We start from the raw sequence: 144179 nt of genomic DNA, 5'->3' as shown, positions 1-144179 counted from the left end.
GCTTAACAGAGGCCCAGTTGTACCCTTGGTGAGGCCTTCCTGTGCCCTCTACCCTTTGCTTTTACCCCACTGCTGACCCTAACATTTCCAGGTCCCAGAAACATGTGGTCTGTGTAACAAAAATGCACAATCACATTGCCAGCTGCTGGATCATCCATATTGGGTATTGATTAGTGTGAGCAACAAGGATGATGTGAGGTGAATTCCTTTGCTTTTCTTTCCTGGGTTGGGTGGAGAAATGTGTATAGTGCCTCTTTTATGACATTGCCCATCAATTGTGCCCATAAGAGAGTGCTCCTCAGAAAAGCAGTGCCACTGATCATGTTCATATCATATTTATAACAGGGCTGGTTCCCTGGTATTTAGTGACAATAGATTTAGATTAATGTCTTCGATTTGCTTAAATTTATTTGCTGTAAATTTTAAGAATGGCAATTTCTCCTTGCTGTCAAACTAATACAGATTTTGTCTGGGTGTGTGTGAAGGATGAATGGCTGGAGAAAACTTGAATAGAAAGAAAAAGTTGCTGGTAGAAGAATATGTTTCCTTTGTAAATGCATTATGTTTTCAGATTAGCATCTCTCTTTTCATCTGTGATGAATCCCTCAAATCTGTAAAACTTTAGAGGTGTTTATTATAGATATTTTCAGTCAAGCCTTTTCTAATTGTTATTATTACTCATGCAAAAATTATTAACTGGGTCACTTCACCACCCATAAAACACCAGTAATCTAAATTACATTCTGCAGCAACCTGCAAATTTTTGAAGTTAAACTTATATTAACTATACTAGAAGGTCAGACCTGTGTTAAGCACATTTGGAAGTGGTTCTTTACTATTGTAATAAGAAGTGAAAATACAAAAATGTAACATTCTAATCTTAAATAGCTCTTTTTGAAGCAAAACATATTTTTCACATCCAGATAAGTCTAAACTTAAAGCAGAGCTATATGAAGAGGGACCTTTTTCTCGTTGTTTACACAGAAAGCCTGGGGAGAAAAGATAATATTATGCTAATCAAATGTGTTCTAATAATGTATATATATAAATGTGTGTATATATATATGCATGTACAGAATATATAAACCTATACTGGTATTCATGTAAAAGCTGATCAGGAGCTTTAGGAGCAGGAATGATCTTTCCATCATATCTCTTTCTAATACCTAGGAATTTAATGAAGACTCAATACTCCAGATCAACAAAACCAAGGCTATATTAGAGGTTTTAATTAGCAGGATGATAACATCTATGAGAACTTGCTATGGGATTAGGGACAGGATTTTTTCCTGTGATATTCTCTTGTCTTCGCTTATAAAACAGAAGAAATTGCTGGTAAAGAGGCTTTTGTCATCTTAGTGATTAACTTATGCCACCTGAAGCCATTGAAATTTCTCCATCCAGTAAGTTACTAAGTCAGGTAGCAGCAAGTACCTAGAGTACAATGTGATTTCCTCCCTCCATACATGCAGCATTAGGAAAAGGTTTCTGGCTTATTGTATTTAACACTTTGTCATTGTTTAGTTTATGATTAAAATAAATTTACTGACAGAATTTACTTTTGGTGTTTAGGTCAAGCAAGCCAAATTTTTAGCCAGATTCCTAGAGAGTGATTCCTATTTTCAGGTGATTTGATAAAGGAAATGTGGCAAGAAAAAATACTCAAGTTCTCAGTGACCTGGGTAACAATCTGTTAAATAATTATATTGATGCATTTTGGAAGTGTTGGAGCATCTTTCTCTTTTCCTTTCCTTTCTCTCTGGTACACAATAGCAGTTTGTCAGTCTGCTGCACTCTACATAAACTGTTCCAGACCTCTTGCTACGAGAGGGATTAAATACCTACATATAAACAAAAGAAGGCACATCAGGAGAGGATTTCTTGGCTTCAGAATGACTCAGAAGTAAATGATGTCCCAGTTTCACATCTGACAGGGCAGCCCATGGCTCAAAGCCCCATCTTAATGCTCAGCTCTGAGATGGCTTTGAACTGTTCTGCCAGCCAAAGCCTGTAAGACCCCAGCTCTCATCACACCTGCACCAAGGCCCTCACTGGAGGTCAAACAGAGAGAAAAGAGAACTTGGCCTCACTTCTTGCTGACAATTGGCTCTTGCAAGACCTCTGACTGACACACAGGGATTGCCAGTGCAGAACAGATACCTGAGTGGCTTCAAGTTCTTCTGTTGCTGCAGCTGAAGTTTGGCAAAGCTGGCACCAGGGAAGGCAACATTTGTTTGGTTTGTAGATTTGCTTGCTGGCTCTTTAAGTTTCTGTGTGCGTGAGAATGTCACCGTTGAGTCAGGAACAGATAAAGTGACACAGACCCTAGATCAGGAAGCTGAAAGCCCCACATTTATTGAACCCCCTTCTCTTATACCCTGGTCTGCTACAGGTGGACCTGATTGGTCATTTCATCAACACATTTCACATGATTGGCTAATTAAGAAGACGCCCTTCGGTAAACATCTTTATAAGAAAAACAACTTGTTGCAAACACCACCTGCAGATCGTTACCATTTGTTTATCATTTTTTCTCTCCAGCTCCCTAAAGCTTCCCAGACCAATTCATGGGAAAGCTTAACTAGTTTTCTCTCTCTCTGACCAGACTGTCATACCCACATGGAAACTAGTCAGAAAGGAAGAGTCAGCAATTGTCTTTTGTAGAAGAGCATTTCAGCGTTCTGCTGCCATATCCTGGTGCAGAAATTGGGACGGCACTAACTTGTCAGAGAGCCAAGCATGCAGCCAAGGTGCGGCACGGGGAAGTGGGTGGCACCAAGTCATACCTGGCTAAAGCTAAGCCTTCAACTCTGCATCTAAAGCCAATGGGCAGAAATCTGCAAACAGATGACACCTGGCCTTCAGTGTGATTTGCAAAAGATTTCCCAACATTTTTATGTCAGAAGGGTACTCAGTAAGATTAGGATCTCAGAAACCCCTGGGCTAAATGTACCTGTAATGAGATGTTATCGCCTCCTCAAGCAGTTAGCTGCTAAATAGAGGAGTCCTTGAGAAAAGGCTGTAAAGGCAGTCTTTTATCCTTGTTTAATAGATTAGGAAATGAGATGATCAAATAATTTTCACCATAGTCTTTAAGAGCTTTCAGGGAAAGGAAAGAGCTAAATGCAACTCATCTCGAACATCTAAATTCAGTTCCTTGACTCTAAGGTCATCCTTCCTTTCCTCTTCCCTCCTAGATTTTTATTACAAAGACTGCAATCACAAAATGTATCAGCCTTTACCTGTTTGTATATATACTCCTACAACTGAAAGCAGAGCAATTGCATTTTTGCAAGGAAGCTCCAAACTTGGTCTCCCCTGCAGGCAGTTTTGTCGTGGTGTGTGAAGCTGCAGCATTCACAAGATGATACTGGCAGGAAGGAGGGCCTCCCTGGTGCAGCTGGAGCTGAAATCATTTACTCATGGTACTGTTCTCAGAGCTGATAAAACTCATAGTCATGCACACGTTGGAAAAGAGAGGGTTTCAAAATCAGGAAATACTCAGAAAGCATGATTGTTAAAAGCTGTATAACCCCAGGGTTTTGGGGCAGATTCTCAACTTTGGGGATTGGTAATACACAGAGACACTATGTCTTCCTCTCATCTGAATCACAAAATTCTATTGCTTTTTTCATTTTTTTCCTTGTTTTAATATTACAGTTGGCTATATATTAACTTTGTAACAGCTTGCACAGTGTCCCTTTTCTAGAGAAGTATTTTAAAGCCCCTTAATTACTGAACTGCTCATATTTACATTTGCAAATCCAATGACTACAGAACTGAATTAGACGGTCCAGAGTTTACTGCAAATACATGTACAATTAATTTTGCCTAATGAGATACAGCCAACAAATTTTAACCAAATCCAAATAAGATACTTTTTTATCTGATGCAGTGATAGTGCTCTTTATAAAGCTGTTATAGTACTTATTTTTAAGAAATCTATTTTGTTCTACACACAGTACAAATCAGTTTCATTCTATTACAGTGCAGAAAAATAAGTTTTACAGATTCCAGCAATAGCAAAAGTGTGTCAAGGTTTGAGTGGGCATTACCTCTTCATATTGAAATGGCTTCCTTTGCCCATATGTAACAAATAATATCCATTCAGTGTATGTGCTATAAATGCATCAAATGTACAGCAGTAGTTTTATGTGTGTGAGTGAGCCAGGGAATGTGTGATCAGCGAGCCATTGTGAAGTGCTGGGAGAATACACTTCATGAAATGGATACCTCAACATAGTTGCCAAAAGCCCCAGATGATCATTTTAAAAGTGTTTTCAAATATTTATGGGTCTTTGGGGGACCTATAAAGACCATTTACTTTCCAGAAAAAAGACCAATGTAATCTGAAAAAAAAATTATTTTTCTGGCCACCCAGCTGCACCAACAAGGTAAGATATATTGATATTAGTTGTGTGTAGATATGTCAAATAATTATTTTCTCAGTATGTAAGGTTTGCAAATTTGTAGTGGAATATATCAAAATTCAGTACTGGAAAGTTACATTTCTTTAGAAGTCCTGTAGTCACTGAGGAGACACAAACTCTTTCACGGCCTTCCTTGAAGCAGGAATAAACAACTTCAGTCTTTAAGGCTCTTGAGCCCCCTTTTCTTTCTCCAAATGAAAAGGTCAAATACCTATATATCTCAAGTATGAGCAAAATCTACTATGAATCAAGAGTGTCTGTTTCACAGAGAACATTTGTGTTTGAATACAGTAAATTGCAAGCTACACAAAATGATCTCCAGGATTGTTAGCGTGGGAATACACTTTGGCACTAGTTATGAAAATAACTAGAACAATCCATTTTCTTTGATTTCAACAGCTGCAAGTAAACACTATGTTTCTGAGGCAACCTGGAAGGAGAATAACAGGTATTTTAGTGTGTGAAACTAAAATTAAAGATGTCTTAATGTGCTCAGAGCTGCAAATCTGGTAAACAGCTGTTTTGTCCATCATGTAATAAAAAATATATTCACTTGTAGATACAGATGGAGAACCCTGAACATCAAAGCACTTTACTGGCCATCTACCATTCTTTTGCCTGCTACTGCAATAATGAATGATGTCACTACAGTTTACTGTCCCAATCTGATTTTCTCCATAGACTACAAAAGGTATCAAATTTCCACTTCCAGGATTTTTTTCTCCTTCATTCCAATAAGCTGTTGCAATAATTGATATACAGATTTAACTCTTCAGTGGCATAGTATCAATTGAATTGGGGTTTAGTTTTGCAAACAAAGCATAAAAGAGTGTCTTCCTGCCTCCTAGGAACTGTTCTGCTACCTGATCACTGATAAGTGGCCTTATCTTTCCCTTCCTTTTCTGTTGGGCTTAAACATCTCCTTTCCTTTAGCACTTTTGATTTCTGCACTGAGATAAATACATTCTATCTGAAACACAGAAAATGTGTGTCATCAGATTTGCTCTCTGATCTCATTTCTGTTGCCCTCTATGCATCAAAGGTGTACCTATGTTCATTTCTCTGAAAGTTCTTTTGGCTGTTTTAGCAAATTTATTGCTTTTTTCTTTTAGAAAAATTGGAGCACCACTAATGAAAAGTATTCCTATTCTGAACTAAAAGAAGAAGCATACTGGATATATTTCTTCTTTTTTACTCAATCAGCTGTTTGTCTACTTTCAGCAAGATAAAATGGCTATGCAAAAAAACCAGAAATCTAGAAATATAGTTGCTTTCTGGAAAAGACAACCTTTCTATTCACTATGGCAATAGAAATTATCAAATTATTAATTTCTCCATACTATATAGGAGTATAGTATAGGACTATTTTTTTTTTTTGAGGATAGGGAAAAGAGCATGTGCACAAAACTTATAACAATCATCAGAAAATATGAGATAAATGGTTAAAATAAACATAATAAAGGTGTAGTCTGAACATTTTCAAACAAATCACTATTAAGTTTTGCTATATCTTTACTCAGGCACTGCTAAAGTACCCCTTTTCATTGAAAGGGAAAAAATCACAGGAAAAAAAAAAAAACAAGGGAAAAATAGTATTTGCATCTCAGTTTGAGAAAAAGGGGAATCCATTCTTGTCTACATGCTGCCAATTTATGTGGTTTATTTCTGTCATTTTCTTGTTGATGTTATTTTAGCCAATCATATTTAGGTTAGACTTAGGATAATTTGACCTGGAATTTATGCTGTAAAGAAAGGAATTTTTTTAATTAATATATTAAAATAATGCAATAATTATATCCTTTGGGGTTTTTTTTTGGCCTAAAAGTTTTACATAAGGTTGCAAATCTGCATGGAATGGTCTGAGTTGGAAGGGACCTTAAAGATTATCTAATTCCTGCCCCTGTGCCATGGGCAGGGACACCTTCCACCAGACCAGGTTGCTCAGAGCCCCATCCAACCTGGCCTTGAACACTTCCAGGGATGGGAAAGCCACAGATTCTCTGGGCAACCTGTGCCAGTGCCTCACCACTCTCACAGGGAAGAATTTCTTCTTAATACCTCATCTAAACCTACTCTCAGTTTGAAGTCATTTCCCCTTCTCCCCCACATGGGAAGGAGGAGCTAAAGTCCATCAGCTCCTAGGAATTGCTTCCTGTCAGCCTTTCAAAAGGAAGCAACCACATGGAGACAATTTCTTTCATCATTCCACCAGAGTCAAATCTGAATCAAGTTTGCAGGTCTTTGCAGGGACACAAAGAGGAGCATCATGAAACCTCCTCTGCACTTTTCTGGATTAATCTACACAGAGATGTTCCTCTTGTTGCCCTACAAAAATCCCTTGCACAGACATTGTGCTTTCCTCCAGGAGAGCAGTAAGACAGTCTCTGCATGAGCCATGCCCAGAAGCAAAGTGCATTTCACACATGTGGTGCAGCTCACAGGAGGGGACACCTTACAGCTCTCAGCCCCCTCAGCCTAACAGCAGCTTCCCTTTGGATTTGTGATCCAGACACTGAGCACCTGCAGAAGGTGCTAACCCCAAATAAGCTCCCGAACAAAATCCCAGCCTCTGATAATGTGCAAAAAGCCAGTGTGTGCACTGAAAGGATCACCATTCAGTGTATGTGCTATAAATGCATCAAATGGGTGATGTTTGGTTACATTCACTGAGCTCTTCACAGAGGTCACAGCAAGGTGAGGACCAGAGATTTGTGTTGGGGAAGGTAGGTGCCAAGGGAATTGTGTGATACGGTTGCCAGTTAGAGTGGGGAGCAGAATTCAATGAGCAAGGAGGTCTCTTTCATCCTTCTACTCCCACATGAGTGTCAAATAGATATAAGAAAGTGTTAGAAATTACTGTATTCGATCCTACCCTGCCTGTTATGTCAGGACTACCAAGAGATAAGTTGGTCCTACTCTTTATATTGCATGGTGCTTCACAGGTCACATATCACAACATATTACTTGTCCTACAGATGTATAGAGACACTCCAAAAACCAGAACTTAGAATTTACCCTACTTCCCATTCGAATCTCACCATAGGCTTGCTTACAGTGAACTAGTGAACATCTAGAAACTGTGCAGCAAAAAAAAAAAAAACTCACTAGCAGGAAACAGAAACTCAAATCTAACTGTACTTATAATTCCAGGAACACATTGTAACTCAAGACTGATTAAAAAGGGAAGCAACTCTGAAATTCTGCCAGATATTTTCCAGCATGAATGACTCCCTTTCTCTCTTGCACACAGAACACACCAAGAAGCTGTGTTGCATACTGCAGCAACTTCCTATTTCAGCACAAAGAAACTGTCAGAGATAAGGCAAGAGATATGCAATATTATAACCATTATTTATTCTAGATTAATGAAAGGGGAAAATAGCCCTTTTAGTTGCAGCTTGCATGCAGAAAAACATTAATCTTACAGAGCTCAGACTGTCTATTGTATTCACAATATATTAGCAGTTAGCTGATCTATCAGCTGATATGAATTATTACATTGGCTTACAGTGATATCAGTTTTCATTATAGGGCAGTCATCCAAGTCCTCTCCTATTCTGTTTGCACATCCTTATTTCTTTGTTTTTCCTTTACCCTTTGTGTCCTCTCTGGTCAAGAGGTTTGTAGGCTGAATATGTTGGGGATTTTTTAATGTCTGAAATGCATGAAGAATTAGAAGATCAACCAATCAAATAAATGGTTTTCCACAGAATTTGTCAAGCTTTCTTTTTATTGACCAAACCTCCTTCTTCTCGGATCAAAATATGTTACACCTGGGGTAGACAGGGGCAGAAAGGAAGGTGGAGGTGTTGGTTTGATTGGCTGCTCTTCATTTGTTACTGTTGTTGTTCAGAGTTAGCTTTGTTATTTTGCTTTAATTGGTTGGGGTTTTTTTTTGGTTTTTTTTTTGTTTTGTTTTGTTTTTTTTGTTTGTTTTGTTTTTTTTTTTACTCCACGTTACACAATATTGACTCTATCAGCTAAATAAAGGAAGATATTCCAGAGAGAAATTTGCAGCCCTGGACTTATACAGTGCACAATTTCAGGACAAAAAGACAGAAAAGGTGGAGGAAGGATGGAATAGCAGGCTACTGTCTAATAGAGATGGCTCAGAAAATGCCCTCAAGAACAGATTTTCTAGCCTTTGACATTGCAAATCTGCAAGCATGGCTATGGACACAGTCTGAGCAAACCCATGGATCCTACAGGACCCTCATGACAAAGTCCACTCCAGCATCTTAGCAGCTGTCCTCCAGGATGTCCCTGGGGCTTCTCTTTCTGCCTCCAAGGCTTCAGGTTTTGGGACAGGAAGGCATAGGATGTGTGTGGGAGGGTTTCATATATTTACTTGACAATATTTTCATGTTGAATTGGCAATAGCACTTGACTAACAGCAATAACAGTCCCTCCCTGATGCAGCTTAGTTTCAACTCATGGGCAGAATCTGTGCCCATGTTAGATAATGCTTTAGATAGAGCCTTTTCAGTAAGGCTCTTGCAGGTGTAGAGCCCTGAGACTGCAGTGGTCACTGCATGGCACCCTCCTGCAGGTTTCCTCAGCTGCCCAGGGGCTGCTGAGTGGTTGCCAAGTACAACTGGGGGGACCACTGAAGGATGAGGGTGCTTTTCCACATGACAGAGATGCTGAATCTTTAAAATATAAGTCTGTGTATATTTACAGACATACATGTACCTGCACATGTATTTTGCAAATGGAACTCTGGCAGTTTTTTTCCTTACTTAAAGCATTTCTTTCCCTCCTCCACCCTCCCCTTGCTCCCCTTAGAAATCACTGTCTCTCTCTGATGGCTTGCCTGCTTCAAGCTGTATTATATGATTTTTGGGGCAGAGTTTCTTGTACCTTGCCTGTGTTTGAAGAGGAAGCAGCAAGCACCACTTCAAGTCTAAATAATGACAGTAATCATTTCCAGCAGACAGACAATCTCTTCCTGGCTGGCTATAGTCTTCAGCCAGACTCTTCAGCCAATGTAACTGGCAGTCCTGATATTTCCTCTGAGCCTGGCACAGAGTTAGGATACTTAGCAGTGTTCTAGATGCCAATTTATCAATTTATTCCCTAAAGCATTTTGATTTTGTTGCATGTGAAAATATATACTTATCTATTAAAGAAAATACAAGTGGAATAAACCAGGAAATATTAAAACACAGCAGGATGCAGTGAGATATGCTGTTTCTTAAACAGTAGCAGTAATCCTAATAAAATGCAGATGCAATCATGTTGAGGGAGCAGTGTGGTAATAAAAAGTGAAGAAAGGAGAAAGGTGCATTAAAAAAAGAGGCAGCCCTTGGGTGGAAGAATGACTGAATTTAGCAAAGACATAATGTGGTGCCTGTTACAATGGAACAGATTTGCTTTCAAAATGTAAAATCAGTGGGTGGACTGCTTTAATGCCTGGTGTAACTCCACTAAATTCAATGGAATCATACCCATTCTGAATGTAGCTCTGCACAAGCAATATAATATACTGTAGATGTGAATAAAGTCAGATGGACAGAATTGAAAAAAAAGCATTCATGTGCATTTCCTTAAATGTATTTAAAATTCATGGCCCTTTTTGTTCATTTTCCAAGAATATTCACAGCAATCATATTTTGGTCATGTAAAGCAAATTTCTAAGAAATGCTTATTCTTTCAAGTTTTGTAGCTCTCCAGGAAATTTATTTGGTTTCTGTCTTATGTCAGTTTTCCTAGTGAGGATTTGAAACAACATTATATGACAAGAAACCAGTTCCCAAACACCACCAGCCTTTTATTCTCTCTTTGTACAGTACCTAACACAATCAGAAATCTGCTACATAACATAGGGTTGTGCCTGTTACAGATTATTATTATTATTATTATTATTATTATTATTGTAATAGCCAAATGGGAAGATATATTCTTTAAAAGTAAAGCATTTAAAGAATAATGCAATCATCAGGCACAGTCAATATGGGTTCTCAAAGGGAAAGCCCTGTTTTAACTAATTTGATAGCCATCTGTGATAAGGTCACCTGCCTAGTGGATAAAGGGAAGGCAGTCAATGGAGCTTTTCTGGATTTTAGTTAGGGTTTTGATACTCTCCCTCACAGCACCCTTTTGGACAAGTTTTCCAGCTGTGGGATGAGGGGGCTTGGTGAGGAACTGTCTGAACAGCAGTGCTGTGAACAGAGTGGCAGTGAATCGGGATACACCTGATTCCCACAGGGTTCAATTTTAGGACCAGTTCTGCTCAATGTTTTTATCAATGGCCTTGGTGCAGGAGTTGAATGCACCATTAGCAGGTTTGCTGTTGAAACTGAGATGGGACGTGCTGTTGGCTCTCCTGAGGGACAAGATGTCTTGCAAAGGGATCTTGACAGATTGAATCATTGGGCTGTGATTAATGGGATGAAATGTAACAAGTCAAAATACTGGATTATGCACCTAGGATCAAATAATGATGGGCACAGTGTAAATTGGGAGAGGAATGTCTGGAGGGCAGCCCTGCAGAAGGAGACCTGGGTGTGCTGCTCAGCAGCCTGTGTCTGAGTCAGCAGAGCAAGCCCCATTCTGGGGGGCATCAAACCAGCTGGTCAAATAAGGGATAATCGCACTGTATTTGGGTTGGTGCAGCCTCACCTCATGTGCTGTGTTCAGTTCTGGGCTCCACAATTCAAGAAGAATGTTAAAATCCTTTCCTGCCATATGAAGGAAGGCTGAGAGAACTGGTTGTATTCAGCCTTGAGAAAAGAAGGCTTAAGGGAGACCTTATCATCATGTTTCTGTATTCAAAGGGTGGCTACAAAGAAGAGGGAGATTCTCTTTTTACGAGGAGTTGCATGGAAATGATGCGGGGTAATGGTGCAAGTTACTCTTGAAGAGATTCTGATTAGACAAAAGAGGAAATTTTTTACATTGAGCAATCAGCCATTGAAATAGTCTTCCCAGAATGGATTCCCCAACATAAAAGAATTTTAACATTTGACTGGACAGTGGACTGCATCATCTTGGCTTTTGCCAAGAAAGGTTAGACCAGATGATCTTTAAGGTGCTTCCCAATCTGGGGTGCCACGATTCTGAAAATGCATCCAGAGGACAACAAAGCTGGTGAAGGGCTGTACAAAATGTCCCATGAAGAGCAACTAAGGACTTTGGACTTCTGTAGTTTGGATAAAAGGGGATAACTTCATGGTTTTCTGGGCAGAGGAAGTGGAGAGAGAAGTGCTCAGGTCTTCTCCAGAGGAACCAGGGATAGGAATAGTTCAAAGATGCACCTGAGGAGTCTGAGACTGGGCATCAGGAAACTTCTGTTTACTGAGAGGGTGGTCAAACCCTGTAATGGGTTTCTAGAGAGGTCAATGCCCCAAGTCTGTTGGTGTTTAAGAGGCATTTGTACAATGCCCCTGATAAGATGCTTGAACTTTTAGTAAACCCTGAATCTGTCAGGAAGCTGGACTAGATGATCATTGTAGGTCTCCTCCAACTGAAATTGCCTAGACACGAGTCTGAACATTTCCTACTTGTGTTCAGAAATTGTGTTTATCAAAAACTGAAACAAGTGTGCAAAGCAGAATAACCTGAAAAAATTATAAGAATCTTTTGATAGTGGTGAAAAATTGCAAGAAAATATTCTGCTTAGCATTTTACATGTGAAAACATGTCAGCATTGCAAGAAAAAAGGAAGAGAGGCATTTATTTATGTATTGCACATGGGAATCTCATAATCAGTGCATTATCCACACATATATGTGATTTTCCCTTCCTGGTCTAATGGAGTTTTAGCAACTCACTGTCTAAGCTTAACACATGTTGTTAGTCTACAGGGTTGTCTGAAGTTAGACCTCAATTGCTCTGCTCAGATCCTTGGCAACTTACTTTGGTTTCCAAACATTTCAAAAGGTCAGTATTGCTGGAAAACTCTTACTTGGCTGTGCATCTTCTTCACCTGCCAGTGGAGACAATGATCCAGGGTTTGTGAGGAAGCTTTGCTATTACAGGAGCACCTGACATACAAATAGAGGATGACAGAACCACACTTCTCCAGGGTGGCAGAGAAGAAGGCTTAGCAGTGGTTAATAGCAGTCACTGGTGTATTTAAAGACCATTACGAAAATGAAAAAGTCAAACTCTTTTTGATAGTGGCAGAATATGAAACAAGAATCAGAAAAATAAAAATTCCAGCTTGGAAGGATCAAAATGGGCATTAGGAAAATCCTCCTTGCTGAAAGGGTGGTGCTGCCATGGAACAGGTTACACGGGAACCCTGTGAAATCTCCATTCTCAGAGCCAGACAAAGCCATGGTTGACCTGATATAGTGCTGGCAATAATCATGCTTGGAGCAGGGATTGGGCCTAAATGACCTCTACAGGTCCCTTCCAACCAACACTATAATTCTAATTCTAATGTCTTCTGGGTTTGGTTTGGGGTTTTCTGTATGTTTTTAATTTCTCTGGCGCCTTTGGCTGACTTTGGGCCCTAAGGAGTCTTCTTCCACACTCTGTTCTTAAAGTGCCATGGCTTCACATTTCTGCACATTTTAACTCTCTGGAAAACTGACCGTGAAATGAAACAAGAAGTTTCCCTGCTCATTGACTCATCCTGTGTTTGTAAGAAATTCTCACAAATATCAACTGGACACAAATACAAACCAGAAGGTCTAAATGGCAAGTCTGAGGAGGCACTGTCTTCAGTTGTGCAGTGGTTTGCATGTTATGTATAAACAACCAAAAATCTCAAGTAATATTTTGGTTTTTCATCCTGGAAGTGGGACAGAAAAAGAGAGAAAGAGTAATAATGCAAACCATGATCTCAAATGTCTTCCGAAGCTATTATTTTTAACACTGGCATATAATAAAGAAATAGCCAGATGATTTACATATATGAGGATGCTCATTTATAAGAGCTCTGAATCAGGTTCTGGATAAGACATGTGGATTTGACTTTCTAGGGGTACAAGAAATAGGTATTTTTGTGTAATCCTGTAGTTGTCCCTTTTTTACATAAACAAGTCATGATATATTACCATTTTAAAAGAAACTATAGCACTTGTACTCATCTTTATTTTGCTTGTGTCAAAGATTTAAAGTCAAGGCTTCCTCAAACACATCCATATGTGCAACTGATGTTTTACAGGATGTGTATCACTGTTATTCTCTTGAAATATTCCTAGGAGGAAATTTAGCACTCTGAACAACACTGCTGTTCCCATTTAGCAAGAAAAAAGAAGTTTTTCTTGAAAAGAAACTTCCTTTTAAAAAGAGATTCCTAGTTGTCTGAGATGGTTCAAATAGAACTCATTTTTAATTACCCTTCATCCCCCTCATTTTTGAAGACAGCACTACTATTACCTAGCTCAAATCCATAAAAAGGTAAATGACCCAAGAGATTCTCTTCAGGAAACCAAAAGCCTCTGTGGTCCTGCTTGATGTTCCTCCTTAGCCAACTGTATCTTGTTTTACTGAGGCTCTGTTGAATCTTCTTTGGCCTCTTTTGATATTAAATGTCTTTCCTTTGGTTTTGCACACTTTTAAAATGAATAATGTGTTCAGGTGTCTTTATCATGCACTCATGACATCATTCTTTTTTCTCTGGGAATGGTTCAGCTTTTGCATCTTTCTCTGTCCAGTGAGCAACCTTTTGGATCTTCTTCTTCCAATGTAGGTCAGCCAGGCTTCAGCTTCTCTCACCTTGTTCAAACTGGATGTTACTGACATATTTCTATGGACTAGAAGATTTAAAAATAGGCTCCCCATGCCTTCAGGCTTCAATTCCATAAAGGTGATGCCTTTTCCTGCACTTCTATGAAAAACTAGGTGTTATAATGGAATTCAGCATTGTGCAGGATCAGACATCTATATAAATAGTTAAATCCTCTAAAAATGCCATTAACACTCAGATTTAAGATGAGGTTTTCTATAATTAGAGGAAAGGATGCATATATTCAATACATTCATTTCCATTTCCTATCCCAAAATCTCTTTACCATTCAGCACAGGGTGCAATACAAAACAGACTTGAATCAAAGTCATATTTTAATGCTCTGATTTTCTCTATAGCCTCAGATGAGCAGTTGTATTCACCTAAGCCATTCTTCTGATTTATAACTTCTCACCACTCATACCCTTGCTCATGTAAAAGCTAGGAAAATCTACAGGGACTTTAGCATTAGGGATAGACACAACTCCTTTCTTGTTTTTTTCTTATGCACTCACACCCAGAAATGGATAGAGGAACACCATTTTCTTAACGTCAAACATAAAAAAGGTCATCTGATAATAGTCAACAGTGACTGAGATGCAATAAAATGAATTCAGTATATGGCAAGTGTTATTTGTGCTATCTGTCACTCACAAAAATAAAGAAACCACACACACCAAAATCTAACATTGACCTTATGGTTACACATGGATCTATATCAAAATCATCAGTCTGAATGCTTTATCTTTGGGAAAGTTCAGTGTGGATTTAAAGTTTGTGGTTTCCTGCTGTCTCCATAAAGAGATTAAGCCAAAATTTTGGTTCCAGGCACCCTTGAACACTGTCTTTAAAAAGTATTTTAGGCATTTATTATATGGCATAAAGAAACAAACAATAAAAAAGCCATATTTTAGATTTAATTTAATTTTTAACTCTACTGGCTGTTCTGAAAGACTCCAAGCACATATAAGTAGACTTACTGGAGCCTCTTTTGCAAATGCAGCAGTGGTATTTTGGTGCTCATGTTTATTTGATAATCAAGAATCCTTTTAGTGCCCATCTCTGCAAAGAGAACAGAAAATTGGGTCAAATATTTGGTTATTTGAGGTATGAGTGAATGGTGTGTGGCTAGAATTCCAATTCCCCTCTCATAATATCATCAGATTTTACCCCCTTTTAAAAATATTTCTATTTCCACCCTGCCTTCATCCATATCACGGTTGCCGAAAAATTCAGTAAGATTCTCTGACTGCTTTTGCAAAGGATGAGCATGACTTCCTCAGAGCACAGAAAATGCTGATAGAGGTTTTGCATATGGGGAGCTCTGGGTAGGCTGGGGTAGGGTTGCTTTACTGAAGGAAAAGAAATGAAGGAAAAGTGAGTGATGAAGCCACGTGCTGAGGAGAGCCCTGGAGTCCCAGACTTTCTGCCCATTTAACACTTTTTGAGAAGAGAGGGTTTGTGAAGTCACAAATGCTCATAGAAGGGGGTGTTGTCATCCCACATTATGGCTGCTGCTACTTCAGCTTAGCAGCAGGTCTGTGGCAATAAAGGCTGGTCATTCTGCCACTCCTGGAGCCTGTTTCCCTAGAAATGCCTCTAGTTCACTGTGCCTGAAGCCTGACCTTGCTGGTAGGCCAAGAGCCTATTAGTTCTGGATTTGCTCACACACCCACTGCAGCTCCCAACGCAGGCATGTCTTCACTTTTCTGCATGGAAATGGGCAACTCTGGCAGCTTGATGTTTTCCATCCTCAGTAGCTTTGCCTTTCTGTAGCAAAAGCCCTTTGAGCAAGCCATTTTGCTCCTACATGGAAAGGGAGTGGCCCAACCTCCTGCCTTTTTGGAGCAGTAGCTGGCAGAGGATGTCCTGCAGGATGTCCTGCAAGACCACTGTTGTGCTGAAGCACTGAATATATTGCTGTATAAAAATCTGTGCAAATTATTAACCCAGCAGTGACTATATTCCCTCTAAAATTGCTTCAATAACCCATAATTTCTCCTCTTTAGGCTTTTCTCATATTTCCTGTAACATTATACTTTCATCTAATAACTGTGTAACCCTTTGGCAAAACCTCACTTTTCTGCTTGTCCTCAGGTTTAAGATGCCCCTGTTTGACTCACTGTCCATCCATCAAATGCATCCTTCACAGTTTTTATTGAAGACAGGGATGTTTTAAAGACAGATCCAAGATCCAAGTCCTTTTGTGTCTCTTAGGCCGCAATAGGAGATCTGTTATTTCCAAAAGCTCTCGGAGAGCACTTAGAGTGTGCCAGTTTTCAGCTTTGAGGCTAGAAAGCTGGAGGTTCTTACTGAACAGATCTCACTTAAAGCACCAGCAGACCTCAGCTCAAAAAAAAAAAAAAAATATTGACAAGCTCTGTTGTAGAGTCATCAAAATGCAATGCAAATGCACAAGTGTCTGAATCTGCTTGTTTTGGCATCTCAACCTACAAATCAAAATTGTCATATGAAAGTGATCTTTTTGGATCTCCTGCCTTCCAGATGGCATTTTTCCCACATGCTCCTGACATGCACTAGCTCTGTCATACCTGAGCAGTCCTTTGAATGTAGTTCCCTAAACTGGCAAAGTTAATTGGAGGCTTATTTCCTGCTAGAGTAATGTCCTGACTGTATCTAAGGCTATATCCTGGGGGGCTGTTGATTTGTCATTTAGTGAGAAAGGGTTTTTTCAGTTGTCCCCAGACAACTGTACAACTTAGAGATTTTAGGACTGCCAGGGTTGATATGATCTGAGAAGCTTCTTAACACAAGCTCCAGAATGCAGCACCCCACCACCATGGGCAATGACTGATTAATTGAAAGGGTACTTGGACCATTCTGCCTTTTTCCTAAACTGAGCTCCTGTGCTGCAATACAGTAGAGGAAGGGAAAAGAATAAATTTGCAGAACTCTTTCTAGGCTTCTTGAAAGTACCTTAGACTAACTAAGCCTGTTTTGCAGCTTCTGCTTGACTTAATGGAAGGGAATGATCCAGTTGCTATCCTTTGCATTTGAGTTTTCTATGTTTAGGGAAACATAGTCTGAAAGGCACTTGCTTCATAAAATGCAAGATGCATACATGTGAGCAGGACCTCTAGGCTTCCTTTGATAGTCAAGAGAGAGCACAAGACTTCCTCTCATTCTAGACAAGCACCTATGGAGGGTCAGTGGAAGTGTGCTGGTTTCTTTCCATTCAGTACACAGGCGACTTCAGATACCTGCACTGATATGTGACACCAGGTGAGGTGAATCCTCCCTGCATGTCTGTGTAATGCTCTGAGATGGTACAGGGTAATTCTTTGAGACAAACTTCATCTTAATACTTACATTACTACAAGGTTCAATTAATTCCAGCTACACTGATAAACCCTTTCTCTCCCTTTTTTTATATTTCATATCAAAGCCACTTTTAAAGATCTGACAGTCTCTCAGGGAAACACAAATCTTGTTGACGATGGACTGAAAAATGTATATTACATATTAGCAACACTAGGAGCTCATAAGCTTTATGCTGAGAAGGAAAGCTACCACAGCATTCACCTCATGGCCATTTAAAGTGATTACCTGTAGGCTGAAAATTATTGTGTCATTATTCTCTTCAACTAGAATGAACTGTTCTTGAAATCTGGTTTTGAGCATCTGCAAATAACAAGAAGCTGACAAAGCCAATCCCCTCCCCTCTTCTCCAGACTCACCTTTGTTAAACATTTGGATCTGTGCTACTTTCCTGATTATGTGACTTATTTAAAAATGCCCTACTGTGTTATCTGGTTTTTTTTTCAGACATCAATAGGTGTGCTTGCTGTTTAAATAGGTCTTAATAATGGAGAAATCAGTCTGATGTAAAAGCAGAAGGAGCTTACATTTATGATGGTAGCAATAATGATGGTACAACATCACACAATGGCTCCTGGAAGCAGACAAATGTCAAAACAGCATGAAAAACCCCTCTTGCACACTGTTAAGCCCAGAATTCTCCCAGAATAACAGACACGATCATTTTGATGATTTCAAAGCTAATATCCATGTCAGTCCCTCACAAAAACAGCCAGTTTCAGACAGAAACTAATTCTACTGGCTTGTTTAAAAAATAAAGAAATCATCCCTTGCTTAGTGGATTTTGTCTCTGGCATTTTGCTGTTCTTGCCTGAAAACATGCTGAGTATAAAATGGTGGCATGAAAGGGTTAGCAAGCTGAGACACAGTAGTGGACATTGTTGGTTTACAGCACTTTTAGGTGCACAGGAGAAGGGTGTGGGAGAAGGGATGATCTTTGGAGAGCTAGCACACCTTAGTGGAAACTACATGTACTGCAATGAACAGTGTTTTTTAACAAAATAAATCTGTGTTGTCTTAACACAGTCTTGCATATTGCCTGGCTGCTAAGGTTTTGGTCTATTTGTTCTACTTTGGCTTTATTGTTGTTGTTTTTAAGCTCTCATGGTTTACATAATGCTCCATTCTCATGATAAGTGGTATTTGTCAACAGATTTCTTTTTGACTCGCTGGGAAGAGTCTCTTTAGGAGCATAATATCTCAGGCAATAATACTGGGCATTCTGCACAGCCTGCACTTTACTCAGTAACCTTTCAAAAGCAATCGCTGACCCTGGAATGCTGACAGTAGTTATGGATTTAATTTTTCAGAGCTCTCCAGTCCCTAACACTCCAGATTAATCCAATGGGAGCTGTGGATGGATGCCCCTTCTGTGACTCAGGCCTTGAGTTTACTGGAAATAGAAGTGAGCCCTCACACTATGCTTATGCTACTACTACAGATCCTCTGCCTGCCAAGGCTGCAACCTCCATATTCTTCACTGCTGGTTCAAGCAAAGATTTTTTAAGGAAATTAAATGGAGATAACAAATAACCACATGAATTAGCAGAAAATCTCATTCCTGACCAAAACCATGATTGCTAGAAGAGCTTATGGAGTAGAGCATTGTGTTTGTGATTTGTCACCTTACACTGCACATCTGCACTGTAGTGAGGATAGATGCTATAAAAATAATAATGATTACCATATTATGAAGATGACAATAATAATGATCTTCAGTGTAAATAGAGAGTAATTTCTTCCTTCTAGTTTTCACAATAAGTAGGATAAGGAACCAATATGTGAACTAATATTTTTTTCTTATGGGTTCATGAATATAAGGAAATATTAATCCTTTATTTTTTCATCTGACCATCTTACTCTGCTGTGTGTCTGGTTTCCAGTTCAACTTCAGCCATGATTAAGGATTCTATGCAATTACCTTCTCACAGTAGTATGTTCAATGAAATCTTGAATGACTGTGGGTTTAGTTCACTTGCCATTGAAATCGCACAGAAGCCTCCAGAAGCCTTTTCTTTCCCAATAATCTTGATGATATGACTTATCCAAATTATTTTGACTAGTAGATGACTTCTTTAATTGTCTCACCTTTGAAGTTCTAATTGGCCAGCTAAGGTACAGAAATCGATGGTGAGGGCATTTGTGGGACTCTCGTACTGCTGCACCTGGACGTGTTCTGCAGGGAAACACGAGGCTGTGTGGCAGTGATGTCACATCTCAAGGAGGTTCAGAAAAGCATTGATTCCTAAGGTACCTAAATACTTTTGAAAGTTCAAACTGTAATTATTCAACAATCACTGGTGTGGGTGTTTTTATTGCTGATTTTTTAATTTGTTGTAAAGAAATGGATTCATTACATAAGCTCTTTTCCTGACACACACACACACACACACACAAACACACCTTACAATGAAATCCAGAACGGCAGAGAATCCAGAAAGACAATGAGTCCTAAAAGTGCAGAAAGGTGTGGAAATACTGATCATCTGTAGCACGATATGCAGAAACATCAGGTTGAAACTCTGAAGTTCCAAAATCTACTATCGAAAAACAGAACCAGCATATTTCTCCTTTCTTTTCAACAGTACAAATATATTCTACTCTTCCTTACAATTTAATCACCTTCAGGCCAATTCCAGCTTTGAAATCATTAATACATTGAAGCATATGTCATATACTTGGTCCCAAAAATGGCCACAATAAGGCCAAGGTCTGTAGTTTCTTGTGCTTCTTAAATGAGGCTCCAAAATGCAGATACTCTTGTCAGATACCTCTTCCTTCTTGTTTTTTGAGACATCCATAAATATCCTTTTAGAAAATACTGAAGAATATGAAAGGTATGAATTTGCTGCACATGGTATATAGATTTCATTACTAATTCCCAAAACTTGGAATAAAACATGGTCAATTTCTCCCTTACACCCAATTGTTCACTCTGGCACAATGACTACTTGACTGTTTCTTGTAGTAATAATTATTGACAAAGGGACAAAACATGAAGCAGTCAGACTTTGCCCCACTGTTAGTTCCCATAATTTGGAACTCTGATGTCTTTGAAATAGTAAAAGATGTCCATAATAGATGTGATTTCTAAGATCTTCTGTAGGAGTTCTTTTCAAAAGCTGCATTGTTTCCATGGATGCTGCCGTATAATCTAATTATTCCTGATGGGTTGCCTATTGTACCACAGGATTCTTCAAAGGAATGGAAAACAGCAAGGTAGATCATTTGAGCAAAAAATCTTTTATTTGTTTAGGACAATGTTTCACAAAAGATCTATCTGGGAAGGAAAAGAAATCTCTTCTGAGCCTCCTTTCTTTCAGAATTCAAGTTGCTATAATCATATAAAGCAGCTCTGTGTACTGTATGTTTTATCTTTTCCTTTCATTGGATGACAGAAGACATTTCAGCCCCATGTTGGGATGGGGTTTTTTTCCCACTGAAAAATTAAATCATTTATATTGTAGGATCTACTGTAGACAACTAGGGCAAAGCAACCCCAAGCAGTCAGAGAATACAAGCCAGGCCCAACATCTGCAGCTTGTCAAAGGAATTATTCCACTCAACTCAGTTGGAATCTTTTCGTGGTAAGACACACAGTGGTGCAAAGGAGTTGATATTTACATCCACCTCATTAAAGTGAATCAGTTTCCTATTATCACTGAGTCACAAGTTCCTGGACCACATGATGAATCTCACTTGGTCTGTGGTGTGTGCAGCTGAACTGATTTTGACCTTGGGCATTGTGCAAACGAGTCCCATTGCTGCTGTTTCTCAGGACACCTTTGCACCTGCATAACTAAGCTCCAGCCAGCTTTTCCCAGGGAAAGGCCCGAAAATGTACTTTATCATGTCAAATAACAATATCCTGAGCACATGAGCATAATCTGGTCTTGCTGTGCATGAGTAAATAAGTGAATGCTTCCCTTACAAGCACCATCATCCAAGCTACCATACTGTAACAATATGGCTGTGTGGGAAATTAATGAGTGCTAGAGTGGGAAAGGATAGAAGCTCAGAACAGTTTCTCCCCATCATCCATTCCTGTCTTAGAGCTATTACCATTGTACTACTATTTTGCAAAGCTAATTCTGTGTTTTGGAGTTTTGCCATCCTTGTATATATATGTGAAATGATTTACCACTATTTAAAGGTTGTCTTCATTTGTATCGTCTACAAATAAGAAAAATCTCTATGGATTTTCCTTTGTGTGGCCTTTCAAGAGCATTTATATTTCCAAAAATTACCTGTACTGCTCCTATATTATCATTATTCTTATAAGACGCAAAGGTTCTGCCAAAGCCCTACTCAGGACTTATTTTTTCCTTATGTGACATCTGTCCTTAGCATTTGGTGATAGTCTGCATTGATTAATGGTATTCAGCTAGTAAACTTCTGCTTTTACGTAGAGGCATCTCAGCTTTGTTTCCCCCAGTGTTTATCAACAGAGAATTCAGAGCTCCAGTTTAAAAATCTGTTCAGGATCCAGAAGGAAGAACAAAAATTTCCAGCTTTTGGTGCTCCTTAGGGAAGGACTCTCTGAGCCACATGAACCTGAACTTTTGGAGGAGGGAGGGGGAAAAGTGAGGGATGGAACCAAAGCTGTGTATATCTTGGGAAAATGAATGGAAAATTTTGAAGTCTGTAGTCAGTGGAGCTGAAGGGAAGGCCAACATTCTTGTTCTACACAGCCCCAAAAGAAGCTGATATTCTGTACCTTTTACCCTCCTTCCTGTTTTTCTACTATTTATTCATCTGCAGTACAAGATAACAGTACTATACTATTTAAATATGTCTATTTCAAGTCTAGTTCCTCACAAACAAACAATATTCTTCAGTCTTCAGTATTCTTACCTTCAATTACAGGTAAATTCATTTCTTTAAATTAAGTGTTTGGATTTCCATTTGGCTTCAGTAAATGCAGAGATGGAAAAGTATTAATTCAGTGAAAAATGTGATGTGCATTCAGCCCCTGAGAGAGGTACAATCTGCAGGGCTGTGTCCCTGAGCCCATCTCCTTTGAAGGTTCTCTCTCCCTTGTAGAAAGAAACCACATTCTTTCCTCTAGTCCAGCCAGTTTCCTCTCATGTGAGGCCACAGGAAAAGGAAGAAAAGGAAGTGACGATGCCTCTCCAGATAATAGCTGTTATCAGGGAGGGATTCCATTCAGACCATGGAGAACCAGGACAATAGAACACCATACTCAAGGTGAATTTGTTTCCAAGCAGGGGGCTGCCTTCTACACCTAAATCTTCTTCCAACACGTGGATCTCTTATGTACATATTTAACCAATTGAGGCTGAAAGTAGCAAACATCTGAAACAACATCACTGTAGATCTGAATCTACTACAATGAAAAACTCCAGCTCTAAATCTATTGTATCTAAACCTTATTTATTTATGTTGGATCACCAGTTGGGGGTAATAAAGCTGAGGAGACTGCAAAGTAGTAGTAGTATGAAAAATATTGCAATATTAAATACTGTTTTCCAAGTACTAGGAACTTACTAGGAGGAACAAAATCATGGCTTGATATCAAAATTCAGAGAAGCTGAAATCTGAAAAACTTCATTTTAAGAAGTAGACATCCTCTCAAGGCATGGTTTGCTTCTAATAATCCAAAGTAGTAGGAGCTAAAAGTAGTAGGAAAAAAATATGTTCTCAGATGGTGCCACTGGATGACTTGATGTAGTCAGAAAGTACGGAATACTTTCATGGCATGTATACATATTTTGGGATGATACTAGATTTCAGGTTTTCCAAAGGGATAGTCTTCCTACAGCAGTATTTTCTTTAGCTTTTAAATTATTTTCCCCAGACAAGCACACTCATACATGGCTGTATTGAAGAAGCACAGTATGATTCAGGAAAGATGTTTGGAAATGCTTTGGGAAGGTTGCTTAAAATTTTGGAATAGATTTCCCACAGCATGAGCTGTAAACAGAGAAGAATCCTATTAGTGTGTGGTATAAGCATTATAAAAAGGCAAAAATGAAGAATCTTGTAGAAGATATGTGTGGCTAGTTGGACTCAGAGACATTATAAAACTTTTTATTTTATTAGGAACCTAAATATATTACAATTTGGTGATTTTTAGTTATTAATTTCTTTGTAAACAGAAATATTTTCATTTGATACATATTCTCTTTTTCACAATACTCTTGACTTCCCGTTACTATTAAATCTGAAAAAAGATATGGTCACAAACTCCCTACAGATCTCCCTACAATCTCTCCTGACAGTTGTCATAGAAAATGGGATACCTTGGAAAAAGGTGATTTTTATCACATACTGTTAATGTGGACTCTGATAATAAATTATATTTAAATTACCTGGAATCATGGAGTTATTTAGGTTGGAAGGAACCTCTGTAGGACTTGAGGTCACTGGGGGTGTTCAAAGCAGGGTCAAAATCAAGCCAGGCTGCTCTGAGGTTTCTTTGTCCAGCTGAGTTTTTTATACCTCCATAGCTGGTATTGTCATTGGGAATAATTTTTTTTTCATTATTCCTAACCTCAGTTTCCCATTTTCCAGCTAGTCTGTGCTGTCCTTTCCCAGGGCACCTTTGACAATATTCTAGTCCAATCTTTACCTATTAGGTATCTGCAGAGAACAGTTAGATCTTCTGCTTGGCCTTCTCTAAGTAGAAGAAATACAGTTCTATCAGCCTTCCGTCATACTTCATGTACAACTAAATATTTTTATGGAAATAGAGGAAGAAAACAGTGACAATTTGAAAATCACAGGAAGAGGAAAGAGGGAGAGGAAGGGGGAGAAAGATTTAGAGGGAAAAAACTGACATGAAGACTGACTTGATGTTGGCAGAAGATGAGAAAAGGCACTGAGGGAATCCTGAAGCAGCAAAAAAAAAAAAAAAAAAAAAAAAAAAAGAGAGAAAAAGGAGGACATGAAGCTAAAAATGTAATATGCAGAAGAGGCCTGAGAAGTTGAAGAGTTGTAGAGGTGAGAAATGGGTAGGAAATGGAATAGCCACTCCTCTACCATTGTAGGAGAGGGTAAAGGACGTGCTTCTGAAAAAGATGCTTCTCTAAGTGATCTTATAGCTTCATTTTGACCACAAAGCTCATTTCTGCCTTAGAAAGAGGAGGATGAAGAAAGGATTTCTGGGTAGAGATGTTTTATGAAGATGACATGACTGATGCAAAAAATGAATGAGCACTAGAGCCTGCAAAGCAGATAGCTCCTTCATAGTTCCTGTCCCACTTGCAAACCCTACAGAGCACTTTGTCTTTTTTTCTTTTCACTTGCAAAGTCTACAGAAGGCTTTCTTTGCCTCCAAAATCTACAGAAGGCTTTCTTTACCTCTTTCATGCCTTTGTCCTACTCTAGGAACAATCATGACTATAGGACAGCAGCCTTGAGTGACAAACTTGGCACCTTTGTTTCAGGGTAATAGCAAGTTCTAAAGAACATCATCTTCCCATCACCCTAGGCTGAGGTTTATTAAATTTGTAGGTTAAAAAAGGGCTGCAAATGTACAGGAACAAGGTTAGAATTCAAAGTGCTCTTGACATAATGGTAGAGTCAGAAAATAGCAGGCTCCTAACTTCTCTAACCTTAAGACTATTCTTCTATTTTCTACCCCTTCACAAATTTTATGATCGTTTAACCTTATTCACTAATGAAATTGCTCTGGATGGATACTAAAGTGAAAATAGCTCTACAGGTTCTGAATTTTACAGCTTCTGTTTTCATTCTTTATCCAGGTGAATATTCATGTTTCTTACAAAAAAATAATAGAATGTAAAGTTGAAGAATATAGAAGTTAAACTACAAAGATATTCTTGCAATCGGGTAATATAATATAGATTCTTTTGTATCTTTTTAGAGGAACCATTATTCACATACATTTGAAAGGAATGGAAATACAGCTATTATCAGCATTTGACCTTGAAGAGTAGATTCAAGCCCATTAATAGTTAAGTTATGTTGCTCCATGCTGCTACTTTTATTCCTCAGTTATATATGTAGGAATATCACATACACTCTGCCATTAGACAGCGTGCCATTGGAAAAGTTGGCCTATTTTTCAGCAGCAAATCTTTCTTCTGGAAGAACATTCCCACCTTTCCCCTTGGCTGCTCTAATAACTATTTGGAACAATTTGCTAAGTATATTATCTTGTTATTTTATTTTGAACTTTCATGATTAACTCTGTTTTAAGGAGTTGAAAGTGCTTATGGCCATGTGAAGAAACCAGTGTAGTTTTTCCAAATATTTTCCTGTGATATGTAAATGCTTGTCCTCCTTGGTGTGGAGGAACAGTGCCAGCCATGTGTATTTGGCCATGAAGTGGCCAAAATAATTCTTTGCTAGTGGCCAAAATAATTCTTCGCTAAATCCTTGATTGTTTCCATTGGTTTAGTATGTTCAGCACTGTCATAAGCAGGAGAGCAAAAAAATGGTTGAAGTGAACCATTGAAAAGAAAATGTCAGTCCCCATGTTGCAATTTAACCAAAATATTGTTATAGTCATCTCTGAAATTATTGCCAGATGAATATTGAGAATGGAATTTCTGTGTAGGATACTGTGCAACCCTTTGCCAGGGTTGACATTGCTTGTAAATTTTGGTTATTTTACAGTTACTTTGATAGTGTGCATCAAAGTGCAACACAATGCTCTGGATTAGACCAAGTATATAAAAATCATTAACAAACAATATGGTGTGCTGTGCCAAACCACTGATCACATGTTTGATGATGCAAGAATATTTTCTTTGCTCATTCCTGATCTTCCATTAGAAGAACAACCATTTGAAGGAAGGGAGCCTGGTAGCAATCCTTGGACAACCACAATTTTGGAAGCTAGAATCCTATTTTCAGCCACAAACACCTGGCTGTGAAAGATGGTTCATTTCCACAGGAAGGAAAGCCTGGGAACACAGTGTCTTGGGGGCAGTTGAGAGGCAGCCTCGGGAGGCCAAAGCCAGCCAGGGCCATCAGTCCTGGCAGCTTTCATCTGGGAGAAATCCTCTGATGCTCACAGTTTTAGAAGGCATAAACCAAATTTAGGCAAGGGGAAGCTGGTGGAAAAGGAAGGCTATTTCCCCTAGGAAAGAAAGCCTTGCAACTCAGCGTGTCATAGGCAACTGAAAGGCTGCCAGGAGTCCAAGGCCAGCCAGAGCTGTCATTCCTGGCCACTTTCACTTGGGAGCAATCCAAGAATGTTTTAGGGGTCAGAATCCAACTTTCAGCTGGGCAATAATGATGGCTCTTTTCCACAGGAAGGAAAGCCCAGCACCACAGTGTCTTGTAGGCACGTGAGAAACGCCCCTCAAGAAACCGAGGCCAACTCAAGCCATCGGTACAGGCAGCTTTCATCTGGGAGGAATCCTTGGACATTCCCAATTTTAGGAGGTGGAATCCCACTTTTGGCCATAGGCACCTGGCTGTGAACAATGTCTCTTTTCTACAGGAAGGAAAGCCCAGCAACACAGTGTCTCATGGGCAGTTAAGAGGTGGCCTCCTGGAGTCCAAGGCCAGCCAGAGCCACCAGTCCCTTGTACAGATGTCAGTCCACTGATGGGCAGCACTCAGTCCCCTGGATTGATGAGAAATGCATATTTCCTTTCTGTGTTGGATTTGTTTGGGTTTTCTTCCATTTGGATTTCTTTGTATTCTGGATTTTGTAACAATATAGAGTATTTAACACGGTGTTGTGAGCTGGTGCCAGCCAGCAGGCAAACTTCTACCCAGCTGCTTTCTCCCTCCCAAGTGGGACATGGGAGAAGAGAGGAAGAACAAGAGCAAGAAAACTGATGGGTCAGGATGAGGACAGGATGATCACTCACCCTTTTTTGCCATGGGACAGACAGACTGCTCTTGGGTAAATTCCCAATTACATTCCAATTAGCTGACAATTAAAAGGGTTGCCCAGAGAAGTTGTGGATGCCCTGGATGATGATTGCAGGAAAGATGAGAAGCAGCGTGAACAGTTACAGTGCACACCCCTCATGTGCTTCAGCATCAAGGCACCCTCTTACTCCTGCTCTCCTCTTTTCTGGGTGATTGTAAGGAAGGCAAAGAACCAGCTTAGGCCAAGTCCTCAATATCAAAATTCATATCCCATAATCAGGTGCCAGGTGCAGGCAGCCACTAGAGGCATCTCCTGGATCACCAAAAAATAATGCTGCTCAAACGATTCAGCATTGCTCTGCTTCAGAATCAAGAGCTGACCCACAGCCAGCCAGAGCCCCACTCCTAAACCAGCCAACCGGATCACCTTGCCCAGCTGGCCAGACAAAGCATCTTGTCTCAGCCAGACTGTTTCTGCAGGCACTCAGGCCCAGCCAGAGATTCAACCCAACCAGCAAGGCAGAGCCACATTCCCCAGATGCTCTGTGAGATCCTCTTGCCATCCTGAGTCACTCAGCCCTGTCTGGCTCACCACAGTCTCTCTTCCCTGGACAGCTACAGTCTTTTTCCCCAGCCAGCCAGAGCCTGTTTCTTCAGCTGGTCACTGAGCCAGAGCCACTCAGCCCCAGCCCCACCAGCAGAAGATCCACCCTGCCCAGCCAGGCAGCCACCCTTGCCCCAGGCAGCCAGATTATCCTGCCTGGCCAGCCAGGCACAGAGCTCACCCTGGCCAGCCAGCTGGAACACCCAGCCTGCCCTGCCAGCCAGAGCTCCTTTCTCCAGCCAGGCAGCCAGCCAGAGCAGTGCTCTTCAGAGCACAGGATTAGTATGGGAAGCCAGTCACAAGCCCTGCTAAAGCCTATACAGACAGCACTGTCTTGCCTTCTGCAGTGATTCATCTATTTTAGCACTGAGGCAAATCAGATTGGTCAAGCATCATTTAACCTTAATGAATCCATATTGACTATTCTTGCTCATCTTGTTTTCACTCATTTTGCCCAGAGAGAGCTTCAAAGAAGACGTTTCATCATTTTGCCATCAACTGAAGTGAAGCTGACATGTTTGTAGGTCCCCGAATTGGCCTTCTTCCATTTCTTTCTGTAGACATAACTTGTATCATTCTCCTGGAATGTATTCTTCGTCCACCTCTGGTATGGGGAAATTTTCTCTCCTTAGCCCCCAGGTCTGTACTCCACTGCTGCCTCCTCCATGACCCTGAGGATCTCAATCTCCCTCTATGTAGTGGTCTGTGCAGCTATGGTTTACATTAAGACCCCTCACCAGAGAACCTTGAGAAATGTTATCACTCCCTATCTCCCCTTCACAAACCCCTGGTATTTGTGCTGCAAAGGTCCCTAAGCTCAGCAAGTGGCATTGTTACAACTCAGCTGCACTTTGCATTGTTACAGCTTGCTCTGAGGCTGCTGAGCCGGTATTTCCCAAAGCCTCTGCAATATTTCCCCTTCAGTTTTCATGCACCATTATTTTCATCCTGTTTTTCTCAGGGCTTTGTGCCTGTAAACCTCAACTGCGCTGTTATGGGAAGTTTTCATGGGAATGAACAATTGGTTTTGGAGTGTGGGGACAGCAAGGACAAAGCCTCCTCTTCATTATCTTGTTTCATACATCTCAGTTTATGCTGGTAAAATCCAATCACACTGCACAACAGAATAGATAAGCTATTTAATTATTGTTTAATATTTTTTTAATTTTGCATATTTGTTTGGCACAATTTACATTCTTATTTTATCACTATTTAATTCCTTGTTTGATTCATTATCGATAATTACTTTTTAAAGTTTAATTTTTATTATGATTATTATAATTTTATCCTTGGATTATTGTTTTCCAATAACATGCACAGTTGGAGATCAACTGATGTAAGGTATTTGCACCTGATCACCACGTTCCAGTCAGCAGTAAAAGCATAATGAACAGCCAAAAGGGAGATTAAATGAATACTTATGAATACAGCATAGCTGTGTCATCCTGCCAGACCCCCCATGAAGGGAGTCTGCAGCTCACTGAGGACTAAGTGTCCCAGTGGCTCAGGAGTTCTACACAGTCATGGAATCATAAAATCATTAAAGCTGGGAAATAACCTCCAAGATCATCAAGTCCAACTTTCAACTGAACACCATATCAGATAAAGTATAGCACTAAGTGCCACATTGAGTCATTTCTTGAACAATTCCAGGGATGGTGACTCCACCTGGGCACCCCAATTCCCAATTCTAATGCTTAACAAAGGCAGACCAGAGCTTTGAGGCCACTACACATGCCCTGCTTCCTCAGTGGCCTTCCCAGGCATTCCATGGCTCCTAATACATCCTGCTCCTCTACCATGGCCATGCTGATCCTGGGTCACTGCAGGAGGCCTCTAAACAGGCAGGAAAGCATATTTATAAAAAATAAAACACACACACAGAAGATTCTGCCCAGAAGAACAAAATGGCCCTGGCAGGGTGGAGCTCCAGCCACAGGGCTGGTGTTTGAGTGTGAAAGGAAGGGCAGGAGGAACATAGCTATCCCTCTACTTGCAGAGTTTTCTTCCTTTTCATTTTCCAGTACGGTGAAATAACTTCTGGTGATTAAAAACTGCATGCAAAAGCTGTTTCCCCCAGCAAATGAAGACACTATTAAATACCTACTTGATGGACAATGCTGTAGCTGGTGAAAATATTCCATGGCTGGGCTCAGCCCACAGAAGCATAGTTGTGTGGTGCTCCTAAAGCCAACCATGTCCTCCTCACAGCAAAACTAGCCAGCAAGAGTGCCTTGTCACATTCACAGTCACATCCTTGCTGGAGCTGATTTGGCTTGGTCAGCTTCAGGGGGCATTGTCTGCCTCTACCCAACCATCCCTTCTGACAGATGCTCCCACCTCCAAACCAACCCAACCCATGGGATTTTCTTGCCTTATGGCTGAGTGGACCTTTCCTTACTCCCTGCTTGATTTCCTCTTGTGACTGCTGACTGAGGACTTCACCCTCTTACAGAAATGGAGATATGCTTGGAACAGGTACACATATGGCCTTCTTGACCTCTGCTTAGATAAGCTCCTGTCACCTAGTGCTTTATCTTCCTTTATGTTCTTGGTTAGGGATAAGTCTCTTGGATAGTATAATGTTGGATTATTCTCAGTTTTTTTTTTACAGAGACGGGGCAACTGAGAGGCATTTTAAAAGATTTTTTTCCATTATCAGTCTCCTTGAAGGGTGAGACATAAGAGATGTAAAACTCAACATCATTCTATCAGAAGCCAACCTATTTCCTACTTACAATACCTTATAAATATTTTTCAGCCTATTAGCTGCTGCCAAACAATGCTGCTGATACTTCTAACACCAATCATCTATTATTTACCCCATGTGGTCTTGCTACAATGCATCTTTCACAGTTCTAATTCTCCAAAATATCTGGTCTTTTTGCAAGGCCATATTTTGAAACTTATTGAAACTTGTTTCTAGTTCAATCTCTCTCTCAACAATGTCATCTCTATTCCGTGGCCTTCCTAAGTCAGCACACCTTATCTCAGTGTTTGCATACACATGGACAAGACTGTGTGAGCTTTCTGTCAGATTCTGAGAATTCTTTGCAAATCCATTTCTCACAGTATAGATTTGTGCTACTAAAGGAAATAGCTCAGGTGGTGACAGTTCGCACCAGCTGGCAATTCAAATGAGTTTTCTTACTGCCCTTCAGTAGTGAGACCCTGTTAACTGCAACTGCCTGTAATCCCTTGTTCACTGTTAAATTCACACCTTAATCTTCTATGTTTCACATCTGTCATGGATAATTACTTCTTCAGTTTATTTACTCATTTTTAATTCCCATGCAGATGAAACTCTGAATTAATTTGTGGTCCCCCGGATTTCTGTACCACTCCTCTGCTCTCTGAACTATCATGTCATATACATTAATGTGTATGGATTAATAAACAGAATCTTTGTTGCCAAATACAAATAAATCATTCTAGTAACTTACATCTTTTGGGGTTTTTTTTCAAGGTAAGTAACTATTCATGATATCTTGCCTGTCCAGTATTCTCTAGACATTCTTATTTATATCTCCCCTTGGCAAATCCAAGTACTTACTTTCTCTTACTGTCCACAAGAAATAGAAATGTCATTTTTGCAGCATACTCACCCTGTTATAGGTTTGCAGCTGGACAGCTGATGACCATCAGACCCTGAAAAGTGCAACCAGCAAAGGTAAACTTCTGAGTTGTTGATGTGTTTCTCAGCTGGCTGAAGCAGCTCAATAAGCTGCTTTGCCCTGCCTAAAGTGGTCTTCTCTATCTTGTGCTTCTGTTATCAGCCTCCAGTTTCCAACCTTTATTCTAGTCCTATCTCCTCATCTCTCAGCCCCAGCCATGTGTTTCTTACTCTGGTTCTACCACTATTCCTCCCAGCTCCTGCCTCCTGCAGTCCCTGCACATCTCCTGCACCCAGCCAGCCAGCCTCAGAGGGGCTAAAGCATTATCTTGCCCTTCAGTTGCCTCATGTTTTCAGGCTCCTTTATCCAGGTCTTTAGCTCTGTACAACTGACCTTCTCTGATGTACAATCATGAATCGCCATTTCAGCATCTGACTCCTCCCTTCCCAGACAGTGGTAACAGCTGGACTCAGCAGTTAGTGGGTCTGCCAGACATAGCCCACCTTGTAGGCCTGCTCCCAAATCCCTTCTCAATTTTTAACATCTAAATCTGTAGCTCTTCCTTATTTAGAATTGCTGTGCACTAAACTTAGCAATTCAGAGATGTCATTATTTTATCAACCCTATCTATAACCTAGCTCACAAAGGCAAGCTCTGGTATGCTGGGTTATTATATTTGTCTGAATCAATATATCGAATTTTTTTTAACAGCAGGCTGTGGCAAGATCAAACAGGAAAACAACACAAGCTTTCTATTTAGGATTTATGCTTAAATGACAAGGCCCATATCTCTCATTATCCAAGAGCTTTCCCTCTTAACAATTATTCTAAATTTTGTTGTTTCTTTCACAAAGGGCATTTGAGATGCTTAATATCTCTGTACCTAGAGAAGCAAAACTGCAAGACCTTAACAAAGGATAAGGGTGTGATATATAACCAGGAAAAATAATTCAGGGTGCAGTCCCTTTATCAGATGGTAGAATGGGGCTGTAGCCTCTACATTAAATCACAGACAGGACATGCCACAATTCTTTAGTTGTATTGCTAAAGATATGGCCACAGAGCATAACTGCAGCCATGTGAAATGCATAAGCCAGGTCTTGTCCACGTGTAACACACTCAGCGCTTATACAGGGGTTCAATAATGCAGCTACCATTGAGACAGGATGAAGGAAAATACACTAGATGAGGGTGTTACAGTACTCAGAGCAATTGGAGGTTGCAGAGAAACAGTTATCTGCTTTACCTGGAGAAATCAGATTTATTTGATCAACACTACCATCTTGAAAGGAGAGATGTGATAAGGAGAATGGAAATATGTCTTGGAAAATATACCTGTTTTCCTCCTATGTGAGAGAAATATTCCTTGTTTTGGGTTTCTGAAATTGTTTGTTTGTTTGTTTGTTTTTAATATTAATCTAGCCCCAGTGATACTGAAGGGTCAAAAATTTCTTCTTATATGTTGTTTAAGCATTGAATTATAGCTACCTTGAAAACACTTTGTCCAGGCTTCAGAATGTGATCAGGGAAACCATTTGGAGATGGAACCTAACATGCAGAACACAGAGCAGAGCTAGTTTATTCAAAGACAGATGGAAGTAATTCCTAAAAAAACCCAAGAGTTCAGGAAGTGTTCCATTTGAAGACTGTATTTGCCCTGAAAAGCAGAGAGCATGCTGGATTAGACAGCAATAAAATGATTACTCTTTGACATCTTTTTAGCAGACAGAAGGTGGCAATTTCTTAGATATTTTTTGTGTCAGTTTTCTGAGATTTTCCAAAAGCTTTCCCAATATGCTTTTGGTAAAATTTTCACTTCAGAACATAAGGAGTTACCATATTGGATCAGATTTGTGATCCATCTGGTCTGGTAGTCTGTCTACAATAGCAAATAGTACCAGACATGTCAGAAGAAGGTGCAAAAACCACATAGTTGACAGAGGTTGTTTCATGCCTTCCCTAATAGTCAGGGCATAGTAAAAGGATTTTTAAACCCTTAAAATAATTTATCTGCATTCAATAACTCTGGATATCTTTATTGTTGCTGAAAATGATCAGTCCTTTCACATCCTTCTAAATGGCTTCCAGAATTGGCTTCCATTGTCAGTATGTTTAACAGCCAAATAATACTGGAAAAACTTTCTTTCTTAATTTTATATTTGTGCCTTCTATTTTCATTAGCTGATAGTTATGTCAGTCAGTGTCTCACTGCATCATTGAATGCCTTAAAACAGATGGACTCTCTCTCACCCTTTCTACTCCAGGCATTGCTTTGTGTTCATTTCTCTCCCTCATTCTCTTTTTACCTTTACAGAGCAGAAAAGCCCAGTCCTTTCTGCCCCTTTTGGCACGAGATTTTTCCCTGTGTTTGATAATTGTCTCCACGCTTTGAGGGAGAAGAGTGCAGCAGGAGGTCCTCTTGACACAAAGTGCAGCTCAGGGAAAAGAAGAAAAGGAGCAGAAGGGCCACATAAGAGCACAAGGCTTTATTTTGCAGGAGGTTGAGTAAGAGAAAGAGGACATGAACTCAATTCTGTCCTGCAGAAAGTAGAAAAAAGAAACCAAGATGAGGTGGTGAACAGTCTCCCAGAGGGGCTACATGAGGTATGCTAACCTCTACTGCCTTGAAATCTGCCTTGGCTGGAAAGACTGTGAAACCATCACAAATTTCAGGAATGCTGAACTTTTCCAGCAGTACTGACCACGGACTGAATGGAAAATATGTATATATTCTCAATAATGAGAGAGCCTAAAAACTAAAAGCTTGCATTAGAGGCTGATCAGAATGAGCTAGTTCTGAATCTTTGAATCTTATTCTTGACTGTGATTACTGCTGTGTGCTTCTTGAGCTACTTTCTGACCAGAGGAATAAATTCTTGGATTCAGAACTCTTGAACAAATCCTTTCATTGAGAGTAAAAAACCAAATCTACAGATTTTACCAACTTCACTGTATTTCCTCCAGCTCATATAAATTCTTCCAAGTTGCCTCCAAAACCACTGCTCAGCACCTATGTATTGAAAGTAAATAATGTCACAAGGCTATGCACAGAAGAAATGCCATTGCAAAATAATTTCTGGAGGCAAATTTGAACCTCTCTCTCCATTTCTTCTTAAACTGAAGAATAAGACTAAATTTTTGAAAGAAGATTCAAACATTCCCTATGGGACTAATTGTTTCTTTGGCAGGCAGAGGTAGGAAATGTTGCCATTTTTGTTTTTATAGAGTTTTCACAAGTGTAACCAAAGGACTTTGGTAACATGAACTGAGCAAATAAGTTACAAAACACAGAAGAGAAAGAATTCCATTCCTATGTGTATTTACTTGTTCAAAAGTAAAATGACAGAAGCTAATGAAGATACACAAAATATTAATTGATCCATTCAGAGGAAGAACTGTAGAATGAGTTATGGATACTGGATAGCAGAAACACTGAGAATATCTGTGAAATATCTTTTGACAGTACAATTCTGAAATGTCATTTTTAATTATTTTATTTAATGCATATGAGTTAATTCAAATACAACATAGGGAAAGATACAAAAGTCCTTCTTCAATTAGTGCATATTAATGGTACAGTTTATATGTCTACATTCAGGCTTTTGCATTAAACTATGTTAAAAAATCCAGCTTAAATGCCTTAGTTGGTGGGATGCTGCTGAGATGTAGAGTTTAGCAGGATCCTGGTGTTGCATCCCAGGTTTGGGTTCAGATTAGGGGTTCTGATATATGTTAGTTAGCCGGTTCTGTATGCCCCGTGTACCCCCATGTTCCCCCTGCGGTGGTCTGCTCTGGGTCACCTACCATTGGGGCATCACCATGTCAGTCTTGTGGCCATCCCCCTGTCCACTCCTGAGAGTTCTGTGTCTGTTACCCCATCCCTGTATTCCTGTTCATCCCGGAGCCCTGTACACACCCCTGTCGTGTCCCCATTGGTTGCTGCAGTCTACGTCACTCCCCTGTTGTCTGTCCCCATTGGGCGGGAGGGCTTCCGCCCGCATCTGCCCGCCCCCTACAAAACCCCCATGCGTTCCTTTGTTCGCCGCCATTTCTGTCCATGCGGCGCTAGGGAGAAGTCACTGCACTCCATCGCAGCACCACGCGACAGTAAAAGCTCTCCAGCCACGCAGGACAGAGTGGGCATTCCTTCGCCTCCTTGCCTCGTCCCAGCGCCGGTTACAGAGCGTGGCCAGCCCTACGCCGGTGTGTTGAACGCCACAGCGCCTGGGCCATGCGGCACCCCGGTCTGGCCGAGGAGCAGCGCCCTAGCCAGGCTCCCGAGCTGCCCGGGACCAGGGAAAACAACACAACGCCGCATCCTGGAAGATTTTTAACACTGATGTAGATAAAATCCATTACCAGGTCTTATAGTATGGCTGGACAGTTGGGTTCTAAAAAGTGTCAAATTTAAGGATTTCAAACGTTTTTGAAAAAGACAGCTTTGCTTCTAAAACAAAATTACAAGTTAAATAAAAATTTAGTTTGTTCTGTTGCACAAATTTTTTAATTTAATGACGCCAAAAAACACTTTTATTGATCTCTTATTTTCCTTCTATTTCCTTCTCTAGTACTGATTTTAGATGTGAGCTAAAACTTTTTTTAAATGTAATAAGTAGCGTGTTTGTAGTTGATCATTTACTGATATAGAATTATAAATCACACTCGGTTTTATTATTGTTTTAATAACTGATAAGACTTGTTTTGCCATTGCTCACTGATAGGTTTAATCAGTTACCTGCAATTTAGTCAGCACTTTGGTGCAAATCTCTTTAAAACAAAGATTTTCAGAAAAAAACACTGGAATAATGTAAAATGTAATTTGGTGGAGGACTACCACCAACAGAAGACATTTATGTCTATAGGTATTAGAGACTAAGAAAAGAAGAGTGGTAACTTCTGTGTGTTTGAAGGAAAAATAGACTAAAACACTTCACACACGAAAAGTGTATTTACACATGACATGGGAGACTTAATTTGAAAAATTATCTGCAAGATTTTGATACCAGGAAAGCTATGTGATGTTCATTTGTGCAATCACTGGGGACTGTTTGTTTTAGTTCTTGGCCTTTGTTCAGTTCACAGGCTACCTGGAACTGGCCAAATTCACTACTATTTGAGGTTTTGTGTTTTCTTACTAAGTTTACAAGATGAGATCTTCATTATGCACTCTTTTCAAACCCTCTCCGAAAACACAAAGCAATGTTAATTTTTATTATTTGATTTAATTTATTAATCAACCTAGGGTCTTGTTTCAATGCACTAGCTCTTCCATCTATTAGTGTTCATAATAATTTTAATTCCATTTTTACAATACCTCTCTGAGCTGACAGGCAGAGGGGGCTAATGTCCACTTTACAGATGGTCAGCTGAGTCACTGAGAGTTGAAAGTTTCCACCCAATTTTGATGCCTGTAAGGCTTTATTTTGTGGAGTATTTAACATTATGTTAAGCATTATACCTAGATTTAGAGTTAACACTAAATTCAGCTTTCTCCAACTTTATTTTAATGCTGTGTGCTCTTTGTTTCTGCAGGTTAGATTTCAAGATATCAGACAAGAAACAAGAAAAACTCAACTAGTGTGAAAAACTGAAAAAAAAAAAAAATTCTTGTTTAAAATAATTTTCCACTTTTACTCTGAACTTCCCCAAATGAAAACCTTTCTTGACCCAAAGGCTTGGGTGCAAACTGATATAACAGATATGCTGGACAACTTGAAAAATACAGAGTTCCCTGCCCTTGCCATAACACACATTCATTAACATCAGCATTCATGACAGGTTTCTGCAGTCAGAGGATGTTGCTGCAGTGTCAGGGATTTTGTTAGGTGGAAAGTACTGAATACAAAAGGTTAATTCTAGTAATTAGTTGATGATAGATTAGGACCACGGAAAGCTGCAGAGAACATCAATATGAACATTGAAGAATGTCCCCAGGGCCATTTAATCCAATTCAGGAGTCAGAGTAATAGCTGAAGTGAAGGAAAGCCTGGCACCTAAAGTCAACAAAGTAGAGACAGCAGAGCCAAGGTCTGATGGGCTGTTTTGGTCCAGAGATTTAGAGTGCCTGAACCAAAGACAGCAACAGGTAATGGACAAGTGGATTGTAAAATATGAAACCAAAATATACTACAGGGAAAATCTATGAGGAAATGCCACTAGATTTTGATGAAAAGCTCTTGCATAATTAGGTTATATAGCACGCTGTATAGATTGCCACTGGAGCACCATCCTGCCTGCCTTCCATCTGTGTTCTGTTCAGTACTGATGGAGTCGAGTTGGATTTTGATTTCATCAATCTAATCTGTACTGTGCCTTAGTTTTGGCTTTCCTGCCATTGATCTAATTGCCTTTGCATCACACAGAACATCTTTTTTCAGGTTGAAGCCCAATGTTATAACACTGAATGTGCCTCTGCAGATACTTGTATGACTGGTAGAACCTCAAATATGTCACTTCAGGACAAAAATAGCTTCAATTCAGCTATTATTGGGGGAGATTTCTCTACTTGAATGAATTCACATTAATTTAAATATTTTAAAGTACCAATTCAAATAATCTAGTGAAAGAAGAGGGAAATTAAACATTTTTGTTTACCAAATTATTCCACTGTTTTTTGTGTAACTGACATTTTTGTTCAGAAATGGTTCTTTTTCTGCCTATTTCAAGAAAATGATTTTTTTTTAAATATTGGCTATGTTTTATAGGTTTTGGATGTAAGGTTATGATTTTTAATAAGCATTTTTTCTGTCCTTTTATGCTTTTGTTTTACTTTAATGACCTTTCCTCAGCCCTATTAATTCCCCTCTTTTTGTATTTTCTCTGCACTTGGGGCTATTTGGTCACAGAAATTATGCATGAACATAGATAAATCTGGGGGCAATACTTTGTGTTTTAGGTGTGCTGAGTTAGAATTTCCTCCCTTAGAGACTGATAAAAAAAATGTCTAACATTGCTGGGGGCAATGTGAACTGGGGGCAACAACCAAGAGTTGTCTATGAGCCAGTCAGTAATTCCTCATCTTCCTTTTCGGTTGTAGCCAGGTGGGGACTAGCCTAAGCTCCCAAGCAAGTAGTGACAGGACAAGAGGACGTGGCCTCAGGCTGCACCAGGGAAGGCTGAGGTTGGATATCATGAGGAATTTCTTCACGGAAAATTGTTAAACATGGGAACGGACTGCCCAGGGAGGCGGTGCAGTCACCACCCCTGGAGGCGTTCAAGAAACGACTGAGCGTGACACTCGGTGCCATGGTCTGTTTGACAAGGGGTCGTCGGTCAAAGCTTGGATTCGGTGATCCCAGAGGTGTTTTCCAACCTAAATGATTCTGTGAAATATCCTTTTAAGGATGCCGAACAGGAGTGCCGAGGAATACGATGTCGCTGTGTTTTTTCCCCAAGGGATACGCGGCCAGTTAACACACGGAGGCGAGAGGACGCACTGGCAGTGAGTGCCAACCCTCTCGCCCCGGCCGCGTCGGACCCGAACCGCCTGTCCGGGCCCAGCTGCATTCCCGGGTTCTTCGGGCGCTGCATCCAGCGCCGAGGAGCGCACAGAGCCCGCCAGCACTGCAGATCATTCCTGGCGCTCCGCGGCGGCTCCTCCGCTTGTCCCCTGCGGGTCGCGCACCGGCGCCGCCTCCGTGCACACCGCCCCCCGGCACATTATCCCCCGCACCCTGTGCCCGCCGCGCCTCCGCACAGCGGCACCACGCCGCCCCACAGCGCGACGCCTCCCGGCACACCGACCGCCGGCACACGCCATCCTCCGGCACTCCATCCCCACCCGCGCCATCCTCCGGCACTCACTCCATCCCCACCCGCGCCATCCTCCGGCACTCACTCCATCCCCACCCGCGCCATCCTCCGGCACTCACTCCATCCCCACCCGCTCCGCACCGAGACTCCCATTGCGTCCCTCCGCCGCCGGGGAGCGCTGCGAGCTCGCCCGGGAGGCTGCGGGAGCGCCGGGGCGCGGTCGGCGGCAGCGCCGCGGCTCCGCTCCTCCCCGCTAGTCGCTGCTGCTGCTGCGGCCGCTGATGGCAGGAGCCGCTCGGCTGCCGGCCCAGGCTGCGCGGACACGCTCGCACACGTTCCGCGGGCGCTGCCCTTCCTGCTGGCTGCACCGCTGCGCTCTAATTACGCTCGATCTAACTTGAATTTAGCTCTGAGGCTTCGGTGCTTTTGGTTCAAAGCTGGAAAGGCATTTGCCTACAAAAATTTTGGCTTTTCTTGAGGCCGCTAACTGCTCTGAACACACCTCTGCCTACAGACTTGCTTCTGCTTTTCCCAGAGAGATAGACCTTAGCCCAGCTGGTTGCAGGGATAAAGAGCATGTACTGTAAGGACAGATGTTGGTGATGAGATTGTAGCTGTCCTGCCTTCAAGAGAGAGCAGATTGCCTGCCCACCTTGGGAACAGCAGCCGTTGCATCCTTGGGTAGTGTCTCAGAGTTCATATCTCCATAAAGCTCCCTCAATTTAAATTAAAAGCAATTCTATCTTCAGTGGATAATTTCAGCTTGGGATCTGCAGCATTCGAACTAGATTGTTGAGCCAGGCAAGTGCAAACTCCTCATGTAGGCGAGATCACAAAAAGTTATGTGTATGCAGACTTTGATAATCACAGCCAACTGGTTTGTGCCTTTGGTGTAACTCAGCCCTTGCAGCTTTTGGCTTGATTGTCTAAGCAAATTAGGATTAAGTGATAGGCTGTGTGCTTATGTGTCTGTATATATATAAACACGTGTCTGTCCAATTCTGACCAATTCAGCTAATTGGTCGGAGGAGTCAATGTTAATAATTTTAGGCATGTTTTGTGGAGATAGTCTAATATAGAAAGAGGCTGCAGTATTCTACAGCTCAGGAAAAGCCTGCAGCTGGCATCCCTGTTACTGCCTTATTATACAGCAGAGACCCCACACCTTGCAACATTAATCCATAGAAAACCAGGCTGCATCGGTCCTGCTGCTCTCATCATTATTATTTGGTTGTTTTTCCTACTTCCCATCTATGAGAGAGCTTAGAAACTCAGAATTCAAATACTTGAGAGAAGAAACACATCAGAAGCACTGTGACTCTTCTGGTTGCCGGCAGATCAGGAGGTGTTATCTGACTCCAGACACAACCTGAACTCATCAAGGAAGGAGAGAGGGTAGCTCAGAAACACAGCAGGATCTAACAAGAGGAAAATATATCATATCTTGACAGTTGTCAAAGACAGCTGTGTCTGAGTTTGGAAAAATTATAGAGCTCAGAGAGCTGGTCATTGAAAAAGTCTCTCACTGAGATGGGTCCTATGGTAAAAAAAGCTTAGTTCTCTCTGTGGCTGTAAAGTAAAGCTAGATTGACTCTGGTTACACATTTCTATGTGGAGGCATTATGCACAGCTGCAGTAATCTTCCTTCTTGAGTCTTAAGTGATAACAATTTGGAAGATTTAGAAAATTAAACATGCAAGATAAAATATATTAAAGATTAAATAATTTACTATTAAATAAAATTTATTGTAAAGAATATATTAAAATACAGGAGAAAAAAAATAGAAGCTCTCAACACAAACAAATTGTTTTTCAAGACTAGCTGCATTTAGGCAAGACAGAGCTAGGCATAAAGATAACTTTCTCAAGAGTTCTTAAATGAGCTGGAATTTCTTTTTTAAACACAACTTTGGTCTTTCTGAGCCCATGGTTAAGTGTATGTCAGCAATGCTCATCCTTTGAGAATTCAAGCTCTCACATCACGTGGATTCTCAGGAGAAAGGAATCAGCTCTACCCTGCTGCAGGGCAGAGGGAAAATCCCTTTCTTCAGGTCTCAAGGAGAAGGCAGATCCCATTCTCCAGGCTGGGGAATGATCTGTCATGTGTGGGTTATCCATATTGGGAAGGGGCACATCTTCCTGAGGCTCTTCAGGCATGGTGGACTAATTCCTAGCAACTTTTTTTTTTTTTAATTAATATTCCCACTCTGATATTAGTAGTATTTGCAAGGTAGAACTTCCCAGTAGCCTCATAATTTCAGGCTTTGCTGTGGTAGAATACCCATACCTAGGGAGCAGCAGCTGCCAGCAGCAAGGACAGCTACAGAGCCTGCCTTACACCAGCTGTGATTTGATGCACCCATTATCACTGCTGTCTGCTGCTGCAGAACAGCCTTTGGTTTCCAGTCAGATCCCACACAGAGACAAGGCTTGTGCAGCCTCACTGTCATCACCACCCTTACAAACCCTTTAAGCCCTAACAGAGACATGTCAGAGATAGACATGTCTTAAAAATCTTATGTCCCACAGGTTTCCTGGAAACTGGTGAGCAGATATTGCTTTATTGCTCAGCGACACAAAGCTGTTCCTCTTTCTGGTAGATGTGCCAGGCTGCTGAGTGAGTAGCATGCCTAGAGTTTGAATCAGACATGGTATATAAGGTATCTTGCCTAGCTTTCATGTAAAACACTCGGAATAGGAACATTACAAGAGAGATACAGGAGGTATGAAAGCTGAGATTAGTGTAGCAGGAGGCCTCGGGCAATACAAGAGGGAGCTACGTGTCTTAGTTGACTTAGAAGAGTACAGGAGAAAATGGAGTATAGAGATGGTTAGCAGGAGGGAAAAAAGAGAGCCTGGGAACACTACAGCATTGGCTTTGTGGGATAAGAAGAGGAAACCAATACAGAAAATATAGAAGATCCATAAAACATGGGGGGGATAAATGGAGAGGGGAGGCTTTCTATGTCTTGCTACTCACAGAACTATCTTGTGCAGATCCCCCATAACAGAGGATAAGTGGGGCACTTACAAAAAATGTGGGAATATCTAATCAAGCACCAAAGAACAGACAGTTAACTCCTGTAAAGAAAATCTAGTACATCTCAGGAGAATGGGAGTGTACGTGGATGATAGGAATAGACAATGCTTACTTGTATAAATAGATGTTGGGTTGCTATGGATTTTATGCAGGTGATCTACTTCCTTTTCCTTTTTTGCTCAAATTGACAGCTGTACTGTGATGGTCACTGCAGGAGGAACGTCAGAATGCAAGGACAGAGTACAATGATTCCAGTGTCCCACAGAAGCCTTCTGGTAGGAATTCTTTTTTGGCTTCCATAATATCAGATGGCTCAGTTCCTCTTTGCTCTGACCACCAAATGCTGGCAAAGGGCAGCACAGGAGGAGGAGCAGTATCGCTTGGCTTGTTCTGTTGGTGATGTGCCAGTAAGTCCCACATAGTTCAGGAGTTCATGTCAGGGTAATAGGGCAAGCTGGTACCTGAGGGCTTCCTATTTCACAATAGTCACAGTCTTGGCAGCCTGTGGCTTCTCCCATATAAGTGGTAGCAGTGAAAGCACAAGCACCTTTATTTGCCCATCTTGTACACAGGTGCTGATACAGGGGGTTCACCTGAGCAAGATTGTGGGGAAGGTAGAACTAGAGGGCTTTGCATAATGGTTTTATATGTTCATACAGTGCTCTGAAATCCTCAGGGATAAAGCATCGCACTCCTCAACCTGAATCACTATAGTGCAGAAAGACGCATTTCTTATATGCAACTTTAAGAAACGCAAGTTTCTTATGAAATAAAAATATGTTTTCTGCCTAATGACTAAGGCATAAGATCATATAATTATAGAATATGCTGAGCTGGAAGGAGCCTACAAGGATCATCAGTGCAGCTCCTCGCCCTGCACAGGACAGCCCCAAGAATCACACCACATACGTGAGAGCATTGTCCAAGCACTTGTTTGATGTGGCCATGATTTTTTTGGGTTTTTTTTACTATTAATATCGTGGCGTTCTTATTACTATTAATGTAATGATTAAAGGCAAAGGAGCTGTTTATTAAAGACAAAGGTGTTTTTGGGTTTGGGCTTGTAATAGTTTGTGATTAGTATTTTTTTCCCAAGGCTGCTTAGGTGAAAGCAAGCCAAAGGCACTGTGGCAAACCTAAGACTGTCTAAGGATATGTCAATCACTGCTCTGTTGAATCCCGGGTTCTCCCGGCATTTCAAGTCAAACTTAGGGAGATAATTAGGAATCCCAGCCGTGATGAAATGGTTGATGCAACTCTAGGCAGGAGTGTGGCAATGTAGGATGTAATTGGGAAAGGCACCGGTGGAGGTCAGCGTCTCCCAGGGACAGGCTCTCCCGGTCCCCGCGGCACAGAGCGCCCGTCGCTGCCCTTCCCTGCCCCGCTTACAGGAGCGGAGTCTGCGGCTCCACCCGCCCGGTTCTAGCCCCCCCTAAACTTCATTTCGTTTCTCCCCATCGTTTCAGGGACGGGAGCACGAGATTTGATATTCAGCCTTGTCACAAGAAGTGCTGCTGGAGCTGACCAAAACTTTCCAGAACCTTTGGGATGGAATGCAGGTTTCAGGTGTCTCCAGAGTCAGGCAGCTCATGAATGTGGCTGTTTCAGGTTAACTATATGCTTCTCATCCTGTGTGAATGCAATGAAGATCAGCCTCTTTTCATGGTATTCTTTAGGTAAAGACTATGTGTTTTAAGATTCCATCAAAATCCAGACAAATTTTACAAAGGACATAAGCAAGGCCATGTGGTAACACTGAAACCAAGCCAGAAACCCAGACCTTTAAATAGGAAGGGAAATCACATGGTTAAAACCTAGTTGCTGTTTTATCCACTTTGCCAAATGCCTGTCAGTGTTTGCATGTGCTTGTGCCTGTGGTATCAGAAGTGCCAGGAGAGCTGGACTTTCAGTTTCACATGGACTTTGAAAGGGAGAAAAGTTCTGTGTATACACTACAAGTGCAAGCTGTTCCTTCAAAGGTACACAGAAGGGTACTAAAATATGTAAAGGTAATTGCCAGCAGAGTCTGGCTGCCTGGCTGGGGACAGCTGCATTGGAGACACACAAACTCTCACAAGCACATGGAGAGCCCAGAGGAGAAGGAAATGGATGACAACAGCTGGATGAAGCGTGGCCAAGAAGAGAAAGGCTGGAAGATTCAGGCAGTTTAGCCCACAGAGAAGGTGTGTGAGGAGAAACACTGCTGCTAAGGACGAAATTAGTCTTTTCTTCTGTATGGACTCAGTAACAGGCTTGAACTGCAAGTAAAAAGTTGAGAACTAGAAAAAGTTTTCCATGGAAAGCAAGGAGATGTGTTGGGATGTGCTCAACCTGGAAAAAACAGGTTAGACAAATGGTTGTGACATGGTGATCTGGTTTGGCTAGCAGGAGACCCTCTCACAATCCTTCCTGGGCTGTTTTTATCATCCATTGATCAGCCATAAATCCTGAGTTTCATACCTCAGGATCTACTGACAGCAAAAATAGTTTTAAACAATTGTCCTGGGTGACTTTATGATGCTTATATCCCCAGTGGTCTGTTCTGTTTCTGCTGGATATTAAGTTCTGGACCTTTATTTGTTCCGAAAGCAAAGAGGGGGAAGAAGAAACACACTGTCTTCAGAAACTGCACTTGCTCCCCCACGTCCTGCTCCTGGACTGTGTTATCTGCAGAACAGACAGACAGGGGGACAGAGCTCTCATTTGCTTTTAATTTTAGCTAGCTGAGACAGAGAAGTTCCCTGGACTGTGTTTTTTCTTTTTCTTGGCCCTGTTCAAACCTGCTGTGGACTGAAAGCCCAGAAGAGCACCGGCAGCTCGCACCTCTGGCCCACTGGGCTGGGCCTGGCCACGGCATTTCCAGTGCCAGAGGGAGATGAGACTGAGTGAGCTGAGCTGCAGCCTGGGGAGGGGACTGTCTGAGTTTGTCATCTCTTCTGAGGGGCAAGAAGTCTTATTGTTTAATAATGATCTTTTTCTGTGTACTGGTGAATGCTTTGCCTGTTAAATAAACAAGGTTTTTCCACTTTTCTCCAAGAAAATCTTTTCCCAACATGGCTGGGAGAAGAGCCACTTAAATTTGCTTTCTAGAGAAACCCCTTTTGAAGTTTTCTCCCAAATTTGCCCTAAATTGAGACAGCAATGAAGGTTTGTGTTTTGTTTTCTTTTCTTTCTTGCTTAGATAAGTGTCTGTTAAGGTTTAAACTTTCCTAAGTATTCAGGCAATTTATCTCCTGGACAAGTTAGTGGAATACGTAATCCATCTGGGTGTTAGTGGGAATTCCTCACTATGTGCAGCTGAGGTGTGTGTTTACACATTCATTTTGAAAGATCTGAATGTGGGAGGTAAGAACAAATCCCAAATCTTCCTTTCTGTCCCCACAACTTACACAATACATATATTCCAAAGAGCACAAAGAGACTGGGACATAATATTACAAAATAAAGCCTGTGTCATTCCTTTTTCTTCTCTAAGGGATGCCCACTGTTGTAAATAATTTTCCTTGGCTACCTCTTGGGCAGGGTTGGATGATGAGAAAGCTGTAGAGCACAGATCTATTGCATGCAACTGAGTTGAAATCCAGCACAACTACAGCATGACAGGTTTGGGGTCACAGTTGCTCATTTTTTGACCATTTTTCTTGTCTTCTTCTGTATGGAAGTTGGTTAGGCAGGGATTAGGAAGAATAATCCTTATCTGTATGCTTCAAATTTTTGTCTGTCACTGACACAAGATCCTGACACATCTGTAATGAAAAGAGAGGCTCTTCTCCTTCCAATTCCTGCACTTACTTCCAGGTAAGAAATAAGGCAGTTTCCTGAGGTGACCAAGATTTAATTTTGTAATTTTCCATTTTAAAATTCTTACACTTATTTTACTGCTCTAGAAATTCACACTACTATGAGATTCACAAAGAGTGTTCTTCATATCCTCTTTGCAGACAAGTCAGAACCCTTAAATGGAAAAAAAAAAAAAGAAAAAAACACATTAATTTTGGAAAAAAACAGTGAGACAGAGTGCTTAGTTGAAATCTACCAGACCAACTGACACTCATCCCAGCACAGATACAGTAAACTTGCACAGGTATGGGAAACAGATTAGGAGAGCCCTAGATGGGAATGAGAGGCAAAATAATTTCCCTTGTGGGTAAAAGTCAGAGTTGTCTTTGACTCTCTTGAAACTGGTGATATGAGAATTCCTTCATCCCTCCTTTTCTAATCAAGGAATGTGTAATAAGTAAATTTTTATTGAATTAGATTAATTGTTCTGGCCTCCTTGCAAAGTGCTGTGAGTGCTATTACTGCAAAATCCTAGATAAAAAAAAATAGCTATATTTTATTACGAAGCAAAGTCTGTTCACTTAGTATCATGTAAGGGAAAAAGACAAACAGGCAGAGGGGTTTCTGATTTGTGTCTGGGCTCTTGATTAGAGGTTACTAAGCAACACTAGGCCTGATCTTAGCCCTGCATTTCTCCTTGGAATGCAGTGTCTGTTAACACTCAGGTCAGAACTGGACCTATGTATACATTCTTCTGATATCAAAGGCATGCATTGATGCAAATAAAACGATGATTCCCTGATTTTCAAGGAGAGGTTAACCCAGCACAAACTTTGCTGAGCATGGTTTGGTGGGTCAGCTATCACCCTGCCCAATACTGGCATGCATTTCATTTCAGCAGCTGTATTTCCCTCCTTTTGTTGTTCTTCCTTGCCTGCTTCCCTCCATCCCATGCCCCACAGCCTCTGTGCTCCTGTTGGGGATGTTCATTCCTTTTCATTCCTAAATGACAAAGCCTACCAGGATATGTCCTCGTAGAAACACAAATGCAAGAATTACTTGGATGAATTACACTGAAATGACATGAGGCTTTCTCAGGTGTTTTCCCTGAACACTTTTCCCAGGCAGTATTCCATCACCTGAATGATGCTGCTCTCAGCCACAGCTCACTAACCTGCCCCAAGGCCTAGGCAAAAAAAAAAACCCAATCAGCAGAACAAGGTAGCTCTTTGGGATTTGGAAGAGCACAAAACAACTCCAGTGCAGACAGTGTTCTAGAGTTGTTCAGAAGGAAACCTCTTCCCACAGTTCATTGGGATCCCAATGTAATTCACCTTAATGGAGTGAAATAGCCATGGGATATATCCCCAGAAATCCCAGCAAGTGCTGACACGGTAACTCCTGTGGCGCTTTTGGAGTGGCTGCCCTCACCAATTACATAAATTAACCCAGCAAAGGCTGCTCATACATAGAGAAAATCCTTCCTGACAGGATTCTTATGTCCATTAAGATCATTCCTCAGGACCTACCTTTCCTAATATACCTCTGTAAAATGAACTGCTGAGAAAAGAAGGTACACTTTATCTGTTTGTGATAACTTACCAAAAAAATGTCAGTGTGTTCAATATGACAGCGGTGGATGTTGGTGACTTCTGTTTCATATGCCAAGTGTGTGCTGGTAGTGACCTGTAAAAAAAACTCTGAATTCAAAACCATGTAGAACCATTCCACAAAGTTCTATTGCTGTTGTTACAACAGCTCTTTGCAATTTAACAAAGAGAAAGCCCATGGGCTAAAAAAGTGCCCCCTCACTGCTAATAAACTTGAATTAAATGCATATGATTTAATTAACTCAATTTCATAAAGCTGCATTCTGGTTTTGCTTGTGCAGCTTGCATGCCAGAGAAACACACTGGCAGGCTTCCAAATAATAAGCAAATACAGAATATTCCAAGGTTGGGCTTGTGCCACCATTGGAGCAGGGACAGCCAAATCTGCAATAGAAATGTCTGCAAACTGCTGGAGAAGAAAAGCAGTGCCAAGGCAAAGCCCTTTAAATAAAATCCCAGGCCCATAGGTCCCACTGCAGAGCTGTGGGTTGAGAGCGGGGAGAGATTAAGAGAGTATTCAGCTATCTGGGCAAAGAAAAAACCAGGACTTTTCAACAAATCTGTTATGTTCTTACATAAAGAAAATAAAGTTTATTTTCTTCTAATATTGTTCGCAGGACAGCTATATTTGTCAATATGTTTGTCAATGTATTTATCAGTTTGTTTGAAAGGAAATGTTTCAGAGTACTCTAACAATGGTGCTGCAGCTGTGAGAATACAAGGATAGGTTTTACATTAACACAAACCCAAACAAAATAGCACCATCATCTAAACTAGGCCTGCAAGAGAATTAAACAATGAGTTCTAAATACTTCGCAAATAAATGAGGACTGTAAAGAGAATCAGTGCTGATTAGGATACAGCTGATGACCAGCCTGGAACGCAGCACTGTTCCTTAGTGCTCACGTGAATGTTCCACTTTAACCCTGACAAAGATGAGTTGTGGTTGAGGAAAGTGCCCTCACTCAGAAATGTGCTTCAGCATGTACTTGAATTTCACTAAAAGCACTAGGATTCATTCACTAAAAGCACTAAAACTAAACATAGTCCTACCTGTTTTCCATCACGGGGGACACTGATTTAAAGGCTGCAAACCATGCAAGTTAACCTCTTTTGAAAGACAGCAAGGCAGTGCTGAAGAATGAAATAAAATTAAAACTTCAAAACCAAGGAAGTCCTTGGGTCATTATGTTTCAAGTTTAAAATTGTGGACCTCAAAGTGGAGAATCACAGCGAGATAACACAGGAATTACAGAAACTCGCTAATGTCAACAAAGATGAATCACCTCTGGACCAGGAAGTGGGGGAGAAAGTTGTATAATTGCCCGAAGGTAACCTAGTACTGGCAGAAATCACATGCCTGGGAAGAGACCTTATGATGTCAGACTGCTTTTGTATGATGGACTAGTCACTAATCAGAGCACATACAGAAATGCATTGGTTATATAACTGAAGGTTCAGTAATGGACAACTTATTGTGCAGCTACAAGCTCTCCAAAGAGGGATGCTAGCTTTGGGAACTATGGCCTAGCCCCCTCTCTGTGCAGAGCAGCATTAAAGACTGGAAGGTAGATCTCAGCTCCAATGTGCTTGTTGGCCCCTGCATTCTGAGAACAGACTGTACCCCTCTCTGAGAGTCAACAAAGTGATATCACAGAGATCTGCTGCATCCCAATGAAATTATATGAGTTGTGTGAATTAATCCCAAGGTATTTTTTTATGATACAATTTGTTTGCTTGTTGTGTTTTTTAACCCAAGAACTGGGTATGTCTGATAAATTGTTTAATTTGGGATTGGAAGTGCTGATGGAAGTGGGGTCTTCTCAGTGCTGAGAAGCTTACTTTCCCCATTGAATCTCACATGTAAACTATCCTGGCTACTCTAGATGTGTAAATAAATACACATGGGAAGAGCATATCAGCTCCAGGAGTCTGCTCAGTCTTCCTGTTAAAGCTGTACCATACTGGGATGTGTTCACATGTAGGGTGAACACTTACAGTCAATTACACTCGATTTATTAGATTAGGTATGCAGAGGAATGGAATAATAGCAGAGTCATATGGCAGAGGAGGTTTACCATCTGCTATCTGCCCTTAGCAATGGACCAGTTCTTACTGTGTACAACAAAAAATAGGAGTAGTGAAAAAAATAAATGGAGTATATGCTTTTAAATTCCCAGATGGGAATTTAAAATTCTCAATTTACAATCACGCCTTTTGTAAGCAAACTGAATTATTTTCCAGTATTTTGCAGCTGAATAGATTTGTTAGCAGGCTCTTATTAATTGCATTTAATAGTCCTCTGTTAGAAGCCTGTGCAGAGTGTGCCAAAGGGTACAGGCTAAGGGAAAAGATCCAGATAATGCAATTGACAGCAGCAGAATTGTGCCGAGGTCACTTTGGCAACCATTCATGTGTATACGCTGAGATTTTTGTGTTTTTTAAAATGTATCTGTGCATAAATACTAACTGCTAAAACAGAGCTGAGGAGAGACATATGTGACAAACAGTCTCAGGCAGCATCATCAGGCATCTAAACCTTAAATCTGAGGACTAAAACTTCTATTCAGGTATTTTATTCAGCTATTAGTCAACAGTGCCACCCTGGGTGAGGTGAGAATCCTCAGGAACCAAAATGCCTTTTCTATGCCACCACAGCACCTCATTCTTCGAAAAAGACACAATTTAGCCTGATGTCAAACGTACCACAAAGCCTCATCTGCTTTTAGAAACTAGAAGCATCACCACATGCTTCCCTAATGGCCATCTGCAGTTATGCTTTATATCCACATTGTGGGGTTGGTTTTTTTTAACTTGTATAAATGAAATTTGCCTTCTCAAATCTCAGGCCTTTCTGCCTCTGTACTGCAACTAGCAAAGTTTGGTTTATTTATGCAAACAATCAGTTCTGAGTAATTTTGTGAGATCTGTGACATAATAAAATAAATACAGCATTGGTACTGCTGCAGCTGGTTTGGGAGACTGACTTTCTAGTATCAGCTGATATCCCTTATTCCTGCTTCTCCTCCCTCACTTCGCTGGGGATTGGTATGGGGTGAGGAGAAGTTGTTTGCAAAACAGACCTTGACCTTGTCAGCAGCAAACATTTACTGCTTAACAAGCAATCAAAGGCCATTTTCTGGGAATTTTTTCAAGAAATTTGGATTGGGACTGCGTTTGCCATCTCATTTAGTACTGTGACTATTCCAAGAGCTTATAAACTAGATTCTCAAACTCAATCTACCTACTGATAGTTCAAGTTTGCCAATTCCTGTTTCTGACCTCCATTAAAACCCTCACATATTTAAATATACAAATTTTAATATTAACAGCTGAACTAACACCATCCTTATCCTTTAAAATTCTATTTCTGTTAAAAAAACTGAAAAATGAGACACACTATCTTAATCAAGAGATGGCATCATCTATAAGAATGTTTTTGAAGTGAAATATTTTGTAGATCTATTTGTTAAACTGAATAACTAAAAGATTTTGTGTTTCCCTTGCTTTTAACTTGATAATCTCAATCCCATCTGCAAGCAAGGATAAATTAACTCCTCCAAACTAATCACAACAAAATGAAACTCCTAGTAATACATCCATCTGCAGGTGTGTGCATAAAATGTGTAGTTATATTATTTCACATGCATTTATGTGGGTTTTTTTTCAAAGTTGTGTGTCTGGTTTTGACCATGTTATTCTAGTGTCATTTCAGAATGAAAATTTATTTGCTGTTGCATCAATGTAATGGGAAATTCTCAAATTGCCAGAAACATCCTTCCCTCCATTTCACTTCACCAATATGTACACTGGGACAGCTTGGTGATTTTGGCATCATTTTACCATAAAAAGAGACTTGAATTCAGGGACTTACTAACTTGCCCATTTTTTTGCTGGTTTTCTACAGAAACAAGCCTTTTATTATTATACTTAAAATTTCTATATACCTCTACCTGTGAGTCCTCCCTGTTCTTCAGCAGCTCAAGACATGCTAATCAGTTTAATTTCACAGATACATGTAGAGGTCTCCAAGACAGAGCATGTAGTTTAAGTGTCATTACAACATATAGAGACTCTAATAATTAACTTCTGAGACTGCTGTGTGAGCTCAGACCTTACAATACACTTGAGTTTACCTGGGAAAGAAGAGAGACAAAGGGCAGGACTCTTCAGCAGCAGGAAAAGCACCCACATCAGTCATGCACATGACAAATATGCAGGAATACAAGTTTCCCTAGTCCTGGGGCTCCTTGTAGGTGTACATGATGCTCTTTCTGGCCCCAGTACACTGCCTAGAAACCAGTGCCTATCAAGCAGGATTAAAGACTGGTCTGACTTTGCTTATCTGTTGTTTGGTGGCTATGGGCAGTGGTCAGGTACCCAGGCCATAGCGCTGCCATGGCACTTTGTACATGACTCTGCCCTGGACTTCTCCAAGTGACTCTTTGGTCTTGCACAAAGTTGAGTAGAACAAAGTTTACTAGTGGCTACAGTAAAAATTCACTGGTGTAACCTAGCTGATAATACCTGAAATTTATGTCCTTGAACTTCCTCTGATCGTGGGCTGAGAACAACAGAGTGTATAATATTGTGTGTGTTTATAGGCTGTTAAATCAATATGCTGCTGGAGGGGAATCTTCCACATCATTTATAAATAATGGCGAGAGATGTGCTGTCAGCAGCACAGCTGTACATGCAAAGTGCCTCCATTGACTTCTGCACTGTTATACATTTTGCTGAGCTGAATGATTAATTTAACCTGTTCCCTCTCATGAACTGCTCACACCAACATTTACTGCTCTAACTAGAGACATAGCTGTTGCAAAGTATTGCCTTCCCAAATCAACCTTTCTAATAACTGGGAAACAAAGGAACTATGAAAATCAGAAGGTATTAATGTCAGAACTTCTGGTCCTCAGACACCTACACCAGACCTACACCTACTCTAGGAATGGATGCTCTCTGCTGATAGAAAAAATTCATTTGCACTCCTGCTCTTTCACATTATGTCAGTTTTCAGATCCATCACAGGTCTCCTCCCCTAGCTTTGTACTTTGGTGTTGAGCACTCAAAACATTGAGTCCTGTACTCCACACTCATCTAACTCTCTGACCCTGAAATATATTATGATTATTATTATTACAGCAAATTGTGGCCTACAGCTGAACTCTGTTGGGAAGTCATCATGGAGCTGATGCAAGAAATGAAACGAGTCAAAAGCATGGGTGTGGGCACATATACTGCAATATCACTTCAGTTCATCATGAGAGGAGGAAGTATGGGCGACCACAGATAACCACAAAATCTTAGTCAGAATAATGAGCAAAATAATGACAAAATAATATCAGACTGGTCAAATCCAAACAGAAGTCTGAAACAATGACAATATAATCATTAATTACTCAGATGTTTTGATGACTGAAGTAAAACTATGTTTCAATAGATGAATCATAAAAGCATTTAACTGAAGTTGTCAAAGTTTCATGGAACAGTTTTTCCAAGTAAGACATCTTCTATTCAGAGCCCATCACCCTCACACAGTAAAGAATTTCTTTCTACTCTCTAATCTAAACCTACTCTCTGTCAGTTTGAAGCCATAGCCCCTTGCCCTGTCACTCCAGGCCCTTGTAAATAGTCTCTCTCCATCTTTCCTGTGAGCTCCCTTCAGGGACTGGAAAGCCACAATTAGGTCACCCCAAGGCCTTCTCTTTTCCAGGCTAAACAGTCCCAATTCTCTCAGCCTTTCCTCACAGGAGAGGTGCTCCATCCCTTTCCTACCCACTGATGAATATATTGAAAAAACAAAACAAGTTGTACTGTCAACTTAGTGAGACACATTCCTTTTCTTTGCACCTGAAGTACCTTAATCCCACTTTTCTGACACCATACAGAAGATATACTGTCATGTCAGTCGCTAATTTTGTACATTTTCCTAATATAAGCTGCATTCTTATCCTTCTGCTGAGTGGGAATTAGCCAGCTCCTGAAACTAATAAAAAACAGGCGGCTTTGAGCGAAGATGAGTTTAGTTGGTCGTTTCAACAATCTCTGCCCAAACATTAGCGCTCATTTCCTCATAGCAAGTCCTTTTGTAATTGAAGTCACTTTGACAATAGACAGAAAGGTTCCTTGTTGATCTAGTGACCCGATAAACCACAACAAACAAGGAGCTGCGAAACACCACCAGCAGCTATCTCTCCTCCAGCATTTTTTTACCAACATGAAAAGACTGTTTCGTGAGAAGCAAACAAGTTTGTAAAATTCTACGCTTAATAAGATGTATTTATGCAAAACTGCTGGAGCATTCTTTTAATAGATAACCCCACCACCCAATAAAAGTCCACATTCCTCTTGATCTGCTTTGTGTTTTCTTTGTTCCGATCAGAACCTTTGGCTGGCAGGGCGAGCACCAGTAGCTCAGCAGAACTGCACTTGGCTGTGTTTCATACCCGGTTCTGACTCACAAAGGTTGTCTGGGAAAGTTTGTAAACATGAGAAATAGCCATTAGACATAAAGATCACATTACCAGTCTGACAAATCAAGGAAGCTCTTGCCTGGTTAGGATGAATAACTAAAGGCATAGGTATATTTAGAAAGTAAATGTGTATGTATGATGAGTTACACACATTTCACAAGCAGCAAAAGTTTGTGAAAAAACCAGTTCTCACAGGACTCCACCCAGACTAAGACAGCAAATAAGCGGCACCGTATGATGAAGCAGGCAAATGAAATCAAGGCATACACCCACTTACGTGATCATACATAACCTAAATGGATTAAATCGGTTTATTGCACTGAGAAATATGAATCTAAGTAATAGGACTACTTCATAATTATTTTTTGAGACAGGACTATGTTTCAGTGCAGCAGTTTTCCACTGGGAGACAGAGGTGCGTGTAGGCAATATACTAAATCTTTCTAGACAAACACTCCATCCAGTAGGAATGAAGTGCAAATTTTTTTACAATTTTAATTCTTTATGGCACCTAGTCCTCTGTCACTCTCTTCTTTTGTTTTCTTCCTGTACATTTTGATCGCCGACCTCTCTTTACTTTTTCACGTTTTGATTCGCTCTTCTCCTGATGTTCTGGGCAGTACCGCCAGAAAGAATGGGGAGAGAGAGAGAAAAAAAAAAAAAAAAAAAAAAAAGGAGGGGCAGGAAAAGACAAAAAAACAACCCAACCCTGGCTCTGCTCCTGTTATCTAGTGCTAATGATGCTGTAAAGAGCAAATGCCTGGAGTTCCTGTTGTTGCGAACAGCCCAGCTGCGTGGAAGAGGCTGATAGGAGCAGCCCCTCTTCTGGTGATGCTTATTTTAGCTGGATCGCGGGAACGGGTACCTGAGTGGGAAAGCCAATGTAGCTGCCGCCAATGACGGCGAGGGGCTCAAGGGTGTGATCCTAGAGACAAACCTCGAGTGGCAGTCTGAAGGCACGGTGATCCCCGTTAATAGATGGAAATTAATGCGCGGCAGGCGCTCGCGTGTTTCCCTTGGTCGCAGACCAAGGCTGCATCTTTGACCCCCCAGTCACGCCGCTGACCTCCTTTTCCTCGGTGTCGGGAGGAGGGACAAGAGCTGACGGATGGTAATGAGGTGCTGGGTTACCCCCAGTGTCCTTATTCTGGTCCGATTTACCGTGACACGCGGTGCGGGAACCACTCCCTGCGTTTTTAGCAGATTATTTTTAGCCCCTGTAGACTTCTAAAAACACAGCAGAGACGGTCGCTTTGTTTTAGATCAGCTAGCTCCTTAATTAATCGCTGAGGTGGGAATACCATTGTTTACCCCGATCGGAAAGCAGAATTCCCAGAAAGGCTCACATCTCATTATCAGCACCAGAGGCAAATCGCGGCATTGTTATTCCATGGATTGCACCTTTTCAATGGCTGAATTGCCAGCCCGAGGCTGTGTCTGGGTGTGCAGGGGCGGGGGAAACGGGGAGGGGGGGAAAGGATTTGCCTCCAGTCCTTTGGTTTCAGGCTGTTCCATTTGTTTTCCTAGAGGATGAGAGTGCTTTGGTAGGCTGTGGAAGATTTTTGTCTGGCCGGCTCTCTCTCTGTATATTGAGCCCCGTGCAGCACACTGAGCTCGCAATGAGGTTTTGCGTATGTGGGAAAAAAAACCCAAAAAAAACCCAAACAAACAAAAAAAAAAAAAAAAAAAATCACCATAGTGGAAAAATGTGGAAACTTGCTTAATTAATTCCCATGGTCAACATGGATATTTTATCTTCATTCTGTTCTTCTTCTCCACCAAGCTGTTAGCTACTAGCCCTTGTGGTGGGTTTTCTTTCTTTTTTTTTTTTTTTTTTTTTTCCTGAACGCTGCACAATGAAATGTGATTCAGAGTTCATTTTGCTAATCAGCCCTCCTTTGACCAAAAAGTGCTTTACGGAGCCTTCATCCAGCTTGGTGGTATCAGATTTCAGTGTGAAAGTGTTACATTCCTGACTGCCCTGTACTCTCTTTGTGTTTGATTTTGCCTGGTAAAATAAATGGAATACTTAGAAAGGCTAATCCCATTCAGAAAAGAAGAGAAACAAAAGGGAAAAAAAAATGAAATCACTTCAGCTTTTTTTGGTTTTCTGTTTTTTTTTTTTTTTTTAATGCTTGATTCCACCTTTCCACCCATTATATTAATTTTCTTTAACTATTGGTGTCATACATTTTTTTTTTTTTTTTTTTTTACTTTTGATTTACTTCAGGTTTGATTCTACTTTCTGACTTCTGGTTTTAGCTGAATAAAGTCCTTCTCTACGTCTCTGAAAAATCACAACCCCCCCCCCCTTTTTTTTTTTTTTTTTTTCCAGTATATATAAAAAAACGTTACTCTGGAAGAGAGCTGTAACTTTCACCTTTCACTTTTTGATGTAGTTCATGACAGAAGTAACTCATGCTGGAAACGCTGTTTGAATAATTTGAGAATCATAAAAACACTCTAGATTTTTATATGTATTTATTTTTTTTATGAATCTTTCATAGCATATAGCTAAAGCCTGCATTTTTACATATATCTTTTATTTTATATATATATAGATATATATATAAATGCTTATATAAATGCTGCTTTTTCCCTGCCTTTAGTCTTGCCTATAATTGTCTTTTTTGAATGCACTCGAGGGGGAGGAGGAGCATTTGCATCACTGTAGCTTTTTGTCAGAATGCAGTTACATGGGCACAAGATAGTGTAATTAGGGCGTCACTATAAAGTGACAAAAGTGTTGACTAATTCTTAGAAGAAAAAGGACTTTAAAACAGTATTTGCTGTGAACTCCTGACATACATTTGAAAATCTGAAGGAGCATTTTTTGTAGACAGCCAATTCTTAATGTAAAAAACCCAGAAACATTTTTAATTAAAAAAAAAAAATCCCTCTGCCCATGTCAGTAGTGATAATAACAACAAAAAAACCCAAAACATTAGGGTATCCTTCTGTTTTGAAAGTTACATTTATAAAATAACTAGAACCACATTTTGATTCATATATCAGAGAATCTCTTTGTTTTGCATGCGATATAACATTTGTGTTAGCTGTTTGTTGGTTTGTTTTGGGTTTTTTCTTGGAAGGATGGGCTTCTTTTATATTTTTAAAGGTTGCATTTTTATTGTCTTCTTTTTCTCTGCTTCTGCCTCTTGATTTTCCTTAAACAGCCTCACTTGTTTTAGAGACAATTAAGAACCTTAAGACCTTCAGAAAAGGAACTTTTAAAATGAATTATTCTGAATATTATAATGTATATTAAAAAAAAAAAAAGTTTGCATTTCTAAGCATCCCTCCTGGTCTTTTAAAACTGAAGCTGGCATCTGTGTTGGCTTGAATTTAAATGGTCCCTGTAGGCTCTTTAACTCAAAGGGTTATTTTATTCATTCGGCTGTTTCTTATTTCTTCCCGGAGGGTAACTACAAACCTAGCTCTTGTATTTGTTTACTTGCCTCACTTTGTTAAAAGATTATGTCTTCACCAGTGCTTACGAATTTATTAGTGCTTAAAACGCACTCAAATTGTCGAACAGTTTGCCTTTATCACTGTATTTTACCTGGAGCATTTTGTGCTGTGATTGTTCCCCGTGTATCCCTAACAATAAGCTCTCTCAACGAGGAAATGCACCGAGTGGGCTGAGCAGAGGATGCAGGGAAGTGTCAAACCTTATTTGTCTGGCTTTATTTGCTCCTATTAATATAGCCCTCATTTGTGCTGCCTGCCGTCAGCATTTCCAAATCCAAGGGATTCTAACTGGCTACCTGACCTCCACATCTACTACAACATGTCACTGACACTGTTTAAGGGGACAAACCCATCTCCCAGGCTGTGTTGCCTCCCCTGCTCTCCCTAGTTCCCCCCAACGCCCAACCCAGTGTATTCCTCCCCAGTGCAATGGAAGGACACGGGACATTCCCCAGCCGAGCCCGAGGAACCTCCTCGTCCCACCTGCCCCCTTCCCTCCAGCTGATTGTTGCTCACAGAGTCCAGCACTGTCCCCATGGTGGTGCCAGCAGGTTCTTGAGAGGTTGTGTGGGAACAGAATTCCCCGAGAAGACCTGAGCTAAAGAAGAGGGAGATTTGGTAGGTACAGAGTGCTGAGTGTTTGCTCAGCATTGCTGAACTGCACCTTCCCCTGTCACACCCAAAGAGAACCACCTCCAGACAGCAGTCTGCCTCTTCTAAAATACCCTCCTGAATTCTACGCCTGCAGTTACAGAGGCCAGAGAGGGAGAATGGGTGAGAAAGCCATCCCTGGGGATGTTGGAAATCCCAGGATGAGCTTTGCTCTGGTTCTTCAGGCTGTCCTCTCCCAGGGCTGCTCTCAGCTGGTGGCACAGCAGCCACACGGGCACCTTTCTCCATCCAGGAAGTTTCACAGGGTCATAGTGCACTTCTAAAGCACATAAAACAAGTGTCATAATCTCTTAGTCTGTTTCCAGCCAGAGCAGTCTTTGATGTTTATAAGCTGTGTTCTGCTCAGCGTTGAAGTATTTGATAGTTTTATGCTCCAGCATTAATTATTCGATAGTTTTATGACCATTAACAAATACAAGAGATAGCAAATATAAGAGACAAGCAGTGGAAACACAAGAGTCAGCATCTGGGCCAACCTTTTCCCTGTCTGGCAAGAAAGAATAGCATGTGAGAATTTTTCTTTGGTTTTGCTTTTTTTTTTTTTTTTTTTTTTTTTTTTTAATATATGTGTATTTCATCTGTGATCTTGAAGAAACAATTTGAGAAAAAAAAAAAAAAAAAAACAAAAGAGGGTTATGTTTCTGCCAGTGCAGGCAGGTTTGAAGTATTTCTGGGATGAGTCTTGAACTAGATCCTGAGAAAAAAATCTTTCTTTTTCCTAAAGGTAACACCACTCTCTGTGGCAGTGACAGACTGCAGTGTCAGAGGAGGAACTGAAGGTTGGTGAGAGAAACTGCTGTGCTTGGGATGTACATAAATACTGTAATATTCAAAACAGGCCCCCCAGTTCCCATCTGTATGAGAGCAAAGAGACAGTAAAACATGACAGGGGCAGAAATATCAGAATATGAATTGGTGAGGGGAAGATTTTGTAGTCTTCACTTTAAATCCACAATGCAAAACATAAGTCCATCAAAACACCAGGGTTGTTTTGACTGACTGAAGATACATTAACCATTTCTAAACTGCTCTGAGAGATTTACACCCAGAGAGAAAGGCAACTGATTTTATTAGATTCATTTTATTATTTTATTTATTTATTTTATTTTCAACAATTGTTGTGGAGCTTCACGGTAAGGTTTTAAATTGTGAAGTGTTTGCTTCCTATGTTACAGGAAAATCTTGTGGATGAGCTGCTGCCATCTTTTTTTCCCTAGGTTCAGCAGATACAGTCTTGTTCTCTAATTCCATCTATTAACACATCTTACTTCCGGCTTCATCAATATGAACACAGCACATTTCCTCTTGTGTCTTTCCATTACTTCTTTTTCCCAACATGTCATAAATACTACTTGTTTTGGTTCTGCATAGGTCAAGACTATATTTTCTTACATCCTTTCAATTTATTCACCTTCTTGGTCTCTGCCTTTTCAGATGGCATTTGATTTCATCTTTTATTGCACATAACACCTTTTTGCTTTCTCCTTTGATTGTCAAAGAACATTATTTGGTTATCAAAGTAGCATGAAAGGATACCTACAACTACCCCCTCCCGAAAAAAAAAGGTAAGGCCACTAAGTTAATTTATTCTACATCCTTGCTAAGGCTGTCTCTCCCAAAAAACATGTCAGTTTGCTAGTAAGTACGCAGTTATGTGTTATTATTTGTATTATAATAATCTCCTTCTATCTGCTTCATACCCACCTTAGAGGCACTTAGTACTTTCCCTTACTTACTTTGTTTAATTCTTTGTATGCATTATCTAAATGACAAATCTGTGCCATACCTTTGGTTGGTTTTGTTGGCTGTTTTTTTCCCAAAAAATGGTATTCTCTATTTGCAGGGAGAAGTGGGGTCTCTATATATCTGGTCAAGACTTAAAATGCTTTGGTTTAGTACTGATTTGTCTGTGCTGCTAAAGGATAATATAAATAAAATACTTCAGGCCAGCTAAAGCAAATTATAAAAATTTGCTCACAAAAAAAAAGGGATAGTTTATAGAGCATCCCTGCCCTGCTCACCCCACTAAGATACCCCTACCCCAACCCTCAGCCACCAAAAGTTACAACACACAGAAAAAGCAGGAATAAAAAGAAGGGCTGATCTCCTTCCTTCCCTTTTTTGGTCATTTCTGTTCACCCTGAAGCTGATAAGATAAGCGCACTTTGATATTGCAGATTTCAAGGTGTAAACTAGAGAAGCTGAGCTGTGGGTACACTTCCTGTTTTCCTTTTTTTCCTGCTATTGGGGTAGTAACCTCCAACAGAGAGAAAAGAAAGGCATTCAGAATAGTACCATCTTAAATGACAGACAAAAAACACACCAGGTGGCTACACCCTTAAGAAGGGCCTGTTACGTAATAAAGTCATACTAAAAATGAATTGTGTTTGACCTGCTATGAGGTTGCACTGCCAGGTCAATTATCACAGGAGTAATGTTAGTTAGTGGTAAAATGAAAATGCTGTATCTCCACTAAGACACTTTATCTCTAATAGTTTGCTTTTTTCTAGTTGGGTTCATGATGACCGATTAATTGCACACCTTTTAGAGCGCTAAAAGGAAACACGTGCTTTGGAGAATAGGGTAGATGTTACTTAGGGCATAGATCAATATTTTGTTATGCATATGTACTGGATGAAACAGAGCCATGACTCATAACTGGAACCTTTTAGACTGCAGTGTAGCACAAACAGACAATAGTATTCATCATTCTGACAGTCTTTTAATAAACGGTTCAGCTAAAATAATAGAGCTGTTAAGGCTGGAAAAGACCTCTAAGATCCAGCCTAGTACCACCAACACTAAACAGTCAAGTGTCCTCAAGGGTCATAACCACATCAGAATACTTTCTTTTTCTTTTCTTTTTATTCACATCTTTTGAATACTTTCAGGGGTGGTGACTTCACCACTTCCCTGGGCAGCCCATTCTGGTGCTCTGTGAAGAAATTTTTCCTAATGTCCAATCTAAACCTTCCCTGGTGCAACTTGAGACTTGTCCTGTCTCTTGTTTTACCTGGGAGAAGAAGCTGATCCCCACCTGGTGCACCCTCCTGTGAGAGAGTTGTAGAGAGTGACAGGGTCTCTCCTGGGCCTCCTTTTCTCCAGGCTACACCCCCAGCTGTCTCAGCTGCTCCTCATCACAGTTGTACCCCAGCTGCCTTCCCTGGACATGTTCCAGCACCTCAATGTCCTTCCTGTGACGAGAGACCCAAAACTGAACACAGGATTTGAGGTGTGGCCTCACCAGTGCCCAGCACAGGGGAATGATGACGTTCACTTTACCTGATATAATAATCACAACCACGCTGCCTGCCTGACCTTTTTTTGGGGTTGCGTCACAGTTTCCTGAGCCACTACAGGTTGCTGCCTGGGGGATGACAGGAAACCAAACCTTGCAAAGGTACCCTCTGATCTCTCTGAGCCCTGTGGGATCTTGGCCCTTCATTCCAGAGGTGCCAGGACTTCTCCTGCAGCCTGTGCTTGGGTGAAGTATTGCTAAAGTGAAATACCAAGAGACATCATCAAAACTGATCATATATAAATAAGTGTGCTCGTGTGCCTGAGAGGGGAAGGTCCCAACCCTCATCCATCCTGATGGTTCTTTTTCTCTTGCTAAATTGTGGGATTTACCCAATCCCATCTCCCCAGTGGCTGCAAGGCAGCGAACACTGCCCAAGAACAAAAGAGTAGCAGGGATCAGTGAAAGCACAGGGCCAGGACTGCAGCTTTTCATGTCCCTGCAGACACAGCATCAGCCTATGCTAGCCTGTACTGTAAACAGGTCTTTGAACTTCCAGGGAGAGGTCATAAAATGCATTAAATTGTCCTACGAAATGGACCTTACAAGCTCCTATAACTTTTCTTGTACTTCAATGTTTCCTGTATGATGAGGGTTAAATAAAGTGTTTTGACAGTTATAAGCTATTGATTTTAGTTTTTCATACTGTCCTTTTCAGACAGGCAAATATTTAATCATACAATTATTCAGATGAAACAAATTGAGAACAGAGAGATGAAGCAAATTGTCCAGAGATTTCAACTAACAGCAAAACTAAGACTCTGGCTATCCTGGCTCTCCAGTCTCCTCTCCATGTCAGGCCATTTAGCTTTGAACTCCTGAATACATTTTGCTCATCCTTCTGGAGCATTTCACTAATTGATGAAACATTAAAATATAATTCAGGATGACATTCATCACTGAAATCTGACTTAACAAGAGGCAATAAGCTGAAAGCATGGAAAAAAAGAGGAAAAACACTTTCAGAAAAAAACCTGAAGTATATAATTTGAAAAGCATTTTTCTTTTTTGGTAGAGGACTACTCACAGAATGTCCCCAGATACACCAGAATTCTGCAATACTTGCCACACACAAGAAGCAGTGATATTGTTCTAGTTTGCCATTAGGTTAGCAGTGCTAGACTTCCAGCTAGGTGCTACTTCCCCTGGGCAAACACTTTCCACAGGCTCCCTGGAGAGCCATTCTAAACAGTTTTTATGGTAAACAGTTACGCAAGACTTCACAAAGGTCGTTAGCCATAAAAATATGTATTCCGTACACTGTCAGCATTTTTTTCCTGGGCTAATGTAATTACAAAGCACTATTGAAACCAACCCAACCTGTTCCTATACTGTAGGAAAGGAAATTACATAACCCTACCTAAAAAACTGAAACAAACCACAAAAACCAACAAGCCAACAACAAAAAAAAAAAAAAAACCAAAAAAAAAAAAAAACCCACCAAAAAAACAACCAAAAACCAAGTGAGATTTTCACAATTATGTGATGCTAAAAGATCCAGCAACTAAAAATGCATCCAAGTGGACCTGAAACACAAACTAGAACTCACCCTTACAAAAGGACACTTCAAACAGCAGCTTAAATGCACTGGACAGGGAAAGAAAATCTTCACAGAGGACAACTGCATGTATGAGAGAGGAGGGCTTCTCTTTGCGTCAGCGAGCAACACCCACTGCTGTCTCAAGCGGCCACATCATACACTCCCTTCCAGAAGTTGGTGAAGTTCTCCACTGAAAGTTGTTCCACCTTTACTTTTACCTCCATGGGGGAAGGTTCCTTCAGAACATCCAACCTGGATAACCAGAAACATCACCCTGAAAGAAATGTGTGGGTTCCCCGTGCCAAGGTCTCTGCCGTACCCAGCGGGTGTGGTTGCCATGAAGGAGGCAATGAAGGGCAAAGGGTGGTTTCTGTCACACTTGTCAGTGCAGCAGTAAAGGGGACCTGTTCCGAGGGTACACGACCAGTACCCAGGGTACAGGAAATGGGAGAGGAAGTGGCATCCACCTCAGAATGGGCTAGGAAAATTATGTAGTACAGCCAACCAAAAACTTATGAGTAAAATCCTTCTTCACATACCCCCAAATACTTAGGCTGAATTAAAACAAACAAAAAAATCTTATAGAAACAAATGAAATTAAGAGTATTTTTATTTGGGTAATTTTTGTGATTTCTGCAAGTCTTGCTCCCAGTCTATCAGCTGCAAACAGGTTCTGATATTTTTTTCATTTTTAAGAAAATATCTGTTACTCGTGACAGTAGAAGCTGATACTTTAGAAGACTGAGGAGCACAGAGCTTCAATCAAATTGGAGAAAATTATCATTCTGCAGCAACCTCATGTGTAGCGACAACAGGTATTCAGTAGAAGTACTGTCAGAATTTCTGTAATTGTGGGTCCCAACACACAGATCCTCCGTGTTATTTAACTATTTTGTTGGAAAAAACAGCAGTAAACTCTGAGCTACTTTTGGCTGTAAGAACTGCTGTAGTTACCCTAAAACACCTAAGCTCCTGGGACGAGCAGATTTTACAGCCCTGAGCTATCCATCTAGGCTTTCCCAGGAATGGGAGTGCCAGACACCCACGCAAGAAACATGTCAAAAAGCAGCCAGCTGAGCACAGAGTGTCTCACATTGGTCAAGAGTGAGAGGTGAAGTGTGAGACAAGGAGTGAAGGCATCTCAGCTACTGACTCCATAGAAGAGCTGACAGACCTGAAATGGCACGCTCCTGCCTGTTCTTGAGCTCTCTTCACACACATGCTTCAGGCCTCATGCTTCCTAAGAAGGGGTAGTTTCCACAGATTACAGAGAACCTTGCCTCGGGGGTTCTGCCCAGGAAAGGGCTTTGAGTAGCTTGTTAGTGACCAGGCAATGTCAGCAGTGCCAACCAGGAGAAACTTGGCTGCCTATCAGGACAGTGGCAGCTGAGTAGCAGTTCAGGAAATGTCACAGAAGTCTTAAGTGGTAGGTACAGACACCAAAGAGACTGGTGAGTGCTAAAGTACCCTTTAGGAATGCCTTGCACAAATAAAATAACCTGGAAGTTCATAATGCAGTCCAAGCCACCATCAGCTACTAGTTCTGCGCTATTAAAACTGAGTAGGATTAAGTATGAAAGCCCATTGCCTCTGGCATACCTGTGATTAACTTCCCCTTCAGTTGTACTCTCCAAAGAGTTCCTTCCAGTATCTGAAGGGGACTACAAGGAAGATGGAGAGGGACTTTTCATCAGGAAATATAATGATAGGATAAAGAGTAATGGGTTCAAGCTGAAAATCTTCAGCTCAGCTGCTAATGGTGCTTTTCCTCATCACTTCTGCAAATCCATTTTTTTGTCCTTTTAAGGAAAGTGTTCTTCAGTCATCACTGTGATGAATATAAGCTCAGCAAAAATAATTTGCAAGAGTACAGGTCTGTATTGTCTATTGCATTAATGATCCAGCCAACAGACATTGCACTTTTACTGCCATCTGCATGGACAATGAAAATTTGAACAAAAATAAATTTGAATACAAATATATAACTAAGAAATGATAACACTCATATTTCTATAAAGATGAATCACATTATGTACTCATCTTCTGGACTTCAAATAAAGCAAATATATTTTATATTACATGGATTTTGCTTCCTTTTCACAACAAAAATATAAAACTTTAAGCCTGGGTTTAACCACCATTGGTAGCTCTTCCTTCTTTCTCCTTTCTCTGTTTCAAAATGATGCAAACATCCAAGTAACCACTGAGAGAAAATTGTTCAAGGCAAATTATTTTTTAAGCTTTAATATTACATAGAGACAAAGGTGTAAATTGCTGCCCTCTTAAAACATCTTTGCTAAAAATTGTCTCTCCAAAAAGAGGAGTACAGCAAGGTGTGAATTTTACCCTGAGTACAACTGTCACTTGACTGAGGTGCTAAATGGGAAAGCTGTTATTTGAACTAGAAACAAGACTGGCTCTCAAAAACATTAAGTTGAATTAAAGACAATTAAGCCCCAGCTATTGTTGAGTAATTTTTCCTTTACTCCTTATTTCCCCCAGTAATTGATTGTGTTTAGTTATCATTATAAAAAGGCTGTAAGTGCATGAAAGCTTAGTTGGAAACAGCCCAAGGTTGTTAAAGAAAAGGCAAACCCCGGTCACAGGGTGCAGCACTCCCTGAGGAAGCTGAGGACGGGGGCAGTGATCCCTCACTGGACCTACCTGTCCCAGTAGGGAGGTTGGAAAGCTGCTCTCAGGAGACTGCTCTGGGCTCTGCTGGCTGGGACTGAACATGAGAGCTGCACTCTGAGCTTTATGATCAAATACTCAGAGCTCTGTAACTTTGCCTTCCCAAATCCTTTGCTGTAACCATCCCGGGTTGATGAGAACTTAATGTAGTCTATCTCTTGACTCTGGCAGCTATTTTCAGCATATCAGCCTGCCTTGTCCCAGGCTGGTTTAACTAATGCTGATAAGGACAGTTAGTGCCAAAAAGCTTAGTAGGACAAGTGCCCGTTCTTCACATCGGGCACAGATGCCAGTATAAGCAATGACAAAATTTATTTTGGAAAAAATGTATGCACAAGTTAGACCTTTCCGTTCACACAGCTCTAGATACGGTGCCAATTGAAACTGAACCCAGTTGACTTCAGTCCTTCCCTTTCCTCACCTGCCACGCAGCCACTCCTTTTTTTTTATGCTAGCTGATAGGCAGGCAAATAACCAGGAAAACACTTCAGGGAGTTCAGCTGGCTGAAAACAAAAGGCCTTCATCTTTGGGCAGCCTGGCTTCCCAAACTATCTTATCCACTGGTGTCCTGAGCTCCAGTGCCAGCACAAGTGCACATACACATGGGAGTTTGGGGGTTTGGGGGACAGTGGGACTGTGGCACCTCCAATTTATATGACCAACCTCCAGGTGGGCTCACACTGAACACCAACAGCCTGCAACAGAAATGGTCCTGTCCTTCTACCTCAATTCCCCAATCCTGGCCAAACACTCCCTCATGTTTTCCCTCATACTCTGGCCTGGATTACAGAGTAAAGTGATGGAGTTTGCTGATCCATCCCTTTTCCAGAAGAATATGTGTCCCATATGTGACTCCCTCCTACAACTAGAAATCCAGACCCAAAGTCCCAAGGGTACTATTTTCTCCTCCTCTTTATTTTCCTTTCCTAATTTTTTTTCCTTTTGCCCTTCTTGAGAGATGCTGATATCCACTTTAGTAACTATGTGGTCCTTTGGGGAATTTTGTCTCAGGTATTGCAATGGCTGATGTCAGCAGCTCCTCCTGTGCAGGACAGAAACCAAAACAGAAAACAAGCCTGTTTTCCTTGTATGGCACAGACATGTCCTGTGTGACCTGTGTAACACAAGCATGGATGATTTCCATTTCACTGCTTCAGTATGTCAAGCCTGTGAGTAATTTCATTTGGTGCTTTTTTACCCATCCCCTCAAGAAAAGAAACCCATAGTAATCTCACTTCTTGGAAGGTCAGGCAGATAAGTAATTATATAAAATTTAGAGAAGATGATACTGATTTTACATTTTATTTCAAGTTATCTGGAAGTTCAGGCTGAGACTGATGTAGGGGTAGTACTGAAGGTTTTTTTACCATTAAACACATGAGATGGATGTTTTATATTTAACATAAAACATGAGCATGGGACAGCATTCTCCATAAGAGAGATGAGAAATAATTTTCCATTTGCAAAATGTGTGTGGGTCTGGACTGCAGACCTCTGCTCTAGCAGATACATTTTCCTTTTTGACTGGATTCTGTCTTCATCCTGAAGCCTTTTTTGGGCTTGATCCAAAATGCTGGCATTAGTAGAAATCTGTTTTAAAAAGTTTTGAACCTGACCTTTTCTTTTGTGAGTGGTCATTTTCACAATTATCTATTTCGCCCATTGTGTTCACTGTTCCAGGAAGTATAGGTCACTAAAAATCTACAGAATGTCACATCCTCTAATAAACCTGCTAGTTTTATGTCTTTTCAGCTGGACCAATGTTTGTGGTGGGGAAGCTTTTTTTTTTTTCCTTTAAAAAAATAATTATTAAACCCTGTACTCTTCATTTGCTGGAGTGTGAAAAATTTTCAGGAGTGTGAACTTGACTGCATCAGTGTTGCTTTTGATTTAAAGAGGACCAGGAATAGGTCTGTCTAGGCAAGTCACAATGTGGAACTCATGTTTTCTAGATGCAGTACAGTATTAATTTTAATTACTAGCTAGGATTTATTTCACAGGAGAGTGAGCATCTCCATTCTAATGACAAATCATTTTCTCTTTCTGTAATGACTGTGATTGCCTCATTATACTTTCCATGGTATATAATTTCTGTGTTGACACAAGTACAGCAAAAAACCTCACTCATCCAGTCAGCCTGGGATACTCGGCTCAGCTTACCCTTTAAAGTCTGCAGCACATATAAAAATCCAGAAGAGTGCAAAATCTTAATACCCCTACTTTGAGGCTCTGGTTCCTTTAGCTTCAGATAACATGAATATTTTCTTTCCCTCACAGCATGAAAAGACAGTTCTGTTCTATCATTAAATGCTTGAAACCTCCAAAATTGAAATGCTATTCTTTACGTATAGTATCCAGCATCTTATGGGGTAGATTTGTTTTTAAAAGGAGATCTAACAGACACTGTGAGTTGTCATGTCCTTACAAGATGTAAGCACTACTTATCTGAACCTTCATGGAAAATGACAATGCATTTGCCCTACTTATCAAAAAAGTAATTCTGAGCTGGCAGGTAAAAGCTGCTGTTTTTCTCAGAGCAACCAACCATTTTGAAAGACTTAAGTGCATTTTCACATAATCAAAATTCCAGCAGAAATGGCGACACTACTGATTTCAGTGCTAGGAACCCTTTACTGAATGAAAGGTGTAGCACCTCCTTATGGCTAAGTGCATCTGAAACAAACCCTATATGATACCCACTCAATCCAATGCTTTTGACAAGGGCAGAAAAATTTGGGTTTTAAACTCTCACCTCATACGTACAGAATGTAATAATATAAAATGTATTCCAAATTTATTTATTATGGGCATCACAGAAAAATAACAAATGGTTACACTTTCAAAATTTTTTGGAATGAAAATCTGAATTGCACAACCTTTACGTAAATATTTGGTTATGGCGGCATTTTCCCAATAGAGACAGAGCTGTGGACATTACAAAGAGTCCCAAAACTACTTAACCCTTTACAAGTGTCAGAAGCACATTTATATCAAACAGCTTTGCGATTGCATTATGTTGTAGCACACACATGGGAATAAATTAACGGAAAATAAAGCTCGTCAAGTGCACTTTCTTTACTGATAAACGTATCTGACGGTTTTGCTGTACGTGAAGCACAATCCGGGTCTCTCTGGAACCGGCGAGGGCTGCTACTTTGAGCGCCATACTACAGAACCAAAGTCTGCTTTGTGCCCTTTCGCACACGCTCTCGTCCCCCTTTTGTCTCCTGAGCTAGTTTTCCACAATTCCAGATCTTTCACTGGCAAGACGTGCGCGCTGCACAAGGAGCGCACAAGGCACTCCATAGCCGCGTTGCTATGGGGACCAAGACACGTCTGCTCGGCGCTCGCAGTAATCGCAGGGGAGAAGCGCTCCCGACGGGAGCGGAGCGCTGCCCGCCGCACCGCGGGCATCCCTCCGGCTACCGCGGGCATCCCTCCGGCTACCGCGGGCATCCCTCCGGCTACCGCGGGCAGCCTCCCGCCGCTCGCACCGCGTGTTTCGGGCGCGGCGGCCCCCGCGCCGCCCCGTCCACGCTGCCTGCCGGACGGGCAGCCGGGGCAGCGCCGGGCGGTGCGCGGGGAGCCCCGGCGGGCCCCGGCGGCGCAGCGGGCACGCGTCGCGGGCGGCCCCGGGCCGGCGGCGGCGGGCGCAGGTGCCGCGGGCGGGGCGGGCGCTGCGGAGCCGCGGCCGGGGGCGCGGCGGGGCGGGGAGCGGCCGGAAGTGACGGGGCCGGGCCGGGCTGATTCACCTGCTGGGCGGTGCGCGGGGCGCAGCCCGGGCACGGAGCCGCCGCCGCCGGGTGCCCGCCGCGCCATGGAGCCGCCGCTGCCGCTGCTCGGGGTGTCCCTCGTGCTGCTCTGCTCCGCAGGTGGGCGCAGGTGGAAGGGACGGGACCGACGGGGAGGGAAAGGGAAGGAAAAGAGGGAGAGAGGAGAGGAGAGGGGAGGGAAGGGCAGGGCGGGAGGCGGCGGCTCTGTGGGGCTGTGAGGAAGCGCGGCGGGGCTGAGGGGGCTGCTGCCCACCCGGTGTCCGCCCCGGGGGCTGGGGTGCGCCGCACCTCCGCCCCTGCGTGTGTGGGGTCCCCGCCGCGTGTGTGGGCGTGGGGGGATCTCCGCCCTGTGTGTGTGTGTGTGTGTGTGTGTGTGTGAGACTGTGTGCGCGTCTCGGCCGTGTGCGGGTCCCTATGGCTCGTGTATTTCCCCGTCCCCGCCAGCCCCTCAGCCCGGGGCGCGGTGCCCGGGCGGGCGCTGGCGGTGGGGCCGCGCCGCGGAGCCGACCTGGGCTTTGTTCGCCCTCAGCGCGGCTGCCGAGCTTTATCTGTCGCCTCCCCCTCCCCTTCCCCCGCCGCCCTCCCGGGCAGCCTCCGGTGCGGCCGGGTCCTCTGTGCCGCGGTGCTCGCCCGGTGTCTCCCGGCCGGAGCGGCTCCCGCGGCGAGCGGACGGTGGAGTCAGGGAAAACCGACGTGGAAGGAGCAAAAAGAAAAATTCCAACCCCAGCCCTGCGTGCGTGGCACCTCCAGCATCCAGGCTGGCTCTGCTTTTGAGGGGGTGGAAGGGGCCGGGTGGCTCCCGGAGAGCCCTCGGAACCCGGTTGTCCAGACCCGATGGACACAATTGAGTCCTGCGGAGGAAACGTGGGAGCATTTGAGGGTGGGAGGAAAGGATTGGATTGGATTGAATAGGGAGGATTGAATTGGATGGACCTAAACGCATTTGTTTTTCATGGTGAAAGAAAACAAAGGAGTAGATATTCTCAAACAAAAAAAGCAATCAACCATACTCAGAACCCACACATACCAAATCAAACGTGCTTCGGCTGCTAAAAAGTAGGCAGATGTTTTTCATCTCAATTCCTAGCTGTTATTAGGTTCCTGTAATGAACTTGGATGCCATATCAGTGTCTCCTAAACATATCTCTAAAATAAAAGTAAGTTTTCAATAAAGTTGACCCAAACTTATGTGAAACTATAAAAGGTGACAAAACACCTTTGGAGGTTCAGGTTCACAGTAAAATGTGTATCAGTTGAGTCAGGAGGTCAGGTTTTATTTCCTATTGAAATGTTAATGCCTGTGTTGATGTCACTGCTGTTTTGGGAAATTACTCATGGGATCAAAACTGTGTGTCTGTAATGGAATGGTGAACTCTGATCTCCTGAATGAAAGGGAATATGTAGTTCTGCATTAAATGTGTTTCCTGAAGCAGAGTTAGAAACAAGGTAGATGCTGTGTAAGAGCTGTGAGTTACTAGTATTTAGTTGACAAGGTTAGTCATCAAGATTTATATTGAAATGCTTCATGTAACGAAAACTGTGAAAAAAGTAGAATTATATGTACTGCACTTGCACTGATAGGTTATCAAAGGCTATGATTATAAAAACTAGGAATAATTAATATATGAGGAAATGTCAATCCAGAACAGAATTTTACACTTTAGTTCTGCTGAAGGATACAGGTGTCTTCAGACCTCAGTGTGAAATTGGATGACTTTGTAAATAAAGAAATACTCCTAATAAAAACACACATACCTCTTCCGTATAGTTATTTGAGTGACTGTACTCTAAAGCACGTATATTTCACAGTCCTCTGAAGGAAATAATTGAATAATCTGTGTATCGTAGGAGTCCTCTGAGCTAGCTTGTGTTTTTTCCCATCAGACTGAGTTACTGTTTCTGGGTCTGTGCTGCAGATAGACATTGCTTCCTTCACAGAAGGAACAGATGTCAGTAAGTTGCTGTTCTCCATATGGACTAAACTTAGAGGAAGCTATTTTTTGTGCAGTTGAGCGAGAGCTGTTGTCAGTGAAGCGTTTCCTAGGTGCTGAAGTTACTTGATTTGTGGTGGTTGTGGTTTAACCCTAGTAAGAAACTAAGGACCACCTACATGGTCACTTGTTCCCCTTGTGTTGAGAGAATTGGAAGGGTAAAAATGGGAAAACTTGTGGGTGGAGATGAAGAGAGTTTATTGGGGAAAGCAACATCCATGCATGCAAGCAAAGCAAAAGAAGGCATTAATTCACCACTTCCCATGGGCAGGGAGATGCTCATCTGTCCCCAGGAAAGCTGGGCTCCGTCACACCTAAGGGTGACTTGGCAAGAGAAACACTGTCACTCTGAAGATCCCCCACTTCCTTCTTCACCCAGCTGTGTTCAGTGGTCATGACATCATGTGGTGTGGCACTATCTCCCTGGGTATACAGTGTTGGGGAAATAATCTCATTCCACTTGGTGCAAATTCAAATTTGTGTAGGGTTTTCAATGACTAAGAATAAATATAGGTGCTGAACTTGTGATCCCTATTTAACAAATACAATAATTTACAGCTTTTAAGCTTCTGAAAATGTGTAATGTCAGAACACAAATTTTCAATAATGGAAAATGTTAACATAGCAAGATGATACTTATACAAAGATAGATGCTAAAAAAGATACTACATGCGTAGTGGCCCATTTAACCTTTGGAGGAAGATTTTACAAAGCAGTAATGCTGTGCATACAAATGCCCCAACTAAGGATGAGTTTGAGTAGAGTGTTAGGGTAAATAATTGGGCAGGAATTTCTTTAGTCTGTAGTGATATCTTTTCTTGCTGCTCTTGTAGTGGGTTTTATGTGCCTTTTGTGTTTTTTTTTTTGTTTACAGTGGTAATAGTTGGTAATTTTGTACTCTGTTGAAATTCTACAATGTGTGATGCTTTATTAATATAATTGTAAGCTTTTAAATAAAATAAAAGTTCTGGTAGACCTTAGGAAAATCTGTAGTTACTGCCCTGTTGTTAAACTTGCAAAAGTAATTCCAATATCGTGCATGCAGGAGTAGAACCTAATGCAGGCATGGTAAATCAGCATTTGGTGGTTAATACACATTGCCAAATAAGTATAATAAGGAACTTAAGCCTGTTCATGTTTTTATGCATGCAATAGGATCTTTCAGAACCTTAAATTAGAAGTGTGACTACCACAGGTGTTTAATGATGACTCCCAGTCTTTTAACTGCTAAACTTGGGGCACTTCATCTGTTGGGCAGTAATTGTAACAAGGTGCAGGGCTCAGGTTCTTCTAAAGTGTCCACTGATGTGAAAAGTTACTTGAAATTTGGGACCTGTTTCCTGCATCTTAGAGTTTTAAGAAGTATGAAAGTCTTTAAGCAGAGATAACTTAATCAACTGTTAGTCAGCCATGACATCTGAATTAGTGATTTTGCCTTGGCTAATCTGTGTTTCCCAGAAGGTATTTTATGTGTTGAGAATGCTGCTGCAGAGATTATTGTAACTCATCACTTTGGTCTCCTCTGACTGGCCCCCTGTGTTGCATCAAACTTCAGCTGCCTCTGTGTCTTCAGTTCTTGCCTCTTCCACAGCCAAGCCCACTTAACAGACAGACGGAACTACCCCTCCTGAATGTCTGGTTAACTTCTATTGCTGCTTTATGAAAAATATATATCCTCATGTTTTTATATGAGCACATGTATGCTTTGCTGTAATTCCATTCACACTTCAAGAAAGTAATCTTGAATATCTTTAAATCTGCCTCAGTATTGGTGCATATTAAAACTCCTTTGCCACAGTGCCTGCAGAAATTTGTACAGACTAGGAAGCTTGGTTTTGGGGCCAGTATTGTTTCTACATACTTCACAATAATCAATTGTTTGCATGTTTTCATAAGCTTGTAATGACAGGGATCCTTTTTGGTCTTGTTGCAACTTCTGATTGATTTCTTGAAACTTTTAGATGCTGTGTGAAACGTTATAAATATGGAGAAATTTTAACAACTGTATGGCTCCCCATCATGGAAGGATGTATGTGTCCCTGCCCCCTCTACTACAGCAATTTAGTTACACTTTCTTTTTTTTTCTGTTTCTTTCTTTCCTCTCCTTCTTAGGGAATTCCTCTTTTAGTGTGCACCTTTCAGGAGATGGCTCAGAGAAAAGCCTCTTCAGCCAGTAGCCACGGAGTAAGTGGCAGGAAGTCACAGTTCTGTGTAACCCTGTTTCAGTAGCAGCTGCAATATAAGCAGCCCCTGCATCCTAGCTGGTGCTTTCCTTTACTGCAGTTGTAAATGATTCTCAGTTGCTGAAAACTTTCATTTTTAACTGATCAGATCATATGACTTGAAACAAAAAAGTGTTTTGCCACCAATTTGTCCTGGTACAGGGCAGGAATGAGTGACAGGAAGGATGGCAGAAGAGCATTAGGAGGAAAACTTGTTCCGTTTGATCAGTATTTTCCCAAAGTAGGGAAATATCTGTAAAACAGTGGCCTGGAGAGAGCTTAGTTGAGGAGTAAGACTACATGGCTAAATCAGGCAATCAGTCAAATGTCTAGATGTCACCTCAAAGATTATTTTTGCACCCCATTTGAAGTTGTACCTGGCATTTATCTGCTCCATAGTGAGCTAGTTTGGGGAGTTTAAGTTATAAAAATAATAAATTTTTGTGAGGTCAGTTTTCTGCCTTTTCCTGATCCGACTCAATGAGATCAAGTCTGAATTATAGCAAGGGGGTGTCAGCTGGAACCTCAAATGCACATGGCTGGAATATATTATTGCTATTGTTTATTTATTAATTTCTTTAAATGTCACCTATTTACTGGGTCATGTTTTCAAAATGTGATAAAGAGGCAAGATTTGGAGCTTTATTGGTTTTACACTGGAGCAATTCACTGGTGCTCTGATGTCCTTTAGCTGCTGTCAAGAAGCATCTGGGGTACTTGATGGTTGCAAGTTTTGCAGTTGCACTTGCTGCTACATTTTTTTAACAGATTTGTTTTTCATGCCCTACAGCTAAAGCCTATATGCTTAGTATGCTGAAAAATGATTAGTCAACAAGAACTGTTTGGTGTGTTGGAGGGAAATATGAGGATTTGATAAGTTCTCAACTGTTTGAACTTGTAGGGAATTAGTTTGCATAAGGAAGTTTGCTGTATTCACTTATCCTGCATCTTCAGTTCTTCATTTTAGATGTATTAACAGTATAAGCTACAAGGAATATTGAATCTCAGTTGTTTTAAGACATGTAAAAATTAACCTGTATGTGTGTGTATATGTAAAAAATATATTTTAGTCTCCCTAAATTTTTAAATTGTTAGTTAACTTCGTGGCTAATTCTTTGAGCTTATTCCTTTCAGTCTCTTACATGGTGAGAGTGGGGCAGGGAGGGAAATGAGTGGGTAGACAAGACGTTTTTCTCTGACATTATGATGCTTCACCTTAACATTTAAAAAAAAATGAAACAGTAACAAGAAAAGAGCCCAAAATCAATTCTGTGCTAGTGAATCAAATAGTTGTCAATCTTAATGCAGAACTTGCATATACTGGGAAAAAAGCATTGCGTGTTCAGTAGCTCGGAAGAACCAAAGCCTCTTTACTCAAGTGAAAATAATATGGCTGCTCAGTTAAGTGTTGGATTGCAGTGAACTCCCTGATGCATCGACTGACAGATGTGCCCAATGCATTCACACTGCCAGTGAGCTGCTTCTTTCAGCTCCCTTTTAAATGCCATCAAATTGGCAGGAAAAAGATCGAATCATGTGGCTTGATTGCTTAGTGACTGTGTAAGCCTCCAATATCCCTCTGTAATGGGAAAGTGGCTTGCAGAGCTAAAGGCAAAACAACCTGTGCAGCTGGCGTAGACTTGGTAGAGGAGAGGGGCAGGATATTGTGTGAGTAAGTCATGTCAGGACTTTGGCTCTGATCTTTTTATTTTTTGTGTTCACTGAAAAAAGTCTTTATGAGGTTGGCCTTCATTTAATTTTACACTTCTCAGTACTGTTTCTAGGTGGTTCCTTAAAGACTGAAGGTACAGTGTCACATTACACCTGCCCCCATTACAGATGTGATGCAGTTACATCTGGTGGTGTAGCTTCATGTCTGCTGTGTTCATTGCCCCTTCCAGCCGTGGCATTGGATTCCTCCTCTCCTTGCTTGTGTCAGAGCAGCCTCGTGCAGCTGCTGCCAAAGTCCATCCAGCTGATACCACAGAAAACTTGGAACTCATTGTGATCTTCTGTAGATTCTGGGCTAACCACTACTCCTCTGCTTAAAACTAATCTTAATCCCAGTTTGTGTTATACTATCTCCTCCCCCTTTCGGTTGCCTCCCGAAAGCTTATCCTTCCCTTCAGTAAGGAGATCTGAATGCCCCCTCTCTCCACTTGATAAGCACGTCCCTCTCAGGAAGGTCATCAGCCAGCAGTTGCTAGGATACAGGCTGGTGGCTTTGGGTTTAGCAACCCAAAAGCTCCAAGAATGTGCTGAACAAGTAAGGAGCACAAGGACAGTTGTAAAAGGAAAGGGATGTTGGAGAGAATCTGAAGGCAAAGGGTGTGCTGAGGAAGAAACAAAGTTGTGGGTAAAAAAAAAAGATAATTCAAGTTTTAGCCTGTGATTTTTAGGTTTTAATTGTGTAACTGTTTCAGCTGATCTCAGTAAACTGGTGGGGAGTGAAATCAAGTTCACGGTATGTATTTGCAGAGTTGGGGTTATTGGTAGTTTTGTTTATATAAGCCTTTCAGTTAAGAATTTTTTATTAGATTGGGAAGATGTGTAGCTTGTAGGTTAATTGTGCAGTACCTTTTAAACTGGGACAGGGGTATGCTACACTACAGGAATTGGAGCTATTTATTAATTTAATGCTGTCTGAAGACATCCAGACTGATAGAGATTTTTTTTATGTCTTTGAAGAAGTGTGCATAATCAGTTTCTTGTCTAGTTTTTTTTTATTTTTCTTAACTCGTGTGATTTGACAGAGGATTTGTGGATCCAAGTAGATGTGCCTTAGAAAAGTGGTGCTTCTCCCCCACCTGCTCAGAGGAAGTAAAATTTGGAAATACAAGCCCAGTGTTTTGAGACCCAGCAGCAGAGTTGACTATCCAGGTGATAGAAATTTCCCAGGCTTATTCTTATATGTAGGAGGATTTTTTGGGGTGTGTTTAATTTTGTGGTGTTGTTGTTTCTTGTTTGGTTTTTTTTTGTTGTTGTTGTGTTTTATTTTTTTTTGTTGTTGTTTTGTTGCTTGCTTGGGTTTTTTTAATAAGTGCCCTGCTGTTTCATCAGCCTTCTTGTAGCTTATGGCAAAAACTTACTTCATGCAAATAAGTCTTTTATTTGCACCATCAGAGGAAAAAGTGTTCTGAAAACTGGGAGTTTGGTCACTCAGCCTCTTTGAGCTATTGATGAGGTAGCTGAGATGAAATACGCAAGAGAGTGTTTTAAAATCTTGCCCCTACTAACATTAAGTATGTAAAACTCTAGTTCTTTTCTACAGAAATTGCTGTGTGGATGTAGTTTCCTGAACTGTTTTTATATTTAGTTTGGGACTAAAGTAGGAAGGAGGAGACTGTGTGCAGCCAAGTCTCTCCTAGGTGAGTGCTTTTATTCCTGGGCTGTCTTTACTTTCTCTGGCTCCATAAACTGTATCTTTTCTGCACAGTGGGAGAGTTTCACTAGGATCTGTGACTCCAGTTTAGGGAGCACTGACCTGGGAAGTCTGAAATGCAGGTGTGAACATCTTTTGTCCTAATTTTACTGTCTTTGAGTATTAACCAGTGTTCTGCCTAGTGGACTTAGGCTAGAGTAGAAAGGCAAGGTTTTATCTTCTCTCTAACCTTTTTGTATTGGGCCTTTTTGAGGTTTAAGTAGAAGAATTCTTGGTACAGTAATGTCACTAGCCATGGAAATGTTAGGTTTAAGTAGGCTTATTCCTTTTGCTAAAATGCGTTTTGGGTGTTTTTACCACTACAGTGAACTGTGCTTATCTCTGAAATTTGTATCACTGCATTGTATGATAACAACGCTTAGAGTGTGAAGCATGGAAAAAATGTGGTCTGTGGAGCATGTTAAACAGTAACTGTTTAACACTTGATATTAGCAGGACAGTACTTTCTTTGTCAGGAAAAGCTTTGTGATTTGCCTTTATCAGCATGGGATTATCCTAAAAACTGAGTTCTTTGTGTAGTTCTAAAATTAGAATGTACTAAAACCAAACCTCTTTACATTCACAGATTCATATATAGTAATGCTGTGTGACTTCTTCTTCTCTTGTTTTATTTACTGCTGCATTATTACCTAACTTTTGTTAGTTCCTGACCAATTTCTTGCTTGTTCCTGTCCTTCACCTCTTGCTTGTTTTACCTGCATTGAAGTTAGGGTGAAGCCTGTGTATTCTTTGATACCTAGATACCTGGCTAAATTAATAGGATGTGTATTGAACTAATATGTGTTTTGGAATCTGTCATGAAACATTTTTGAGTTTCATTCTCATATCAAAAATCCCCACGTCTATTGAATTTGCTTTCTAAAGGGAAGACTTATTTTTTTTCATCCTTCTGTTAGACTTCCTTTTTATTGACATTGTTCCTTTAATGTTTACTAAGCTAAAGGATACTGTTTAGGGACTGTTCTTTGTGTTGCAGAGTTTATGACATGTGAAGAATTAGATTCAGCAAAGCTTCATAGTGTTTCAGGCCCAAGCTTCTGACAGCTGTAACTGTGTTGGGTCATTTTGCTCTTGGAGATAAGATGTAGAAACTGAGAATCCAAATCTGAAGCTGGGCCTTTCTTTTTCAGCTTTTTTTTTTTTTTTTAACCTTTTGGGGAGGTAAGTTTAACCTTTTGGGTGATAAATTTGGGATGTGATTTTGTTTTTCACTTGTGGCAAAACAGCATAACTGCATTTTGTTTCCATCTCAGCTGTGCTGATGTGACTTAGCTCCTAGGTGCTGCAAAAACTACTAATATAAGCAATGCCAAATATTTGTTTCCTTCATTCCTTTGTGAAGGCAGCTTTTAATCCAGTTACTTGATCAGCAGGACACTGCCTTGCAGGCATTCCCTTTGGCTGCTGAGGATGCTGATGTTTGGTATTGTGAGGAAGCAGGAGATGATTGTGGGACAGTGGCTGCTTGTGGGGATTTCAGCCTTGGAGACTTGTGTTTGTGTTAGGTAGCACCATTAAACACCAGGGAGTCTCCTCGGCCAGGCACTCCTCCCTGTGTACCTTCCTCCCTGCACACTCCCTGCTTGCTAAGGGTGTAAACTTGACTCCCTCACTCCTACAGGGCCTGAGTTCAGAAGTGCAGGCTTGAAGTAAGATGTTGTAGAACTGACCTAGTGAAGGTGGGAAAGAGGAGAGTTGGGCAACTTTGTTCTGTAAAGTCATTGCACTTAGCTGAGAAAAGTAGGAGATGAACTGTTGAGAAGAGGCATCTTCAGAAGTAAAGTGGGGTTTTTGTGAGGTAGTTCTTGAGACTGAAATCTGCCCAGTGAAAAGATCTCATCACAGGTACATCTCTAATATTCATTTGACATAAAAGCCTAAGCTGAAGTCTCTTAAGCAAATTTTATAGCATATGGTTCTCAAAGCACTAATGTGCATTTCTGGTTGTGATCATTACTTGCTACTTAAGGCCACTTTCTGTGGGAAAAAAGCTTTTATATATTTAGAGTCTCTGCTTGTTTGCAGTCAGGTATTGGCAAACCAGAGTGGTTTTGGAAAGCCTGGTAGTAAAGTACTCTGAAGATGCAGTTGCAGGTGGATCACACTAAGCAGAGCAGCACCTCTGAACACAACTCTTAGTCTGTGTAGAAAGTGTCCTGTTGCCCATGTAGGGGACTGTGTCTGCTGGGTTACATAACCCTTCTGTGGCACAGCCCTATCTGATGCCAGAAACATTCATGCCAAATTTAGGTGCACACTTACATTTGTGTAAGCCAGCAATGCAGAATTTCAATGTGCCCCAATTAAATTAGAAAATACTAAATTCATAAGTAGTTCATGGAGTAATTTGCTTTCCGTAATTTATTAGTATATATCGCAGCTCTGCTTGTGTCTGTTGGAATGAAGAAAGCTTTGCTCCATTTTAATTTTTGTCTGCTTTCTGTTTTGAAGATTCTTTTATACTAGAAAGAAACTTCTATCAGTTTCCATAAAATATTTAATTTTCCCTAGATTATTCCTAATAACAATGTAGTTTGCTAAATTGTGTTCTACTTGAATGATACTTAAAAGTAAGTTCAGATACTCAGAAGGAAAGAGTTTTTCTAAGGATTTGTTATGGGTTTGCACCCCTTCAGAAGTCATATGAAAAACTCATTCAGTTGTACAGATACAGTTTGCAGTGCTCTTTAGGGTCAGTTCCACAGCAAAAGAGTATTTTATTCTACCTTAAGAAACTTAAATCTGAATGTTCAGAATCCAAATAGTGTATTGACCTCTTACTTCTAATACAAACTTCTGTAAGGGATAATACTTATTCTTCATCAAGGGAAGGATGCTTTTCTCTTCTCAACCAGTCACAAATATTCATTCATTTGCCACAGCTGAATATGGCACGTTCTCCTTGCAAAATACTTTGAAAACAATATACAGTCATTTGGATCAGGTGCACTTCAAAGTTGACTTTCAGGGTTTTACTTGAGAGCTTGTTGTGTGCTTCTGAGTCTATACTTTGCAGTGATTTATTTACTGCAGTTAGAAATTAGATATTTTAATGCTAAGCATAATTGAATAAGTGGGATGGATTATTTGAGTCACTTATCTATGTCTAAACCAAAAAAAAGTGTCTGAAAAGGATCTGAAATTTTATCCATTAAACCATGCTAACCAAAACAAATACAAACCTTCCTTCAGCTTGTGATAGAACGTCTGCCTGTCATGTCCTAGCAATTGGATACCACAGTGGATCCTCTTCTGTTTTGAGGAGCATACTAGGGGAATTAAATAAATAGAATCTCTCTGATTTGAGTGGAAACTGAAGGGGTAAATCTTGAGGAAAAATGGAGAAAATGTCACCTTGTCACTGTGCTTGCTTCATGTAGATCTTTAATGCAGTTGCAGAATTGTTTGTGTTGGACATGACCTCGGTCACGTCCAACCTTCTGCTCCAAACAGCAGCAACACTGAGTACTTCGGTCTTTTCTGTATCAGCTATCACCTGTTCAATTTTTCTCTCTGATACTTTACTGTTCATGTAACAGTAGAAGGTTTTCATGTGGCACTGGAGTCCCATGCTGCTTTCAGCTTTAGTTGTGTTTTGACTTCCCTGGCAGGGGTGCTGCATGCCCGGGCAACATTTGTGTATTCTTCCCTTGATAGGCTGTTCTTGCTTCTTTCTCCTTAGGATAAGCTGCTGATTAATCTGTTTATTTTGCTGGGTTTGGGATGCACTCCTTGTGTGTGGTGAGTAATTGTCCTTAAATACTCCCCAGTTTTCTTGAGCTCTCTTGCTCAAGAACTAGATTCCACAGAACTCCAGCTACTGGGTAAGTCAGTCTGCTCATATGAAGTGCAGGGTCTGTGCTGGATTTGCCTTCCTCCTCTTAGGATTTTAAGCATCAGTATTTCATGGCCAAGTGGTCATGGTCAAGGCTGCTGTTGATCTCATCCCTGGCAAGTTCTTAGGGTTTTTTCCTTGAAAGTAATCTCCAGAAAGTATGAAATGGTGATTGACTCATTTAGTGCTGTTTTCCCCTGAAATCTTTCAGAAACCTCTTAGATTTTGTCTCCTGCTCTGTTGCCCTTCTAGTAGATGTCACAGAGATGAAATAGTAAGCAACCTCTGTCATTTTTAGAAACTTTCTGGATGTGCTGAAATAGTTTTCATCAGCTTCTTATCCTGACCAGGTGATTTGTAGCAAACTTTGACTCTGATGTTTCCTTTAATCCTGATTCACAAGCTCTTAGGCAGCCTGTTGTCTGTCCTGTAGAACAGCTTTTTGTGTTCCAGCTGCTCCTACAGGTAGAGGGCAGGTCACCTGCTGTTCTTCCCTTTCTGGCTTTGTTTAAAAGCTTGTGGTCCACTCATGACAAAGAGCCAGTCATGCAAGCTGTCCCACATGCCTCACTCTGGGGTCAGTTCTGTACAGGTGCTGTAGGTGGCTTCCCTTTGAACAGGATTTATCTTCACCAGGGTCTCTTTTCCTTCCACCAACCTGGCCCAGGTGCTTCCCATGGCTCAGTCTCTATTCCCTCCCTGACTGCCAAGTTCAATTACCATTCCCTGGCAGATCTCTCACTTACAGGGCTCATCACCAGCTCTGGTGAGGTTGTTCATATCCCGCTTCCTTGAGTGGATCCCATCTCTAACTTAGCAGCCCTTGTTTCTCAGGGGTACTTATGGCCATAAAAGTTAGTGCTTCTTGCAGTGCCATTCCTGTGGTGAGTTCTTAAATTGAAGGATGTGTCTCTACAAACCTTTCCCCCCCCGGAAAAGAGCAAGGAGAGTAAGCATCACCTGGGATCCCATGTCTTCCTTTGCTCCTGGAGTTTTCTAGCCACACTTGATTTGCTCCATCCAGGTCTCTGTTAATAGCAGGTAATAATTGAGAAAGGAACAAAAAAAGAAAAAAGGCATTAGTGGTGGTGATAATAAAGGTTGGAGGACCCTTGACAATCTCTGACATGTCGAATTGGCCAAGCCTCCTTTTCTAGCATATCTGGCAGCAGATGTGTGTCTTCCCTGCAGAAGGGACTCTCCAGCTAGTATTACCTGCCCCTCCCTTGTGTTGCTAAGTTCAGTCCAAGCCCAGCTAGCTCTGACATGTACCTTAATTGAGGTGCTTGCTGCTTCTGCATGCTGATGTTGACCCAAAAAAAAAAAAAAAAGTGGAAAAAAGCTTTGTGTTTGCAGCCTTACTGTAAGAAAAAGACTGTGGAACACTGGTATAAGGAAAAAGAGGTGTTGAGAGATGTGCAGTAAGAAAGGAATTGAGATTTATGGAAAACTCTGATAATTAAAAGACTCAGACTTAATGTTTGAGTACCTCTCGTAGCAGCTAGTGTGTGCTGGAAGCTTCACGTGCAGCAATGATTGTTGGGTGTTATCCTGAGGATTGTGTGCTTTAGCTTTCATTGACGTCTTTGCATGCAGTCAATATGCATGAAAATTCTACTTGGTCTTCAAAAGTATCAAAAATCATAACTTTAAAACTATTTTTATGACAATCTTCTATTTTGGGCGAGGCTCTTCAGGCTGCTGGGTTCTGCTTTTATTTGGCACGTGGTTACTATGTTGATTTGTATGTTTGGATCAGAGAAATGAGTGCTGTAGTAGAAACTGAAACATTTGCTATTTCTGGCTTTTAAAGCACTTGGACCAAGCTGCCAGGCAGTGATAGGTGGAACTACTGGAGTTTAGATTCCTAGGAGCGTGTCTCTGAAATGTAGTACTTCCAGCTTTTAACATAATTTTTCTTCCCAGTTGTCACTTTCTCAGTGTTTTGCCATGAAACTGCATAATGCCCACGTTGAAATTATACTCACATGAGTTGTCTGGCAACAAAGAGGCAAGAGACAGTTGAAGAATCTAATACTTATTAGTTATGTCAGTACAAATAAGTACTTGGAGGACTTCTGGTTGTATTGGACTGTTACTTCTGCTTTTATATTTGTTTGAAATTGTCAAAGAGATGAACAAGTAACAGCTGAAGAGGGAGAGAAATAAAACATTAATCGTACAAGTCCCATTTGTTTAGAAAAGTAGTCAAATAAACCAGCATATGGATACTCATCTGTCCAATTTTTTGGCCATGTTGTGTTTCAGCAGGTATCAACTGAAAATCAGAGGTGTTGGTACTTTTTAGTAGTAGGGATGTGTCATACTGTCTTCAGAGTATGAGTTCTATTACCCACTATCTGCTGTGAAAAGGCAGAGTGTTGCTCTTACATGAATTATTGTCCCATTTGTGAAATTCTCAGCTGCCTCTCTTGTGGGAAGGGGGAAGCAAATGTGTGTGCTGTGGTCCTTTGTTGTGGAACTTCAGATGGCAAAGTGGCTGTGACTGGAGATGCTGCCACAGAACAGCAGCTCTGCTTCAGTGATTTACTTCAGAATGAAAGCTTCTAATTTCCCAGGTTACAGATTTGAGGCTTTTAAGGAAGTAAGTAACATCATAATGTATTTCATTATCAGTTACTTAAACTGTGCTTGAGTTCACATCCCTTTTCTTTAATATAGTAATGTTGAAGATGCAGAAATGCAATTTGGAAACGAACTTGAGAATATTGTAGTACAGTTCCCTAATCAGGCCATGGGAGACAGGGAAACAGAACAGTATGGAAGTTGCTGAAAAAACAGTTCAGGAATTTACATTAGTAATGTAAATGCTACTGTGTGTGTTATGGAAACATGAATGTACTTTAAATCTACCCATAAACAGAGGTAGTACTAGTGTTGTCTTTGCTTATTCAGAGGTTTAGAATGGCTAGTTTGAAAATCTGAAAAGATTCTTGAGGAGGGGATAGGATTGTGACAAGTCAAATGCTATTCATGGAGATCACTATTATTTAGGGGACAGTATTAATTCAACCTAGTAGCAGAGAATAATTGTTCAGATCTGTTTACTGTGGTCAAAAAAGAGGTGGTACAAATCTATTGGAATTGTCTTTGCAAAGGTGTATATCGTTGGTAAGAGACATTGCACATAAATCTCTTTCATACCTCAAGTTGATGTGGATTTTTTTGGTTGGTGTTTTTTTTTTTTTTTTCCTTCCCCCAGACTGAGGATAATGCCATGAAAAGTAATACCACAAATGGTAGGAAACATAATAATCTTACCTAGTTTGTTAGTAATCAACTACTGTGAAACGCTTTACTTGCAGGCTGTAGTCTGGAATTTGGAATTTAGTATGCTGAGTGATTTCTCTTTCTGGAGGATTTTTTAAAATAGCTGTTAAAGATCCCGTTGTTTTGTCATCAGGAGGAGAATGCAAAGACTTGCTAGAGAGCACAATTTTAAAAAAGCAGAAGGATATCTGTTGGGTCCCTTCCAACTCACCATATTAAATGATCTACTGAAGGAAGCTCCTCTGCTTCACTGGAGCTCCTCTACTATATGGAGAAGTGCAAGTTAGAACATAAAAGCACTGTGTGAAATGATTTTAAACTTTTTCCTCTGAGGCTGTTACTTTACCTCTAAAAGGCACCAAAGCCATCTATCTTCCTCACACCATCCACTCTCCTGGTGGCCTTTCAGCTCTTGTGGCTGTGGTCACATCTGTGTGTGTGGCTAGCAAACTGCACACATAAACTGACCAAAAATCTGAGCTTGGTTTCCAGCAAGGTGGACAAAACAGTGGATGTAACAGTGCCGAACCCGTTTCCATCATGAGCAAAGGGTATGCTTTCCATGTCCTGGCAGTGATGTGCAAGCCTGTACACTTGATATAAGGGAAGCCTGTGTTTGTGGTGAAACGGGGAATCTTGCTTTAGGCCTTTTGAGTAGCTTGTTTTGTGTCACTATATGAATTCTTTTTCAGGGTTGAATTGAGGAAAATTTGTTGTTTGGAAGCATGTTTGCCTAGAGGCATGCAGATAAGGATTGCACAGCCTTTTTAGAGGAGTAAGACAAGCAGAACAGACAAACAAATGCAAAAAACTCATTGAGATTTTTGGAAAAGATTAATTTGCCTTCTATCCCCTATAGATGGAGGAGCCCTTATAACTGAAGGCAAAGTAACTTACTTCCAACCCCAGACTTCTCAAGAATTCTGTCTATCCTGGCAGACTTCATTGCTGTTCCATACTTTCATTTTACAGTGAGGGGGTAATGGTAAGGTGATTATATAGTGACTTGAACACCTGCTGCTGAAAATGTTTAGCTTAGGATTGTGTGGGACATGAATTGTGAAAAAAACAAACAAACAAACAAAAAAAAACAAACCCAAAAACTATGGCTTGAAAGATGTAGCTGCTTGTTGGATGTAATTCCAAATGAGCAGCACAGGACTTTGCACTGGGTCTGCACAGGCTCTCTTCAGAGGTGACAAGTCTGACTGACGGCATGATTTCTCTACAGGAAAAGTACGTCACAGAGCACTTACAGTGAACAACTGCATGTGACTTGTTTTCAAAACCTAAAAATATATTTTTATAGGTCTGACAAGAAGCCTAACTATAACTTCAGTTGACCAGTCAATGTTCGAAAAAGCACAAGGAGAGAAAGTTACGTTGCCATGTACTTTTGAACTCTCCGAAGAGGATGAAGGCCCACTAGATATTGAGTGGGTATTGATACCAGCAGATAATCAAAAGAAGGAACAAATAGTAAGTAAAGACTTCTCTTTGGACAGTGTTAATTCAGTTGTTTTAGTAGGTCAATGTATGAGGTTTTTACTGACTTTTTAATGTTCCACCTTTTCAGGTTGGGGTGCTTGTGATCTTAAATTGCTTTGAAGTACCAGTCACATGAAATCTAGTGGAAGTTTTGAAATAACAGATTAAGGATGAAATGTTAAGACGTTCTTCACTATAAACTTGCCTTCTAATGAAGAACTTCCAGATTAAATACACTTAAGTTCCAAAAAGCAAACTTCGCTTTTGTACCTGCATTATCTTCCTTATTGAAAATAGATTCACGAGGACTTAATTTTAAATATATAAACTTTTAGTTATTAATGCTTTCCTGTCTTTGAAAGCCTTATAAGTAAGATGATTCATATTAGTAGGCAGGTTTTGCAGAGTTAAATTGGAGCAACTCTAAACAGTTTTCTTTTAGTCAGAACTCAATGCTGACATATTGGTATTTGGTCAGGTGTTTAGTTGGAGTATTCGCTATAATGCTGTGTGTGGTGATATTTTGAAGGTGGAGATATTAGACTCACTCTGTTTTATTTCTGGGTAAAACTATAGAAAGAAACTTGAATTCAAAGTGATGAAATTATTTTAAATGTTTGCACAGTAAGTGGATTTCTGAATAATTTCTTTTTTTTTTTTTTAATAGATAATTATGTATGCTGTAGACAGGGTTTATAATCATTATTATGCTGGTTTGACTGGGCGAATGCAGTTTACAAATCTTGATCCCAGATCTGGTGATGGTTCATTGGATATCCTGAATTTAAAGGCATCAGACACTGGCACGTATCAGTGCAAAGTGAAGAAGGCTCCTGGAGTTCAAAGCAAAAAAATACAGTTGACTGTACTTGGTAAGATAATTTATTTTCTTAAATTTTCAGTGATGTTTTTTATGTGCTTATTCCATCCTATTTTCAATGTCTGAAATGAAAGCTTCAGTTGGCTAGTGTTGTGCTGAATCTGTGGTGATTATGGTCATTACTGAGGCCTGGGGAGGGATGGGCATAATTCTGTTCTGGGAAATGAAGGGAATGATGTTTAGAATTACAAGCATTTCTAGAAGTTCTGCACCTGACTCTTACTTAGTAGAAAAATCTTTCTGTGCATAGAAATGGTTTGTGGCACAAACTTTATCTTTCACAGAATGGACTGTCTCCTAGAACACAACTAGGAAACATTTTGATTATGACTGTTATTAATTCAGTGATATTTTGTTTATTAGTAAAGCCAGCACGGACTAAATGTTCCATTGAAGGATCACAGGAGATTGGAAAAGATGTTACCTTGAAATGTGTGTCACAAGAAGGATCCCCACTTTTGTCTTATGACTGGAGGAGAGTATCTGGCACACAGAATCTTCCTGCCACGTCCATGCTGAGTACTGTTAAACTTCATTCATTACTCTGAAATACTTAAAAAGATTGCAATATTATTTTTGTCTTATCCTGACTTGTAAGCATCTCTGAGTTAGTATTACTATAGAGTAATCAAGATTAAATGTCACTTCTGCCCTCTAACAAAACTGACTTGGAAACAAGCTGGAGTTGATTCTGGTTTTTAATTCATGCTTGGAAATATTTCAAGCTTCAAGTCGAGATTCTTACCGTTAGGCTGCAGTATCATGCTCACCTGTACCCAGATGTTGTTTAGTTCTCCTGCTTGCTGATGGTTTTGCTTTTGTGCTTAAGTGGACAGCAGGGAATTCAGATGTGGCTTCAATATGATTTAAACCAAGCTAAAAATCTCAATTTTTTTGTAAGCTTCTGCATTCTGTTAGAGTATATAATATCTTAAAACACAGATCCATAAAAATGATCTACAAAGGAAGAACCTAGTATTGTTCTTAATTTTGGACTTGACTCCTGGTCTCTTATTTGAGGTCTCTTATTTATTGTTTTGACAGTGAATCTGTTGATCATTAACGTCCTCTGTATCACTCAAGACTTTAGGCCACTGTTGTTATGCCCCTTCTTTCTCCACATCCCAAATTTGTCTCATGATAACAAAAAGAAAAATTGACAATATCAGTGCTGGACAAGAATGAGTGGGACATTGTGCAAGAGTGACTTGTAATTCACAAAAACCATGTTAGTTTTGGGCTTGTGAATGTAGTTTTGGGGACACTGAGTGTTCTGTAGAATCTAGACCATATCTAACTTGTTCAGCAGATAGAGCAAGTCAAATGCTGTGGGATACATTTCTAATTGGGTTCACATAATAGCATTTTAAAATGCTAGATAAAAAAACCAAATTAAAAGAGTTCTATCATGCTGTAAAGTTAAGATTTCATGTATATTCTGGTTTAATAATTCTGTGATATTAAATATGGAATTATATTTTAGAAAATGGTAAACCTGTACCTTCTGTTGTTTGTAGATAAAAATACAGGGGAGCTTCTTCTGAAAAATGCCTCTCGAGAGTATTCTGGTACATACAACTGTGTGGCCACGAACAGAGTCGGCACGGATGAATGTTCTGTTGAGCTGAATGTCACCCCTCGTAAGTGTTTGCTGTGTAATAGTCACACAGTGTTCTTGTATTAAAGCTGAGCAGTCTTTTTCTCTAAACTCCTAAATAGTTAAAAACCCCAATGCTCTTATGTAACTTGTGGGTGCCACTTCAAGTCTTACTGTTTTAAATGCATATGATTGAGCACTCCCCCTCTGATTCAGTGATGTATTATTGACCTGCCTCATGCGAAGCATACTGAGCTTAATGTTTAATAAAGAAAGGTCTTATAACTTTGACATTTGACAAACAGTATTATTATTTGTCTATTCTAGCCGTAAATACAGCTGGTATAATTACTGGAGCTATTATAGGAACTCTGCTGGCTCTCTCTGTACTGTGTTCTATCATCTTCTGTTTTTGTAAGAAGCACAGAGAGAAGAAATATGAGAAAGAAGTACATCATGATATCAGGTAACAACAATGTGTCTCTCTAGTTTCTGAGCAGTATTATTGGAAGATTAACTTTTAAATGTGTATTTCTGCAAATAAGTTACTTAACAGTTGAGATTTCTGTCTTAATCTGGAAAGCTTATTATAACACTAATGGCTTGTCAGAGAACTTTTTGTGGTTTGTCTAATTTCAGTAAACATTTTAGAGGCAATGAATATTGAGGGTTTGGGGAGGCTTTCGTTACTTTAAAGAAAGATCTAAGGATATTTTTGACTACATTGGAATAGAAAAAAACAAACTGAATATTTGTTTTAAAGTAATGGTGACCAAACTCTTGTTATGCAGCTGATTTTTTTTTTTTTTTTTTTTGGTGTTTGTTCACTTCAGAGAAGATGTTCCACCTCCAAAGAGTCGCAGTTCTACAGCTCGCAGCTACATTGGCAGCAATCGTTCTTCCCTGGGCTCAATGTCTCCCTCCAACATGGAAGGATATACCAAAACTCCATATAGCCAAGTCCCAAGTGAAGACTTTGAACGTGCTCCTGCTCAAAGCCCAGCATTTGCACCTTCAAAGGTAGCTGCACCTAATTTAAGTAGAATGGGAGCTGTTCCTGTGATGATTCCAGCACAAAGCAAAGATGGGTCGATAGTATAAAATATTATTAATTTAAAAGTTGTTTTTTAAAGTGTTCATTGTAAGTATTAGAGAAAAATACTGTGTTCCATCCCTCATTTAAACACTGGCATGAAATTTTCCTTGAAGAAAATGTACAAGTTAGTTTGAAAAGCCACCAATTCTCATGTTTAATTTTAAACTTATTCACATATGAAAGTTGAACTATTTGCTAAAAGCATTGAAGTTCATAAATAAGTATCGGATACTGAAGGTATTTGGGCCTCTGGTAGGTTGCTGAGGAGGTTCTGACACTGTCAGCTAATGTACAGTTCTGAATGTGCAACAGTGAGACACAGGTGAGAAGTAACAAAAGCATTTCATGTGTAGACCATGAAGTTTCTCAGAGTTTCTGAGACTTTATTCTCAGTTGTAGAATAACAGAAATATTTTAACTTGGCCACTGTCTGGTATAGTTGCAGGGGGCTGAAATACCAAGGATGACTTTGAATTCTATTCAAATTGAGTGTTTATGTGGCTCTTTAACCTGGTGATGTTTGTTTGGAGTACTTGAGCTCTTCTTTCAGGGGCAGTCATTTGTTTGGTTCAATTAATTTAATTAATCTGTTCCGAATTTAAAAGGGCAATGAGTTTTCACTCATTGGACATTCCACTCATTGTGACAGGAAACCTTGCAAGTTCTTTGAAACACAATTTTTTTTTACAATAACTAGTTCTGGTCCTGTCAGGTAACTTAATACTTATGTTATCTGATGCAAGAAGTACTATCAGATTGTTGGTAGAGGTATCTAAGCTCTAAAACCTACAGACTGACTGTTACTGTCACAGTAAGAATGACTTAATGTATCTTTACACAGGTCTTTAAGTTAATTGTACCTTGCATGGTACAATTGTCTGGTTAGATACTAAGGCAGTGCTCTTAGTTTTTTTCCAAAGTAATTTCCTAGAAGCTCTATGGGGATTTGATGAAACCTGTTAAGTAACTGGCATTTGATGTCTGTCCTCTTGCTCTAACCACTGTGGAAACAACTTTTCTCATATGCCCCTAAGCAGTAGTCAGTCCTTGTTCAAGATGCTAATGTCTCACTGTATGAATTTGCAAGGAGTTCAAAGTTCATTTTTTTTGCCTCTTTAACAACTCTGAATATTCTGAACTAATGTTCAGACTGTGGAGAGCAAGCATTTCATGTAACTGAGAGAAAACAATTACCCAGAATTGTTGCTACAAATCTCATGTTGCAAGATTAAAAACGCTTCTTCCCAATTTTGCAAATTTAAAGCAATACAGGAGAAACACAATAACTCCTTTTTGTACTTCCACATGTATTTAAGGATTTCTTAATCCTTACCTTCTTACCAGAAGGTAGCTTCTGGTAACTGTTGTTATATACCTGCAAAAGCTCCATTTAAAACTCAGTACTCAGTTTGAATCTGTGAATTCTTTGTCCTTCCTGTTTTCTACCTTCTTTGTCTTGTGCTGGGGGAGCAGGTGGAGGAGAGTTCTTTTAGTTTATTCTAGCTAGAGATGTTGAACTGCAAGGTATTTTGGAAATCTGTAAATTCATTATAGTATGTGCACTGATGTTGATGAAAGAAATATCTGAATAGCCTTTTGAAAGATGTTAGGATTATTTGTGTGTAGCAACAGTGAGAGAAAACAGCATTACCCCAGAAGTCTAGGTTTAGTATCTGCTTATCTGTAGCTGCCTATACATCTGTGATTAATTCTTTGAAATACTACTAAACGTTTGTCCTATCTGTAAATAGGTGCACAATTTTGGGCTGGCACTATTAATGTAAAGAAATTCCCCTGCCCATGGCAGTGGTTGGTACAAGGTCATCTTTAAGCTCCTTGCAACCCAAACAATTTCATTATTTTAACATACCCTTCATACTGAATTTAGAAACTTGAGTGGCTGTTAAGTAATATAGAGTTAGTTTTACACATTTGGGACTTTTTTAGATTGTAAACTGATACTGTTAGAGATCAGATTTTTTATCTTTCATGTGTGCCTTGTCAATAAACTTTGCCTGATTGTAACTTCAGTTTTTATTAAATTTCTGGTGCCTAAACATACTGTATGAACAGGTGCTTAGATGATGGTACAGTTCTTAAAACATGACACTGTGATCTGATTTCTTGATTCTTATGTACTATTTATACCTCTTCACGCCTATTTTTGGATGTGAACTTCAGTGTCTCTCTCTGTATTGTTCTGTATTTCAAAATGTCACTTAACTCCTTCAATTGCTAATTATGATTCGAGTGTTTTTGTTCCTGAAAGCTCTTCAGTTGTTGTACCAATGAGAGAGATGATTGACTTTCATTTATGTGGTAAATAATAGGCTTAGTAAATGTGCCAAACATAGCTTCTGACGAAATATAGATGAGGAGACATGTTTTTGCATCCAATTATTGTGATAGAAGAGACTTCCAAGATGTTAATCATACACTGATTGTTTACCTTGAAACTAAGGCCTTTCTTAATGAAAAGGGTATAGTTCCTAAAAATACAAGTTGAGTGCAAGACTAAAGTGAATCACAGAGAGAGAGAGAGGACTAAGGAACTAGGCAGCAGACCTACTAAATTTGGTTCTAAGCCATCTGTGGACCTATGTGTTTTTTGGTGGTTTGAGGTTTTTTTTAAATTAATTTTTTGTTTATTTTGGTTTGTTTTTGGTTTGGCCTGAGACCCTGTAACTTACAGTCAGGTAAGCCCTAGGACACTCAAACTCAGAAACCTGTCTCAGTAAAGCACACGGAGCAGAGTTTACACATGCTTGATGCTCTGTCACTTGTGCAAAATAATAAATGGGCAGAAGGACAGCCTGATGTGCCCTCAGAGCCTGTCTGTTAGGCTTAGCAGCCTTGACAGTGTCTGTCTATTTATGTAATTGCATGGAAAAATGAAAGAAATGGAATCTGACACAGTCCTTATCTGAAATATAGAACCTCTGACTTGGGGTAAACTCTGTCTCAAGTTGCTATCATCATGCCTTTTTGGGTGGATGCAACACTACTATGAAAACATAATACTACTACTGTAAATTATTTCTTTTGTCACTAGATTGTTCACTTACACTGGATTATGATTCTCAAAAACAGCTACTATATTTTAACAACAATTTCTAGCTGTGTGGGAGATGAACTGGTTAAATATGTGAGGTGTCCGATGTGACAGAGAGCTCTGCTGACAGAACACTTTTAGGAAGTAATGGCAGCTGATATATCAGTTAGGAGGTGGCATTTTTAAAGTCTCATTTTGTTAAAAAAAAAAAGGGGGGGGGAAGGGGAGGGAGGGCGGTACCATTGTGTAAATACTCTTAAGTGAGCTCAAGAAACCTCTAGTTAATGTCATGACTGTAAACTTGCCTGTTGAGGACTACTATATATAGAAAGAAACCCCTCAATTTTAGCATGGTGTGAATAAAGTGTTAGACTTGTAATACTGTAGAGGCTACGTAACACTTGTCCATACATTACAAGAGTTTTCATCAACTTTCTGCAGTGGATATTTAAAGATACTTGTGTGGAACTTCCTTCCCTAAAAACAAATACTTCTTCCAAAACTGTGTGGTGCACAGAAATGCCTTGTTGGAGGGGTAAAACATGACTTCTGAAAGAAATGTACAATGCATACATCTTTCTCAGCTCTTGATAGTCTCATTCATATTAGATGTATGCTTCCTGTTTAATAGTGCAAGTAAGACTTCTGAATTGCAAGTTTTCATGTAATGCTGAATATTGTATATTACTGGTTTCCATTACAAGCTTTTAGTTTTGTTCTGAGCAGTGTATATATTCTGGATCACTCTAGGTCTTTGTTCAGTCTAAAGATATTATGCTATTTGTGTCACTTAAACCTTGTTTTATACACTTGATAGGTGCTTTTCGGGGCCCTTTGTTGAATAGTCCCCTAGCACTGAGGCATAGCTCAGCTGAAATCAGAGCAATAACAACTTCCTGGGATCCAAAATCTTACGATGTTACATTACATTTCTCATGCACAAAGCATGGACTTTGAACATTGATATGAATTTCAGTATGAGGTTTTATATTCACACTTTTGGGGGAATGGTATTTTAAAATACAAGTATTGTGAGTGAATTTGTAAAAAAACAAAATCCAAAATTTTAAAATGCTATAGTTCCATGACAGACTTGTGTACTTTTTGAAATAAAACTGTTGGAGAAAACAGTAGTCTGTCTTTATTTTGAAGCAGCACTTGTATATGTCTTCAGCTTTTTCTTTATGTAATTGGAAGTGAACTAATAAATATGGCTGTGTATACCATGCTGGCATGAATAATTTTATTTATTGCTTTTCCCCCCTGCCCCCTTCCAAGGCAAGTAAAACTTCAGATATTTTAAAATATGCACTTTTAGGTGGGCTTTTTAATTGTAGGTATAGTTATTCTGAAACATAAGCCTGGAAAAGAACTTGAGATTAGATTTCATCCCTCTTTATTTTAGGCAGAACCAAAAAATTCCTGAAACTGATCTTTGTCTTTTAAAGTTCAAACAAGCCGGTTGGCAGCACTCAAAGTATATTGATAAAATGCTCCGGGGAGGGGGGGTTATTTTTATTGTGTTACATTGCATCTCTTTCAATTTTGATGAAGCTGACTCAGGATACTCTGCACTGCTTGGCCTTGCAAACCAACTGATTGTTGTCCTTGTAATTTTACCTGAGATGAATGTGATTTCTCCAGTGTCATCTTGGGTAGAGAGCCAAAGTTTGGCATGGGCTCTGTCTGCATTAATGGCATGTATTAAGTTCATATAATTGGAGGCATAATTAGCTTACATTTGCTCTTAATATAGGCTGTTCATATGTTACAATGCATGCCTATCTTCATATATTAATGTGTTCTGGGCCAGGCCAGATGTTCCAGTGACTTTGTGTATATAAAAACCCCAATATATGTGTGCACAAGCATGTGAAGTCAAAAGGAGTCCTGATGGATAAACCTCTAGGAGTTTTTTTAATTTCAAATTAAGAGTCATGCTTAAATACCGAAAGAAACCTAATAAAAATGGAAGTTTGGATTTTTCTCTATTTCCAGAGTTCTAAGAAACCTTTCTTACATTCTTTTTAACATTCATGTCAAGACTTGGGAAAGGATGGAAGTGTTGAACTTAGGGTGGCAGATTTGTCACAGATGGCTCTTGCATGCCTCAGCTGCTCCTCAGGTCTTTTATTTGGAGAATAGGTGACCGTAAACCAGAAGCTGAGTACTACCTCCAGCTTGTCTGTGGAATTCCAGCAAAACAACTAGAACTTTCTTGAGTGTCCTGACAAAAAAGAGGGCACTCAGCACCTGGTAGCTCTACTGAACCTCTGTGGTCCTTTATATGTATATTAGACAATGCCTTGGATAAAGTGTCATAAAAGGTCTGGCTCTTTGTTTCTCTGAACGTCTTGTCTGTGTTTTTTGAGCTTACTGTCTCTAATTTGTTTCCCTGATGTTGTTTCAAAGCTCTATGATAATACTGATAGGCAATTAATTGCTAGGCTCTTTTAAAGAGCAGATAATGACAGCAACTTAGCCTTTTTTCCTATCTGTAAAATTCATAAAATGGAATAGTTCATAAAGAAAATAGCTAATTAAGTAGCAAAGTAAGAATAGGATGAAACAAAGCTATGAATGTTGCCTACCTTTCTAAATGTCAGCTTACCCTAAAACTACTTTTAGCTTGTGTATGACCATAGGTGATTTCTCAAAACATGAAGACTTGCATCTTAATATAAAAATATGTGTAGTTGAGTTACAGTGATTCTGTTGCTCTTCTTAATTTGCTTTAGGCTTTTTACGGAATGGTGCAGGCACAGCTACCAGGAGAAGAGTATGAACCTTTAATTTTATAAAATAACCACTCTGGCAGAAAACTGGCCTGGAGGATTCTGTTGTCCCTGCTTCTGACTTCCATTCAAAGTCAAGTTCCTGGAAATAGGGAGCCTTTAAGTATCTTTTGATTTTTATATCGTTGGAAATCAAAGTCAGTGTCACCCTTGTAAATTGGTATTTTGAAGACTTCAGCTTTCAGCTGTCGAAGCACTGGTCAGGTTGCTTTGGATATGCAAAATCAGTATTTAGTGGCAGCAGCTGCTATTTGGGTCCTCACTTTTAGTAAAGTTTCTTTTGGTCAATGCTGTCTAGAGAAACAGATGAAGGACAATTGTAGCATATTATTTGGGAAACAAAGCAGTGCAATTCATACAGGAACTCTGCATGATGCCAGGGTTGATGGATGGATAGAGGGAGGGAGGGAGGGAGGGAAGCAGTTTTGTAAGGAAGTTGAGCTTGTTGATTACACAACTTGATTATGTAACAGTTTTAAAAAGTGGCAATATTAGAAGAGACATTACCAAAGATAAAATGATGTGCTTTCAGATGTTAATCTAATTTTTTCTTAGGGGAAAAACCTCTGGAGGCAGTGTGTCCGCTGGGAAGCACAGGGAGCTGCGTGATGCCTTGACAGTTGTCCCACTTCCAGGGCTGGATGCTGTGGCTCCGGGGAGCTGCAGGCAGGGCAGAAGCCAAGTGGGTACAATACCTGAAGGGTATTGTACTCTCCTGCCCAGAGAATTTTTCCTAATTACAAACTGGGGAGAGGAAAGCAGTGAGTCTAATCAGTTTCTGTGGAATGGGAATTGTGGAAGCATGCATGAGCTTTCCAACTTCTTGAAGCCTTTCCCTAGTCTGGTTTGTAGCAACGTCTGCCTTAGGGGTCATTAGACAAAACATTTTTGCATTCAGAGTTGCCAGTTATGTAGCCAGCATACCTTCACTGCTTAAATGGCAGAGCCTTGTACTCTGCCTATCATCCATAATTTCTGCAGGTGATGACTCTGGTTATATTATTACTTAGAGCACTGTATAAGGAAGCAGAAGAAAGTAGATTCTCCTGAACACTCCAAACAGGGCAAATGGTGCCAGCTCAGCTTTTTGGTGCTCTGGGCACAAACATCTCCAAGGGTGCAGTGGTCACTTGGGTTAGAATTTGCTATGAAGGAGTACTGAATCAGATGGTAAAGAGCTATACAAGTTATTTAGTGCCATTAGTAAATAGTTTCCAATTATGTCAGGTTCTGTGTGAGTAGGAAAGCAACTTGAGCTTTTGTTTCTTGTGGCCAGTTACTGCTGTGCAAGTGAAACAACACCTCTCTACAACTTGTGACTTGTCCTGGTCAGTGATTTGTAATTGAAACTATTATCCCATCAAGGGATCTGAATCTCCCTATTTTGTGTCACTTGGTAATATTTTACCTGTGAAACTAGTTGGGATTAGTCAGATTTCAAGGAAATTAAATTGTGCAGCAGAGCATTTGTTCCCAATGTTTAAGGGCTCTGATTGCAGTCCCAGCCACTCGCAGATGACTCCTCAGGCAGCTGAGTGGGTGGTGTTTCAAAGAAACTATTTGCTGAAGTCAAAACACTTATGCTATGCCTTACTTAGCTGTAGGAGATCAAGATAAAATTAATTTAGGATTTCTGTTTCCCGGTACAATAGCTCAGGTGGGAGGGAAGCAGATACCTTAGACTAGGAATAAAGGCAACTGGTGGGAATACACAAAACTACTGAATTGTTTTGCCTGCTAAAGAAGATGCCAATTCTGGGGCACAGCTGGTGGTTTGTGAAACATGTCAAAAAGCTTATGTTGTGGCTGCTAGCACTGCACTTCTTCTCCAGATAAATAAAATGCCCTTCCACGTCACTTCCAATCCTGTAACTGTCAAGACCAGAAACCATTCATCTATACTGTAAAATACAAAATAAAGCTTGCAATTAGTTTATTTTTACATATTCTTCCCTCTTTCTTGTTGGTACATGAGGAAAATTCAGACTTACTAAAAGGACACAGCTTGAAATGAGCTGTTTGGTCTTGCCCTGGTTTCGTCCTTGTACTCTGTAATTCAAAATGAAGTTGCTTAGGCATTGCAATATCTATTGCTTCGGACCTGAGTTGTGGTTTGGGTGACCTCTTTAAGTAACCTATTTAAATTTAATGATCTTGTATTCCTGTTTAAGATGAGAAAACTCACTGTTTAAAACACAGAACTTCAAAAAACAAAAAAATGCTGTGGATTCCCATACTGTCTCCAGCCCATTTGGGAAAAAAAAAATTATGGCTAAATATAAGTGCTTTGTATGGAAACAGAGTAATAAATGTTGTGTTTGGGAGTTATGAGTGTCCCCCACGGCTGATGCTTTGGCAGCCTCTGTCCCCATCTCTCTGTGCCTAAATGTGACTGTCTGTTTGGTGCTCTGCAGTGACTTTCTAAGTGTTTTCCATCAGAAAGCTGAGGAACCTTCTAAGGTGCCAGATGGCTATTTTCTTATTCTTTACTCAGGAAAGTAATTGAGGTGAGAAGTCTGCATCAGTTAAACATTTTTTTTTTTAATAAGTTCTAACAAAAAGCTCTAGAAACGTACAGTTGAGTTATGAATGTAGTTTTTGATAGGTTTGAACAGTTGTGATGAGAAACACTATATTTATATAATCTGTACACACACTGTTGCTAGGATTGAAGTACATATTTCTACATCCCTTTGATTTACCAAAAAATAGGTGCAACTATTGTCCAATTGCCTAGTATGAAGCAGACCTTAAAGCTACTTATTAAAATGTTTTTTTCAATATTTTTCAGACTGAAGTTAAGATCACCAATGATGGTTCTTCATTTGCAGCTCATGTAGGGAAAAAAATCCTCAGCTCGATCATCAATATGTCTGTTGGTTTTCATTTAGCAGCAAGACAATGAAAATTTTGATTCTTGTGCAGATAACCTACAGCTGTGATCTTACTAGATTTGCATACTTGAAAGGCATCAAAGTTCTAGACAGCAATTTTATGTTTTTAAAATCAAGGAATTGAATTTTTTTAGGTGTATTACTTTAAGTATGATCTTTGCACATCTGAACTGGGTGGGCAGGCAGGAATCTCAGCCAACCCACTAAAATCCTTTATTCCTAGATGAAAGGGCTGGAAGGAGGGTTACAGCCTTTATACTCAACATTCCCTTTTGTTGCCTATTAGAAATTAACATAATTTCCCTGGCCCTGCTGTTACCTCAGCAAGCTGGGATTTCAACTGACATTGACAATTGTGTTGTTACATTCTACATGTGAATTTAATTCTGTCAACATCTCATGTCTGTGCCAACCATATGAGCTTGTTCATTTGCTGCTGGCTTTGTGGTTTGTACATGGGGGGAAAATTGCTGAACGTGCAAGGAGGCTGAGGACATCCTTAATGCCTGACACGGCTGACAGAAGTTTACTCAGTAGCAGTAAAAACATTAACAAAAGAATCCAAAGGCAGAGGACTCTTATTAAAAAGCTGGAGAATTAGGGTTGATGTCCTGGCACTGTCATGACATAGCTGAGTGGTGTTTTTTTTAATTTACTTTTTATTTTCTACTGTCATTGACATATCCTCTTCGTTCATCATCTCTAATAGCTGTTAGAATGAAGCGTTCTGTTGACTCCTTGTGACTTTTGGAACTAGGGTTTCCCATCGCACTGTCATTTTTTTAAAAGCTATCCTTGGCAAGTCTTTTCAGTCTTCACCAGATGTCCATCTAGTACTTTTTTCCCATTTCTTTCATAATCTTAGGAAATTTTGAAGTAGATATATTTAAAGATAGTTATCTTGATGAGACCATCTGCGGTTGTCTCTGTCCCCTGCTGCTTCCTGTTTTGTAATTCTGTCCTGACAGCAGTCACTCTTCCAGTACTTCTGCTGCTCCTTGAGTATTTCAGGTTGTAGGAAAAATAATAGTTGACCAAATCCCATTATGGGGCTTCCTGAAAGTGAAAGATCCCCCAAAGTCATTGCCAATGCTAGGGGAAGTGTCCTTATCACTCCACTTGATACTCCCTCAGCACCTTTTTCCTGCTGCTCACTGCAGGTGTCTTGGAAGGTATTCTCAGAGTGAGATAATGGAAATAACTCTAGATGTTTTGAGTATTTTCCTTCACCATTACTGCCATTGGAGGTGCCTAACCCTGTATGTGACAGGCTGAAGTACAACCAGAGAGGTGGAAAGCTCCTTGGCATCACTGGCCCTGGCGTTTGGTGTTTCTGACGCTTTGCTTACAGCTCCCCACCTACATAGGTGCCTGACCTTCCTCTTTCTATCACATGCTGCCTTTTTATTCCTGACTGTGGTATGGATTTCACTACTGGAGCAGGACAGAGTTTTAGGCAGGTTTTTCTTTTTTACTGAGCGTGGTATATTGCTTTTGATCACGCTTTTGTAGAGGGTCGTTCTGTCACTTTCTATCATGTTTTCTGTTCCTAGCCAGCTTTCCTTGTCTCTGCTTTAGGCATTAGGCACTTTAAACTACATTTCATACAGTGTATTTCAAACTGGCCCCTGGTTTTCCAGCTTAAACTTAATGGGGTTATGATTGCAAGTACCTGGGCAGACAGTAGTTTCTTATTAACTGATAGTTTTCCTTGCACGATCCAAAGGACTTAACACATCTTGTTTATAAGTTACAACACTGGGGGGTGGATGGTTTCAATTTTTTTTATTATTATTATTTATTTATTCTTTATCACAGCTGCACAAACAGCCTCTAGCTGCATGCTAAGGTTCACTTGCCAGACTTCATTTTTCTTTATTTTAATAATTTTTTATTGCTAGAGATTTGCTTGGATGAGAAGGAAAGTAAAAGGAAATCAAGACTGAAAGTATAAGGGCAGTGCAGCAAGGGAGAACAGATTGTGTTTGCCTTTTAGCTCATTTAAGCATCAGATTTTAGAAAACATTTGCTTTTCCAAACAACAGGGGTATCAAGAACTATTTCCCTGTCCCAGCTCATCTCTGTGTGCCACGTAGCAGAATTTTCTCCATAAGCAGGGTATGCTAATTTTCTCTGGACTTGTTCATGAAATGGAGCAAAGAGGAGCTTAATGGAGAGACATCATTACATGAACCCTGCCTGCACACGTGCTTTATCCCTGAGAAAAGCTGAATTTATACATGTTTTGGAGTGTAAGAGCACTGTTTCTTCAGGCTCTTCCAGTAGAATGTGATAGGATGAACTACGTGTGGAGCAGTTAAACTGTATTTAGAAGGCATATGTTTGCTAATTATTAGCTTGAGGACTATAAATTGAAGAGGTAGGAAATAGAAGCATTGTGCAATCCATGGTGCAAAGACAGGAATACAGAAAGGACACTTCTGGCCTCAGTGTTCAGTCCCAATTAATGTGCCTCTTAATATTCCCTACAATAATAATAATGTGAACAATAGCTAGAATGAATTTCAGGGAACAGCAGGTTCTCATGCCAGGTGATAGCTTGAAATAGAAAGAAGCCAAAGGTCGTGATTTCCAGCCAAGCAGAACTTGGTGCTGCTTTGAGTTACTCTTCCAAGCAAAGTTTTGGGAATGTGCTCAGTTCCTTTTACTGTCAGGTGCAACTGGAAGATTCCATTTGATGTGTAATTCTAATTGCAGTGTGACAGTGTGCAAGGAAGAAAGTGAGATGTTGCAGAAATAGCCTGAGTCAGTTGTTTTAATTACTGCTCTTATGGAGAAATTATTGTGTCATTGAGGTACGTCTTAAAAATCTGTGAGGATGGGTATAATTATACAAAGGCCTGTAATAAGCTGAAATTCAGTAAGAAAATGAGATGTTTCCAGTAAACACAATACATCTGTGTACGTTTGTGGATTATTAATTAGGAAGAGTTGTTTTCTGGTGTATTATCATGTTTGCAAAATTAATATTAGTGACTGTTGGCAGCATTTAGGTAAAGGCAGCATGTAGAAAGTGCATTTTTTAGCATGGAGATGTGGCAAAAATGATGAGCTATCATTTTTCTTACAATACCAGTCTTAGGATATGAACTCAAATAATATAGAGCTGATAGAGAACTGTAACTGGAACAAAAAATTATTTTTTATTATCTTTGTACAAAACATTATCCCCAGAAAAGTCAATAACAACAGTCAAGGAACTAGAACTGATTTCTAAAGAAATGGTGAAATGAGCAGGTGTGCAGGTTGGGATGAGGCACTTTGAGAAAACTGAGTGTTCATGGCAGTAAACAACAGAACTGTGTGGTTCTTTAACAGTGCAAGTTACTGGTCTGAAACTTAGGAAAGAGGCATTTAGTGGATTTTGACAGGTACTTTAAAAGTGCAGTGCAGTAGGTATGCACTGGGAAATCCATGAGAGACTGAAAATTTCCTGTCAAGTTAAACTTACAGTTATTTGTAGTCCATGAATAAATGAAGTTCTAATTTGCTGCACCAGTGCACCTTTTTGCTATCAGACACTGGTATAAACCTGAATGTGAATGAACACAAATTGGGTGATGATCTGAATAGTGCATTTAATTACTGTGTGTTACAGTAATTAGCCTCTCGTTGCTATAGATTAATGATATTCTTTCTTTTTGTAGTATGACATCGCACACAAGATTGGTGACATAACAGTGGTATAAACATGAAGAAACAGGCATCAGTTTTTGCATGACTTTCCAGTATGGTGAAACTGAAGTACATTATGAAATGAAGTGCTGGGTTTTTTTTTTACTTGATCTCACTTTAGATTCAAGATTTTTAAGTAGGCTGTATTCAGTTTTGTAAGTACCAAATTTTTTTCTTTTTCATATTTTCAATGCAAAATTTACAAAGCCACTCCTGATATTTTTCTTACTACTTTTGTATTTTGAAAAGCGCCATCCCTCTTCTCTGCTTCCCCCACCCCATTCCTGAAGATGAAAAAAATGGTGAAGTTAACAAAATCAACTCAGGTAGCAGAAATATAGGCTTAAGCAGCGAGGTGTTAAAGAGATTGTAATCTGAAATAGAGTAGTTTTGGGTTTTCCTAGCTTTCTGGTCTGCTGATTTCATAAGGAAGTGTGTCACCTATTGAATGCTGTAGTGATACCCATGAGAGCTGACAAACTGTGTGCAAAATGCGCTGTGTTTTGAGATTGTATATATTTTATAACAATAAAATATACATGAATGTTACAGTTAACACTTGCTTCAGCATAATCTGTTAATGCAGGTGGTGTGGTAATTCCTGTCTGTGCACTTCCTTGTTCCTCCTGCTCCCCAGTTGACCATGCAGGAGTCCAGAGGGAAGAAGAGTATGCTCTTTAAACCAGGCTGGTTATGGGGTCCCTATTGCCTCCTGCACTGTGGAGACTTGGGTACTGATTTCATAATGAAAATATTAATTTACTTAACCATGTAAGGATAAGACCACTGTAATCTGATCTAATGGACTGGAATTGACTGAATCAATTTTTGGAGCCTGGTATCCCGCTGGTACTTGGGCATTTTTGGTGTCTCATTACCTGTCACAGTCCACATAAATCAGAGCACACTGAAGGACACACAGAATTTAGGCAGTAGCAGTAAACATATGTAGACTCAAGCCTGCCTTTAACTACATCTGTCTGTGCTCTTGAGAAATACTCGTGCTGGTTTCTAACTAATGTAAATAAGTAGTTAATCATTTAACCATTAATCTAGGGGCATGTGTTACGCTGTGGTGTGAAGGCAACCAAATAATCCGTTGTGAAACTGGTGGTTATAATCTTGAAAAGTTATTAAATTATTTTTGCTTCTGTTTTTGAGAGGAGCACAGCTAATTCTAGAATAAGCTCAGATGCTGTCAAGCAAAAGTTCCCTTTAATGAGTTTTGTCACTGCACATGAACTGTCAAGAAAATCATCTAAGGAAACAGGAATAACTTCTTGAGAAAAATGGAAGTGTGTAGGGTTTCTAAATATCATAGGCTCAAGTAGCCAATTAAAAAAAAATGGTTCCAAGTCTAAGTTCAGCATTGTAATTACAGAAAAGATACTTTGCCTTTAAGAAGCAATTGCTTTTGTGCCAAAATATTTCATTCCTCATTCTCTCCTTTGACTCCACGCTGCCTAAACTTGTCTCTGAGTGAATCTGGCAAGTAATTAATCAGGGTAAAATTCCATTAGGATCAGTATGAAAGTTGCCTTGTCAAGGGGCAGCAACTGCCTGTTCTGTTTAGTGTATGTTCTGTAATGTAATGATATGTAGACAGAATTTACCTTTTATGCTATGGTGTGCTCCATGTAAGATGAGAAAGTGTCTTTTCCTGCCCTCAGTGATCACTGTCATCTAAATGCTTAATTGCTGGTGTTTAAGAAAGTAGGAGAAAGGTAGGAGTAACTGGACAAGCTTATAGTTTTGATTTAAAAGTTAATTTTGTAGAACTTTTTTTTTCTGCAGAAATATTTGCAAAGCTTGCTGCACTAAAATATGTTCTTAAAGGAATAAGTGAAATAAACTTTTTTGTACTTAAATTTCTATCCAAATTAATATATATTGTAAGTTAAAAAAAATATATATATTATTGCTGTCATTGAAGGTAATATGTGTCAATTTTGCAAAGAAATTTGCATTTTTTTTCCCCTTCAAGAAATCAGTAACTGTAAAACTTTCTTGTCATCTCTCTGAGGAGTTGCTTGGCTAATCCCCATCCTCTTACCAGATATCCAGATACTGATTTTTTTGGAAGGTGCTTTGTGTTGGGTAGTTAGTCCAGAAGTCCACCCTGCCTGAGGTCATCAAGTACAGGCTGTTACCTTCATGTTGCTATGTTGTTATGGTGTAAGGAGGACACGAGTTTGAAAGCTTGTCTGATGCCACACAGAAACTCTGAAGATTTATTCTCACTCTGTTCTCTGCCACCTTCCTCAGGCTTGAAAGATGTGATGGTTAAGCCTGGGGGTTGTGCCTCTATAGATTATTGTGGCTGTTTAGGAGTGGCTGGAAATATCAAGGAAAGTTTTACTTGGTATAGGTTATTTTTTCAACAATTTATCCTTTGTAATACATAGAACAGCTTGGTCAGCAGGTAGAAAACTCCCTGACTCTCATTCCAGCACTATTAAATGAAGAGAAGTAGTGCATTTCACATACTTTACTTCTTGCCAGGGCTTGCTTGTTACAGGAGAGTCTAAGTGTTTGGTAGCTGTGCTCCTGTTCACACCCAAAGGAAACTCATGTGATGTTTTGCATGCTGGTCTAGACCTGGAGAGTCAGAAAGCCTGAATGTCACAAATACCAGCTGTATCTTTGCTGCAAAGAGATTAACTAGAAGTGCTTTCCCTCCATCCTTGCATAGGACATTATTCTACCAAACGAGAGCTGTGAGATGGAGCTGCTCCTTCTCTCCGTTTAGTTTAGACCACTTCTGAAACAGCTCTGTTTCTCCCAAAGCCATTATAATTACAGGTGTCTGAGGAGCAGTGCTGTGCTCAGCCATTCCCATGCTTCCTGGGATCTTCTCTGTGGTGGCCAGGCCTTGCAGTCATATGGAACTTTGGAAAAAGTGTGTTGGTTCTGTGGGCTCAGACTGCCATGACTGCCATGGTGGCATCTTGCACGCTCCATACAGTATAAGGTGAGCCAGGCAGTTCACCAGGTGAACTGTCCCATGGTCAAGGGGGGATTTGGATTCAAACAGTGCCCTGCAGGCAGTATGGCTGCAACAGGCTCAGAAGCTATGCCAGTGCAAGGCAGTTTCACATTGCTACAGCTGTATCCATGTCTGAAGTGGTATCGTAAGTATCTGCATAAAATTAAGAAGCCTCAAATTGTGACTCCAGCATGTGCATTTTGAATGGCAGCATTTGGCACGCTGCAGAAAGATTTGGCCCGGCCTGTCTTGACTCTTCTTTCCTGGCCTTGGGCTCCCTCCTGTCCTGTCAGCATAAGCACTGGTGCAGTTGCTGTGAGCCACATCAGAGACACGATATGGTTTAAAATTGCTTTCACATGGTGAAGTGTAGTTTGAACTTGGGTACATTCATCATTCAGTTCAGCAGGCAGCTGCTACTGGTATTTGTGCTGACAACAGGGGAAGGAGGCAGTGTGAAAGTGGAAAGAAGGATCAAAGTACAAGAAAAAAGCAGACAACAAAGGACTTTCAGCAGTGGGGCTAAAAGGGCCCAAGGCACTCAACTGCCCTGCTCTGCACAGGGATTGGCCCAGGCAAACTCCAGAGGATCTTTCCAGCTTCAGTGCTCTGTGATCCTGTAAAAAAAGATGCATGTAGCCAAATTCTCTCTGCATTAAAAAAATGGTGATCATCAGCTGTGGTGCTCAAAGCTACAGACTCCTCAGCTTTTGGCACTGGTGTTTCCAGGCACCTCTACTCTCCTACCATGTGCAGAAGCCCTTTATTCTGCGTAGGATGCACAGCTTGCATTGTATTGCACGTGCATCCCATTGCTGCCACACGTATGAGCCCTCTTGAGTGTTCATGGGTATGACAGCGTGTTCCCAGGGCACCCTGCTCCAGTCAGTGCCAGGACAGAGCACGCTGGCAGCAGTTGCCATCTTCCTTTTAAGACTTAAAGGAGATGGTAGTTGATAATGCTGATGTTGTCATCAACTATGAGCTTGCAAAAAATGTATGCAGTTATTTCATGTGACTCTGAAGTAATCCTGAGTCTCGCCCTAAGGCATCTTGTGGAACATCCACGTGGGCAAACTACCTTTGGCATCAGCAGCCATGCAGGTGGGTGACTGGCACTGCAGTTCCCTCAGCAGGCTCCAGCTCCCATATGTTACTGACAAAATATAGGTGGGTCAAACACAAACAAAGGGAAAGAACTTACTTCAATCCCAACTCCAGTAGCATGTGGAAGGTAAAGAGGGAAATCATTACTTAAAAGGAAGCCACACAATCTTTCTCTATAACTCAATGCCACATTCAAAGATTGCTTGTTAAAATCTGCAGGCTGGAGACCCAGCTCACTGGGTTTTAACAACACTCTTAGCATAGCATAACTGCAACTTCAGTGTCATGCATTCCAGTTCATTTCTATTCCTCACATGGCTTTCACTGTTTACAGGAAAATGGGATACAAAAAAATAAAATAATTTATTTTGAATGGCTTGTTTTTGCAATGCAGTGCAGGTTGCATTAACACTCAGGAGGCAGCTAGACGTGAGCTGACACTGACTGTGCAAAAAGATTTACAATGAGCTGTATGTACCATGTTCTTTATTAATAATTTTCCTGTTACAAAGTAAATGGCATTAACTACAATTATCACAACATAAGCCATAAAATTTGGGCTGGCAAAAACATAACAATGGGATTCCTGCCGTTTTCATTAACACTTCTGCATTTTACCTTTTCTGAGTATCTAACTTGGCAATGTCTTCTCTCTGTCCTCATGACTGAGTCATTATTAATGCAATAAGAATTTGCTGTCCTTACAGAGAAATTGTGTTCCCTTCACAAATGTTTTTCTGACCTTTTTCCTCTTATCAGAAGTCCAACTTTTCCATAAACTCCAATGGTCCTACATCTGAGGTTAACAGAAAAGAAGATGGAAATTCTAATAAATCTTACGTCATGCGCTAACATGGAGATGAGGTGCATGGAAGCCTTGCAGGACTCCTCAAAGGAGTGAGTTGCTGAATCTGGGAAGGGGAGCACTAACACACCAACTCCTAGCCTATGACAGACAAAAAGTTTCACACTTTCAAATCCATATTTCCGTAATTTTTATACATCATTTTATAATTTAAATCAGGAATTAGGCATAGAGAAACTATGAAGTGGTGTGTTTAGAAGTAGCTAGGCTAGTTTCAAACCTTAGAGCAAAATTTTAGACAATTAACTGTCTTTAACAGTAAGCATTGCCTGTCATAATCCCTCCACATGCAAAGCATTGGTCTGTAGCAGTTGTGCCCTGGATTAGCTTCAAGAACGCAGTCTGAAACCATGGACACCATGCCCTGTAGTGCTGGCTGCCATCCTGGGTGGTTCTAGTCCCAGGGGTGAACCAGAGCTGACGGGGGACTTCTGTTCTCTGCCTCTCCCCCAAATCAAAATCTTGGCCTTTTGTGAGAAGTTTGAATTGCCACAGAGTTCCAAGCTCTTGGCCTCTCGCCCTGGACCATGTGCTGCAGAAGGCTGGGGAGGTGGGGTGGTTACTTTCCTAGGACATAGCAGATGTCCTACATTGTCAAGTTTCTGGGGGCTGAATTAAATGAGCTTGGGTAGGCTTTTACTGGGGTTAATTTGATGGGTGTGTGTGTATACAGTTTCTACTATGCCAGCAGAATGATCTGTCAGCAGAAACGTAGGTAGGTAGGTAGGTAGGTAATACCTTCAGCTTTTCCATCTGGATACAGAAGAGGAGGAGATGCTGTTGGGAAGCACCTGGGCAGAGCAAAGGTGTGGTAAGCAACAAGTCTGTCTTGATGTCACAAGACACATTCCAATGACTGTTGTGCAGATCTCTGCAGGAGCTGTCTGACCATTTCTGCTGAAGTTCCTGGACTTGGCCTAGTTTGTATACTAATGAGAAATGGAAATGCTAACAAAAAATCTGTATTTGTAGTATGAACTATTTGTTGTAATGACAATCATTACACGTGATTTTCTATACTGCTGATAAGAAGATTAAATGGTAATAGTTTAGCCTTTCTTTAAAAAATTTGGAGACATGTAAGAAAGAAACTAGGAGACATCAGGTGGGTGCAGTGGGCTCCTCTTCCACCCAGATCCAGGGGACAGTGGTGGTATGGGCCAGAAAGGGACCCTGGAGGGTTTTGAATGCCTTGTGATGTCAGAGTTTTCTACAAAAGTGAGGGTTTCCACCTTTCCCAGACTCCCTGACTACTGCTGTAAATGGATGGAAAACTCATGTTTTGCTTTTTTTGCCTTGAGTAGCACGATAATGGCTGACACAGCATGGAGCTTCAGGGGACCAAGGGGAAAATGAGATTCAGAACCACTTTCCCTGCCTCCTAGGGGTCAGGATCCACTCAGGATCAACTCCACTGATCCTTTTAGTTGGAAAGAAAGCCTGACTGTCACTTGACCTAAGACAATGCTATTACTATTCATAAAAGGCATTGCACACAAGTAAATTGTTGTCCTATTGTATTGCACTAAAAAGCCATATTTTGGCATGTCAGTGAGTTGCCTGGAGGAAGGAAATGCATGGAAGAAGATGAAGGATGTGTCGTACACTGAGAGCAATGTCGGGTTCTCTTCAGAATGATCTGGCTCGGCACTGCGCTTCCATGCGGAAGAATAAGGATTAGGTTTGTCCTGCTGTGAGGTGATTCATGTGTGGGGAATGTGCGTGCTCAGAAACAGCGAGATTTCAAGAGTGCATCACTGAAGAGAGGCTTGTAATAGGAATCAGCAATAAAACAATAGCTGAGCAGGGAAAAACTTATTTCATAAAAGGACTTTACAGTTGAAATCTTAAGGAGTTAGGATTGCTTGTCTGACCATTTCTGCTAAAGTTCCTGCTCTTCATTCTATTTTTGACATGTCTTCAGATATACTGTTTATTATTGGATTTTAGATGTCATATACATATATTACACATTTTATGTGTATGTATTTTTAAGTTATGCACTCTCTGAGGTGTTTTTCCCAATTTGACTACATGACTTTGCTTTAATACCATGTTAATATTTACATAATACTAAAATAGGGCTGGATACTTAATGTAACAGCAACTAGATGTCAAACTATTATTTCCTTTATCTAAAGTGTGAAGGATATGAGCTAATATTTAGCCAAATAAAAGTGTTTCCAAGCTTTGATATTATTCATGCTTTCCTAGAGATGTTAACATAACCCTGTAATTGGCATGAATTCTATCCAGCAATGAGCACTGTAGGAAATACACTTTATGTTTGTTACTTGTTTTTAAGGCACAGTAGAAATTCATAAGCTATAAGAAGCCATGCATTTGAATGTGGCTGATTTTCTCTCTGTGAAATTAATGTATTCTGATGGGAGTAATATCAAGCTTAACATATTTCTCAACAGAGAGCTTTCTCTGAAAGATCTTCATTGGGATATAAGTGCATAATTTCCAAACAGCATGTTATGTTGAACAGACACTTTCAGAAAATCTGCATTTGAACTCTCCTCCCCAGAAAAAAAAAAAAAAAGAAATAAAAAAAAAAAGAAAAAGAAAAAGAAAGAAACAGTTATTTTGCTTAGCTTCCAGTTCTTATCTTCATAGTGAACAAGCAAGGCATGACAACATGGTTCTGGTATACAAGCCCTGAAAAATAAGATTTATAAAGCAAAAACACAACTCAGACTAGGGTTGTCTTTAGCTTGTCAGTTTGACTTCTGTGTGAGCAGAAGAAAGGTTTGTGCCACTGGGGAACTGCTTGGAAACCCTGTGTGAAACTTCTTTAGGCCACTCACTTCAGTCCCCCCGGCCAGATAACCTCAGCACGTACTGCAGACCCAGATGTGACTCCTGCTCAGGGGTGCTGGGCTGGTAAGAACTGGTGTGTTGTGCTACTGGAAGAGTATGGCAAAAAGGCCTCATCATCCTCACCACAGCCCACTGCTGCATGAGAGGCAGCCTCCCAAGCCTCATAGACCCTGCTGCTGCTTTCCTGCTGGCCACTTCCCCCTCTTTACCTTCCTGCCTTTCTCTTTTTCTCTTTTTTTGTCTCTATTTTCCCTGTCAAGCAACTTCATTGCTAAAGCCAACATATGCTATAACTTATAGATGCTGCTGCTGAAGCTCTGTGCCTCTAAACTTGTGCAGCAAGAACCTTTTGTTTCTTTTTTGTTTCTGTTGGGGCACAGTTTGGGTAGCCAGTGAATCTATGGGAAATGGGGCTAGAAAAGCACAGAACTTTTTGCTGAGTTCCATGCTGCTGGTTTGTTTTTCTTTTCTTTCCCCGTTTAATTTGACTAGAGTTGAGAAACAAAGAAAGCCAAATCCAAAGCATTGTTGCTCAGGCAACAAGAAATAGCTAAGAATGAAAACTGCAGCTTCATTAAAAGTGATGCAAAGGATGTGCTGTGGTTTACTATGGAAATTTCTGTCAATCAAACCTGGGTGCATTATGAAAACATCAATTTCCATCAGATTCACTACATAAGCAGCTCAACCTGCCACGACAAGTTTGCATTTGTTTATATTCATTGGAACTGTTGCTGCTTGGAAGTTAAAACGTTTTTGGCAGGCACCAAAGAGAGAAATGTGGTTAAATGCTTCTTGCCAATTATCAGTTCTGCTGGATATATCATACAGCTACCTAAGAAATCTGACAGGCTTCATAAAATCTGCCTCAAGCTAATTAGTAATGTCAATGCTTTTCAAATGACTGTTGATATTATTGCTGTACCTCATCCAGGGACCATCACCCTGTGTATTCACGAGATCTGGCAAAGTGTCATAGCCATGAATCCAAAACATTCTGAAATATGAATGTATTTCTGTCCTTTTATCTCCTCTGTACTCCTCTGTTCCCAGAGGAGTAATCCTGTTTTATCTTATGGATTTAGTTAATGTTAACTTAGGTAACTGAAGAGAAAGAAAACACATGGCAAAACTTCCCACATTAATGACTTGACATTATACATTCATGATAATGAATATGATAATGAGGTGGCACATACAACTACAAAGAAAGTGCTAGATTCTGCAGTCTTACTGTATCTCATGACACTTGACTTAGTTTCCCTTTAGTCTTGAACTGCTGGAATTAATTAATTAATTAAAGGGCAATTTGGGGGGTGAAATGCTTGATTAAGAATACAGAACAATCATACAAAAGTAAAACAATCCCATAGAACCCAAAAAAACCCCACAGTATTTTATATACAAAAACGCACCACACACATAATAACATGTGCATTGTTGTTAACCTTTATGGTATAGCTAGGAAACAGGAATGTAGTAATGGAAAAATCTAATAATGTTCTTCTTTCAGGTGTTAACTTTGTTAAAGTATTAAACACACTCTTATCACTAGCAAGCAATATTGCTATTTTTGTGGTAGGCTTGAGTCTAATGTTCTGACCCAGACTGTCCTCACTGTGTTAGACACTACAGGCAAACAGTAAGAAACCCGTCCTACCACATAGATCTTGTAACCTACATAATAAATACAACTAAATGCTAATGAGAGGTGAAGGAGTGGGCAGATGGTTGTCTTTATTTCACAGAGGGGGAACCAAGTCAGCAATTAGTTCAGTGAGATACCACAGATCGAAGAGGGGCCCTGCAACAGAAAGATAATCCCAAACCAGCCTTCCTGCATCAAAGTCCAGAGCATTTACCAGGTCAGAATTCTTCCAGCAACAAGAGCTGTGGAAGCAAAAGAGAAAGTATACCTAGGCATTCGTTGGAGAGGTTGACAGAATTGTGAGTCATTAGGTAGAAAAAGGAAATGGGATGCTGGAGGATAGGATTATGGAAAAGCTAAAAGCAAAGCTTTTAATCTATGAACCTTCTCTTCACAGATAGTTGAGGTATGAGTGCCAAAATAAAATGTTTATTTTAGGTTTATTTCCAGTAGGAGACTTCATAAAATGTGTGGATTGTGGTTTTTTTTTTCCATTTAATTTCATCAGCTGTTGGAAGGTCTGTGCTGTCTCTTAGTTTCTGGAGATCAAAGTGTAGGCAGGGAAAAATAATATAATCTGCCACTTTGGAATAATTTGCCACAGCAGGCATTCCTGGTGCAAATCAGAGTACAAATCAGATGGTGAATCAGTGATCTCAAAAGAGGATTACTTTGGATTAGTTGTCCAGTGAAGCAGGCACTTTGTACAATGCAGCAGACAGCTCCAGCATGAGCCAATTCATTGCTTGTTTTCAGTTTGTTTTTTTTTTTTTTTCATTTTAAAGGAACATTAGGTTACCAATGGATTCTCATACACTAATTAACAGTATTTTGACAGTGTTTGTGTCTAGAAGACAGATTATGTGACAATACCACTAAGCAAACTTAATCTCCAGATTTTCAGGAGAGGGAGGAAGCTTGATAGGAAGCAGTCCAAGCTGCATTTTTGTTGACAGCAAGTGCAGGTTTAAACACTGGTTTGAAGGTTGTCTTGAATGTCCATTTCAGTTTAGAGCTTGATTTGTGAGACAGGGACGAGACAATTCTGTCTGGCCATGGTTCAGTTCTACTGCTTCTCTAGTTTAAGAATGTGATGTTTTAGTGATGCTTTAATTATAGAATTGTAGAATGGCCTGGGTTGGACGGGACCTTAAAGATCATCTGGTTCCAAACCCCTGCCAAGGACAGGGTCACATTACACTAGACCAGGTTGCTCCAAGCCCCATGCAAGCTGGCCTTGAACACTCCCAGGGATGGGGCATCCCCAGCTTCTCTGGGCAACCTGTGCCAGGGCCTCACCACCCTGATATTAAATAATTTCATCCTAATCTCATCTAAACCTACTCTGTCTCAGTTTGAAGCTGTTCCCCCTTGTCCTGTCACTCCAGGCCTTTAGTCTCTCTCTATCTTTCCTGTGGGCTCCGTTCAGATACTGTAAAGTCACAATTAGGTCACCCCAAGGCCTTCTCTTTTCCAGGCTGACCAATCCCAGTTCTCTCAGCCTTTGCTCACAGCAGAGCTGCTCCATCCCTCTGATCACCTTGGTGCCTCCTCTGGCCTGGCTCCAGCAGCTCCCTGTCCTTCCTGTGCTGGGAGCCCAGAGCTGGATGCAGCCCTGCAGGTGGGGTCTCAGCAGAGCGGGGCAGAGGGGCAGAATCCCCTCCCTGCCCTGCTGCCCACGGGGCTCTGGATGAGCCCAGCACACGGGGGGTTCTGGGCTCCCAATGGCCAGGGCATGTCCAGCCTCTCACCCACCAGTACCCCCAGGTCCTTCTCCCAGGGCTGCTCTTGAAGAAGAGCTTTAATACCATTTTACTGATAGTATACATTGCTAAATTAATCTGCTGTTCAGTTTCACATGACTGGTATAAGTAACAAGGTGATTATATACACCATTTATCCATTTACAAACGCAATGCCCCGTTTCTTCAGGTTAATGTTTAACTCCATCATGCTGTAGCTGTGAGTTCGTTATTGTACATAATCAACCATTTTGCCACCTCCCTGATTATGGGTTCTGGTCATTTACTAATAAAGATAAAGCCATTCTTGCTAAATTCTAAAGCCAACAAAGTTGGCTTGTTGGCTTAAGAAGCACCATCTATCGAGAACCAATCTCTGGGGTGGCTCTAAAAGGATTGGAAGAGAAGTGAAGGACTGTTGTGGTGTGTTTTCATTTATTATTGTTTTTAATAGTTGATTCTGTACTCGCCCCCAGCCCCCCAGGCATTGGTTCAGTCCCTGCTGTCAGTCCTCCCTTATTCCTACCCCATGTTCCAGAGGATTCCCTGTCATTTATGTACCCCTCGATGCTTCATTGGTTTAGTTAGACTGTTCCCCTCCCCTGGAGTTCCCTATTGGTTTAAACATTGTAATCCCCGCCTTATGTTCCTCCCTGCCACTCTGCTATTGGGTCCTAGTCCCAAGTTCCACCCCAGTCCTGTCCTTAAAAATCCACTGCTTGGGTTTGTGTGGGGTCTTTGGCTTTGCTGGATATTCAAATTGTGGATGGTTTGCATAATAAACGATTCTCGGATAAGCAAGCAAGGCCCATCTTGTCTTTTCCACATTGATCACTCAGCATCTGCTTAGGAAATTCGGGGTCCTGGGGAGGCGTCGCAGCCCCCTTCAGTCACTCACACCCAGCACACCGCTGCGTGCCGCTGCTGCTGCGCCGCAGCAAAGGACAAGAACTCACCTGGACATCATGCACTAAAAAGAGGGAAATTGTGCATATTCTGTGTGTGAAACTGTGTCTGTTTCTGTATGCATGGGAAGCAGTCTTTGATGGAAAGCTCAAATTTCCTATAAACAATATAAAACCCCTGTGGGAGAAGAGCAGAAGTGGCCAGCTCTTACTGTGATGGCAGCAAAAAACACATGCAAAAGCTTGAGGTCCAGGCAGCTTTACTTAAGCTTTTGTGAAAGTCAAGCCCAGATCCAGTGGCACTATTTTCTCCTGTATTTAAACAGTAACAGCTCTAGATTATAGTCCCAGCTCTGCCCCCCCGCCCTTGACACACTGGGGAGAAGTGTGAGCTAAAATTTCAGGAGTCACTGGTGAACAGTGACTTTGCACCATTGTTTCTGTGTTCAGATCAAGCCTCAACAAGTGCTGGGAAGCTTGGTGTGTCTGCTCCAGACAAAGGTCAGCACATTGCTTCTGATTCAGTGCCAGACTGGTTGGTCTGCCAGAGGTTTCCTCCTCTGTATCATCACCTTACTGTCTCTGGACTCTGCAGCAGGCTAGAAGTAAGCCAGAAGAAGAAGAAAATTTTGCAATTGCTCTTGAATCTTCTTTTGAAATGGATGAAAATGTTGTTTCCCTGGTGCCGACTGTCCTAGGTGAGACACCAGTTTCATCAATGAACAAAGTACTATGATAAGTGACAGGGACACTTACACTTCTAAACTGCTGGGATGGAATGAGGTCAAGTTTGGCACAGTGCATTACATCAGCTGGAGGAATCCTCCTTTAAAAAACAGCCCTTGCCAGCCATGCCACATACATGTTCTAGCCTGCTTGTGTAAAACCACCACTGAAAGCCTCTTTGGCTGTGGCAATGTTCAGGTATGTTTCTGCAAGAAGCAGTATAAATGCCTGCTGTCTTTTATGTATATTTGTAATACGGCTCTGTGTGCTCTCAGTCATCTACAGTGCGCTGCTCCTGGAGCACACCAATGATCCTCTGCCATATAGCAAACATCAGAACCTATCCTTTACATAAAGAAATACTTCTTCAAACACATGGAAATTCAGATTTGCAAAAATTGTTAGGACAATGATAGAGGACAGAAGTTTCTTGGTTGATTTAGGGGTCATCCAAGTCCACCTGTGCTTAGAATGCATTGTTACTTAACAGGAATGGCAAACCTTAGAAGGATAACAAATAAGACTGAATGAGTTTTCCTCATGTGGCAGACTGGAAACCTGTCTATGTGTCTATGGCAGAAACAGAATCAACACCAGATTCTTAGCAAATATATTTGTTTGTCTTCAAATTCTTCCAAAACCTGACAAAGTGCTAAAGGCTTTTTAATCTTGGCATGTGCAACTATTTCTTATGAAATAAAATGTTTGCTTATGAAATCTTCCTGTCCCTGCACATCATTACAAGTTGCCTAGGTACCAGTATAAACCTAACCCTGACCTTAAGCGTAGCCAAGTGCTTAAGCAAATGTTTCATTTTTACCTATGAACAGTTCTACTGAAGTCACAGCTCTGAAATTCTGCATGTGATTTTCCCAGTCATGTGTTCATTATACAGAAAGGAAAAATCCAATCTACATACACATATTATATGTACATATATATACATACACGTGTATCTACCTGTACAAAAGATAATGATGTATATAGCAGCCTACTATACTACACATCAATCAGATGAATTTTTGAGCATTACCCAGATGTTTTTGACTCCAGACTCTCCTGACTCCCTTCGATGTTTGTGCCAAAAGGTACAAATAGGCCATTGGAATGAGAAGGCAATTCACTGAAATCCATTGTTCACACAATATGGTGAATGGCAAACCTGTGCTGAATACACATAAATGCCTAATAAGGAGACAGCCATAATATGACTGTCTGTGTGACATCTGTTTTTTTTTCCGGTGTTCAAACATCAGTGAGCTGTTGTTGACAGATGTGAATATTATATATTATATGCATGCAAAAAAACCCACAGTCTCTGCCTTAGCTTTTGACTTGGAGACTGAAGGATTCCTTGTTATCATGTATTTTTGATTTTGTAGAAGTTTTTTTTTTTCATTTAGGACACATTCCCCTCCAAAAGGTGCCTAATGACGTTATGTGAAAGGACAGGAAGTCATATTGCCTTATAATTTATTGCTACCTGCACTTAACACTATCCATATTAAACATAAATCCTCTACTGCTCTGAACTGTACTCAGGGAAATCAGAAGCAAATTATACAAGCTATGGCTATTCTGCCTTTTTTCATTCCCAGGGCATTAACTTATTTGTTGTGTTTGTACCTTGGAAGAAGCAAGTGAATTTAGTGATAGCTGCTTAGCAGTCAGTGCTACGCACAGAAACTGAATTTGAACATAAGCGTATCTGCTGTTCCAAGCTCTCTCCTGGGACTAAAAAGGCAGACAGATTATATTTTGCTATGGTAAGAAATTGTACGTGTAAGAACATGAGTAACAATAAAACCATTAAAACCTGAGGTAGATTTTATTTCCTGAGCTCCTGGATGTGTTTGGGCTTAATGGCATGTATGAAACACTCATAAATGCCAATACATGGAAATTTTCTGACCTTGCAGATTTGGATATAGTTTCCAGCTCACCCTCTGTACTGTCTTGTCTTATCCCAGGTGTGTTGAGCTCTGTTCAGGCAGGACAATGTCCTACTCGCTGCTTGCTCCAGTGCTGTCACTAATCCTGGTCCAGCTTGGGGTGGGTTCATCAGGAAAGGGAGGGACAGCACCGAGCTGCTCGGCGTACTTGGAATGGAAGGGAAAGGAAACTGCAACGACTGAAATGTACCACCAGAGAGAGCTTTTGTCTTGCTGACTTTATCAGGGACGCTGCACATGGCTGTACTGCAGCTCTCAGCTCGCAATGGAAGGTTTTGTAAGTGTTGAATTATCAGGTGGAGAGTTAAGAATTGAAATTCACCGCACTGATACCATTTAACTGCACACTTGATCCTTTGAAGCAATCAGGACAGCTGGTACAACTGCTGTCAGCCAGGGGAAAGCTACTGCAAGATTAATGTTTCATATCTACAAAGTCCTGGTCTGACACTGGTTCCTCTGATTTTGGCTGGTACAATCCAGAGAGCGTGGCGTACTCTGGGAGTGATGGGACTGCCCTTCGAATTGAGTGGGGCCCTGTGCTGCACATCTCTCCTTTGCCATGAAATCGTAGATTCATAGCAGTACAGAATCACATAGGTTGGAAAAGAGCTCCAAGACCATTAAATCCAACATTTGACCAATCAAGCTCAGGCATAATCTTGCTCTGGGAATATCACTTTTGATTTCCACAACTGACACATTACACAATTGCAAAATATTTGTTAAATGTATTCGATCACACATTCATTGAGCTTTGAAATACTCTTTTTGATTGCTCTGGATTTCTTAGGTGGAGAAAAACAGCTTCAATGCAATGGATACAACTTCACACAAAGTTTTGTTTCACTCTTCATTTGTCTGTGTGGTCGAGCTTGAAATGTATCTTATCTGGTATTGTTTGGGGCCAGCACTGGCTCAGGAACAGAATCAGATAGTTCAAAGCTCTGAAGCCGTTTCTGGGAAGTGTCAGAACATGTTTGCAGGTTTCCTGGCTTCTTTCCTGGGCATTCAGTGTTGCAAGGAGGATACCAGGCAAAACGGACGATAACTGGGATCCAGCATCTCTACCAGCCTTGTGGTTTGAGAGGAAGCATCCCTCTCTCTGCTCTCCCCACCTCCAGTATCCCTTCTCCACTTTTATTGCAGAAGTGTGTTTGCAGTTTTAGAGGTGAACAATACTATCATCATGTGAGCCTCCTGAGACCTGTGTGGAAGCGAATGGAAACCTTCACTGAGGCAACCATGTCCTTCATTCTCACAGGATTGTTATCGTTCAGATCCTTCACTTTACTGGGCCACACTGCTCCTTCCCACACTAAAACTTCATGGACTGCTGGGGAATAGGCCTGTAAAGAAGCAGTTCTCACTGCAGGTAGAATAATTGCAGAGGTGCAGAATTATTGCAGCTGGCTCTGTTCTCTTCCAGAAACTGTCTAGTCCTAGGAATGCCTGATATAGGAATTTCTTAGTGTCTGAAATGCTCCTCATTGCAATGTCTCAGTGTATCAGTGTAGTCATTTATATATATATATATATATATATATATATATATTTTTTTTTTTTTTTTTTTGGTGGCAAGAGATCAAACAGCATATTAAATAGCCACCAAAGCAGCACATGCCCTCTAAGTGAGCCAGACACATGACCAAACTCCACACAATCTGATTGTATGTAGACATGAATAGCAAGAAGCCCTGGAGAAAAAGACCATACTACAGGTCACGTGGATTATTCTGGCATGTTATGTCAAGCCAGCTTAATTATAGATTGTCTTTAATGCCATGTTCCAGGCTTTTATTTTGTGTGTGTGTCACTAAATAAATAACAACACTTACAGCTTAATACTTTTGTGAAGTCCTAAAAAAGCTAAGCTATTCATGTTGGCTTGGGATTCATATAGACAAGGTTTCAAACTTCAGTGGTTCTGGCTGGGAATGGCTGATTATGCCCAAGTATCCTGGTACAGAAGCAGGCACTCGTTTATTTGTGTGCTCAAAAAGAACATTGTGGCAGTAGATGTATTCCAATGTAGCTTTCAAAAATTTATTTTAACAAAAATGGACCTTTTAAATTTATTCCACCTTAATTTTCACCCCAGAGTGAGGTCTTTATTTGTGATTGTTGCACTAGCTGCTTGCTGAGAATCCTGCAGCATTCCAGGCCTTGATATCAATGAGGACAGACACATTGCTGCACTACTTGATTGACCAGGTATGCAGTCAGAGCTGATCATATTAAAAATTTATCAGCTCCAAGTGAGATTTTAGAGTTGCTGGAGTTTGAGACTGTGCTTGAAAGGAAAGGTGAAAAGCTGTCATAAATAATACAGGATTTGACCCTGCAAGACATTGTGCCCTTTGGTAATATGTGAAACTCTCCTCTCAGCCACCTTCATCATTCAGAGTTAATGATGATAAAATAAAGCTTTGGACAGGCTGGACTGATGGATTGAGGCCAATGGTCTGAGGCTCAACAAGGCCAAGGAAAAAGGACCTGGGAGTGCTGATTACAGCAGCTGAACAGGAGCCAGCAGTGCCCAGGTGGCCAAGAAGGCCAATGGCCCCTGGCTTGGATCAGCAGTGGTGTGACAGCAGGACCAGGGCAGTGATTGTCCCCTGTGCTGGGCACTGGTGAGGCCACACCTCAATCCTGTGTTCAGTTTTGGGTCCTTCACTGCAAGAAGGACATTGAGGGGCTGGAGTGTGTCCAGAGAAGAGAACAGAGATGGGGAAGGGTCTGGAGCCCAAGCCTGGTGAGGAGCAGCTGAGGGAGCTGTGGTTGTTTGATCTGGAGGAAAGGAGGCTCAGCGGGAACACTGTCACTCTCTACAACTGCCTGAAAGGAGAGTGTACCCAGGTGGGGTCAGGCTCTTCTCCCAGGTCACAAGTGACAGGACAAGAGGAAATGGCCTTAGGCTGCACCAGGGGAAGTCTAGATTGTACATTAGGTAATATTTCTTTCCTTAAAGGCATCAGAACAGACTGCCTAGAGAATTGGTGGTCTGATTCTCTGGAGGTTTTTAAAAGTTGTATATATGTGACACTGAGGGTCATGGTTTAGTGGTGTGCTTGGCAGTGCTAGGTTAATGGTTGGGTTTGATGATCTCAAAGGTCTTTTCCATCTGAAATTATTCTGTGATTCTGATTTTAAAACTTTAAACTGAGTGCCTGGCTGTGTCTGTGGATGCAGTTTGGCTTTTTTGCAGCTGCTCTACAACCAATTCCTGCACAGGAAGGGTAAGGTGTGATACTGGAGCCGAGCACTGCCTGGAGCAGGGGCCCTCCATGCCCAGCAGTGCATGTTCCCAGGACCAGCCCTGCCATGGCCTCTGAAGCAGTGTCAACTCAACCATTTCTCAGACCACAGTGTGAATCTGCTCAGGGAACTGATTTGGGTGAAAATAAGCCAGCATAACAGGGCACAGGGACCTGTGCCTGCCCACATGCAAAAGCAGAGGAAGCTGCATAAGGGAAGGGATGCGGAGAAACTTGGGGAGGCACAAAGCCAGCAAGAGCACTCTGACCCTCTGGTTACAATGTGCCTCAGTATGAATGAGGTTATGGCTCTTTCTCTTTCCCACAAAGCGTGGGTGAGGGTGTGAGCTGGCAGCACAAACCTCCTCAGCCTTCCTCATACCAGCCAGCTGCACCAACACACCCACTCATGGCTGTCCTGCCTGACCTTCCTCCCTGCCCAGCTGTGGGTGCTCCTCTGAGCCAGTCAGGGCCAGCAAAGGCTGCAGCTGGGTTTGTGCCTCTTTAAGGACCAGCTCCCAGAAGGGTCTGGAAAAGGCCAGGGCTGGCTTATAGATTGCAGTGGAGAGCCAGAGCACTCTGGTGCTGAGGGGAGGTGGGGCAGTGGGGATGGCTTTGCTTGGGTCAGCTGGCTGGGAAAGCACTGCACCAGCACAAGATAGCCCACCTCAAAAGCTGCTGCACCTGGAGGCTCCTGGTTTGCCCAGAGAGCAGGTATCAGTGGAGTTCCATCACTGCTGCCTGAAGGCTTCTGGACTTGGACAAGAACAATAGCATGGCCTGTTTTGGAAGGGACCTTAAAGATCATCTTCCAACCCCCTGATATGGACAGCAGCACCTTCCACTAGATCAGATTGCTCAGAGGTGTATCCAGCCCAGTCTTGAACATTTCCAAGGATGGGGCATCCACAGCTTATCTGAGAAACCTGTGCCAGTGCCTCATCACCCTCAGAGTAAATATTTTGTTCCTCATGTCTAAAACATCCTCTCTGCCAGTTTAAATCCATCCCACCTCACTCCAGGCCCCTGTAAAAAGTCCTTCTCTGACTTTCTCGTAGGCTCCCTTCAGATACTGGAAGGCCACAATTAGGCCACCCCAGAGCCTTGTCTTTTTTATGCTGGTCAATCCTAATTCTCTCAGCCTTTCCTCACAGGAGAGGTGTTCCATCCCTTTTGGACTCACTCCAACAGGTCCATGTCTTGTGCTGAGGATTCCAGAGCAGGATGCAGTACTCCAGGTGGGGTCAAGCATGTTCCATTTGATGGAGTGCTCACTCCAGTGTTCAGGATGTCTTTCCCACTGCACTGTCATTCCCCAGTGTGCCTCATCTGTCTTGATAGATCTCTTTTCCCTACAAATGACTCCTTTGTCCTTTCCAAATGTACCTTTTCAAAGTTTATAAAGAGAAAGCAACACAACATCAAGTTGCTCTGCACTTCTTTCATAAATGCCAGTGCTAGGCTGAGAGCCTATACTGGATTTTTGAAGCAGGGGACTGCAAATATTACCTTTCTTCTTCTTCTATCAATGTTTTAGCCGAAGGCTTCTAATTTTAGTGTATTGCTTAGCACAAGACATACCACAAGGTAAAAACTGTCTCCAAAGCACAGCAGTTTGGAATGCAAGTGGCACACAGCCTTGTGATATTGAACAGCTGATTCATATCAAAGGAAAAATAAAGGAATAAGGAATATTTACAACGCATTTCATGCAGCTGCTGTGGAGGGAGAGGGTAGTTATCACTGTCTGTGATAACTGTCTGCCTGTGCAAGCCACAGGGGCAGGAGCCTGACCCCCTACAGCCATCCCTGGATGCAGTAGGCATCTCCTGCACCTCCATGTATCCCTCTCCATGGGAAGGCAGCAGGAAGGGGCCACTTCTCCACGGACACCACTTGTGCCCCATGGAAAGCCCAGGAGGTGCTTGCTGGGCTGAGCTAGGGGCTGTGCCCAGAGTGGTGGGCACAAGGAACCTGTCTTGATTGCCTGGGGCCTCCTCTTCTCCCACAGGAGGATGCTGAGCTCTCAGACAGACCCTGGTGCTCCAGCCCTGCCTTTCACAGGACTTTCTTTCCTGAACCATGCATTTACATGGCCAGATGTGGCCCACCCCATCCTGTCCCTGCACAGTCCCTACACATCCCTGGAGTCCCTTGAGGTGCTTCCTTGTATCCCAGAGCCCCAGCTCCCACCACCTTTGTCCTCCTGCAAGGCTAACTACTCCCTCTCCCCAGGAGATCCAGGGAGGAGGAGCAGCTGAGGAGCTGCCTGTGGAAGCTGGAAGGGGCTGCCTGGAGCCCGGCCCACCTCAGCCGCTCTGCCTGGATGGCGCTGTTGGCAGCGCAGAACCAGGCGCTGAGGCCCAGAGCTGGCACGAGCACCCTGGGGGCTCACCCAGAGCTGCTGGCCAAGGACATGGGAGGTCCCGCAGTGCCAGGTGAGTGAATCCGCACAGCCGTGTCCTGGGCTGGCCCCCAGCCACTGTGGGCAGTGGGGAATTCTGCCCCTCTGCTCTGCTCAGGTGAGACCCCACCTGCAGAGCTGCCTCCAGCTCTAGGATCCCCAACCTCAGAAGGGTGTGGAGCAACTGGAATGAGTCCAGAGGAGGCCATGGAAATGCTCTTGAGGGCTGGAGCCTGTCTGCTGTGGAGACAGGCTGGGACACCTGGTGCTGTTCAGTCTGGAGACGAGAAGGTTCTGAGAACTGGGAGCCTCTTCCACTGCCTGAAGGGGCTCTGTGGCTTCTTTGCTTCTTTTTTCTGCCAAGATCAGGATTAAATGCTCAAGACGGTATTTCTTGTTCGGACTCAGATGTTTACTAATTCTTATCTATATTACAGTCTCACAAAGCGTGAGTTCTACAGCACTTCACTAACAAACTAAAAATGGAGCCGTATCTCTCTCTTACAAGGTCTTTTAAGGATAAACTGTCCAATTAAGAAACTACACCTAAAATATTTTTACTTTTAACGCAATAACCAACCACCCACAATGTGGACTTTTTTATCCAATTACACAATACCATGCAAATCTATGAAGAAGAAGGTGGAGAAGAAGGACTAGCCACCACCCTAAAACCTCCATCTTGCCTTATATATATTACTATATTCCAAAACCTTAAACTTTTAAGTTTTCCTCCATGTGATATTACACACTTCTATTCAAACTACATACTCACAATCCCAGTTCTGTCATTCAATTTTGGAAGCCTTCTCCATGGCCTCAGGTCAAATGCAGTGTTCTCTTGGGGGTCAGTGTGTGTCAGCACAGAAAATCTAAAATTCTCAGTAACCAGGGTTCCAACATCTTCATGAACCATGAACACTGCTTTGACAGCTTCGTCAAACCTCAGCTGGATACACTGAATTAGACAAGGTATTTGTGCCTTGTCACCCAAGCATTGGTTTTTGGTTGACTCATGGGGAGCGTGTGCTGCCATGGGGCATGTGAGAAGCCATGCCAAGTTGCAGGCACCAATGTGAGGGAGCAGGTGGCAGGATGGGACCCCAGTTGCTACTTCCTGGACGTGAAGGTGCCCAGGGACCTGGAGCCAAGTGCCCCAAGGCTGGGTCCATACTGTGAACAGTTTACAAGAGGAGAGGGTGGCTCCAGGAGGAAGTTACAAACAAGGAGGGCTGTGCACTGTCACTGAGCAGCCAGGTCTTGGTGTGTGTTACCTGTTTAGTTTGGTCCTTCTGCAGCTTCTCCAGCTGCAAGCACAGAAGGTAGAGGTGAGTACACAGCTGAGTCATAGGCTGTTTTTCATAGAATCATGGAATCATTTAGGTTGGAAAAGCCCTCTGAGATTGAGTCCAACCATTCCCCCAGTACTGCCAAGACCACCACTAATCCATGTCCCAAAGTCCACATATCTGTTAAATCCCTCTAGGGACAGGAACTCTACCACTGCCCTGGGCAGACTGTGACTTGGCTGGACAATCCTTCAGGGAAGGATTTTTTTCCTAATATCCAACCTAAGCCTCCCCAGGCACAACTTGAAACCATTTCCTATTGTCGTGTCACTGATTAACTGGGAGAATAAGTTACCTGGGACATCCCCAGGCTGCCCCCTCTTTTCAAGGAGCTGTTTCACCCTTTCAGGGAAGAGATGGTCACCCTAAGCCTCCTTTTTTCCAGGCTTAGGTCCCCAACTCCCTCAGTTGCTGCTCATCAGGCTGGTGATCCAGATCATTCCTCAGTTTCACTGCCCTTCTCTGGAAACACTCCAGCACCTCAGTGTGACAGTCCCTTTCACACCCAGGAACGTATCCCACCCATGCCTGCAGGTTTTGCTCCAGCCTCTCCAGGGCCCGGCGGCTCTCAGAGAGGGAGCTCGGGAGGTTGGTGACAAGGCTGCCCAGCTGCTGCTGCTCCTCCTCCTCTAGCTGCTGCTTCTCCTCCTCTGGCTGCTGCTGCTGCTCCTCCTCCAGCTGTTGCTGCTGGTCCTCCTCCAGCCGCTGCTGGTCCTCCTCCAGCTGCTGCTGGTCCTCCTCCAGCCGCACTGCTTTTGCCGTGAGGCTGAACACTTCCTGCTTCAGCTCCTCCAGCTGGCAAAGAGAAGAGCAGGGGGACTGTATTGGGTCTGACTGAGACAGAGAGAGATAGTGCTGCTCAGCAGTACCCAAAACACTGGTGTGTTATCAACACCTTTCCAGCTATCCATGCAAAGCACAGCACTGTGAAAGCTTCTAAGTGAAAATGAACGCTTAACAATCCCCCCCAGCAAGGGTCTGGGAGTGGGCAAGATCCTGGGAGTGGGCACAATGAGCCCAACTGATCCAAATTAACCAAAGGGATATTCCACACCATATGATGTCAGCTCAGATATAAAAGTTAAGGGATTATTTTAGTGTTTGCCTTCTGGAGCAACCACTCCAAATGCTGAAGCCCTGCTTCCCAGCAAGTGTCCTAACAACACTTGCTGATGGGAAGTAGAGATTAACTTTTCTCTTTGCTTATGCACACATAAACTTTCACTTTTCCTTTTTTGCTTTAGTAAAGTGCCTTATCTCAACCTACTAGTTCTTTTCCATCTTATTTTTCTCTCCCCTGTCCTGCTGGGAAGGGGAGTGATAATGGGGCTTGGTGGGCACCTGGTGCCCAGCCAAGATCAGACTTCTACAGGGACAAAACATGCCACCCCCTAGGTGTTACTCAAGCTGTAGCCAACATGCACTAGAGCCCCACATGCTGCATCCCACTGGGAGCTGCCCAGTGCCTGCCTTCCTTCCCATTACACCCCCAGGGCACTTAGCTTTCCCCTCAGCTTTGTCCCACTCTGCTCCCTTGGACCAAACACCTTTTTCTCACCATGCAGGAGATGCTCTCTTCACAACCAATTCATGTTGTGGGAGGCTGGGGGAGCCACCAGCTTCCTGGTAGCAGTATTTGCAAATTCAGCCCAAAAGGAGCTCTCCCAGAGTGCTCAGCCCCACATCCCCTATTTAGCAGCAGAGAGCATCAGGCTCTGCCCCACATGGCTTTGCCATGCATCTCCTGCCACCTGCTGCTCTCTCCAACTGGAGTTTATTATTCAAGCCCTTGCTGCAGGAGCCCCAGTGTACCTTCAAAATGTTCCCCATGACTTCTCCCTTCTCCTGGGTGCTGCACTCCTCCAGCTTGGGCAGCTGGTCCTCCAGCATAGAATTCTTTCTTTGTAGAATCTTGTGTTTCTCTTCTAAGTATTTATGGGGACAGAGGTGGGACAGACCATGGTGCAAGACAGAAGAGCCAACCAACCAAGGAGAGACACAGTTCCCCACTCAGTACTGACACCATGCTTTTCCAGCAGCTTTGTCTCTCCCCACTGCAACAACAGCAGCCAGTCCCACCATGAGGAACCCTTCCTAGGAACAGGGAGAGGGTTCCCACAGGACCTGACAGTTACGCAGCTTCTCCCTGTGTGCTGGCACAATTTGGGCAGGAGGTTCCTGGCTGCTGCACCCTGCCTGCAGTTGGCATGTCCCCCAGCTGGGGGGGGCTATGGGGGAGCTACAGCAGGGCACCCACCACTCCCCAGGCCCCCTGACCTTGTCCTGCAGGGCTGCATGCAGCTCCTTCTCCAGCTGTCGCTGCTTTTCCTGCGACTGTGCCATGGCAGTGTTGTGCTCCTCTGAGAGCTCATTCAGGGCTCTCAGTAGCTGGACCATATTGCTGGAGATTTCCTGCAGCTGCCAAGTGAAAATCCACCGAGTCCAGAAGAGAGGCAGAGTGTGCCTTTGCTGTTAAGGGCTCTGTCTACTCCCCATTCCCAAGAGCTGCAGCACACATGGGCATCCTGGGTTTGGGTTAAGAGTGGGCTGTTAGAACAGGCTGCATGGTTTGGACTGGATCCGTGCCCACTGCAATAAAAATGGGCTGCAGGCTATAACTGCCCTGAGGGCATGGGCAGTGTGATGGCAGCACAGCTGTGTCATGGGCTGTTCCCACAGTGTGGGAAACAAGGGAGGAGGGGATTCTGCTCTTCTCTGGTGGGACCCCACCTGAAGAGCTGCCTCCAGCTCTCAGTTCCCCAGTATCACAAGGATGTGGAGCTGCTGAGGCCAGTCCAGAGGAGATGCTCCAAGGACTGCTGAAGCCACTCTGTTCTGGAGACAGGCTGGGAAACACCTAGGGGTGTTCAGCCTGGAGTAGAGAAGGCTCCAGGGACACTTCAGAGCACCTTCCAGCATCTAAAGGGGCTCCAAGACAGCTGGAGAGAGACTTTGGACAAGAAGGAAATGGCTTCCTACTGACAGAGGACAGGGTTAGATCAGATACTGGGCAGAAATTCTTCCTTGAGAGGGTGGTGCAGGCGTGGCACAGGTTGTCTAGAGAAGCTGTGGCTGCCCCATCCCTGGAAGTGTTCAAGGCCAGGTTGGATGGGGCTTGGAGCAACCTGGTCTAGTGGAAGGTGTCCCTGCCCATGGCAGGGCATTCCAGCTGAATGAGCTTTAAGGTCCCTTCTAACCCAGGCCCTTTTTTGATTCTGTGCTTGCTGTTTTCTCCCCAGGTCACAGTGGCAGAGGAGAAAGGTTTGCTTTCTCCCATTTCATGCACTGCTAGGGAAGAGACAGACAACAAAGAGTCTGGGGATGTAGGAGTGATAAGGTCCCACCAAGGAGGAAGGAGTGGATGTTCCTGGAGGATTACCTCTCATTCTTATCCCTCAGCTTCTCCATTTCTCTGGGATCCAGCCAGTCTTCAGCTTGCTTCTCATTGAGCTTTACCAAGCGATCAATCTGCTGCTGCATCGTGGTGATCTGAGCATCTGGGGAAGGGGGCAAGAAAGGGCCCATTACCAACTTTTCATGTCACCTGAAGCCCCCACAACAGCTGCACAGAAACCCTCTGCATCAGGAGATCAAAGAGCCAGGCTACTGGTGCTGCTGCTCAGCATAGCTGTTGCTTCACTCATGGCTTTTGCTGCCCAGGATATATAAGGGAATACAAGATGGAAGAAGGAACCTGGAGTCTCATTTGCAGCCCGGCAGGATGGACCACGCATGAGCAGAGTTGTGGTGGGGTCACAACAGAAAAGTCAGAGAAACAAGGGGAAATCTCTGCCCCACAGACCCCTCCCTGCACCCCAGGACATCCTGTTAGTGACTGACCCTTCTCCATGATGAGCTTGTGATTCTCCACCACCTCCACCTCCATCTCTTCCCGTTTCTTTCTCTCAAAAGCCAGCTGCCCCTTCAGCCACCGCAGCTGAAACTGGGGGGTCAACATGAGGTCCATCATGGGTGAAGACAGAGTGCTGGGCAGGCTGCAGGGAGACACACACAGAGCTGGATTATCCTGATCCAGTGCAGGCCCCATGCAGCCAGACCCACTCTGCTACCCCCATCTCTGGGGCAGGTTCTCCTGCCTGGATCCCCAAGGAACTGCTGCCTTAAAAATCTAGGAACAAAACAATACACATAGAAAACAATTTTAATATAGGTGCTGGAGTGCATCTAGAGAAGGGCAGCAGAGGCGGGGAAGGGTCAGGAGCACAAGTCTGATGAGGAACAGCTGAGGAAGCTGGGGGGGCTCAGACTGGAGAAAAGGAGGCTCAGGGGGGACCTTCTCAATCTCTACAACTCCCTGAAAGGAGGACAGGGACAGTTGAGTCTTGGTCTCTTTTCCCAGGTAACAAGGGACATGACAACAGGAAATGGTCTCAGGTTGTGCCAGGGGAGGTTTAGGCTGGATATTGGGAAAATTCCTTCCATGAAAGGGTTGTCCAGCCATGGCATAGACTCCCCATGGCAACGGTGAAGTTGCCATGGTTGGAGGGATTTAAAAAAAACATGTAGATGTGACACTTGGAGACATGGTAGTGGTGGCCTTGGCAGTGCCAGGGGCAACAGTTTGACTCAATAGTCTCTGAGGGCTTTTCCAACCTGAATGATTCCATGATTCTAAAAGGAACTAGAGCCCAAGCTCACCCCCACCATCCATCCCCACATCCCCACATCATGACCGAGCAATGTGCATCAGGACAGCACAAAGGCAGAACAGGGTATTCCAGGGAGTCAGCGTGCAGCCTAGTTACATCTGCGGCTCCCAAAAGCCACCCTACCCACTCCCCCCTTCCCTCATTTTGCCTGGCAGCCAGGAGGCAGGGCATGTACTTGGTGCTGGGGAAGGAGGCTATTCTCTGCTCCTCAAAGCTGCTGCTGGACACACTGGATGAGGACAGCTCTGCTGGAAATAAAGGGAGAAGAAGGCTTTGATCTTTAATATCTAGGTGGCTGAGCAGCTGGAATCTCAGGGGCACAGGAAGCACAAATTCCAGTAGGGATGGAACAGCCCAACTGAGGAAGCCATAAACCTCCCCTACATCCCCATCCCTTGTGCCCCACAGTGCTTCTGCAGTCCCCAGCAACTCTGCTCCCATGAGACTGTCAGCATCCCACCTGCTCCACTCCTCCAGGGAAAGGCTGAGGTACTGCTGAGTAGGAAGAGCCAGCAGGTCTAAGGCAGCCCTACTCTTGGAGTTTACAGGGCACTGTTTTGTAGCTGAGCACATCTGGGTTGTGCAGCTGCCTTTGTGGCTGGGCAGCTTCAGCAGCACAAACAGGAGGAAAAGCAAGGGCCCAGCATATGCCTTTCTGTTGAGTTATGAGACAGAAGCAGTTTTTGGTTGTTGTAAGGGTGTTTATTGCATGAATATGTCAGCATTGAAGGTGAAGAGTTCAGAGTATTAAAGTCCGTGCTAAAAGCTTTCTGGCATAGAGTCCCGATGTTCCGAGCAGAAGCAGTAGCAGCTAGCAGAAGCTACTACCACCACCTTTGCACCCCATACAGGGGGATTTTATTCATAAATCATCCAATCAGCATCTTGCTCAGGCGCTTTTCCAGCCTCCGCAATTTGCAATGTTCATGATGTTCTGGTCATAGGCTGCTGCGAAGGTTGCAGCAAGCAATGGGCTTCTGCATCCGGAGGATCCTAGGTATGGGGTGGGAGTGGATACTCTCCTTGGGGAGCATGCCTACTCTAATCCTGATTTTCAGGCTACCTGGGACGTTGCTATTCTTGAGTGTCAAAGTGTGGGATTTGGTGCATTGTTGAAGACCATTGAGGCGGCCTCCCCCAGGCCCCAGTGAACAATGATAATGCAGGGGCTGGGCAAACCTTTTATGTCGTTTGTTGAGCAGCTTATTGCTGCCCTGGAGAAGCAGATTGAGGATGCTAACCTGAGGGAGTCCTTTATAAAATAATTGGCCCACTTCAATTCAAACAGTGAATGCTGGAGGATCGCCTTTTCCAGGCGACCAGTTGTGGTGGAAATGGCCATTGCATGTGTTAAGATGGGTGCTGTGGATCACAGGGTGTCTGCTCTAGCAGTTGCTAAGCAGCCAGGCCAGGTACCCTTAGAGGGCAGGCACAGGAAGAACAACAAGGGCAAGAGAAGCAGCAAGATGCACCCAAGCTGGCAGGCACGGGCGCCAGCTTCTTGTGCACTAGATGCCTTAAGGCAGGGCACCTTGCAAGCCAATGCAAGTCAAAACTTGACGCGAATGGCCGGCCTTTGGCAGGCCTGGGAAATGGGAGGAAGAGCGCAAAGAGGAATTGCACCCTGCCAAAAGTGGTTCCTCAGAGCACGGCACTGGCTCAGGTTTGCCCGGCCAGCTCGGAGACATCACCCATGGCTCCGCTGGCGTGGATGTATGTACCATCAGTGCAGTCATCCTAGAATCCAATGGTGAGCATAAAGTCCCTTTGAATGTCCTTGGACCTCTGGGACAGGGACTGGGCACATTGCTTGTGGGGAGATATAATGTCACCCACCAAGGGATATTTGTTCACCCGGGAGTCATTGACTCTGCCTTTTCAGGTCTGGTTTTTGCCACAGTTTTCACACCCTCTCCCTCTGTCACTATTCCGGCAGGGACTCAAGATTGCTCAACTTTTGCTTTTTCAGTCATGTGTCCCCAGGACTGACATGGAGACTCATGGGACTGGTGGTTTCGGATGCAAGGGACTGCCACGAGCCCTCTGGTCTGTCACCATTTTTGCTTGGCGACCTCAGATGGTGTGTACTCTGACCCTGCCAGGTGCCACCTGCTGAAGATCGAGCTGCAAGGTTTGATTGACACGGGGGCAGACGTGACTGTCATCTCCTGTTGTATTGCACTAAATAGTTTATTTAGTTGTTGTTGTTTTGCACTGGGTGTTTGGTAATTTGCAGTGTTCACATGGTTTGTTCCATATCTCCCCTTCTCCTCCCAGAGCCTTGTGCTGGTGGTCTTAGCCCGGGTTACTTCCTCCCCTCACCCCTCCCATCAGTTGTGCCTCTGCCTCCTTCCCCCCGGGTTTAAAATCTCCTGCTATCCGGCATTCGCTCTCTTTTCCCCCTGGGACGTCGCCCGGATCTCAAGGTGACTCCTATCAAGGAATAAAACAGGATTTTAGTCCTGAGGAGAAGAGCATCTCGTGTCTTTTACTTTTGTCCTTGTAAAGGCTGCGAGGGGCCAGGGTCCAGAGCTAGCCAGATCAGACCCGAAAGGCCCCGAGAGCTCAGCTGGCGCTCCAACATGGGGCTTGATTCAGAGACCCATGGATAGCAGCTGGAAATCCATCCACGTGTGGATTTCACAAGCTTTGGGACTGTCAGCTACCTCAAAACTACTACGCCACTTTTTGGATGGCGCAGAGTCAGGAGGGAGGGACCGGCCCAAGAACGAGTCAGTTCCGGACAAAGGACTTCCTTGCAACGTTCCAGCCAAGCCAGGTCCCCAGGAGGGGTGATTATACCCTGCGAGTGATAGTGGAACCCCGGAGTGACTCCCGGGTGGTGGGGGGTAGTCTCCGGTGCAGGGGAAGGGTGCTAGCCCCAGGTGGAGGGGTTTGTGTGTGCAGGAGGCTCCGGGCGGCAGTGCAGCGCCGGTGGCGCGGGTCCGTGTGGTGCGGCGCTGGTGGAGCAGCTCCGGGTGCGAGCAGTTTCCGCACGGGATGGCGCCGGCTCTGTGCCGCGGCACTTTCGGTTTCTCTGTGGCGTGGGAGGCGTCGGCAGCTCCCGGGTGTGATGGGAGAGCACGGGGAGAAACCGCGGCTTGTACTTTCTTACTGAGCACGGGCAGCGCCGATCCGCGGCTTGGCCACGTGGCGCGGCAGAGCCTGTGCAGCTGCCGGCGGCGGTTTTGAAAGCCGCGCAGTTTTGCATGGGAGCGGTTTTGCTCTTACCTCACAGTTGGGGGAGGGAAAACTGCTGATGCTTCCCTTAGTTTGGCTGTGGACATTGTTGCACTTTCACTTTCTGTTTGTGCTTGTTGTAAGGAAGGTAGATTAAGAGTGCAGAAAGGAAATAACATCAGAAATGGGTGCAAAGTTTTCTGCAACACAGAGAGGCATTTATATCCTAGTTAGAGATTCCCTGAGTAGTGGAAATGTTAAAGTTTCCAAAGGAGTTTTGAAACGGTTTGTTCACTGGATATCTTTTCATTTCCCTCAGTTTACCCTGCAAAATGTGAATTCTGTCTCTGTCTGGGACAAAATTGGCACGTTGTTAACAGCTAAGGTGGAACAGGGAGACGAAACAGTGTCTAAATTTCTCCCTGTGTTCCTTTTGATTCAGAAAGAAGTGCTAAAGAGGGAAGTGAAGGGACAGCCACAGCAAACCTCCCTTTCTGTGGCTTCCCCTACCCCTCCTCCCAAACCCTCTGCCCCTGAACTGAGAGAAACGTGTGAGGCACCCCAAGAAATGCAGGGTACGTGGCACAGCCACTGTTTCCCTGGCCTCCTGCCTCCCGCTCAGTACCCTGGCTCTGGCAGTTGTGCGCAGGCTGACAGAGCATCTTCCCTGCACCCCTTAAATCCAATTGCTGACCCCCCCAGTTCTGACCCCCCCAGTCCCCAAACTGGCAGCGACCGCATGGTCGGGGGCCAAGATGGCGATGGCCACGTGGCTGGCCCTCCCCCCTACCCTTCTTCTTCCCACAATCCCTTTTGTCCACTTATCCCCAACCCCTTCTGGTTCCACAACCCCTTCTTTCCCCTGGACACTCCCCCCCCTCCCCCCCCCCCATGTTCCCACCCTGCATGATGTCATCCTGCAACCCCATCCCTGGTTCCCATCCTTGCTCTACCCCCCTCAAAGCTCCACCCCTCTGCCAGTTCCTGTTTCCCATGCCTCCCCCCCATCCGGGTCCCACAGTTATCATGGGGGTGGGGTGGGGGCGACCCCTGCCCGCTCCCCAAGGGGGTGGGACTGGGGTGGGGGGTGGTCCCTTGTCCAGTGCCCATGGGGGTGGGGCCGGGAGAGGGGGTGGGCCCCTTGCCGGTCCCCACAGGGGGAGTAGTCCCCCTGCCAGGTCCCATGGAGCTGAAAGGGAAAACCCCAGGCAGGAGGAAGCAATTCCCTCAGTAGCTCCTGTCCTATATTCTGGTGGTAAAAGCGGCCCTAGAAACTATCAGCCCCTCTCCTACCAAACAGAGAGAGTTGTGCAAAACTCAGTTAGATTTCAGTAGACACAGTGAAGTTTTTGGAAGTATGATAAGAGCTGCTTTAACATCCCTTGTGTTTGTTCCAACTGACCTCCGGTATCTTTTCTGGTGCCTGCTTACCCAGTCAGAGTTTGATCTATGGGAAAGTTCCTGGAAGAGATCCCTGAGGGGACTCCTGCTAAGCGAAGCACCCAGGGTGCAAAAGATTCAGAAAATAAAGACATCACATATGAACGTCTATGCGGCAAGGGTGCATGGGCTAACCCTGAGGACCAAGCTCAGGTGTTATCTAAATTCATCCTAGATAAGATCTCAAATGCTGCAGAAAAGGCTTTTAATCAGTTAACAGCTGTTGAAGTTAGGGGTAGTTATCTTAATATTAAACAGTCTACTTCAGAAAGTTTCTTGCAGCTTGTTGACCCGCTCCATGCACAGATAAAGAGACAAGTACCAGACCCGCGACACAGGCAGAGTTAATTAAGGAGATGGCTCAGAGGAATGCCAATGAGGTCTGCTGCAGGGTGCTCCTGGGACTTCCTCTTGACCCTTCACCTACACTAGCACAGATGATTGAAGCGTGTCCTAGGAAGGCAGAGCTGTTTGATGCACAAAAGGTGATGCCAAGGTCAACAAACTCAAGGACTGAGGCAGCTGTGTCTCCAGGAGTGAGGAGGCAAAAAATGTCACCGGAGCAGCTTCAACTTGTCATCTGCTTCCACTGCAAGAACCCAGGATGCTTTGCCCGAGACTGCCCCCAAAATCAGCAGCAGAAAAAGACCTTCAAACAAAAAAACTAGGACGCAAGCATGAGCCCACATCGTGCCATGACATAAATGCAGTGGCTTCCTTAAGGGGAAAGCCTCCCTCAAAGCAGAAAAGGGGGAGGAAGGGAGGCAGGGTGCGGGACAACAAGAGAGATGTTTACAGGACAAAATCTAGTGGCCTCACAAGCATTTCAAGCTTGTGACCACCAAAGCTTTTTTTTTCAGGTCTACCCAGTGGACAGTCATTGGAGTGGACCTGCCTCCTTGACATTAGATCACACAGGACTGGACAGTGAGTACGTTGTTATTAGGGACACTGCACACACACCTATGGAGACTGAGGTGACAGATTGAGGTGACTTCCATGACCAACAAGGGAGACATACCTAACCTCATTCTCCTGCCGTGCTGTCCACAGCCACTCTTCTATTTGGCCAATGGGCAAATCATCGCCCAGGCCATTCCCATTCCAACGGAAATCTTAGTAGATGAAAAATCACCAGGCATCTACTGGGCAGAAGTGGATGGTGAGGACAAACCCTTTATGGGTTGCAACCTAACGTGTGGAGCAGACCATCTCCACGTAGAAGGGTTGCTTGACATGGGAGCAGATGTGACAGTCATACCAGAAAGGCTGTGGCCATCATATTGGGAATTGCAACCCGTGGCTGGCAAAATCCAAGGTGTAGGAGGAGTCACATTGGCAAAGATATCAAAGAGCATCGTGCAAATAGAGGGGCCGGATGGAAAATTGGCCAGTGTCTGTCATTTGTCATCAATCACAAAGCTCCCTTGTGGGGGAGAGACACCATGTCCCAGTGGGGGGTCAAATTGGTCATCCCTAAGATACCCCAGGACTTTTAGAGGTGGCCACGGTGGAGCTCCCTGCCCACAAGTTAACATGGCTGGATGATAATCCAGTCTGGGTAAATCAGTGGCCACTCAGCAAAGAAAAGCTGAAGGCACTTGATGAGCTCGTAGAGGACCAATTGGCTAAAGGTCACATTGAAGAGACAACCAGCCCTTGGAATTCCCCGGTCTTTATAATAAAAAAAGCCAGGGAAGGATAACTGGTGTTTCCTCCATGATTTAATAAACAAGAAATAAACAAGGTAATTGAGGACATGGGGTCACTCCAACCAGGAATACCCTCCCCAACGATGCTTCCCCAAGACTGGCAATTGGCTGTCCTGGACATCAAGGACTGTTTTTTCCATATTCCCCTACACCCAGAAGATGTGCCATGCTTTGCCTTCTCAGTTCCCACCATCAATCAAGAAGATCCAATGAAGCACTACCACTGGAAAGTATTGCCTCAGGGCATGAAGTGCAGTCTTTCCATCTGCCAGTAGTACATGGCTTCATTGCTGTCCCCGGTGCACACCAAGAAAAGGGAGGCAATCATCCTACACTACATGGATGATGTGCTTATGTGTGCCCCCGATGATATAATACTCCAAAACACGCTTGACCTAGTGGTTAAAGTTTTAACCTCTGCTGGATTCCATCTGCAGGAAGACAAAGTTCAAAGGATGCCACCTTGGAAGTACCTGGGTGTGGAGATCACTGCGCGGACCGTTGTTCTGCAGAAATTTGAAATCAAGAGTGATCCCAAAACCCTAGCAGATCACCATTCCCTGTGTGGGTCTTTGAACTGGGTCAGGCCCTGGCTAGGCCTCACCAGTGAGGACCTAGATCCCCTCCTCAATTTATTGAAAGGGGAGAGAGAGCTGGCTTCTCCCAGGGAGCTGACCCCCGAGGCAAAAACCGCCATCCAAAAAGTGCAGAAAGTATTGGCCGAGAGGCAGGCTCATTGTTACAAGCCTGAGCTGCCTTTCGAATCCATTGTTTTGGGAAAATTACCACACTTACATGGGTTGATATTCCAATGGATCAAAGGGCAGAAGGATTCACTCTTAATCATAGAATGGGTTTTCCTCTCCCACCAGTGATCCAAAACCATCACACAGCTGCAAGAGCTGATAGCTCAGCTGATTCAGAAGCTCAGGGTGAGATTGCATGGGCTGGCTGGTTGAGACTTTCAGTGTATTCACCTCCCAGTCAAACTTTCTAAGGAGGGAAGGAACTCTCCTGGGAGGTTGACCAAAGAGATGTTTGAGCACCTGCTCCAGAGCAATGCCAGTCTCCAGCTATCTCTGGACAGCTACAGTGGAAAGGTATCAGTCCACGCCCCATCACACAAGCTGTTTAATGAGGAATTCCACCTCATTGCTCCTGAGAAAAGGAGCCATAGGCCACTCAAGGTGCTTACAGTGTTCACTGACATGTCCGGGGCATCCCACAAGTCGGTGATGACTTGGAGAAATCCCCACTCAGCATTCGGAAGCTGATGTTGAGTTTGTGGAGGGGTGGCCCCAGGTCACCAAACTGGCTGCAGTCGTGAGAGCCTTTGAGAAGTTCTTGGAGCCAATTAATTTGGTCATCGATTCAGCCTATGTGTCGGGAATAGTGTCTAGGGCGGAGCAGGCAGTTCTCAAAGACATCAAGAACGAGCATCTCTTCAGGTTGCTTTCAAAACTAATTTATTTAGTTGTTGCATCCTGGGGTTCGGGTTTAGATTAGAGTTTATTATTTATGTTAGATAGGTCAAGTTCTGTAATCCCACACACCCCCCGTGTTTCCCCTCCCTGCGGTTGTTTGCTCCTAGCTGCGTGCTATTGGAGCTTATCCCAGTCACTCAGGCGGACACTCCCCATCCTTGCCAGAGAGTTCCCCACCAATCTCCCTGATGCCGCATCCGCACTAGCCCTGGGACCCAGGAACCACCCCAGCGCCGTCTTGATTGGTCGCTGTTGCTGGCGTCACTGCCATGGCAGCCACCCCTATTGGACGGCAGGCCGTGGATCCTCTCGCCCTGCCCCTCCATAAAATCCTACCCCACCAGCACCCAGGCGCCATTTTCTTCCATGCGAGTGCCGGGAGCGGTTGTGTCTTTCCATCGAACCGCACCACATGACCAATAAACCATTCCTGCCAAGCACAGAGTAAATGGACAAATTCCTTTCCCCTTTGCCGGATCCCTAGCACACGGTAACAGCGGCTGGCCAGCCCACGCGCCCGAGACACAGATCCGTGTCCGGGAACCCGCGGCAGAAAACCCTGGCAGCACGTGGAAGCAACGCCACAGCCAGGCTCCCAAGAGCTGCGTACAGCCAGAGAGAATGAAAGCCAATGCTGCAATTGGCGCCCGAACGCGGGGCTGAGGCCAGCGCTCAGCTGATGGCGTGGACGGAGGTTCACCGCGGAGCTCCGGAAACAGCGCTGGGAGCCACTGCCGCCAAGGGGGGAGTGCCGCAGCCAAGCCAGAGCGGGCAGCGGTCCGCGCCGGATCACCGCTCCGTGCTGGATGGAAACCAAGAGCAGGGGCTCTCCAAAGTACATCAGTGAAGTCTCCGTCGCCCACGGGGGAGTAGACAGTGTGCCCTGCGTGGGACAAGAAGTGCAAACTTTCGCAGCCAAGAGGGCAGCAGAAAGGACACTTCTCGGGACTCCCAGACCCTGGTGGCAGCTTTTCTTTGCAGAGACTTCAGTCTGGTAAGTATTAGTCGTGGAAATGTGTCCAGCTAATACGGGGAGGGCTTGCCCTGTTCCCGAGGTTGGGACGTGCGGTGCGCAGCACGAACGGCAGCCGCTGGAGTTGCCTGCATTTTTTTGCTTTTTTTTCTTTTTTACTGCCCCAGGGGTGAGGTGGTTTGGGAGGAAGAAACATGGGGACCATGCTATCTGCCCAACAAAAGGAGCTTTATACCCAAGTTAAGGAAATCCTTGCGGTGAGGGGCCCCTACCCGAAAAATTTAGTGAAGAAATTTGTTTGGTGGCTGTTCTTTGCTTTCCCCCATCTGTCTGCCGAGGACGCGCGCAAAACAGAATTTTGGGAGCAAGTGGAAAAAAGGCTAGCAGAGGGGATCAGTAGTCCTCCATAAATGACTGCTTCCCTAAATTCCATTTGTTCATCTCGGATGTGGTGAAATAGACCCCACACGAAACTCGGCTGGGGGAAGGAAAGAACCATCCAGAAAATCTGTTATTCCCCCTGAATCCGTTTCCCCATCCCCTTCTCCTACCCCTTCTTCCCCTAACCCGAGTGGGCGGGGGGGGGGGGATACCCTGTCGGTCTGAGAGGCAGGGCAGCTCCACAAACGTGGACCGTGCTCCGGGCTCCCCCAAGCCATCCTGGCGTCCCCACCTTAGCGAGATTGGCCGATCTGCTGAGGCAACGACCCTAAGCCCCTTTCCCAATCCCTTTTTCCCAGTTGAAAATCGCAGTTTCGGCACTACCCCGCATAGTTCTGTTTCTTTGAACGCCTTCCTTTGTCCTACTGAGGAGGCCAAAGTCTCGTGGTTGATCTCTTTGTCTTCTGAAGATGGCAGGGCTTCCCCTTCCCACAATCCCTTTCTTCCCTCTGTTCCCTATGACCCCACCCCCTCCTGCTTCCCGGTGGGCGCAGGCACCCCCCACTCAAGGCATCGGGTTACCACCCCTCCCCTGTCCCTCCTTGGGTAGGTGTAGGCGTTTCCTCCTTACATGTTCTGCCTGCCACATCAGCAGCCCCGCCCTCTCCCAGCTGGGTGGGATCAGTAGCCTCCTCCCCACTTTCCGAGCAGGTGGATTCTCCCTGCTCTGTCTGTCCTCTCCCTCGCGCTCCGCCCCTGCGTCCTCCCGCTCCTCAGAGACCCAGGGTAGGGGGAGGGGGAGGACGGGGGGGAGGGGGAGTACAACGGAGCCCGGTCCATGAGATTGAGCAGTCGATCTACACTCCAGTCCCCTACACCAGGGGACGGGAAAACCCTACGTGGGTTTCCTATGATTCAGTCAAAGAGGTCTGCAAAACATTGCAAAAATTTGGCAGAAAGAGTCCCTTTTTTAAAGGGATTCTAAAAGACACTTTAACACCTAGAACTATAGTGCCAGCTGACCTTAAGCTTCTATTTAACTGCCTGCTTCTCCCGTCTGAATACGACCTGTGGGAGAGGAGGTGGAAAAGGCTAGCAGCAGACCTGCTTCCCGAAATCCACAGGAGGCTTTACGGCCTGGATTTTGCGGAACAACAAATCACCCTAGACCGTCTTGTGGGCGAGGGAGAATGGAGTGAGGGGCGACTGCAAGCTCAGGGAATTCCCACAGCTGTGTTGGACATGTCCAGGAGTGCAGCAGAGTGTGCATTCCTGGGCATGCCCACCAGGGATCCGGGGATACCCTACACATCAGTCAAGCAAGCCGTGGGGGAGCCTATATTAGATTTTGTAGATTGGATCTGGGCAGCCGTGGAGAGACGTGTAGAGGTACCTGAACGCCGGGAAGGAATGGTCCTAGAAGTGGTGCACATGAATGCCAACGCCATGTGCAAAAGAGTCATCATGTCAATGCCGGCCTTACCACCACCAACCCTCAGCCAGATCATCGAGGAATGCACGCTAAAGGCGCACCTAATAGATGAGGAGGAGGCCCCAAAGAAGAAAGACAAGCAAGTCACCTCAGCTGCTGCTCCTTCGAGGAACCCAGCACTGAAGCGACTTCCATCCACACGCCGGTGTTACCATTGCCATCAGGAGGGACACTTCCAGGCTCAATGCCCACTTCTAGGGACTGCGCTACCCAGAGTTGCGTGAGGGGGGAGGGGGGATGGGAACCCCGCGGTCCAAAAAAACTGACCCATGAACACGCACTTGTCGCACATTCAGACAAGAATGAGGTAAGTCGCGGTGCTGCAGGAGGAGCCGCAATGCACCATCTAGTACCATCAGTAAGCGGCTGCCTCTCAACTATGGACAACCGGGAGCCTTATCGACTCCGACTCACTAACTCTGTTCATTTCTGTTCCCAGGACTGGCAGTTTTTCATAGCAGATGCAGAGCTTCTATCGCACATCTGCCGCTGTGAGACCAGGAAAAAGGAAGATCTCTTAAACTGCAGGTACCTCGTTGTCAGGGACACAAAGAGCACTCTGCTGGAGATAGAGGTCCCTCCGGTAATAACCACCATCAATCCGAGGCTCTTCTATCTCGCGACACGCTTGTGTCCACCCCCCCCCTCTTCCTGCCTAAGGGTCAGGTAATTGCACAGGCAATTCCCATTCCTTGTGCTCTGTGCAATGACCTGGAACTCCCAGTGTTTTATGCTGGGAAGTTCGGAGAGGAAAAACCCCTCGTATGGTGCAAACTCAAGTGCTAGGGGCGATCTGTAAACCTACATGGGATGTTGGACACAGGGGCAGACGTGACAGTCATCCCACCACACAAGTGGCCGTCACACTGGGAGCTGCAAAGTGTGGCCATGCCAGTCTTAGGACTAGGCAGGCCACAGCCGGCAAGACAAATCTAAAAACATTGTCCAAATTAAGGGTCCAAATGGGCTACTGGACTTAGTACGTCCATTCGTGATCAACTGCAAATTTACATTATGGGGGAGGGATGCCATGTCGCAGTGGGGAGCCAAATTGGAATTTCTAATCCCCCAGCATTTTTAGGTGTGGCCACTGAAGAGCACCCCACACAGAAAGTAACATGGCTTACAGATAATCCCATCTGGGTGGAGCAGTGGCCACTGAGTAAGCAAAAGCTGCAGGCGCTCACAAAACTGGTTAACGAGGAGTGAGCAAAAGGACACCTTGTAGAAACAAACGACCCCTGGAACTCTCCTGTGTTTGTAATTAAAAAACCAGGGAGAGACTCAAATCCTCCACGATTTGAGAAGAATTAATGAGGCAGTGCAAGACATGAGCTCTCTCCAACCGGGTATCCATCGTATCTCCATCAATGCTACCCCAGAATTACAATTTGGCTGTGATTGACATCAAAGATTGTTTCTTCCAAATCCCACTCCATCCGGATGATGCTCCCCATTTCGCATTCTCTGTACCCTCCATCACCAGAGAAGCCTCAGTGAAGCGCTACCACTGGACGGTACTACCACAGGGTTTCAAATGTTCCCCTACTATATGCCAGTGGTATGTCGCCAGGGTTCTATCCCCAGTGCATGCCAAGTGGACATTCTGTATTTTCTATCATTACATGGATGATGTGCTGATTTGTGCCCCTGACAGCGAGATCCTGCAAGTAGTGCTGGAGGACACTGTTAGGGCCTTGTCGGTGGCCGGATTTGAGTTACAGAAAGAAAAGGTACAGTTGCTGCCACCCTGGAAGTATCTGGGCCTAGAAATTTAACAACCGGACGATCAGGCCCCAACAGATACAGATAAACAATAACCCCAAGACGCTGAATGATCTCCAGCGCCTGTGCGGGTCATTAAATTGGATCAGGCCATGGCTGGGACTCACTACGGGGGAACTATCCCCCCTCTTTGATTTGTTAGCAGAAAGGGAAGGGGATGAGGGTTTAGGTTCCCCGAGAGTCCTGACCCGAGAGGCCAGAGCAGCACTTGAGAAGGTCCAGAAAGCCATCACGAGCAGGCAGGCCCACCGTTGCCAACCAGGGCTGCCTTTCCGATTCATCGTCTTGGGTGAGTTGCCCCATTTGTATGGTGTGATATTTCAGTGGGACAAGGGTCAGTGGGACCCCCTCTTAATAATAGAGTGGGTATTCCTTGGCCACAGGCAGTCCAAGAGTATCACCAGGCCACAGGAGCTGATGGCGCAGCTCATAATACAGGCCAGGGCTCGTCTGCAAGTACTAACTGGCTGTGACTTTACACGTATCCATCTGCCCATCAAAACATCCACGGGGAGGATGACCAAGGAGGCTTTTGAACACCTGCTAAGGCAGAATGAGAATTTACAGTTCGCTCTAGACAGCTTCTCAGGCCAAAATAATACTGGACATCCTGGCCGTTACTTGTTCAATACCGAATTCAAATTGTTGCCTAAAAAATGACAGAGCAAAAAACCCCTTCGAGCACTAACAGTATTCATGGACGGGTCAGGGAAGTCCCACAAGTCGGTGGTGACTTGGAGGGACGCAGAGACTCAGGTGTGGGAATCAGATATTAAGGTAGTAGAAGGTTCCCCACAGGTGGCTGAGTTGGATGCTGTAGTGAGAGCTTTTGAGAGGTTTGAACAACCGTTTAATTTGGTAACAGATTCGGCATATGTAGCTGGAGCAGTGTCTAGAGCTGAACATGCAGTTCTAAAAGAGGTGTCGAATCAGGTCATCTTTGGGTTGCTCTCAAAATTAGTACACCTGATTTTTAACTGTGAGCATCCCTTTTATGTGGTACATGTGAGATCACACACGGATCTCCCAGGCTTTATTGCCAAGGGAAACCGCAGAGCAGACGCCTTGGCAGCCCCTGTACAACTAGGAGGCCAGCCGAGCATAGTCGAGCAGGCTAAGCTGAGCCATCAGCAGTTCCATCAGAATGCCCCGGGGCTGGTACGCCAGTTTAATCTGCGGCGTGACCAAGCCAGGGAAATTGTGGCCTCATGCCCCAACTGTCAGGAGGCAGCTTTACCAACACTGGGAGCAGGTGTAAATCCCAGAGGTCTCCACAGTTGTGAGGTGTGGCAAATGGATGTCACCGAGGTCCCTGAGTTCAGTAAGCTCAAGAATGTCCGTGTAACTGTGGACACCTTCTCGGGGGCAGTTTTTGCTTCAGCACACACAGGGGAAAGGGCCACAGACATCAGGAAACATCTTGTCCAGGCCTTTGCCACCTTAGGGGTCCCAGCCATGATTAAAACAGACAGTGGCCTGTACTTCCAAGGTGTTCTGCAGCTTCCTACAAGATTGGGGGGTTCAACATAAAACTCCCCCACCGGCCAGGCCATAATAGAGATAACCCACCAGATGCTAAAGCAAGTCCTCCAAAAACAGCGAAAGGATGTGCAAGTGCTGTCACCGCACAAGAAACTCTGCAAGGCATTATTTACCATCAATTTCCTGAACTGTTCTTTTGACAGACGAGAACCACCAGCCCTGAGACATTTCAAACAACATCAGGAGCTCCAGCCAGAGGAGCGGCGTCCAGTGTTAATGAGGGATCCGGACTCTAAAGAAATCCAGGGTCCATTTCCACTTTTGACTTGGGGATGGGGATACGCCTGTGTGTCCACGCCTTCAGGAGCCAGGTGGATCCCCAGGAGGCATGTTAAACCCTACACAGCAGAGCAGTCAGTGAGTCGGAGTGATACGGTGCCAGTGGATGCAACCTGTGATCCCACCAACCAAGGAGTTGCATCCAATCGCAGACGCCGCAAGGAAGGAAAAGATTCTACCTCTCCCTAACCAATACTTCCCTTACAGCTACCTCAGCCCAGTTATATGCCCAGTTCCTGTGTTTATAATAAAGTTGTTTCCCTGGTTTCTCTATCCCCAAACACCCTGAGAAGAACAAGCCCTAGCACCATCTCCAGGCCCTCTCCACCTACATAGCAGTCACCACAGTTGCAGCAGCAGAAGAAGCTGGGAGAAGAGGCCACTGTGTGAGACACTGAATCAACACCACTGCTTTCTTTTTATATTTTATTAAGCGGGGAGATGTTGCATCCTGGGGTTTGGGTTTAGATTAGAGTTTATTATTTATGTTAGATAGGTCAAGTTCTGTAATCCCATGCACCCCCCGTGTTTCCCCTCCCTGCGGTTGTTTGCTCCTAGCTGCGTGCTATTGGAGCTTACCCCAGTCACTCAGGCGGACACTCCCCATCCTTGCCAGAGAGTTCCCCGCCAATCTCCCTGATGCCGCATCCGCACTAGCCCTGGGACCCAGGAACCACCCCAGCGCCGTCTTGATTGGTCGCTGTTGCTGGCGTCACTGCCACAGCAGCCGCCCCTATTGGCTGGCAGGCTGTGGATCCTCTTGCCCTGCCCCTCCATAAAATCCTACCCCACCGGCACCCAGGCGCTATTTTCTCCCATGCGAGTGCCGGGAGCGGTTGCGTCTTTCCATCGAACCGCACCACGTGACCAACAAACCGTTCCAGCCCAGCACGGAGTAAATGGACAATTCCTTACTTCTTTACCAGATCCCTAGTGCACGGTAACAGTGGCTGGCCAACCCACGCGCCCGAGACACGGGGCCGTGTCCAGGAACCCGCGGCAGAAAACCCTGGCAGCACGTGGAAGCTACGCCACAGCCGGGCTCCCAAGAGCTGTGTCCAGCTGGGGAGAATGAAATCTAACGCCACATTTAGTTTCACAGTGGGAGCACCCGTTCTATGTGATGCATGTGAGACTACATAACAATTTGCCAGCCGAAATCGCAGAAGGTAATTGCACAGCAGATGCCCTTGCTGTCCCAGCAGAAATGGCATGCCTTCCGGATGTCTTCTAACAGGCAAAGCTAAGTCATCAGCAATACCATCAAAATGTGCCAGGTCTCATCCGTCAGTTCCAAGTAACACAGAGTCAGGCTTGAGCCATTGTGGACACTTGTCCCAATTGCCAGCTCCAGGCAGTGCCATTGATAGTTAAAGGGTTTTAAAATCATGGGGATTTGGGGAGTTAGAAGGAAAGTTAGGCTTAGTAGGCCCTGGAAAAATAACCTGGGAAAGTATAGGCCTTGTGCTTGCTAGAAGTGCACCTGTGTAACCAGTATATGATAAATGATATAATTGTTAGATGTGATGATTGTTTAGTAATTAAATATAATTACTGTTTTATCATAAGAATAATCATGATAAACTGTGGTCAGGGGCTTGAGAGAGAT

The 144179-nt window shown here is 42.6% G+C and overlaps 1 protein-coding gene and 2 long non-coding RNA genes across 6 annotated transcripts; 1 reads left to right on the top strand and 2 right to left on the bottom strand.

The window, feature by feature from the left end:
• The first annotated feature begins 69562 nt into the window (after positions 1–69562).
• On the top strand, positions 69563–102421 carry CXADR (CXADR Ig-like cell adhesion molecule). Of its 4 annotated transcripts, none has more exons than XM_053970473.1 (8): positions 69563–69685; positions 85677–85846; positions 86523–86727; positions 87099–87254; positions 88253–88375; positions 88660–88798; positions 89166–89352; positions 101838–102421. In XM_053970473.1, the coding sequence occupies exons 1-8, from the start codon at positions 69631–69633 to the stop codon at positions 101877–101879; spliced, it is 1077 nt and encodes a 358-aa protein (XP_053826448.1). In that variant the 5' UTR covers positions 69563–69630; the 3' UTR covers positions 101880–102421. The 4 variants fall into 4 exon arrangements, with proteins under 4 accessions (XP_053826448.1, XP_053826447.1, XP_053826446.1 ...); XM_053970472.1 differs by lacking the exon at positions 101838–102421 and adding an exon at positions 95219–95296; XM_053970471.1 differs by lacking the exon at positions 101838–102421 and having other exon boundaries at positions 89166–91494.
• An 814-nt stretch (positions 102422–103235) lies between these two features.
• LOC128803467 (uncharacterized) lies at positions 103236–104008 on the bottom strand. The gene is made up of 3 exons (XR_008435724.1): positions 103919–104008; positions 103479–103563; positions 103236–103350 (listed from the first exon to the last, which is right to left on the bottom strand). It is a non-coding gene; the product is annotated as an uncharacterized LOC128803467 (long non-coding RNA).
• Positions 104009–130461: 26453 nt separating this feature from the next.
• Positions 130462–131534, bottom strand: LOC128803640 (uncharacterized). Its single transcript, XR_008435794.1, has 2 exons — positions 131105–131534; positions 130462–130735 (listed from the first exon to the last, which is right to left on the bottom strand). It is a non-coding gene; the product is annotated as an uncharacterized LOC128803640 (long non-coding RNA).
• Between the last annotated feature and the right edge of the window lie 12645 nt (positions 131535–144179).

This window comes from Vidua macroura, chromosome 2 (assembly GCF_024509145.1).
Source record: "Vidua macroura isolate BioBank_ID:100142 chromosome 2, ASM2450914v1, whole genome shotgun sequence".
In the NCBI taxonomy this organism is placed as follows: domain Eukaryota; kingdom Metazoa; phylum Chordata; class Aves; order Passeriformes; family Viduidae; genus Vidua; species Vidua macroura.
Note: the sequence above shows the minus strand (reverse complement) of the source record. Positions and strands in the feature narration are given on the sequence as shown.

Bases quoted from the DNA above. Each gene is read 5' to 3' on its own strand.
- CXADR (XM_053970471.1), top strand. From the start codon at position 69,631: ATGGAGCCGCCGCTGCCGCTGCTCGGGGTGTCCCTCGTGCTGCTCTGC. The intron at 85,847-86,522 runs GTAAGTAAAGAC...TTTTTTTAATAG, and splicing joins ATCAAAAGAAGGAACAAATA to ATAATTATGTATGCTGTAGA. The intron at 87,255-88,252 runs GTACTGTTAAAC...TGTTGTTTGTAG, and splicing joins TCCTGCCACGTCCATGCTGA to ATAAAAATACAGGGGAGCTT.